Below are 144,179 nucleotides of genomic sequence, written 5' to 3' on the forward strand. Positions count from 1 at the left end.
GTGTCACTCATACTAACAATCTTCTGTCTTCTTACCACCTAGGGGCCTCAGAATAAATCCAATCAATATTCAGTTAGTTTCAGCAAACTCCTTTTAAAAACCATCATGCTCCCTGACCGCACAATCAGTGTTAATATTATGAGCATATAGAATAAGTACACAGGCTTGTAGGGCAGAAGTAGAAGTGTCTAGTTAATGCACCAATCTCTAGTGCTGTGTGCAGATTTCATAAAGAAACAAGGAACACTTTCAAGTTAAAAGCTAGCTTGTACTTGCCGTAAGCTTTATGTGAGGTGCATCACCTGAGGAGCAGCACAAGGGAAGAACTGAGCCTCTGAGAGGCACAATTTCCTCTGGCTTCCCCCTTGTTCCAGGACAGGGAGTCATAATTTGTTGCTAAACAATACCAGTAGCCAATTACAATGCTACTCCCTGCGCTGGCTCAGCTCTGCTGCTGGTGGGCTCACAGGGTGGGACCAAGGTTCTTCCCCCTCTTCACCCACCTGCTCAGGTGAAGGAATAGCATCCGCACAACACCCCCTTGCTTCTGTGTGCCTGGACCCAAGGTCCAGAGGCTGTTCAGAAGCTAAAAGGTGGGGGGCTGTTAGGGGCAATCAAATGCTGAGTAGTTCTGAACTTGACTGAAAATTAAAAATTTGCCCTACACTTATGGAAAAAATCATGATAATTTCAAAGAAAACTGACCTGTTTTTGAGCAGTAAAAGGTGAGATTTTGCAAAAATAGGCTGAGAATTTTCCTCAAAGGTAGATTTGCAATGGGAAAAAAAAGTAAAAAATACAGGGTTTGGGGGATTTATTGTTTTCCATACAAAAAACTTGTTTTGCAAAATTTCACAAAACATAATCTTACAGTAATACTAGTACTGCATCCCCTTCAGCTGTGTGGAACCCTGGATATGATGGATGGAATGGGACAGAGACAAGTTGGGGGTCACGAATGTGTCTATTATAATAAATTAGGGTACTGCATGGTGATAACAAAATTATAGGAAGACAAAAGAGATGACTTAAAAATAGGCGCCTATGAATTTGCTTACAATCTATTACATATTCCCTTTCAATAGCTGACACCCTGCTCTAACATAAAAAACATCTGGCTCTCAGCAAAGTGACAATGTTGCAGGTGCAGGGTGAAAGCCCTTGTTTCAGCAAGGTTAAAATTAATGGTTGCCTTGAAGTCCCTCTGGTCCACATCAAATGCCAATCGACTGACTAATGTGTATGCAGCTACAATATTGTTCTAATAATGGTTACTAGTCACTGACTTGTAACAGCTGATGTCTGCTAGAACTTCCCTCATGTTTTTAAGCAATGGTGAAAAATTAACTGTTGTTCTGTTCTTGTGACAGTCAGCATTTTCACTGCAAGCCTGACACAGCTACTGAGTCCCACCCCTAATAATCACAGGACAAACAACAACTGTAAAACCAAGGTAACAATTAAGAAAAATACAGTCCATTTCATTCTGTGCATTGGAGATTCACACAATTGGCAAAACTGTCAGAGAATGATGCCTTGTTTTCTAATTACACCTTGAGTTTCTTGTGTTCCAAAAAATGGAAAGGTGAGGTTTTTTTTCCACAGTGAAAATCCCAGGTTATTTATGGGCAGAATGTAATCAATTTTGCTGGAACAATTTATGTAAAAATGATGGAAATGCAAATATTTCAGGCAGGATTAAATTTGTAAATTTCTATGAAATAAACTGTTTCCCCTCACATTTCTAACACCGATCGACTTTCTAGAATACCAGGCCTTATTATATGGCATGTGAAATTGTTATTAGGAAGCATGAGTTATCATTTCAGCCATACCTGATGTGCATTGCTAATGTGGTAGCTGGCAAGATTTGATTTTGTGTTTATCATAATGCTCTGTCTTCCCTATCCCCTTGAGGCTATCATTACTCTCTTGAATGATTTGCAGGCAGCCTGACATCTGAGGGAGCCAGGAATTCTTTGCCTGTTCTTGCTTTGAAGTTTTGCTTGTGATAGCTCTGCTTTCATCCCTCCTCCTTTCTTAGTGCAGCTGTCAGATACCATTTGCAGTACTAGAGATTGATGGCATGATGCAAAGGGCTTCTCCAGCTTTTTCTTTTCATTGCTCTGACTAAAGTCCTGGCAGCCTGGAGGCCTGTCCTCTCAGTGATATACTCCTATTAGCATTTCATTCTGTCCACCTGCATATTGCTTTCACAGTGCTTAGCCATGAGAGGGATGATAGCAGACATTGTACAAGCTTTCCTGCACATCTCTACCAATGCATCTGAATCCTGGCCTGCAGCACCTTTGCTGTTTTAAATTCTCGGCCTGCCATGAACAGAAACTACTGATGGTGTCCAGTTATGGGGTAGTCTAGTGATGCATACAGACATCTGCTAAAGAGGATGATTGGCTCTGCATGCCTCTGGGTGCAAAAACCTCCATCCACACCAACATACATCCTCAGTGCCCTCATTGTCATCACATGGGCACGACTGCAGCCTCTGCACGCCCAGGCTGCTAGTGTTCCCGCTACAAAGGGGATGGGGAGGAGGAGGCAGGGCCATGGCCTTGTTCTCTTCTACTTCACACCGGCCAGCAGAACTGACCAGGTGCACAGGGGAACATACTCTGCACCCATTCCAGTGCTTCAGTTGACCCAGCATGCCAACCCCTGCCAATCAATGCCTCCTGGTGCAACTGAGCCCTATACTAAGCTCATGAAACTCCTTCAATTGTTGGCTTAAGACATACTTCCAAGCTGAATAGTGAGGGTACAAATCCGAGCTGGAGAGCTGAAGTCCTCAGGACTCCTGAGATCTATTCTCACCTTTGCCTCTGGCTCAATGTGACCCTGGGCAAATCATTTAGGTCAACAACTTCTAATGTGGGTGCTTAAAGTCAGGTACCTAAATAACTGGCTTGGTTTTCAAAGGTAACTAGCACCCACAGCTCTCATTGACTCCAATGGCAGTTGGGGTTCTGCACCTCTGAACATTTGGGTGATTATTTAAGTGCCTAAAAGTGGATTTGGGTGTCTGATTGATTTGGGTGACCTTAAACACTCCATGTTTCAGTATTTCTCCATCCATAAAATGAGCACCAGTAATACTTAGCCTGAGGGGCTATTGTGAGGGTTTAATCAATTAGAGCAAAGTTGTGCTGTGAGATAGACATGCACAAATATCACTGAAGCCAATGGAAAATTATGTAAAAGCAGAATTTTGTCAATGTCTATAAAGTGCTTCCAGATCTTTGAATGTCAGGTAATAAAGGGCTGTAAAATATTAGCCACACTTCCTGGTTAATCTCTGAAAATAATATCTTTTTGCCTCCTTTGCATTATGTCACTTAAAAGAAACTGTTTTACCCTACCCAGTGCATGGGGTTAGTTTTACACTACCCTGATCATCTTAGCTAATAGCCATTGATGGACCTGTCGTCCATGAACTTATCTAATTCTTTTTTAACTCAGTTATTCTTTTGGCCTTCACAGCATCCCCTGGCAATGAGTTCCACAGGTTGACTGTGCGTTGAGTGAAGAAGTGCTTCCTTATGTTTGTTTTGAACCTGCTGCCTATGGATTTCATTGCGTGACCCCTGGTTCTTGTGTTCTGTGAAGGAATAAATAGCACGTCCCTATTCACTTTCTCCACACCGTTTATGATATTAGAGTAGACATCTGTCATATCCCCCCTAGTCATCTCGTTTCTAAGCTGAACAGTCCTAGCCTTTTTAATGTCCCCTCACATGGAAGCTGTTTCATAACTCTAATAATTTTTGGTGCCCTTCTCTGTACCTTCTAAATAAAGCAAACCAATCTAAAGCATCAAATCTGGTACACGATGATGGCCATATTTAAGACACTCCTTAAGGACTTCCATGGCAAGTGATAATGGACACCGCCCAGAAAGAGACAAAGAGGGTGACCTACAGAACAATTACACAGAAAAATATATAGAGAAAAAACAGATCAATCAACATGACACCCAGAAGCCTGAACACACCAGGCCAAAATAAATAGCAGAAACTGGTGGATGCTCTAAGCCACTGCATGTGTGGGAGGATTAAAACCATACATTGCAGCCACTGCTTATCAACCACAATGTCCTAATCTGGTTCTCTCACTTTACAGCAGTTTCATATATAATTACCAGGCTCAAACTAGGGCCTGAAGAATCATGACATTTTTAGCTAAGGAAATGCTCTTGATCAAAACCCAGATTTTTAGTAGTGATACTACAGTTAAATAAGCCATTATCAACTTCCTACAGATCTTCTAAGAGCAATTTTCAGTCATTATGGAACCCAAATTACGGAAGCAATCTTCAGAAGGGCCACTTCCCCAGCTATAACGCCTGCTGTGCTATGATTCATGCCTTTTGTGTTCGGCTTGGAATTGGGGGATGTTTATGAAAGGCTGTTATAAATACTACTTGTAATTCCTCTTTTCACAAGATTCTTTATTCAGGAAAAATGAGAAGTGCAACACATATGGACGTCATATCATTTCCATTCCCATTGCCATCTGGCACTATTCTCATTACCACCTTCGTGCAAATATTAAAAGGATACGAGACCCATATCATGCAACATTCTAGAGAACCCACTTTCCGGTTATGGCTGTTAACATTTGTATGGCACAAGATCCAACTTACAACTGAATTAATGCAAATATGTGTGTGCAGACCTGCAGTTGAGCAATAAATGTTTGAGGAGGAGGAGAAAGGCGTATGAATAATTCACATTCTTCACGCTGCGCATTATTAGTGCTCTTACAAAATAATTGCCAGAAACAACATTAGAAGCACCTCATATGTTATTTTTAGACTTTATTTTCTTCAGGAAATCATTTGTATTTGGAAAGTGCATACATAGCATGCTGCAGGCGCTGCTTCATTCTAAATCACAATGCTTTAAAAATGAGTCAAATCTCACTGTAAGCTGTCTGGAGCAGGGATCATCTTTTCACTAGGTAAGTGTTGAACAGTGCCTAACACAATAGGCTCTGCTGAAGAGTTACTACTGCTACTCATCATCATGGATCATCCTGCAGTCCTTTCTCAGGCAAACTCCCTTGAAGTCAATGGGAGGACTGTCTCAGAAAAACTGAGTAAGGACCTCAGGATCTAGCCCACGGTTGGTTGGGTTTTTTCCCCCCAGGGAAACAGCTAACAAAAAACTGGGATACTGTAATAACTATGTGACAGGATGTATTAATTGTGAATTGTTACTTGTTTTCTGTGTTATAAAAACACGAGAAAGACGTGGACTCTGCCAGTTTTAGAATCCAGCCATAGTATTTGGGTGTCACTTCTGTGCAATTCATTCTGGTTGTGATTCAGGATATACAGCCATTGTTCCATATAAGCGACACACGCCCAAAATACGTGCAGCCTTTTTGACAGCATGTGAAGTGTGGTCATGTGCATACACTGCACAGCTGCTACAGCCCCAGGAAAGGAGAGGAGACACCCACAGCCACGTGAAAGTTCTCATAGGGGAAGAAGAAGACACACAGTCATCCCATGTGTGGGCACAAATGAGCTGTCATCCTGGCATTTGATCCTGTAGGGATTGTGTCCCTAAAGGCCCATGATGTCTCTGACCTGCCTTCTTCGCTCTGCTGGCCACTGTTTTGAGTTCCTATAAGGAACACTGCAAATAAGCATTTCCTGTCTCTATGGCATTGAGACTAATGGTGTTTCTTAGACTGGCTGTTTTTTCAGAAAGAAGAGTTGTGAAGCTAATTTATTAATATTGGTGCAGTGCTCAGTTTATATGGTGGTTCATGCCATATAAGGACAGATGCACTCTACAAAGGAGCTATTTTGGGTTCACTTGAGGGGAGTGACAATGACCCATGTGGGGACACACATGTAGGAAAAATGGGGAAGGCAGCAACCGATGAGAATGGGGGAACTAACAATGGTCCAATGTAGCGTTGAAATGAATGAGAGGAAGTGGGAACATTACAAGAGCCTTTGGAGTAAAATATGTGGAGGCACAGGAGTTCCCCTCCAAACACCACTAATGGACTAAGCAGAAATAGATGGCAACTAAAATGGGAAAGATCGGAAAATAATCAATTGGTATAGCTCATATTTGGGAGGCAGCATTGTATAGTGGCTAGGGCACTGCACTGCGAGTCAGGGGACCTGGGGCCTAGTTTTGGACTGTCACCAACCTGCTGTGCTTAATGTGAGCAGCTCATGTCACCTTCCTCTCTCTCTTTCTCCTCTCACTATTTGCATGTCTTGTACACTGAGACTGTGAGCTTTTGTGGGGCAGGGACTGCCCCAGGCTATATGTTTGTACAGCACCCACCTAGCACAAAGAGGCCTTAATTTCTGCTGGGGTCCATAGGCACTACCCTGGTACCACTCATCGTAGTAATTTTAAATGTCTCCATCTCCCAGAGGAAATGGTAAATGGCCACTATAGACCTACCCAGCTCAGTGACCCGTTTAGCTAATGAGTGAGGATAACTGCTCTCTTTATATTGGATAGGTTGTTTAAAGCAGCCATTTGAACCTTTATTCTAATAAGAGATAGAGCGTAAGACAGAAGCAGAGAAAGTCTGGCTGAGGAGCTGAACATGTAGATGATCCTGTTATAAAGGGCATATACTTCCAAGCAGATTAGTTGAGGATATCCTAGGCCTGTCTCAACTCCTTTCTCTCCTCATCCTGGAGTCCAAATCTTTCTGACTCCTGGAAGCTGTTGCAGTATTATATTACCATAGGCGCTGACTCTGTGGGTGCTTCGAGACTAGAGCACCCATGGAAAAAAAATGGCGGGTGCTCAGCACCCACCAGCAGGCCCTGCAGATCAGCTCCTCCCCACGATCAGCTATTCAGTGGCATGCAGGAGGCGCTGGAGGGAGGGGAGGGGAATGGGGAGAGGAAGGAGAGCCTCTGCGTATTACATAAAAAGAACAGAAGTACTTGTGGCACCTTAGAGACTAACAAATTTATTTCAGCATAAGCTTTCGTGGGCTACAGCCCACTTCTTCAGATGCACCATGAAGTTGATGGATTTCCACTCCATACGGCTAAACGCAGTGCCTTGCATAATGACAGGTTTCAGAGTAGTAGCCGTGTTAGTCTGTATCCGCAAAAAGAACAGGAGTACTTGTGGCACCTTAGAGACTAACAAATTTATTTCAGCATAAGCTTTCATGGGCTACAGCTCACTTCTTCAGATGCGTCTGTAGCCCACAAAAGCTTATGCTCAAATAAATGTATTAGTCTCTAAGGTGCCACAAGTACTCCTGTTCTTTTTGCGGATACAGACTAACATGGCTACTACTCTGAAACCTGTGTATTACACATCACTAATAGACCAGAGTCACTGCCTGGATGCTGATTCTTCCAGCAGAACTGTGGCTGCAGGCCCCTGGCAGCAGAAAGTTTACTTGGAAAGATGGTACAGTGGCAAAAGATAACCCCACTCTGCCAGAGACCCAGAGCCGATGGGTGTGCCAGGATAGTAGGAGAATGGGCAGAGTGCATTTTGGAGAAGCATCAGTTCAGCACATCTCCTTGGGAGCCTCAGCTAGTGGAATAATTATAGAGCCCAGGCTGGAGTTTAAAGTCATCTACTTTGGGCAGAGATCAGTAGCTGGACCATCATCTGCCCTTCCATCAGGGGTAAATCATGTTTAAACAAAGAGGGTGAAAATTACAACCCCTAAGCCTGTAGGGACAAATCAGGCTTAGTAATAGTAATATTTATAGCACTAAATTTGTGTTTATTTGGTAAAAAATAGCTGCCACTCAGTAGTGGTGATGGTTTTCCAAGTTGCATGAAAAATTAGAGGGATTTTTGCACACCGTGGTTTTGTGGTCTGACATTAAAAAAACCCAAAAGATGTTTAAAATGATATAATTTTGTGAAGGGTAATTTTTATCAGTGATTGCAAATTGGCCAAACTTCAAAAAATCAAACTTTGTTCTATTTGCAGAATGTTAGTGAAAATAAAGTCTGGATTCTCATCTCTGCAGTTCCCATTGCTACAAACTCGGATAAATAGGGTGCTGTGCATCCAGGCGGGTGTCTGTTTCTGTTTGTCGCACTGATGTCGAAGGTTGTGTACCAGTCCTGAACTGCAGGAAAAACACCAAATCCGGGCAATTTCAAAATAAACAAATGTAGCAAAGTTGTCATAGGGGCTGTACATTTCCAGTGTCCTTGCAGCAGTATTTCTTTCTATTTTTTTTTTTTTTTACTGTAAATGAAAAATTACCAGTGACAGCCAGTTCTCAGCAAGTTCAGTCAGGAGATTCTCCAAAGTTCAGACTTAACTGCATCATTCACCATTTTGATTGACACATTGTCAAGGAATGTGGGTAGAGTATTGAAGTACAGCATGTGTGGCAGCGAAATATTGTGGTGATTGTATTAATGACAGAGGTCTTGAACTACATACAAAATAAATACCACTATAGATAATTCAACGCAGGGTAAACTGAACATACGGGTGGACGACTTTTGTTATAAAACACCGAGGCCCAAATTGTGCTCTCATTGACAATGATGTGATTTGGAGTAACCATGGTAAAGTCAACATAGTTACTCTGGAATTATACCAGTGCATGTGGACATATTTAGCCCTGAAGTTGTACATTAGTGTTAGCTTCATATACACTGGAGCAAATAGAAAATCCATATACATAACCACAGAATCTCTCCAACTTCTCTCAGAGTAATGCTGCTTGGCTATTATATAGTCACAATCCTTCTCATCTCCAACGTGCTTTTGAAACATTAAGGGCCACATCTTCCAGCATAGGAAGCTGCAAGCTTTCACCTTGGGAGTTCCCCATTGTCTATCAAATCTGTCTTTAGGCTTTCATACCACGCTCATCACCATGGTGTCTGAGAGCCTCCACTACAGTGAGTGTAAGATTTGCCCTTATGAGGAATGTGTAGCCCCTACAGCTCACCAGCCTTGGTGGATCATGTGTGCTGAGACCCTGTCTCCACACTGCCTCCCAGCAGCACCCTACCCAGCAGCAAGTGACACGATCCCTGTGTGGTGCCCTGTTTGTTGCTGCCCTTCAGCCAACCTCTGGGGCACAAATCTACGTTAATGCTGACATTGCCAGCAGGGATCACTTACACCTGTAGGCTAGGGGAAGATACCGTGGAGAGCAGACACCCAAAACAAACATATTTTTCTGCCCCAGGAGTTGCGGTGTAGAGGAGGGATCCTGAAAGTTGTCTCTTGTCTCAGCAGATCTCTTTAACAGCAGCACGATAACTGCTTACTTTTTCCTAATTTTGCAGTTGCCTGGCCCGTTTACAAGCTGCCTGAGAAGCCCTGCTACTCAAACACCCCCACCCCAGCACAGCCTCTCCTCCCCACAACCCTCCCCTCACATGCGACGCTACCGAACAAGCTGCTGACTCCGATTTTGGCTGATTAACAGGGATTTTGGGGCTTGTATAGCTGTTCAGTAGACTCTGCTCAGGGACTTCACCACCGCAGTGCTGTCTGAGTATTTTAAATCTCTCTCTGAGCAGAAACAGCTGTAATGGGTTAATGTGAAAAGGTCCAGTTAAGCCTGTCAAAGTTGTTATAATTACCCTGTTGGCAGAGGACCCAGTAGACCTTTTTTTAAATAACTGAGAAAAAGATTGTTATATTAAGAAAGCCCTATGTATTCAGTATTACTGTTCCTAATTGCTTAATACATAATGTCATCAGTCACTCTGAGTTCACGCAATTAGAGTTATGCAGCATCTTGTTTCAAGCTTCTTCTCCAGCTGCAGAAGCATTTTTGTTGTTCTCTCATATTGGCACTACAGCTCCTAATAAGCTACTTCTTATGGATTGCTGCAGTAACTAGAGAATTGGTCTCATATCATTTTTCGAGGCAGCAGGTGAGTATTATTCGCCCAACCTGGTTTAACCTGTTTTTATGTATATATAAAGGTGACTTGCTTAAAGTCTGCTACTTTAACTCTTTTCTACCTTTTAAAGGTTCATATTAAAATAAAGTCAGTGTTCATGGTCAACGGATATGAATAATAAATCTGCAAAGCTGCCTCTTTTCTCATGTAGTAAAGCAGTTGATAGCTGAACATGCAGTACTAATACTTTTTTTTTTACATTTTGGAATGGAGCATATAAGAGTTTTTTAAGCTCTAGATCCTGAGAGACTATAAAGCCTGACCATATCCTAGGAGAGGTCTTCAGTTTTTTTCTGATTTTGTAGGTGTTCTTCCAGTGATATTCAAGTTTGAATCCCTTGTGTCCAACCTTCCTTTGATGATGCTGTTTCTTTGATCAAGTGGGATGCAGTGTTTTTTCCTGGCAGTCACCAGCATAACGCCCTTGAATTAGTTTTGAAAATGATCCAATGTAGTTTCTGAGAAATTATTCAATAAACAAACTTTTGGACAAAATAAATCGGTGACTTCCATTATTTTTTTAAACCTCTTCATAACCCATCCCTAGAATTCTTGCATTTTCCTGCACTCCCATTCAATGTGCCAGGAACAACTTATCTCTAGTTTACATCTATTACAGAACTTGAAACTGTTTAGATTAAGTCTGGGCATTCTTTTTGGTCTGAGATATACTACATCCCAGAAGCTGAAAAGGGTTACCTGGTGTCTTGCACTTACAGGACCAAAACTCATCCTGTGTTGTGTGTGTATGCTGCAGGGAAGAGAACACAGGAAGTCTTTCCTCTGGTCTTGGTCTCATAACACATCTGCCTCAGAGCATGGCTGCATTCCTTTTTAGCATTCAGGAGTGCTAAGGAAGGGCTGGCTATTAGGCTTGCCAGCACATAAAGTAATAGCATTAAAGAGGCGGTTAGGACATCTGGTTATGCTGTATCCACTGGCATGCAACATGCTCTAGTCAAAGCACATGCCTTATCTAAAATCACAAAACACCACCCTCCCTCAACAAACAAACCCCCAGCAGTGTGCACCCAACCTATCCTAGCTCAGTCGCACACAACATGATTGTGCACTAGGCTCCCCTGCCCAGCCAAGGTAGAAAGGCTCGTTTTGTATAACCCCAAAGCCACTGTGTGTTATTTCTATAGTATATGTGGTTTCAGTTATAAGGATCAGACTGATAAGAGCCAAACTACCATAATGTATGTGTGTCTTTCCCCCCATTCTTAAAAAATGGGGAAATTAGTTCAGACATCCTCAGTTTACAATCAGTGGTGACTTCGTTAAAGACAAGGAAAGCATTTGAGGACTGTAAAAGCAGCAAAGAGTCCTGTGGCACCTTATAGACTAACAGAAGTTTTGGAGCATGAGCTTTCGTGGGTGAATACCCCCTTTGTCGGATGCATGCAATACTTCTGTTAGTCTATAAGGTGCCACAGGACTCTTTGCTGCTTTTACAGATCCAGACTAACACGGCTACCCCTCTGACATTTGAGGACTGGCTATTTGGTCAGGACCCGGATGGCAAATGGAAACAGGATGGTAAAGACTTGAACAGGGAACAGTAGCTGTTACTGTTACTGGTGCACTAGACAATTCCCTGTTCTGTTCATCTGAGCAGCCCACTGCTAATCCAGAAAGCCAATGATCTTCTAGCAACGGAAGCATGGCTGATCTGCTGGAAAGCCAGCATTCCTGGCGAGAAAGTGGAAGCTGTCCTCCGCACGTCTATGGCCTGGAAAACAGACTGGGCCTCCTCACCCATGGGTCTGTGTAAAGGAGAACAGACGCCATCATAACAAGAAGTGGGGTGTTGTGTCATACGGTTGGAAATGAGATGTTAACTTGTAATGATCTTCCTACCTAGGCTAGGGAATCAGAAAGAATTAGAGGGGCCGACACATGTCTCCACAGGTGTAACGCCACAGACTTACACTGGAGTTTTTCTTAACTTACACTATTTTATGTTAGAGGAAAGTCAGGCCCATTGTTTTATTCTGCTGCAAATTGATATGTGAAATGCTTTTGTTACTGGAAAACCTGCAACATATTTGGTGTCTTATTGGAGTTCACAATCTACCTTTGGAATACAGAAGCTATAGTCCCTCCGCTGCAGTAGAGTTCAGTGAGTGCCTTAAAAACAGAGGGTCAAATAGCTCAGTGAGAGCTGCACTTACTTATTCCAGCTGAAGATCTGTCCCAGAATATGTATTGTAACGGTGCCATCAATGGTGGAAAAATTACCTTTGTCTCAGTCATGTTTTATAGGCAACACAGACATTTCCATTTGTGAATGTGGATCCAAGGGTTACAATCAGGTCCGTTTTAATTGGAGGATTAATTACTGTTAATAACAATGAAAGTTGTTAAACCTATTTTTGTGATAGCCCAATACACATGCATTAAATCTGTAATACCCTAGTAGGAGCTTGACCATCTTTTACCTTACTAACTTTATATGCTTCCATTTGCCAAACATTTGTGCATCAGCTATCGTTAAAGAAAAGAGACTGTAATTATGCAAATTTCTTAATTATTTTTGTTGTAAATAGGTTGAAGCCTAATCCTGCTTACATTAGTGTCAGAGGGAGGTTTTGATCATTAAGTACAGTGGGAGCTTTTCAGGCACTTAGGAGCGTTTGTGTGTTGCCCTCTGTTGGCAGGCTACAACTTAGAAAGCATGGAAAACTTTCTGTAGTTGATAGTTAACAGTCCCTATTATAGAGCTAATTTTGATTCACCCAGTAATTAAAAAAAACCCAGAGAGAAATCTTCTTGCTTTAACATTTTTAAGTTTAATTGACAATTAGAACATTTTGTGAAAATTTTGATAAAAGTGAGTAAGTGCTTTTCAGATTAAAAAAATGTAAAGCAGTGTCTTCACGGCATTTTTGCAAAGTATTTTCTGTTTCATTGTGTCCTTCAATCTGCCCAACAAAATCACAGCACACCACAGCATTTGAAACATAGGCAAAATTTGACATTAGCTCAGGCAAGAGGTAGTTTTCAAGGGCAGGAATAGGAAATTGCCATTATGTGAAAAATAGGCCCACTTCTCTGTCTATGAAGCAAACAGAGAAGAAAGCCTGATGCAAGAGATTATTATACCATCCACCTATGAGCCACTCTGGGCTCCTTTTCAAAACTGAAAGAAATCCCAAGATCTAGTAAGATTATTCCTTCTCCTGCACCCCCTCATCTCCCCCAGATGTCCCTTTGTCCTGGAAAGAATGTGCATGGGATCCATTCTTATGAGACAACTGAGGAACAAAATTTACTCACAAGTACAGAAAGAGATTTGTGTTTGAAATGCAAGCCTGATTTCTGAGTTGGCAGACATATAACTTAGCTACTAACGTACAGTGCCTCTCATACAAATTGCTTCAACTCACTGTATTTAGGCCAAGTACAAAATTGAGCTAATGTTTACCCACCTTTGTAATCTGCTTTGAGGTCTAGAGATGAAAAATCTCTGGGTAAGTATGAAGCAATATTATTTGCTATATTTTGACGGATGGGACACCTAAAACAGAGAGGTTGAGTGACACAGGTGAGTAATGCTATAACCTGTCAGGTTAGGTGCTGCTTGTAGAACCAACACTGAGTTGTCCTCTTGGTTCTGACTTGTCATTTCCTATTAGTTTTTAGCACTTTTTACCAGTATTCACAATGAAGATCCGTAGAGCTGCACACACAATTAACTTAGCTAGAGAGTTAACATTCATATGTAGCGCTTCTGCCAAGTGGAGTCAGAGGCAACAAGGGCCAGGTTCAACATCCAGGGGTCCCTCTTAATAATAAAATACAGAATTGACTCGAGCCCCCACCCACTAATTTGGGAAAATTAACCACCACCCCCTGGGTGCCTCTATGAGGCAATACTTCCCCACTCACAAACAACCGAGTCTGTGCATAGCAGATAAAACTTTTAATACAAAGGGCAGGAATCTGTCATTAATATGGGGAAACACCACAACCATGATTGTAACACATCTGACCATGAGCAAAACTCCCACCACAGAGTACATTGGGCAGTATCCTTTGCCTCCATTTCTCACCTTGGTCTGAAAGTCCAACCAATTTCCCTTTAACACGCCTCTCCCCTTTCTCTCTGCCACACTCCACTCACAATTGCTGTCCTTAGTCCAGGGCCGCCCAGAGGATTCCGGGGGCCCGGGGTCTTCGGCGGCGGGGGGGCCCTTCCGTTCCGGGACCCGCCGCCGAAGTGCCCCAAAGACCCACGGCGGGAACCCCCCGCCGCCGAATTGCCGCCGAAGCGGGACCCGCCGCCGAAGCGCAGCCCGGTCTTCGGTGGTAATTCGGTGGCAGGGGGGGGTCCCCGCCGCGGGCCTTCGGGGCACTTCGGCGGCGGGTCCGGAACAGAAGGGGCCCCCCGCCGCCGAAGACCGGACTGCGCGGCGGCAGGTCCCGTCCCCTCCCCACCTAACCCCAGCCCCAGCCCCAGCCCCAGCCCCAGCCTCTTACCCCTGCCCCGGCCCCGGCCCCGAGCGCGTCTCCGGCGGGGCCTGAGCTCCGTCCCGCTCAGAGCCGCATGGTGAGGGGGCGGGGCTGTGAGCTCCACGCCGAGCGGAGGCAGCTGCCCCGCCCCCTCCCCACGCGGCTCTGAGCGGGACGGGGCTCAGGCCCCGTTGGAGCTCCCAGCCCCACCCCCTCCCCACGCGGCTCGGATCGGGGCGTGGCTCAGGGGCTCGGCCGGAGACTCGGCGCTTGATGCGCCGAGGCTCCAGGAGAGGGGCGGAGGCGGGAGCCTCCGCTCTTCTCTTGGGGGGCCCCTGCGGAGCCCGGGGCCCGGGGCAAATTGCTCCCTTTGCCCCCCCCTCTGGGCGGCCCTGCCTTAGTCAGCAAAGACCCAGTGTCCAGGGGTGCATTCATGTGAGTTCACCTCCACCGGTGGGGAAAAAGGAGAGAACTGTCTAGCAATGCCTTCATTGCTGGTGCCACTGCAACTGACTCACAGTTGCTGCCATTCATTTGGCATCATTGCCTGCTGCCACCACTGCATCGTTGTTCACTCCGCCGCTGTCATTCATTGTGCCACCGCACCATCATCTGCTTCATCGCCGATGGCCCTGCGCTGTCACCTTCTGATGCCGCCTGCCTCTCTACTGAGACCTCTGCGAGTCGGTCTTTTGAGATTCCACCCAGCTCTCAGTGATTTCAGCTCACAATGGGGGAACCACACTTCTAATGCAGGCTAGGCAGTCTCTTGTGCAGAAACGCTTTCCCAGAGTAGATTTAAGCAGCACTTGGACCAGATTATTGGTGATTTCAGCTCTACTAATGATCACTTAACACAACAAAAGACTCTCAATGGAGCCTAATTAGCTCTATCTTTAAACAGTGGATAGGGGCAGGTTAAATGGTGCCTAGGATTATTTGGCAAAGCCCACACCACCAGGCAGGAACACCTGTCTCCACCCATTCTCACTCACCACTGGGATCCGGCATCTGAACCCCCTGCTTAGTGAGTTCAGTTCAGCTGAGGGTTATGCCCTCAATCAGGACAGGCTAAGCACAGTTCTGCTGCCCTTTACTCATACAATAAAGATAACAACATTTCATTACCTCTGTATTCAGTACTAAAGCGATTTGTAACCTAACTTGAACAGCTTAACGGAAGTAAATCGGGGGGCCCGGATAATCTTCATCCTAGAATATTAAGGGAATTGGCGAGGGATATTGCTAGCCCGTTAGCGATAATCTTTAATAAATCCCTAAATTCGGGGATTGTACCGACTGACTGGAGATTAGCTTATGTAGTTCCTATATTCAAGAAGGGGAAAAAAAGTGACCTGGGGAACTATAGGCCTGTTAGTCTAACATCTGTAGTATGCAAAGTCATGGAAAAAATCTTAAAAGAGAGAGTGGTTCCGGAGCATGAGGCCGATGGCAACTGGGATAGATTACAGCATGGATTTACGAAAGGTAGATCGTGCCAAACCAACCTGATCTCCTTCTTTGAGAAAGTAACAGATTTTTTAGACAAGGGAAATGCGGTGGATCTAATATATCTGGATTTCAGTAAGGCGTTTGATACGGTACCGCATGAAGAATTACTGGTTAAATTGGAAAAGATGGGGATCGAAATGAAAATCCAGAGGTGGATAAGGAGCTGGTTAAAGGGGAGACTGCAGAGGGTAGTATTGAAGGGGGAACTGTCCGGTTGGAGGGGGGTTACCAGTGGAGTTCCTCAAGGCTCGGTTTTGGGTCCGATTTTATTCAATCTATTTATTGCTGACCTGGGAACCAAGAGTAGGAGTGGGCTGATAAAGTTTGCGGATGACACCAAGTTGGGAGGTATTGCCAATTCGGAAAAGGATCGGGATATCCTCCAGGGAGATTTGGATGACCTTGTAAACTGGAGTATTAGTAACAGGATGAAATTCAATAGTGAGAAGTGTAAGGTTATGCATTTAGGGATGACTAACAAGAACTTTAGTTATAAGCTGGGGACACACCAGTTGGAAGTAACGGAGGAGGAAAAGGACCTAGGAGTCCTGGTTGATCGTAGGATGACTATGAGTAGGCAATGTGATGTGGCCGTTAAAAAAGCTAATGCGGTCTTGGGTTGCATTAGGCGAGGTATTTCTAGTAGGGATAAGGAGGTGCTAGTCCCGTTATATAAGGCGTTGGTGAGACCTCATTTGGAGTATTGTGTGCAGTTTTGGTCTCCCATGTTTAAGAAGGATGAATTCAAACTAGAACGGGTACAAAGAAGGGCCACTAGAATGATCCGAGGAATGGAAGGCCTGTCGTATGAAAGGAGACTTGAGGAGCTCGGTTTGTTTTCCTTAACCAAAAGAAGGATAAGAGGAGATATGATCACACTCTTTAAATATATCAGAGGGATAAATACCAGGGAAGGAGAGGAATTATTCCAGCTCAGTGCTAATGTGGACACGAGGACAAACGGATATAAATTGTCAGTCAGGAAATTCAGGCTTGAAATTAGACGAAGGTTTCTAACCATCAGGGGAGTGCAATACTGGAACAGCCTACCGAGGGAAACAGTGGGGGCGAAGGACCTCCATGACTTTAAGATTAAGCTAGATAAGTTTATGGAGGAGATGGTATGATAGGATAACGGGCTTAGTCAATAGGTCAATTAAGTGCCACACTGGTAAATAGTAAAATGGGTCAATGGTATGATATAATCTTTTCCAGAGGGTTTGGCTGGAGAGTCTTGCCCGCATGCTCGGGGTTCAGCTGACCGCCATATTTGGGGTCGGGAAGGAATTTTCCTCCAGGGAAGATTGGCAATGGCCCTGGAGGTTTTTCGCCTTCCTCCGAAGCATGGGGCAGGGGTCGCTTGCTAAGGAGTGGGTGGATCGGATTATGTGGCCTGCATCTTGCAGGAGGTCAGACTAGATGATCATAATGGTCCCTTCTGATCTTGAATTCTATGATTCTATGATTCTAACATCAGCCAAAATTGATCACTTGAGCAACACAGCTCTATCTGCTGGATACCTAGGCAGAGTAGGTATGTTCATGTAAATACAGCCTGATCCTGAAGCCTTTTCCCTCCCAGATCATCACTAGCTATCAGGGGAGAGCTCCTTCAGACCTTGCTTATACATATAATCTCAGATGCACATATAACAGGAGCCCCTGTTAGCTTAGCAAGTGCTACCCCTTTAATTTAAAAATCTGGTGCAAGATGAGGCTTTACATTCCTATACCCGCTCAACTGTTTCTGTGCACTCGTTTAGTTATACCATAGTTTCTTGCTAATAAATGCCATTTTTTGAAGCTGGAGGACATACAAGTACAATTTTGACATGAAAGTCACAGTGGGCACAGAAATCATAAATCTAAATAAAGTCAGTTAAACCAAGTGGCATTGTAACCTGGTACATGTGGTCACAATGCCACCCAGGTTTGGCTTGTACACCCCTCTGTCTCCATCTACGAAGGGGTGGATGGGCCAAACCTAAGTGGCGTAGTGACCCCATGCGCTCAGTCAGAATGCCAATCAAATTTGGCCCATCTGCCCCTCCATCTCCATCTACAGAAGGGCGGCTGGGCCAAATGTGGGTATTGCAGCAGTTGCACGCCCAGAGCATAGGGCCAGCCCTGTGGGACAGCAGTTGCGACTGCAGGGTGCATGTGGGGTATGCATGCTGATGTAGCAAAAACTGCATTATCTGGGGACCTATCTGTGACTTACTGTTTTTTCCTGCTGTGAAATTTACTAAACATTTCCAAGCCAAAACAGTAGCCTGATTTGTGGCACAGTAGGTGAGATCACACAGTGATCGGAAACCTCTGCAATACGTAGTCACAGAGGGGTGAATTAAGGGCAGAGATTTAACCTCGACTTTGCATCCTTTGTTCATGCAGGTTTTTGTGAGGCTAATATAATAAACACACGATATCATCCAAATGTATCCCCATCCTGGGATTTGGCACTATGAGCAGTTCAAATAACAACCAAAGATAAACTTTAACTAAGCTTTCTGATGAAACCTGGCTGTTCCTAGTGGTTTCTGTGCAGAACCTCCCTGGCTAAGGCCTTAGTTCCCAGTGTGCCAACCCCCTTTTATATCATGAATCTCCCTGGTAGCCTGACTCCACAGTAATTCAGCTTCACCCCCATTAAGGTAAAGCTCCCATTGCCTTCAATGGGAACAGAGTTAGACTGATAGGGTATAAAATCCCACCCCCCGGAGTTCAAACACCTGGTAAAAGGTTGCCTGAACAGAAGGGTCCTGGATTCCAGTGCATGCTCCTAAAGTGTGCCATCTTGCTACAAAAGGGCTTTAAACATGGGCAAACTGGACCTTCAATTCATGTAACTATTATTTTACCAGGTAAGAAACTGCCCTTTGAACTGAATTCAGAGCTCTGGAGCAAAGGCAGTTAGTTCAAAGTGCAACTATTTGTTAGTTACAGAGGCCCCAGTCTGAGTCTGGCTGAAATCTGCTAGGTGCAGGACCGGAAAGGCTGGGGATAACTGTGGCTGTGCATATTGCTGATCACGGGGGCTACTAGAGGCTGATTGAGCTCCTGGTCTAAGTTAGAGTCTCAGGGCTGCTCTAATTTACACTGGCTGGTAAAAGCCCCCAGGGGACTGTTGTGGCAGCCAGGGATTGCTAAAGAAATAGCACGTTATGGCAACTCCTTCTACCTCAGCTTTGCCCTCAGGGCCGGCTCCAGGCACCAGCCTAGCAAGCAGGTGCCTGGGGCGGCCAATGAAGAGGGGGGCGGCACATCCGGCCATTCGGCGTAAATTCGATGGCGGGGCTGTCACTCCCTGTCAGAGCGAAGGACTTGCCGCTGATCGCGATCGAGGCTTTTTATGTGTGTGTGTGTGCGCGCTTGGGGCGGCAAAAACGCTAGAGCTGGCCCTGCTTGCCCTGACCAGGGCCGGCTCTAGACCCCAGCGCGCCAAGTGCGCGCTTGGGGTGGCCTGCCGCAGGTGGCTCCGGTGGACCTCCCGCAGGCACGCCTGTGGACGGTCCGCTGGTCCGGGGCTCCGGTGGACCTGCTGCAGACGTGCCTGCGGAGGGTCCGCTGGTCCCGCGGGACCAGCAACCGCCAGAGCGCACCCCATGGCGCGCCGCCCTGCTTGGGGCGGCGAAATTACTAGAGCCGCCCCTGGCCCTGACCATCCCCATGCATTGTGCAAGGGGTTGTGCTGCCCGCTTTGCACTTCTTTGGGATTCCCTCAGATAGGGAGAATCCTCATCTATGTGATTAAGGCAGCTTTATGGCCTCCTTGGCTCAGCCGGGACAGTGCAGAGGGTGCCATTTCCAAGACTGAGGACCTGGTCCTAGATGTGCAAAGGAAATGAATGTGAAAGGGTTGCAAATACATTTGAAATTGAAATTTGCATTTCAGATTTCAGTGGTTGGTAAATTAGTTTTTATCCCACTATTCATCTATTTCTGAGTTTGACCATGGTTTTATGTAAAAGGTAGAAAGTACACAATAATTAAACATAGAGTTCACAGGCATTAGCTAACTTAATTCCATTTGCTTACAGAAAGTTGTGTTTCTGGCCCTCTTCTGGCTCACATTGATGTATGTAGAGCTGGGTAGGAAATGATTTTCCCATCAAAAAGACATTTTTGATATTTTGAAACATTTTCCTTTCCTGACCCAGGAGGAAAAATCAAAATCTCAAATTTTTTTATGAACCAACAATTATTCAGCTTGAGTCACTTGAAATGTTTCATTGTGATCATTTTAAAATGTTTAATTTTGATTTTAGCCTTTCAAAAATTATAGTAAAATTAGCTTAAATTTTGAAACAAAACATCATTTTTGAACTGAGGAATTTTGTTTAAAAATAGCAAAACAAGACATTTCAACAAGTTGGAAACGTTTTTCCGTTTTAAAAAAAAAGAAAGAAACGAATCAAAACTGACCCTTTCCTGTGAACAGTTTTAGCTTCAACTAATCGGCATTTTCTCAACAAGAAAAGTTTCATCAAAAAATTCCCAGCCAGTTCTAGTTGTACATCGGGTTCTGACAATTCCACCCGGAGATCTTTTATGAACAGCCATTGCGGATCATGAACTGTTTGAACTTATTTGCAGTTGGGAACGGGGAAAGGATAGAAGGAGGTTTGCAGGAAGAAGTTTTTTGGCATTCCAATAATTCAGTTCAAGCAGAAATATTTACTTGTATCCAGTAATGTTTAGATTATTCTATGGATAAGACCCAAGGTTTTCAAAAGTGATTTGTTTTTGGTGCCTTATTCTGAGGTGGGAGGGCCCCAGAGCTCAGGCTCGAGCCCTAGCCCAGAAGTCTATACAGCAATGAAACAGCCCCGCAACCTGAGCCCTAGTCTGCTAGCACAGGCCAGTGGCAGGTGTCTAGTTGCTAGGTAGACACACCCACAGAGGGTGGCTGCTCAGCACTTTCTGAATATCAGTCCCCTTGACAAGGCTCAAAATACCTAAAAAATCACTTGACACTTTTGAAAATCTTGGCCATTTTAGTGTTCCCTTTATGTTGGTAATATGAAACACATTGTAAAACTCATATTTAATGATACTATGACTAGAACAAAATATCCACAGCTTATAAAATCAAATTTTGCTCAATTCTGCTAGCATTTAATAAGGAAAGAAGAGCTTGTGAAGAACTATTAGGATCTGCACTAGATGCTGAGATATGGAGTCTTGCGTTCAGGAATATGAAGTAATTTCAACTTGCAATTTAATTACAAAAACTCAATTAAACATAATGCATAGATTTTGCTCTCATGCTGAACATTAATAATCACTGTGGAATTACTCCTTATTTGAAATGTGGGTATGACTAATTAGCTGTACATATTGGAACAAGGACTCCTGGTTATAGCCATACAATGAAATCTTATGGGAAGAGATATTATCTGTGATCACTCATTGGGTACACAACAGATGTCACTGTAATTCAGAGCCACGCTTATGGCAGTTTTATTAAGAACATCTAGGACAGCTGTTTTTTACCCTCTTATTCCTAGCTTGGAGACCATTCTTACTGTCTGGATGAGAACTGATATGCCACCAGCATTCCGCTGGTTTAATTTGATTTGTGATGTGTTTGCCTGTAGATAGATACAACGCTTAAGTGAGGATTGAGATGGACTGACTCTTCTAGAATGTGGTCTCTTTTAATCTCATATCTCGTGCACTGACCTTAACAAATCTCTTTTATATTTAGATAAATCTAATTTACAATTTGAATACTTTTCCTGTGGGTGTTATGATTAATAATACTCTTGAATGTGTGATCACTCTTTTGAGGGAATTTGGGAACAATGTTGTAGATTTTTTACACTGAACTATACACTGTGGTCTAACTGAATAATGGAAGTATGTTGAAAGTAAATTAGCACCCTATAAATACTGAACTACTACAGTACATGCATTTTAATTTTGTCTCATTGTACAGGCACCTCATGGAGCCTCCTTTTCACCAGTGACATTATGTTGTGCCATGAAGAGAAGTAAGAACTGGAAAGGGACCTAGAACTATGGAGGGCTGCATTAGAAGAAAATGTCCTAGGAATCACCTAACAAAAGATGGAATACATGTGATGCTTCATTGAGAGGCACAAGGATAAGTCAGTAAAACTAGACAGTATAGAGTTAAAGTCTGTGCAACAATTTAAATACTTTGGTTCAGTGATTGAGCCATGATGGGAATGTGGATGCAGATGTTAGGAGCTACATGAAGAATACTTGGTGTCAATGGAGGGAGCTGATAGGAATTCTCTGTGGTAAGAATACGCCAAGTAAACTACAGAGCAAAGGGTACAAGATCATGATTAGGCCAGCCATGACTTATGGGTTGGAATTCTGGCCAATGAGGAAGAGAAAAGAACACACTGCAAAATGAGAATGCTCAGGTGGATAGTGGGTAAAACAAAAGCTGATAGGCTACACAGTGAAATGGTACAAGACATGACACAGGTAGCACCCATCATTGAAAAGCTGAGGGAGTATCAGCTGAGATGGATGGGTCCTGTGAGACTACACAATGTGGGATATGGTGGCCAGAGATTACAAAAGCTAGTAGTCATAGGATAAAGACCACGAGGAAGACCTAGAGAAAGGTGGTTTGAGATGTTGAAGGAGAACATGAAGAAGGTTGGTGTCAGCTTGGAAGATGCACTTGACAAGAATGCTTGGAGACAAAGAACCAAAGCCGACCCTGACTGACAGGACAAGGCAAAGGCAAAGAAGAAGTACATACCCCTCTCACTTCCTGTGCTCCTCCATGCATTCCTTCTCCCAAACTCCCACTCTTAGCGTTTTTCCACACCACTTCCTCCTACACTCAGAAAAATCTCCTACTTCCCATATGACAGGAATTCTTCTCCTCTATCACATCCCTCCCTAAAACCTATTCTTTCAGTAAGCAGTCATTGCCAGGCACCCTGTGTAGTCACTATAGTGATGGGCAGCAGTAAAAAATCTTAAAATTGAGAGATTTACACCTGTGTAAAGAAAGTGTAAAACGCTATCAATTCATAATTTTTCACTCGCTTACACCTATGGAAACACTTCTACATGCACTTTATACGGGTGTATGTGACTACATCAGATCTAAAGCAGTGGAGTGTCAGGCCCACTACAAGAAGGAGTTAAAAGTTTGTACAGGAAACCAAGGCTAAAGTCGAACCTGCATTGCAACACCTGCCACTAATCGTGAGGGAGGGTTTGCCAATGGTATGGAATGAAAAAGGGAGAAACCTGCTTCAGAGCTGGGTTGCAATGTCAGAGGGATTTCAGATCTGAGGAGCCCTGATGTAGGACTCCTAGGAGCAGCCAAACCGGGGAAGAAGGCTTAGGCTGCACTTTGTTGTCTTATTATGCATTTTGTTATTAGTAAAGTTGGACTCCAGGGCGAAGTTGAATTTTGACTGCACACCACATATGTGGAGTATGGTATTTTCCAACAGTATGAAAGTCACCAGTTCACAGCCTCCATACCTTTTTACCTGTTAGCTATAGGGGCAACTTAACAACAAAACATGGAGGACCAAGAAATAAGATTCATTTTAAGGGGGAAATTAACAAGTTAGAGAAAATGAAGGTTGGGGAAGCAGCTTGAAATGTTGCTCTTTGTACTGCAGGTATCCGAGTTAGCTTGCAAGTTCTTTTAGGCAGGGAGCCTGTCTTTCTTATATGTTTTGTAAAGCACTATATATATTTATGTGCTATATGGGAGGGGGCTGTCAAAATGCTCTGATTCTGGTCCACTACTGGTGGAAGGAAGTAGCTATTTTAAAATCTCCAATATACTCATGCTCATCAAGACCTTACTAAAGCCTTTATCTCTATGCAATGCTTAACACCACTGGAATGAAATATGTAGAAGAATTTGTTTTATGCTTAATATGCTTGTTTTGTTTTTTGGGAGGTGAGGTATGGCTCTTGGACGATTTCCAGAAACTGCAAAGGTTGTCAGTTATGGGCTGCCCAATAATAGTGGCCTTGTGTTATTTTCATCAGGCAGCAGTGATCCAGTTCTTGGGTTAATAAACTCCCAGCTCTCGCTGGGATAAATTGCATAACCTTGATTATCTCTGCCAGGAAGCAAGACAGTGGTATTATTGTCACTTTCACATTTAACAGATTAGAATTATTTTTTACCTCTTCAAGTCATGACAAATTATCTTTTGGATGTGAGCACCACTGCCCTCTACTGGCTATCAAAACAGGCTTTTCGATTGATGTGTCAACTCTTTCATGTCTCAATGATCCATTGACAATTGTTAGGCAGTTACTTGGTCAAAACATTTGCTCTTGCATATTTCAGGCGATTGCTTTAGGCTTTTGTAAAGTTAATTTAAAAAATGCAGCTGACTGTGTCTGGAATTTATAAGAGAACTCCAAAACAGATGGGATGTATTACTGTTCTAGAACTGGCTTGTGCTGAGTGGACCTATGACCCTTGAAGAGGAGATATTCTACCTAGTGAAGCCTACATTACACTAAGGATCAATTCCAGTTTCTGTTAAAGTAAATGGAAAGAGTCCCATTGGTGCAAATGGAAGGTGAATCAGGCTCTAAAATGAAAAGCACTCTACCCCATATCCCTGCATTTCTCAGATATGGCTACAGTTGCGGTGAATGGCTGATCATCAGAGTGGAGAGAGGTCAATAGTGTGGTGCCCAAGAGCTGGTTTGGGGACCAGTGCTATTTAATTTAGACTGTAAACTTTTCAGGGTAGGGATAATTTCTTTCTTGTATGTTTGTAAATTACCTAGTGTCCAAACTAATAGTATTCTTATCCCACGTGGATCTCAGATGCAAAATTAGTATCTGAGTCTATATATTGAACACTTGGATCTATTCATAGATTCTAAAGCCTTAAGAGACTATGTGGTTATCTAGCATGACCTCCTGTTTAACACAAGCCACCAGAATTCCCTGGAATTAATACCTGCTTCAAGTCTAATAGCCGTCATTGAGTGTGTGGAACAGTGAGGAGGTGAGTGAGGAAGAGTGAGTTTTCTACGTAGCCGAAATAAGTGAGGTTACATGGAACGGGCAAAACCATGCCTGTCAGTTGCAAAGAGAGAGGACTCAACTAATGAGTAGGCACTTGAGTGACCTTAACTGTCTTTTAACTAACCTTCTGGAATTATGAAGTCATCAGTAGAGACTCCAGTCAAATTGTTTAAAAATGATTAGTGATTTTGGGTTCCCACCTTGACACACTGATTTTCACAGGGTATATAGCTGATCTGGCCAAATCCTATATGGAGCTCCACTGACTTGCCCCATTTGTGGATCTGGTCGGTATACTAAATTTGTCCATGCTTCTATTAAGGTAAGTGATGTAGAGTCTATAATCAACTTCGCAGTCATTTTCTGCCTAATACATGATACGATTATGCGAATAGTCTCCTGAGGGCTGTAGTACTTTGCTCCATTTCTGGTTGTTAGGCTTGGTGTAAGGGTGGCTGGGTGGTATTGGTGGCCTGTGATATACCGGAGGTCAGACTAGATGATTTGATGGTTTCTTCTGACTCTGTGGTAAGGTAACATTGTGAGATCAGAGTCAAGGCTGTGCAGTGTGATTTTCAGTTCTTCGAGGTGTGCACTAAGGATGAAAGCATTGTCAAACTGAAAGCAAATGTGTATTAGAGAGGGTATTAGTGAGTGGGTATAGTGGAGTGTCAGGATGGTGGGGGGTGGGGGTTAATGCTTGGATATTGGGCTTGTGTTTGGTGCAGCTGTTGCCTTAACTGATGATTTTCTTGCCTTTTATTTTTTGCATTATGGCAAAATACACTAGGGCAAGCTAAACCAAATATTTTGTTTGGGAATACAGACAATAAGTGGACTATGCTGGAATAATTTTTTTATTCTAATGTACAGAACAGAAAAAAAAAGCAAATCAAGGCAAAGGGCATGCTTCTATAGAATATTTTTTTACAGCCCTGAATTACTCAGTCAGTTGTTCAAGTGACTCATAACACATTTGAAATTCAAACAGCCTTCACAGATTGCTATCATTTTTACCCTCCTGATGTTTCAATTATGCTAAATATAATGGCCCCAAGCACTTTCACCATTGGTACCTTCAGCTGAATATGCAAGACTAGGGTCAGAATGGGTCTGATGTAGTATGCCAGCAACCAAAGGAGAACATCAGCACTATATGTCTTTAAATGGGGAAGAAAGGACCAGAATGAGAAACACAGGACCAAGCAGTACAGAAAATTCCTTAGGCATAACAAAGGTTTTCTAGAATTTTATGAACAGAGGTCAACGCTGTGTCTGTTATGAAATCACAGACTGAGAAAGTGAGAGAAAATATGCCAACTATGTGATATTAAGGCAAATGTGAATCAAAATACAAGACAGGGAGGATAGTACAGGAAGTGTTATATAACAATGGGGATAGTAAAAATACAAAATAAAGGATACTGACTTCTGTGCTTTGCTATGTGTTAACATATGAGGAACCTTACAGAAGAACTCCATATAAAATGTGATGAATTCAATGAAGACTTCTTAGGCTGAACTGGCAACGAAGGACACATTAAAAAAGTTGCTGAAGATAAAATTAGTCCACTCACCTCAGTATTACCAACCCAAGGTACATTAAGCACATAACGCCTATGTTAGACATTAAGAACTATACATTAAGAGCTATACATTCCTCTTAGCAAGCCTCTCTTTCACAAACATACACAAACAGACCCTGTGCTAGCCTCACACAGTTCCTGCTTGGCAAACAGAGAAGGTGGTTACCAATTCTATGGATGGCTTCTTCTCTCCAGGTCTAGTCTCCTCAGGCCTCTGGTCTGTCTCGGATTCCCTTGAGGCAAGGCCTTGGCTGCCTGGAGACCCCTCTGGTTCACAGTCCTACTCGAGCCACGGAGCAGAGTTTTGGCTACTCTGTCTTGCAGCATTGCTTCTTTAAGTGTTAATTCAATTACCAAAGATAATTTTAATATCACATCAATCATACCGACAATTTGTGCGCTAACTATTAGATCATGTGTCTCCTTTTCTGGTTTTTATAAAACTTATCTTATGATTTTAGTAGCATAATTCAACAACTTAATTTTATGTTTTTTGAAAAGCTTGTTTTTTTTATATTGCTTACACATTTGATATCCGAAACAGAAACATACAAGGAATAATGCTGCAGTTTCAGAAATTTAAAATAACATTGCCCATTTAACTCCATTTTATGCTGTTACTTGACATACATCATACCCAGCGCACATTTGAGATCTTATTTTTTCTACAGCTTTTTTAACAATTTTATATTTTTGAGCAAGCATAGTTCTACAGATATTAGCAGTCTAGCTGACTGTTCTATTTGGTCTAGTGTGCCTTGATTAGTTTGTTTTTTCATATCCCAATCTGTATCATTTCACTTAATTTTCCTTACGTTTGGCGATATTAATCTAGCGTAAGTCATAAAGGTTTTAGTTATTGGAGGGTGCCATTGATATTGTTCATACTGGAAATGAGTTATATCTCCACAAGTACATTACATTCCTTGGTCCATAGGTCAGGTTATTTATTACTACATTACCCTTTTCCTTTTGATACCAACATATGTCTTGGTTTATTTTATATAATTCCCACCAATCCTTTTTTTATTGTAAATTCATGGTGCGGTTACCTCCTTTTTAATCCAAATTTCAATTGTGATTAAGGTGCCTTGTTTTTACTGGGCTCCTATCATTTGTTTCCATTTCACTTTGGGTATTTACCATAATTCATTTCCCTTTTGGCACTATTTGATAGTACCCTGTTTTATTTTCCAGGTGCTGGCATATATTACCTGGTACACTTTTTGTTGTAAGTGAGCCTATGTGAGTTTTGACTGTTTTGCATAAATACTATGTGGTGCCTTAGTTTTCCTGCATGTTGCACCAATGCTTAGGTGGTAGGAACAAGGGCATGTGACTTGCTAAGACCCTTGAGGGCAGGTAAGGCTACTCCAGTTGCGTGTACATAAGCTATAGAAGCTGCTCTTTGTAACCTAAAACCTAGGACAGGGGATGCGACCAGGTGACACTTTGCCCGGGAAGTTAGCCAAAGACCAGGAGGAGGGGCAATGGGTTTGTTGGAGGTCAGGTTGCTAGAAGCTGGGCAGTCTGTGGTTGGGAGAGAGGCGGGGAGTCCAAGATGGACTTGGCTAAAAGTTAACAATTCCCATGCCAACAAGTCCGTTCCACATTGTGTACCTGTTAATTAATAAACCCTCCATTTTACAATGTTGGCTGAGAGATACAGCTGACTATGGAGTTGAAGTGCAGGACCCTTTGGCTTCCCCAGGAGCCATGCCCAGGTGGACTCACTGCGGGGATGCTAAATGCCCCGAGGTCAGACACAGGAAGGCCAAGACCACTTAGGGTTTTTTTGTCCTGGCAACAGTGTAAGGGGAGGCATGCCTCACCAGGGTTTTGACTGGCTTTTAAGAGAGCAGTTTTAGAGCATTAGCCTGGTGACTCTGTGACAGACGGTTGATTATCTACTCCTTAGGGACTAAGATTACAGAAATCTTAAATTTAGACTATGTATATATATATACTATGATTTCAATCTGGAATTAACCATTTTATACGTTTAGGAACATTGTGACGTTCTTGTGTTGATTACATTAACCCATGTTTATCCTCCCATATATTACTTATTGTCCTCATATGAGGTATGGCATCTTAAAGCACATTTATATTAGGGTACTTTTGTTTGGACACTTTAAATACAGATTTATTACCATACCCCAGCAAACATGTGTTCTGTGTGCACCAATTACATCTTCATTGACATATTTCCATATTCTCAGTGATGTTATACAATTTTACAGTTGATCCTATATTTATTACTGGAATTTTAGTTTTATTTTAAAACCAGGACCCTTGAATTATATATTTATGGGGTGTTTTTTTCCGATGGTGTTGGTGTGTCTGAGGGGTTTCTTTATGTGGCATATGTGGGTCCCACAATTCCCCAGTTTTGGTATTAATTGCTTGGAATACGTTGGCCCCCAATGCATATGCACCATTTGTTACACTTGTCCCTAAACACCTTTTGTTAGCTAGATTATATTCCATCTTAATGACTAAAGCATGTTTTCCTGAAGGTTCTTGCCACCTTTTTGTTAATATCTTGGATGTTAATCCCTGTACCCACAAAAATACATGTCTTATTTGGTACATGAAATGTCCACATTCCCTGAGTGTTTTTTTAATGGCCTCAAAGGGATTGACAGATTCTGTTACCATAGAGGGGCAGATTTCCCCATCCTCCACATTCTTCCTTCTTATCATCCCCTTTACCTCGTTTAGCAACTGGATATTCCTTTACTGAGTTGTGGAGAGTTTTTATACTGGAAAATCAGTTGCCTGGATAGAATTTTTTTTATTCCCTTTTACTTTGCTTTCTTTTAGCCTTTTTTTCTCACTTTGATCCTAGTGAAATAAATGCTGCTAGAGTAAACATTATCAGGGAAACAACTCTAACATGACTTTTGTACTGGACTTTTTGCAGAGGTTGGCGTCAAGTTGTTGCTCACAGTAAGGTTTACTCTGGCTAGGACTTTAATTAAATCTGCACCGTTATCTATCCCAATACTGGAATTTAGACTTTCCAAAAGCTTTTTTAAAAAACTTTCCCCTCCTCAGAGAATTAAGCCTGGAGGCTGCTTTCAGATTTTGAGATTTTCCTATACTAATGGTATATCAAAAGCAGGACGCCTACTACACAACCAGTGAGGCCACTGGGTAATTAAGGTCTCCTTAGCACCTCAGAACACCCAAGAAGAATAAAGCCAATATAGAAGAACTAAAGAAATTTGCATTCATCTTCACAGTTAAGAAGTTATAGTAAAAATTAGTTTACCAGAATTCTTTGAGAAGATTAACAAGGATATAGAACCCTTACTGAAGGGTTTTAGGCAAGGTGATCTGTTATAGGATAAGAGAGAAAGTCCTTTATGGATCAATAACTGGTTAAAAGATAAGAGACAAAAGGCAAGAATAACTGGTTAGTTTTTAGAATGGAGAGAGGTAAACAGTGGCGTTTCCAGGGATCTGTACTGGGAAAAGACAGTACTGTTAAATGATCTATATATTAAAAAAGCAAACAATGAAGTGGCAAAAATTTGCAGATGATACAAAACTTTAGGGTGACTAAGCAGATGAAATTTAATGCTGACCAATGCAAAGTAATGCATGTTGAAAAAACATAATTCCAACTATACATATACAAGAATGGGGTCTAAATTAGGTGCTACCACCCAAAAGAAAAAGGGTTCTGGAATCATTGGGTATAGATCCCTAGAAACATTCACTTAATGTGCCATAGCCATATCTGAAAAAAAAGCATAGAAAAAAAGCAACAAAAATAATCAGGGGTCTGGAACAACTTTATATAAGAAAAGATTAACATGACTGGGACTTTCAAAAAAGATAACTAAAGGGGGAATACAATAGAGGTCTATGAAATCCTGACTGTTGTTGAGAAAGTAAATGAGAAAGTATTATTTACTTTTTTTTTTTATAACACAAGAACTAGGGGTTACCAATTAAGATTGCTAAACAGCAGGTTTAAAATAAACAAAAGGAAATAAACACAGGAAAATTAACCCCTGGAACTTGTGTTATAAAGGCCAAGACTATAACAAGGTGGGTTTGTTTGTTTGTTTGTTTGTTTGTTTGTTTGTTTGTTTGTTTGTTTGTTTGTGTAAAAGAAAGAGATAAATTCATGAAGGGCTATTAGCCAAGATGGGCAAGGATGGTGTCCCTGGCCTCTGTTTGCCAGAATCTGGGAATGGGCTGCAATGAATACTTGATCACTGCCTGTTTTATTTTCTCTGAAACACTTGGCATTGGTCATTGCTAAAAGACAGGATGCTGGGCTAGATGGACCTTTAGTTAAACCCAGCATGTTTTTATGGTTGTGCCCCTAAGAAGGGTGCTAACTGTATTGAAATTTGAGTAATTTAACAATCTTCTGGCTTATTCTTCAGGTGGAATCCTGTAGCAAAGACAGGTCTAATAATCACATCGCCACCAAGCCATAGCAAATTTCTCAGCATACTTCTTGCTTCCATAAATTTATAGATTAACCTACAAAAACATAAGCAAACAAAACAAAACATACAAGGCTCTGACTGAACCTTATAGGTTAGTACATACTGTGCATTCATTTCTGAAAATTGTTATATTTAGTCCCTTGGCAAGTATAATTAGATTTGATCAGTGGCAGGGCTATTTAGGAAAGCTGGACGAGCACAAGTCCATGGGGCGGATGCGCTGCATCCGAGGGTGCTAAAGGAGTTGGCCGATGAGATTGCAGAGCCATTGGCCATATCTTTGAAAAATCATGGCGATCAGGAGGTCCCGGATGACTGGAAAAGCTAATGTAGTGCCCATCTTAAAAAAGGGAAGAAGGAAGATCCAGGGAACTACAGGCCAGCAGTCTCACCTCAGTCCCTGGAAAAATCATGGAACAGGTCCTCGTTTGCAGATGACACTAAACTGGGCATGCACTGCTACAGACTAGGGACCGAATGGCTGGGTAGCAGTTCTGCAGAAAAAACCTAGGGGGTGGACAAAAAAAAGCTGAATATGAAGTGTGCCCTTGTTGCTTGCCAAGGCTAATGGCATTTTGGGTTGGTTGTATAAGTAGGGCATTTCAGCAGATCAGGGGGATGATCATTCCCCTCTACTCAGCACTGGTGAGGCCTCATTTGTGATTAGGGGCTGGAGCACATGACTTATGAGGAGAACTGGGATTGTTTAGTCTGCAGAAGAGAAGAATGAGATTTGATAGCTGCTTTCAACTACAGGATGGATCTAGACTGTTCTCAGTGGTAATCTCCTTCCTTAGAGGTTTTAAGGTCAGGCTTGACAACGCCCTGGCTGGGATGACAGGGTTGGACTAGATGACCTCCTGAGGTCCCTTCCAACCCTGAGATTCTATGATTCTATGATTCTATGAACTGTTAACTGAAAAGGGTTTCCTTTATATAAGGATTATTTTACCTTTGTTTACCAATTTTAAGCATCACCGTGTTTTCTACTTTTCATTGATATTTTAATTATTCTTTTGGCTCTTCCTTTCGTTTGTGTTGATTTCTCTGTCCAAATGTTTTCCAATGTTTGCATCAAATTTGCTACCCAGATCTTCTGTACCTGCTCAGGCATTTGTTTCTTTGGTGTTAACAGGAACTCAGGAGTTCTTATCATTTAGCCTGTTATTAATTCAAAGAGGTTAATAACATAATAAAGAAACAATTAACAAATAACAAAATTCAGTACAGAGAACCAGTTAGCCCCCGGCCACTGCTCTGGCCATTACAGTTGGAAGGTTGGCTATAGCAAGGGTAGATTTACAATTATATTTTTATAATATAATCATGGGATGTCATCTGCCATCTGGTTTCTGTACAAGCCAGATTGGGGAGTTGCAGGGGCATTGACACTTTGCTACTACCCCTTGTGCTTTTAGATCCTGCAACAGAGTTTTTTGTTTGTTTGTTTGTTTTTAATGTGGGGAACAGCTTCTGCTGAATAGGAATACCGAGGAGCTGGCTTTACACATTTTTTTCACTATCTTTACCACTGCCTTTTCTTTCTAGCCCAAACCATGAGAAATTTCCCTTTTTAAATATCCACTTATTGTCTGGCGGTACCACAGCTTTACCGGCTCACTTTCTTAATTCTTCTGAAATAATCTGGTTATTTACAGTCTCTTTCTTCACAACCAGCCTTTCTGCCTAATTAATCATTCACTTTTCCAGTTGTACCATATCTACTTTTATTATAACTTTCTCAGTTATGCTTTTACAAACCACTGTATTTATTTAAAATTTAGTTTGATCTACTACCCCCGGTAGGTGTTTTAATACTTAAAGTTGCCTTTGCTGCTGTATTAATTAATGCCAGCAACCATTATATGTTTCCTTCTGTCCCCTCTTCCATGTAAGATTTACCAATTATGTGGGGCTGTAATTTGGCTACTAGCATTTACCTTTGGGGACAGAGGTTGTTAAGGGCGAGGCATTTTTACTGTAATGTGGAGCCACCCTGACAGGGAGCTGCCAATTTCATCTGAGACAATTCTGGGGATAACAAGCCATAAGAAATCACAGGCAGATCTTCTGTACCTGTTCCCACAGTCTCAACAGCCTTAACTCCTGGTTGTAGCCTTGACTATGATCTAGTCCAGGGGTCTCAAACACGCAGGCCACGGGGCTATTTCCTGCGGCCCACCAAGAGGCCCACGCCCGCCCCCCCGGCCTACCTCCAGGCCAGGGGTGGGCAAACTACAGCCGCAGGATTGCCCCCCTCGAGCTCCGCGCCGCTCCCTGAAGCGGCTGGCATCACGTCCCTGTGGCTGGCGGGGGGAGAAGCAGAGGGCTCTGTCCACGTGTTGTCCTGGCTTCCAGGCACCGCCCCCCCGCAGCTCCCATTGGCTGGGAACGGGGAACTGCGGCCAGTGGGAGCTTTGGGGGAGGTACCTGGAGGTGCGGCAAGCAGCGCGCGGAGCCCTGCATCCTCCTCCCCCAGGGGCCGCAGGGACATGGTTCCAGCTACTTCCCAGAGAGTAGTGGGGCGGGGCCAGGGCCGGCAGCCTGCCCTGGCCCCAGTGTGCACCACTGCCACCCTGAAGCCCTCCTGCACCCCACCCCCCAACTCCCTGCCCTGAGCCCCCTGCCTGCACCTCAGCCCCCTGCTGCACCCCAACTCCCTGCCCTGAGCCCCCTGCTGCATCCCACACCCCTTCTGCACCCCAATCCCCTGCCCTGAGCCCCCTGCCTGCACCTCAACCACCTTCCCTGGGCCCACTGCTGCATCCCACACCCCTCCTGCACCCCAATCCCCTGCCCTGATCCCCCTGCCTGCACCCCAACTCCCTGCCCTGAGCCCCCTGCCGCATTCCACACCCCTCCTGCACCCCAACTCCCTGTCCTGAGCCCCCACCACACCCCTCATGCACCCTCTGGGGGCAGGAAGGGGGTGGAGTTGGGGTGGGGACTTCAGGGAAGGGGTTGGAATGGGGGCAAGGAAGGGATGAGAAGAGGCGGGGCCTCAGGTAAGGGGTGGAGTGGGGCAGGGCCGGGTGCAGCGAGGGGTGTGTGTGTCAGTGAGGCAGCCCTCGGGCCAATGAACTAGCCCTCATGTGGCCCTCATGGTCATTTGAGTTTGAGACCCTGATCTAGTCCTTGCCATCAAATCACTTAAAGCAGCTAGCAAAGTCTTCAAAGGTTGTCCAATCAAACAGGCCATATCTGCCCCTCTTTCCTGAAGTTGAGCCCACATCTCTGCTCACAATGATCCTGCACTAAACACTCCACGTCTCCTACCATACCATCCTTGGCCTTGTCCTATTTCATTGCAACTACCACGTCCCGTATCAGTGTGGTTGGAGCCATTATAGCCTGTTTGATTACTGTAGGAAGCTTCACTAATCACTTTCCAAGAAGAATTACCTGCTCCACTTAATACCCTTTCTACCTCCTGAGCTGCTTTAATCAATTCAACCTGATCTAAATCTATCCAGGGTTCTATGAACACCTTAATAGGTTTCCTTGAACTGTCATAGATCAAATCTGTCAGCTGTTTCTCCTCGATATCAGCCAGAGAACATACCAACAACAACCTAGTACAATAAGACATAACAGATTATTTTTCCTTCTCATGTATTAACAAAGCTGTTCTTTTTAATTCAGAGGGGATCAGAAAGTATCGGGCTACCTTCTGGATAACACCATCTCTGTCACCTTTCTTTAACTCTGTCTCAATTTCTGCCAACAAAGCTGTTCCTTCCGTAGGTCCAGCACAAGTTGTTATCAGTTCTCTTAAATCTTCATGATCTAAATGTTTTCTAACCATATATTCCAACAGCCAAGACAAACACGTTCTCTCTTAGTCAGAGAGTCCATTTGTTTAGCCAGTGCCCGTTTTTTAGTTTCACTCGCAGGACGATTTACTTCCTCTTATATTTGCTGTGAAGGCTGAGGCATTTTTGCTGTCTCTTCTGGCTGGGCTGCCAGAGGCCCTGGAAGGGGCTCCTCTTCCTCTTCCACCTGTATATTTATTCTTTCCGGACATGTATGGGTTAAAGCTGTTATCTACTAAGCCTTGGTTACATTTTGTGCTACTGCAGTTTGCAAGTCACGTTTCAGACTTTCATTCTGCAATTTTAGTTTTTCCAATTCTTGTCCCAAACTTTCTTGCACAACATCTCACTCCTTTACAAACTTATCTACAGCACAATACATAGCAGAGATGAAATCTGCTGCTGTTTGGGCTTTCTCAGGAGTGTAACCCTTTTGGTATCTCAACAGCAAGTTGTCCAAAACTTTCTCATGCAGTGTGGGGACTGCATCAGCCAGACGTGGATCAGAAGCCAAGCTTTTAAACACCTGTCTTAAACACTCATCAACCACACCTGGAGGCTTTGGGGAGTCCCTCTCATCCTCAGGTTCGACGACTCTTCCCTGTCTCCATTTGTGAAACATCATTGACTTTAGGAATGACCAATACAACCCCACTCACTGATCTATTTCCCTCTCTGCGTACTGTAACTAAAGCTAAAATTAATATAAGTCAGAACTGATTCAGAGCAATATTTAAATTAGTTGGTTAACACCAGTGATTCAGAATACCTAGCTCTTCACAGGCAACCAGTTCAGAAACAGTTTGATTCAGTTTAAACACCTTTTTTCTTGGACATGACAGTAACCATCCTCTGCTACCAAATGTTGGCACCAGGGGGCTACTACCTCTGAATGGCTCCCAGTGGAGCAGATTACTGTCATACCAGTGAAAAAGGTCCACAGTAATTATCTTGCATACACTGCAGTTTATTTGAGAAGGAATTACACAAGCAGTAAAAGGGTTACATTAAGCACATAACACCTATGTTAGACATTAAGAACTATACATTAAGAGCTATACATTCCTCTTAGCAAGCCTCTCTTTCACAAACATACACAAACAGGCCCTGTGCTAGCCTCACACAGCTCCTGCTTGGCAAACAGAGAAGGTGGTTACCAATTCTATGGACGGTTTCTTCTCTTCAGGTCTGGTCTCCTCAGCCCTCTGGTCTGTCTTGGATTCCCTTGAGGCAAGGCCTTGGCTGCCTGGATACCCCTCTGGTTCACAGTCCTACACGAGCCCATGGAGCAGAGTTTTGGCTACTCTGTCTAGCAGCGGTGCTTCTTTAAGCGTTAATTAAGGAATCTCTCAACAGTAATTTAATTTGCTTGATTTTTATACTTTTTCCTCAAAGGAGTCACATGTCTTAAAAGCATGCCCAATGGGCATGTGGCTACTAATTTTTACCTAATTAATACTTTAGGAGGAGACTGCAGAGTGGTGCCAACTGAAGATTACCCCACATTCACTCCCTTATGAATCATTCACTTCAGCCCCTTGTATGATGTCCTTCAACAGGGTCGAGATGCCCTGGTCAGCCCATGCACCACTCAGGATGTTCTACATGTGTTGTTTGCTTTCAAGTGGACATATTTGCTGACTCAAAGATCAGTACTGATCATACACACAGCATGGAGTCAGTCAGTTTCACCTCTGGCATCTACCTGATGCTAAGAGAAGGATTCTGCTCCCAGAATCCTCTTTCACAGTTCAGTCATGTCAAGCCATGTTCTCCATTCATTCAGTATGGCCACACTAATTTGGCACTATCCCAACACACGGGTCACATTTTCAAGCTTTCCTCCTCAACGATGAAGATTAGAAACTTACATTTTAAAAAATGAAAATGGACATTCCTATGACTCGAGGAGCTGGGGCTTTGAGAATAACACCAAATATCACAAGACTCACAATAAAATCACAGGAGTTAGGAGCACTGTCATTTAACCAGAACAGGATCCGTTCTCAATGCTCCAAGGTCCCTGCCTGTTCTGTGCAATTCAGGTTCTTATACGGTGCCCATCATGGTGGAAAGCCAAAAACATTTGCTGTGGTATCTTTGTGCTTGAGACATATTTTCAACCTCAAATTAGTAGCAAGATAATACTTCTAAGGTACAGCCCTGGGTTTGGGACAGTACGGAGCTGCAGTACCTCAGCAGGAGCTCAGGGAGTAACTGCGCTTTGTGGAAACATAAACCATCCTGAAGCTCCCTAGTGCACACACAGAGGGAGCAGTCCCTGTATGTCCTAGGAACATGGGGACTGCAGCCGTAGCCTTATGCAGGCTGTGCATCCCCCTAAAAGACCAGCCACAGTCTGGTCCTTGGGGATGAATTAAACACTGTGCATGTAAACAGGAATTACCACATTAAATATCTAATCCCATATAAAACCTGTGAAATACCACTGGCACCCTAGTAATTCCCAACCACTACCACAGGCTTTTCCACCTTGCACCCCAGTAGTATCTATTCTGCCAGTATCTTCTGAAGCAGACAGCTCCTTCCCTCTTGCAGTTTCTATCCAGCATTGATTCAGTTTTGGCACCATTGGCTCTGCCTGACTAGTGATAACATCAGCACAAGATGGCTGCTGACTGGTAGATGAGCTGCCTGGAGGGCCTAAGGGAGGAAACCAAAATGGCAGCTGGCCAGGAAAAGAATGGCAGCTTATCATATGCGTGTGAAACAGCTGGTGAGAGACATGGGGAATTAGTTATAGAAGTGAAATGAAAATCACGCCCCATTAAGAACTGACACAAACGCATCATTTACTGCCTTAGCAACTAGCTTCACAGCATGGTAGGCTGGGGGTGGCTTATTTGTATTATTTATAGAGTGTCTGCAACTAACTACTGGAAAGATGAAAGGTCAAACTTTGCTTGATGCTGTTGAACAAGCACAAAAACAAGCTTGCTGTAATTCAGTATTTTCTACTGGACCAAACAAGTAACAACTGCCTTTCTGAAACTAAAATCCTGGTAATGTTGTCATACTATGGGATTTAATTGCCTGACTTCAGAGAGAGCTCTGCATACTCAGCCAGTCCTAAAATCAGACATTACTAGGTGGTGGATCAATTGTTTGTATGTACTGATTTTTTTAAAGCTCTTTCTATGTCCTTCATTGTAGGATATGAATACTTCACAAACATTAAGGAACATAGTCTTACAACGTCCTCATGAGGCAGGAAAGCATTATTCTCAACCCAGCTTTCCTGATTCCTAGTTCCAGAGCTGCCCGGGGGAGAGGGGGCAAGTGGGGCAATTTTCCCCAGGCCCCGGGCCCTGCAGGGGCCCCCACAAGAGTTTTTCGGGGGCCCTGGAGCGGGGTCCTTCACTCACTCCGGGGGCCCCGGAAAACTCTTGTGGGGCCCGGGCCCCCGGAGCTTCTTCCACTCTGGCACTTCGGCGGCACGTCCCGCTTCGGCGGTAATTCAGCGGTGGGGGGCCCCCGCCGCAAGTCTTTGGGGCACTTCGGCGGTGGGTCCCAGAGCAGAAGGACCCCCCACTGCCAAATTACCACCGAAGCGGGGGCCCCCCGCCGCTGAAGACCCCAGGACCCCTGAATCCTCTGGGCGGCCCTGCCCAGTTCTGGTCCTTAACTACCAGACCAGCTTCCTTCCTCTCTACAAAGCACTGCTACCTTCTCATTCTAGCTAAAAACACTTTTAAGTTTATGTCTTTGTAATTTTATGGTGACGACATAGGTGGAAGCAAATGATCTTCAGACTGAGGGCAGTGAGTCCACAATTCTCTCACCACTCCACTTCCATGGTGTTAGGAGTTGGAATTTCTTGGCATGTAATGACAGTCTATTTTACATACACTAATGCTAAATATTGTGAAGTAGACACTTCCTACAGCAAATTTACAGAACTCGTAGGAAGATGACAAACTCCTAGTTTTGAGGAGCTTAAAGTCTCTCTCTGACAACTAAAATACACAGAACAATAGTTCAAACTCCTGAAGGGTCTGAAATGTCCCTGGTGAGACCAGTGTAGGAAGGCTTCATGAAACAAGTGTGTCCTAAGGAGGGAGGATGCTTGTCACAGCTAGAACAGCAGGCTCTTCACAAGAGGTCAGGAAAGACAGCACAAACAAGGACTGAGGAAAGGAGGCAAAGGGATCGGTCTGGAGAGCATGTGTGGATGAGCATAATGGGTAAGAAAAGGCAGAGGCTGAGATGAGAACATGCTTATCACCGTGGTGTTTGAGCCGCAACAGAGAGGGAAATGTATTACTTATAGAACACTGTCAGCACACATGGCTCTACCAATGCATGTCCTTTCTCTCCAGTTTCCTAGGCAGAGATCACTCTGAAGCTCAGACATAGGCCAGAACACTTGACTACAAATCTCTACTCTACAGAAGAGCATTTGCAGGATGGATTTTAAAACAGCGATGTTTTAGCTAACTCCAAGTTCACGTAGTCTAGTCACAAAGTAAGATCAAACACCCAGAGCAAAATCCTGATGGCCATTGTGACAGCTGTACATGACCCCCTGCTGGAAGCCCTGCTGTACTACTACACCCTTCCCCTGAAGGAGCAGTGAAGGTGGGTCCTCCAGACCTGCCTAGAAAGGCTGTATGGTAGCAGTCAATCAGAGACCAGCCAGGCTTAAATGAAAGGAGCTGCAGGGCCTTGTATATAACAGTTCCTGGTTGGGACCAGAGGGGTGAGGATGGATTAATTGATCCTGTGTTCTGGCCAGAGCAGCTTGATGGGCTGCATGTGCTAAATCTGGGTGTGAGAGGATGAGAACTCTAACCTTAAGGTAATGGGTGGAGGTAAAGGGAGTAGGTGGGAAGAGGCCCTGGTAATGCAGCAGCAACAACAACTAATTAAAGGAAGCAGTAGGTGGCTGCTGTGTATAGGGTCCCTGGGTTGGAACCCTGAGTAGTGGGTGAGCCTGATTCCCCTCCACCCCCCCACTGGCTGCTAACAAAGTGGCCTAAGCTCTGAGAAGGGGAACAAGGCTCCCTTAGAAATCTGAGTAAAGGCCTGGATTTCAAGGGCTCAGAGATGGGGATGAAGACCTTGGTGAGGGCACATAGTTTGTTGAACTCTTTGCTACACTGGAAGGAGTCCATTTTGACTGTGTGACTTGGCCAGAGGGCCGAGCCACTGAAGACCTGCCTAGTTAAGTTGGCAACCTATGGGGGATGCCAGGAGTGGGGAAAAGCTTGCAGCTGCTAGGAGGGACTCAAGAAGTGAGTATGCTCTCTCTCCCCCATTGCAGGTATGTTAGCCCCTTACTGCTGCATACAGAAGCATCATGCCAGCCTACTTGTTCCTGTGGATGAGGCTAGTGTGGTAGGGGATGTGGTGTGGTACTTCTGGTGTTCTGTTGTCAGGCTCTCTAGAGAACTATAAGAGGCTCCTCATCCCCCTGACCGAATCTGTCTTCCCTGGATAGGCTCCATGGAAGCTACTGAAGCTCTGGGCCTATAGTAACCTTTGTAAAACCATCTGCAGTGAGGAGGCAAAGAGGAGTCTGGGGATTGGGATTCTGTTAGTCCAGGGGTTGGCAACCTTTCAGCAGTGGGGTGCCGAGTCTTCATTTATTCACTCTGATTTAAGGTTTCATGTGCCAGTAATACATTTGAACATTTTTAGAAGGTCTCTTTCTATAAGTCTATAATATAGAACTAAACTATTGTTGTATGTAAAGTAAATAAAGTTTTTTTTAAATGTTTAAGAAGCTTCATTTAAAATTAAATTAAAACGCAGAGCCTCCCCGGACCGATGGCCAGGACTCAGGCAGTGTGAGTAAAAATCAGCACTGAAAATCAGCTCGTGTGCCACCTTCGGCATGCGTGCCATAGGTTGCCTACCCTGTGTTAGTCTCTCCTCCTACCCCAAAAAGTTAGCTGCTAGGAGGTTAGAGAGGTCTAGGGGGATAGGCTGTGCCCTGCAGGGTCCCTGTTCTGGAGCTGTCTAATATCTACTGGGAGGTCTATTTTGGAAAGGTTCCTTACTTCACATGTCTGCAAGGAGCTCTTGGGCCCTTCTTTGCCTCCATAGCTGAACTCCCTGTCACACTGACCTCCGAAGAAACCTTGCCCCCACAGACAGGGATTTTAGGGCTGTACACCTGGTGCCTGCCACAAATGGTGGTATGAGCAAAGCCTAAATAAACTCTGTGGCCATAAGGTCTAGCTGGATTGCAGGTCTCTGGCAATGGCTTCTGTTCACTGGCTTGTTATGAATTTTTAGATATAAATAATATTGCAATGAAATGCTTAGTCAGTTCCATGTACAGTAAAACTTCAAATATCTAAAGAGTCTTTGGTGGGTGGCACCCAAAACCTAGGGGAAGCTGAGGGTTTGGGAAGTGAGACGAATGTGAAATAACCAACATGACTAGTAAAGAAGAGCGAGAGATCACAGCCAAAAGTAGGCACTGTTGTATGAATCATAGTGTATACTTAATGGTTTTTCTTGTAAGATTTTTAGTTACCACTGCTAAGATGTGAAGAAATTTATCACAAATATTTTTCTTTTTACTACTACTCTTTCTCTACTGTTGTTATGTGGCACTATCTCAGTAACAGAAGCTGCACACAATCCATGTCACTTTTGCTATCTAGCTTGGATAAGCATTTCCCAAAGCATTCTGCCGGCTCAGAATCTGTCAGTCATTGTTATAATGTTCTTCTCGTCCACTTCATTTGAGATATGGACTCTGTTCCAGGCGAGACTGTCATTCAGGGCTGTGGATAAGCCAAGTTGTCAGTCATATTTCCACAACCCTCATTATTCTGTATCTATTTCCTTGATTTCAGAGTGTGAATTCCATTGCTGTCCTAGTTGTTCGTTTTTCTTATTTCACAGTTGTTACTATGACTTTCCCCACACTTATTATACCTTGCCTACAATAAGCTCTTCCTTAAAATTGCCAACCATTCTACTCCCAGCAGTGGAACTTCACCGCTGGTAGTAATGGTGAAAGCTGTATTGTAAGCCAGCTGCTGACACCTTTATTACTGTCCTCTAACCATGCTCTGAGCAAACCTAGATGGCATGGCACAGTGATTAAAAACCAGGATGGCTATGACACAACTATTGGTGCCAACTGGCAAAGTGTTCACTGTTCTTTGCAAACAACTCCTGTCTCAGGTGTAGTGAGTTTGTCAGGTCTAAGACACCGTCATAGTATTTATTTATAAAGGCTAGCAGGTGAGCTGTCTACTGAAACTTATCAATACTCATAATCATTGTGAGATGTGCACAGGTAGTTATTAAGGAATAATGTAACTATTGAAAACTATGCCTTATGGTCATGGAGTGAAAGTGAGTCATCAGGGAATGGCCCAGTCTAGGCCATTATGTAATGTATTGCTCAGTTGTCCACCATTGCAACTACACCTCTACCCCGATATAATGCAACCCGATATAACACAAATTCAGATATAACACGGTAAAGCAGCGCTCCGGGGGTTGGGGGGAGGCTGTGCACTCCAGCAAACCAAAGCAAGTTCAATATAATGCAGTTTCACCTATAACGTGGTAAGATATTTTGGCTCCCAAGGACAGTGCTGTAGCGAGATAGAGGCGTATCAGAAAAGTCAAAGAAAACCATCAAAGAAACTATAAACAATGAAACCACTGGAAAGTGAAAAGGAATGATATGACAGTGAAGGGATCTCTTGGTCGGGGAATAAAGACAAACGACTGATTCAGTATATGACAGGGTTTCCAGTTTATTAATAGTGACTTAGCCATAGATCAGTGTGCCAAACCAAAATATATTACAACAATATTTAAAACTAAATCCAAAAAATTAAAATCTAAATACAAACATTAAACTACTTACATTGTGTATAATCACCATGCCACTTGCTTTTGCCTTATTTTAGTGGCTGATGGTACAAACAGGGCCACCACTCAATCAGATATGTTGGTTCCTGATAAATATTCTGTTTTCTGAGAGAACAAGGCATCTGGGACAAAAACTCAAAGCCCTTCTGACCAAGTGGCAATACAAATTACAACATAATAAATAATGGGGTAGGTCTTCCACCTACTTAGAGCTGTATGGGCAGAGCTGATTACATGTCTCAATGCCACTATATAGTCCTTCTGAGCAAGTTGACTTCATAGATTGAAAACAGAGCCGCAAAGGCCCTCCTTAACTTGTTGTTGGACAAACTGTCTAAATAAGCAGCATACCCCTGACCATTTTTAACAAGGGTGAACCAGAAGATATATTTGTAATGGCAACAACTGCCATGTTTGGTTGCTTATTAATATCCTCTAATCTCAGTTTGATTAGGGATTTCCCATTTTTTTTAAATTTTAAATCTAATCAGTTCCAATTCTGAGAGGCCTAGAGAATGCAAAGAATTCTGCATACACTCTGTCACGTAAATTTCCTTGGTTAAAGCCTGACTGAGCAATTCCTCTGTGCTTATCTTTGGCAAACATTATGGATGCAGACTATGAATGTGAAACCAAAAATTGATATTATGGAATTGCACTTTAGCCAGAATAGAATTCATGTCTGCCTTAGCTCTAAGGAGAGTGGCTGGGGTATTATTTGGGAGACTCAGGATCTTCCTAAGAAACTTGTTTTGGATCACTTCCAATCTCCTAGGACAGGGGCTCTCAAACGTCATTGCACCGTGACCCCCTTCTGACAACAAAAATTACTACATGACTGCAGGAAAGGGGACCAAAATCTGAGCCCACCCAAGCCCCACTGCCCGTGGTGGTGGGGCAGGGGGCAAAGACCCACTGCCCTGGGTGGTGGGGCTCGAGCTTCGGCATCAGCCTTGGGCTGTGGGGCTCAGGCTCCGCCCCTGGGTGGTGGGGCTTGGGCGTGGGCTTCAGTCCCGGGCCCCAGCAAGTCAAACACCAGTCCTGACAACTCCATTAAAATGGGTTTGCAACCCACCTTGGGGTCCTGACCCACAGTTTGAGAACAGCTGTCCTGGGATCATTCCATCTCATATTTCTGCACCATACAAAATTTGAGTGCATACCTTGGCCTCAAACACTTTAAGGTCTGGAGCAATTAAGTTGTCTCCGAGTCCAGTTGGAAACATAACACAACTTGCACTAAATCTGAGAGCTTCTTTTGATATCTGAATATATCACAGGGTAGAGAAGGAACTCTGTAACCACTCACTGAGGAGGTACCCTAAAAAAAATAGGGCCCAGTCTTTCATGGATTTATCTCCTTGAGGCTAGCAAACACTGCAAAAGACTGAATTTTGGGTTGAAAATCTAATCCCTTAGGAGAGGTAACTATTAATAAAGTGTAGGCCTTAGTTCATGTGCTTTTGTTTGTTTTTGTATTTTAACCATTTGTTTCCATCACTCTCTTAAAATAAACTTTTTTTGATTTTACTACAGTCAAACACAAGTGCTGTGTATGATATAGGAGTGGTGGGCTAAGGTTAAATTGGCGTACACTGCTCCTTTGTGAATGTAGGATCTGGGATATCTGTGGATAGCCTGTGATCAGGGGCTGGATACTACAGAGGGATACTTTGAAGGGATTCAGGGGCTGGGATGCATCTAGGGCAGAGCTGGTATAGGCCTGAGGAGAGTGCTTGTCTGGCTGATGGGCTGGCTGTGTTAGGGTATGTCTATACTACTCACTGGATTGGTGGGCAGCGATTGATCCAGCAGGGGTCGATTATTGCATCTAGACTAGACGTGATAAATCAACCCCCAAGCGCTCTCCCATCAACTCCTATACTCCACCGGCACGAGAAGCATAGGTGGAGTTGACGGGGGAGTGTCAGCAGTCAACTCACTGCAGTAAAGACACCGCGGTGAGTAGATCTAAGTACGTTGACTTCAGCTACGTGAATAACGTAGCTGAAGTTGCATAACTTAGATCGTGTCTCCCCTTCCTCCCTCCCCCCCCCCCCCCGCAAGTGTAGACCAGGCTTTAGGGAGCTAATACCCAGCTGGGACAGGAAAGAGTGCCACTTGCTGGAAGCAGGTGGCAACAAGGTAACTGACAGCCCTGGATGCTCTGAGAAGCATCTGTCACCCTGTTTGCTCTAGAGCCAGAGTCATCCCTACCCATACGCAAACTATGCAGCTGTGTAGGGCACCAGGAAATTTGGGGCACCAAATTGCCCCAAATTTCCTGGTGCCCTACACAGCTGCGTGCTGTATCCAGCTCCAGCAGCCAGCCTGATTTTCCCCCAGATGGCTGAGCCAGCCCCTCGTGGCCTGCGCACAGCAGGACCCAGGAAAGCTGCCTCCACCCCTTCCCCTCAGCCCCTGCCCCTGCTTGGCCCCCACCCACCTCTTCCTGCCCCTACTCTGCCCCGTCCCCTGAGCAATGCATCCCAGGGGACTGCAGCAGGGGTCGGGGGCTGGCCTGCCCTGCGTTCACCGAGTGGCGGGAAGTGGAGCAACCCGGCCCCAGCCCGCTCTGCCAGCTCCCAGCCGTGCTGCCAGTGAGTGCTGGGGGGCGGTTCCCCTGCTTCCCCCAAGCCGGGGGAGCAGAGTGGATCAGGCTGGGGCTGGGTGAGTCCACTTCCCACCGCCCAGTGAGTGCAGGGGCAGGCCCAACCCCTGCTGCCTTCTTGTACTGGCTGCTCCTGCTTTGCCCCTTCGCCCCCGCCCTGAGGCCTGGGACGTGCCCCTCCGCCCCCGCCCTGGGGCCAGCCCCTGCGTACGGCACCACAATCTCTAGGGATGGCCCAGTCTAGAGCTTCTAGTTCCCACCCACTGGCAGAGTTGCACCTCTGAATTAGTACACTCATGGGAGACTTTTTAAGGAATGTCTCAGTGTGGGCAGGTCTTAGAGGTTCCCGCAGTATTAAACAGAGCTAGTATTTGACCATGGTCTCTATTCTCACCTCACAATTAAGGGTGCACTGTAACAGTCGGACTTCATAATGTCTACTACTTAACTCTCCTCATCTTCCTCTTTGAGACCATGGACTGATTCTCCCCTATGTTTGGACACAGTGCTGGCCATAGGGAGCCAGTTGCAGCCCCTGGATCCTTGGCCACTGAGCCCCAATGAAAATTAGAGCAATGGGAGGCCTACTAACCTTCACTACGGACACAAGTGGCGCATCAGGCATAGTGGAGCTCTGCTTCTCCACCAGGCCTCTTCTCTCCCCAGGGATGCCCCAACACCTCTCTCCTTACACTGCCATAGGTGTGCAGGAGGCAGCTTTGCCTGTGGAGACTTCCCTTTCTCCACCTGATCTCTGGCCATTTTGAAGGTCACTTTGTGGTACCTAAGTGATGCTGGAGAACCAGAGACTCCCACTTCATTGTAAGAAGTTGGCGTCTGTAGCACCACCATCTTAAATTGTGGTTTTACAATAACTTAGCTACAAATAGGGTATTGTTAATAACACTTATTATTGTATTTATTTGTATTGCAGTAGCACCTAGGAGCCCCAGTCATGGACTAAGGCCCCATTGTAAGAGGTGTTGTACAAACACAGAACAAAAGGACAGGCCCTGTCCTAATGAGCTTATAATCTAATAGGGTTCTATGGTGGTTGTCATTCAATGAAGTCTATGAAATTCACTCACTTAACAAGTAAAGGAACTATTGCTGAGGTGTGTGTGTAGGAGGCTTTGTGTCCCCTCCCTGCTACCAGTGGTGTAAACCTAGGACCCGATATTTCTGCCTTTACTCATGAAAGACTATTTGTGGAGTAAGGTACAACACAACTTAAGTAAGGGTGGCAGAACCTGGTCCTTAATTTTCATTGTGCAAGTCAGCTTGTGTTCTTCCGTTCACTGATCTTCATCAGGAATAAAGATTCTCCAGGCAGAATGTAGCTAACCATTTTGTTGAGACTTAAGCCAGAATAGAGCCCAGCTCACTCTTCTAGAGCTGTATCAGTTCTCTAGCAGTAACAGAAGTAAAATTAGGAAAAAAATGTATCTTCGCTAGCTGCAAGCCTAATTCTGCAATGTTTACTCAGGGTGATTACAAATTACTCACTTCAGTAGTCCCGTTAGTTCAGGCAAAATGTGTTCAGTTATAGTCGTTCAGACAGTAAGCATAGCTTTGAGCAGGCTGCCATTTTTATCTGACCATAAGTGCACTTTACTATGGTTTGAAGTCCTTGGTCCCAATGGGATGAATGTCTTCAATGGTATCATTCTGGAGAAAACACAATTTAGCATGAGTATCAGCTGTTTCTAGTGTGTCATTGCTGTTATCAATGTAACCTAAGAACGGCCATACTGGGTCAGACCAAAGGTCCATATAGCCCAGTATCTTGTCTTCCAACTGTGGCTAATGCCAGGTGCCCCAGAGGGAATGAACAGAACAGGTAATCAAGTGATCCATTCCCAGCTTCTGGCAAACAGAGGCTAGGGACACCTATCAAACAGTAATACAACTCTGAGAAGCAACTGTTCTGATCTCAGATGACTGAATTTATGGCTTAAAATAATCACAGTATTTAAATCATGCACTGGGCTGTATTCTGTCAGACATGGAGGTTATCCATGTTACTGTGTTTAAAGCAATATGGTTTAATAGATTTGTCAGTCACCAGTAATTTAAGCATATGAGGCATTCCTTAAACTTGAATCAAGGGGGCATTTGTCTTGATAAATGAGGGGAGTGCTTTTCTGGCAAAAGTATCCAGAAAGGTCCTGTGTCATACACTACACACTTCCTGTGGTTACAATATTTTGTTTCATTAAATTAGCTAACCATCATCTACAAATAAAGGAATCAGCTGATTCATACAGTTGAGCCCCAGGCTAGCTGCTATCTTTAAACAGTGGCTCGTTTTGGGGTTGAAGTAGTGCCAGATTCCTGAAGCTCTTGCTGGGGGAGAGACAATATCTCAGCTTCTGATGCTTGTTTAAATGCATATATTGTACCATGTTAATGATACTGGTAGAGCTAAAAACTGCATCCACACAAGGGGATTGTATCTCATCAGTACAAAGATGCTTATATAAATATAGCTATTCCTTTTGGGAAGGTGAATAACATGATTTAATAAATTGGTCTTATGTCACTTTTTAGTGGTGTAGCTGTGTCCACACTAGGGCTCTTGCCAATATAACTATTTCAGTACCACCACCACCACCCCGCCGCAAATCTCAGCCCTAACCAAAATAGTTGTACTAGTAAAACTTTTAGGTGTAGATGAGGCCTGAGTGCACAAGGAAAGTGTCCCTTAAGGGGGTGCAGTGTATGCTTCCTGCTGTGGCTGGCCACTGTAGGGAGAGGCTGTATCTGGAGCCAGATTTCCTACCTATTCCTCTTGAGGTGCCTAAGGTCTTGTCTACACTTAAAATACTATAGTGTTTCAGTGAAGCCATTACCTGTGCTGATGGGAGAGGTTCTCCTGTCAATGTAAGTAATTTATCTATTCTGACAGAAGAATTCTTTCATTGACGTAGTGCTGTCTACACCAGTGGATAGGTCAGCCATAACTATGTCTCTCAGGGGTGTGGATTTTTCCAGCTCTAGTACAACTAGTGTTACAGGTGGAAGCTGTCCTTGTACCTGTGAGCACAAGAACTACACTATAGCCACAAGCTGCAGAGGTGTGCAGAACAGGGAGAGGCTGTGACAGAGTGGGAATTTTTCAGAATATTTTGGGTAAATGTTGTGTGCCTCAGTTTCCCCATGGGGGGGAAGGTTGTGAGTTCTTTACAGAGGTCCAGGTGTGACTGATGCATGGCCCCCAGGCCTAAATAGCCAAGCCACTGGAGAGTCCCAAAAGACAATTGGCTGGATTTTGGCACCTAACAACTAATGACTGGTGGAGCCCACCCTTGGAAGGGCTCACCCTCTTCAGGAAGCCAGCTGGTTACCACCAGCTGAAGAGCTAAGGGCATGGCCAGATGACCATGTTTTCTGGGGAACAAGATCAAAGGACTAAGGAGGGGCCCCTGGGGTTTAAGTGTGGGTTTCTGGAAGCAAGAGAAGCATCTGGATTGGGACTAAGAAGGGGTCAGAGGAGAGCTCTGGGTTCTGAACTGACCCAGATGGACTATGCTGTAACTTTCTGTTCTCTGTGATAACCAAGGACATTCTATGCTGTGTTCCAGACATCTAGTAAACTCTTCTGTCTTTACAAGGCAGGCTGAGAGTCAGTAAGTCCATAGTCAGGAAGTTGGGGTTGCATTGCTCCCATTGGGTGTCTCTCCCCCTTTGGGGTCCAATGCAGGTGAACTCATTGGCGGGAGCTCCCAGCATGAAGCAAGGGTGCTGAAGGCTCTGAGGTTCAGTCCCAGGAAGCGGTGAAGCCAAGGGGCTTACCCCACTGAAAGTGACCTCACTGCAGGGGTTCTCCCAGGGACTGTTCTAAAGCTGTGTGAGAGCACTGCATCTGTGACAAACTCATGATGCCCTCCCCTGCTCCTCCACTTGCACTGGAATGGGCCACAGTCTGGCCCATAGCTTCCTCAACTGGAGTGTCATTCTGTTTCCATCCATGGTTGACTCTATTCAGCCAACACCCACTAGCCATGATGGCTCATCTTAAATTGGATAAACTGAAGTGGTTTTAGCTTTGACCCTATACTTGACACTGACGTGCCTTCATTCAAGCATTGCTTTGTCCTAGGATTCATTTCTTTAGGTTTTTAATAGTTTTCCTTTATTCTGTGCTGGATCTGCTTGTCTGTAGGGAAGCAATGTCTCCTCTCTCAGCTTGTCTTGAGTCACTTACTGTGACATTCCTTGCTACAAACTTAAATGTAACTTGCAGTTTTCTTCAGTCTTTTCCAAATGTTCCAAGAAACATGAATTGTCATTTGCAGAGTTTTCCCCATTGCATATAGGCCTTGTTGGCATTGGTCTCTATGTTCTGCATTTACATAGCATTTGATTAGGTGTCATGATAGCACTAATTGATCTCTGGAATGCAAACAGCTAGGTGATCAAGGGTGTTAATGATTTAGCTAATGCTAATGATTAATGCTAATTGGCTGCTAAAATGTCATGTTAAGAAAAAGGCCTTGTCAAGGCCAGGTACAGATCTGTTTCAGGAAAGTCAGGTTTTGATCTGATATTTTGGACCAATTTGGCAGTGTCCAATTTTCCACACTATGGATATGGCTAGTAAATTCTGGCAAGTACCATTTTAGGAAGAAGACTGAAAGATTGCTTTCTCTAAGAGTGCCTCTTTGAGAATTCGGTGATGCCTTGGGGATGACTAGTGGGCCTGCCACTTTCTTGAGATTCGGTGATGCCTTGGGGATGACTAAACTGACAGATGTCTTAAATGGATGCTTGTAATCTTGGTATTGTTACTGTGGACAATCCCAGCTGGATGGAACATGTCTCTGTAGCATTCTCTGCAGACTGTTCAGGCCTGGGTTGGAGTTCCTGTTCCTTTGGACAGTGAGTGCACTGTGAAATTTGGGGGAAACACATCAGTGGTGAGATTGTTTTGATCACGTACAAGCTCATCCTTATGTTTCAGAGGGGTAGCTGTGTTAGTCTGTATCAGCAAAAAGAACTAGGAGTCCTTGTGGCACCTTAGAGACTAACACGTTTATTTGGGCATAAGTTTTCATGGGCTAAAACCCACTTCATCAGATGCATGGAGTGAATGGGATTCTTAAAGGCCTTTTTTGAAGTGAAAACTAGCTTTGCTGAAAGGGCAATGTCCTTGAAAGCTCTCAACACCGAAGCCACCACAGATGAATTTCATGTGCACTAATGAATCAGAGCACACTTCTTACTAAGGGAATTGCTACAGTATGTTAGCTTGTCATGCTAGAAGTACTGTACTTACAGCCCTCTGTACTATACAGTGATACAAGCAGTAGGGTTGGGTAGTAGTCCTTGAGCAGAAGTGTGTGTGTGTGATTCAGTGCCCCCTGAAGTCAGTCCTGAGTTAATGGGCATTGAGGCAGGCTACATATAGACACTCTGTGCCAAATGGTACCAAACATGTTACAGTATGGACAGATCATAACCTCTAACCTGGTTCATTTTACATAGCAGGTCTTAGGAGCTAACTGAAACAATGGATGCTGTATTTTTGTTTTTTGTTTCCCCCCCGCCCCAGGAGTATATCTTTAATATAGTGGTATAAACTTACACAGAGCTTTAAAAGTAGAGATACAACTAATTGCCACACAGAGCTTTTAGTTCATGTAAAACTAAACAAGACACTGGACAATAGCTCAAAAGTAAAAGTGTAGTGATTATTACTTGAAGAAACAATTTTTAAAAGGAGATTGAGGTGTAGGGTACTCTCTGCGTATTTTGAAGGTAAAGAGAAATGAACCTCAGGAGAAAAGAGGACTAGAGAGTAGCCAATCAAGGATCAGCCACGGCCAACAAAAAATAGTGCACATGCAAGTTGGCCATTTGTACTCAAAAGGCCATTAGCATGTGTAACCAGTAACTTCCTAGGAAAAGTAACTGATACAAACTGGCATATACTTTAAATGTCATCAGCATACAAATATTTACTAAATATAATTTTTGTTTTCTAAATTAGCTTCATCTTCTGGATATCCCAGGGCCAGTCTGACCCTTATATTGCAGGCTCCTATGTCCAGGCACCACTTGTGGTTTGTACAGTAGATTGTACACTGTCATCACTTTAATTTCCTACTTTTTGTATGACATAGTGTGATACCGGCAGACCAGATGCCAGCTCATGCGAAGGCCCATAGGCCTCAACTGAACACTGACAAATGAATAGCTGGAAACCAGTCTGGCTCACCTGTGTTAATATTGTTAAAATAGATGGAATATAAAAATGTGTTGAGACTTTAAGTTTCTAAATTGCTGCATGCATTAATCTCACTTATCTGTATTCCATGTGATAAGGTAATATTGAAGTGTTTGCTCCGAAATTGTAAATCCACCAGTCAGTAGAGAAGTATTAACGAGTGTGAAATACTAGTTTACCACAGGGGGTGTTATTTCTTGCCCAGAAAAAGACCCATAGACACCAGACAAGGCACTGTGGAACATCAGAGGACAAAAACTTTGATTGCTTTTCCCCCCACCCTCCCCATGAAGAGATCTGCATGGGGACTCATCCTATCAGCTTGGACTCTGGGGGAAGGGAATACAAATTCTTATCAAGAAAACACTATATGCTGATTGAACTCTGAGGGGCAAGAATTACTAAGCATAAGCAAAAGATCCCCAGTGCTTGGCCTGGGTTAGACTTCAAGGGCATACAGAGCTTATTATAGAAGATTCTACCACCTTTTGAAACCTAAGACTAACTCATTTGTGTGTGTTTGTCTCTTTACCGCATAACTAATTTCTTTTTTTAGTTGTATTATAGGATTGCCTACAAGCATTGTCTTTGTAATATTTAGGTGCCATTGACCCGGGGTAAGTAACTGGTCCTTTGGGACAGGGAGTAACATGAATATCGCTGTGATATTTAGTGTAAGAGACCATTTATTACAAAGGCAGACTTGCCTAGGTGGCAAGATAGAATGGGGTACCCAGTGGGACTATTTGTGACTCCATGTTAAGGCTGTTATAGTGCCTGAGGAGTTCACATGTGATACTTGATTAGTGAAATCTAACCCCTGGTCTACACTGGGGCGAGGGAGGGATCAATCTAAGATACGTCGACTTCAGCTACGCTATTCTCATAGCTGAAGTTACATATCTTAGATCGAATTAAAATTACTTACTTGGTGTCCTCACGGCGCTGGATCGATGGCTGCAGCTCCCCCATCGACTTTGCTTCCAGCTCTCACACTGCTGGAGTTCAGCAGTCAACAGGAGAGCGATCAGGGGATCGCATCTACACTACACGCGATAAATCGATTTCCCCCATAAATCAATTGCTACCCACTGGATTGGCAGGTAGTGAAGATGTACCCTCTGTATAGAACTCACAACCAGTTTGTGGATTCTACCCTGCTTCTTGACAGTCTGCCCTGAGGTTGGTACTCATACTTCTGAGCCACTCCAGACAGCTTGTCAATTGCCACAACTGCATATGGCATTCAGTCATGTTCATATATGCCTAGACTGTTTTCTCCTGTTTGTATGTACTAACAGCTAATTTGCAAACATTATTGTTGGACTAAAAGTCCCTTTCCTAGTCAGTTGCTCAGCCTGCATTTTTGAGGGGTCCAGTATTGTCACTTCATTTGTTCTCCTGTTATCATAGTTTTCTAGATCAGCCAGGACCTGAATTTCTTTTAAAAAAAAAAAAAATTGGAGGGGAGGGGAGCTCAGAGGGCACACATTAGGCTTTCTCTATACATCATAAATAGGTACTATTTGTTTTCATTTTCAGGTTTAAGCGAGAGCATATAAGAAATTAGAATCTTGACATTTAGAACAGGAGCTCAGAAATGGAAGGCCTTAAGCATAAATTCTGTCCTCAATAAAGAGAGTGCCCTAAAGCTGTGTTTTTTCAAGACACTGGATCACCTTGCTCTGGTCAGCACTGCTGACCCGGACATTAAAAGTCCCATTGGCAGTGCTGCTCAGCTAAGGCAGGCTAGTGCCAACCTTTTCTGACACTGCTCTGCACCCTGGAAGTGGCCAACAGCCAGTCCGGCTTCTAGACAGGAGAACCACGGGGCTCTATGCGCTGCCCCTGTCCTGAGCACCAGCTCCCACCCCAGAGCCTGCACTTGCAGCCCAGAGCCCTGACCCCCTCCCACACTCCAGCCCTGAACCCTCCCCAAACCTGGATCCCCTCCTGCATCCCAAACCCCTCATCCCTGGCTCCACACCAGAGCCTGTACCCCCAGCCCAGAGCTCTGACTCCTCCCACACCCCAGCCTCAGCTCAGAGCCCCCTCCCACACTCTGAACCCCTCATTCCCAGCCCACAGCCCTCATCCCCAGCTCCATTTGGTCGCAGGCATCAACAATTTTCTTCAACTGGGTTCCCAGGAAAAAAAGTTTGAAAATCACTGCCCTAAAGGTTAGCAAACTCAGGCTATTTCAGACCAGGGCCTATCCAAATTTCAGACACCAGGATTTAGCACAACATCATCCATCGTGACTGCAGAGTGCTAGCTTCTAGTGGTCCCTGAAACAGTGTTGTCTACTGCAACTGTATCTCAAATCTCACAATACTGGCGTTTTTCTGTCTTTAAATCCCCAGCATCTGGAAACATGTTGTTGTTGTTGCATGAGACTCCCAGCCTTCATTTAAAAAAAGTTTTTAGCCCTCACACTTGCAGAGAAAAGCTTGAAAATGTGAACCCCCAAAGGCTCAAAAAACAGAAGGCAAACGAATGTTTCAAAATCTCACGAGTTTTAAGTCAATCTCCTAGTTATTGGGGGGGCAGCTGACTCAGCTTTCGGCTGCCTGGGGCTGGCAATGCTTCTGGAAGCGTTTGGGGACCCATGTGAATGCCACAGAGCCGGGCAACAGCCCTAGTTTAAAACTAGGACAGGCTTAGTAATAGCTGTTACTTTTTTTTTCTTTTTTCAATGCCGCCTAAAATCCATCCCTATGGGCTTTAGCCAGTCCTGAGGAAAACCAGCCTCCGAGGGGCAGCGCTGCCGGTGTGCCTGCAGAGGGCGCTGTGGCTCCTGCTGTGGCCGGCGGCTGGAGGCTGGGAGCTGGGAGGCAGCGGGCGCCGCGGGAGGAGGCTGCGCGCTGGGTGTATATATAGCGCCTGCCCGTGCCTGCATCTCCCCTTCGCTGTGGCTGGCCGGGTGCGATCCGAGGCTGTAGCAGGAGCCCTCGGCTGGGAGCGGGCGCGCTGGTCCCCCCCCGGCTTCCCTTTGTCCTGGAGGAGAAGGAGGCTGCACCGCGGACCCAGGTAGGGCTCGTGCATCCTTCCCTCCGCCCCAGCCCCCGGGAGATGCTCCCCGCGTGGCAGGGGCGGGCGGGGACTTCTCGGACCCGGCCACGCGGGTGCGGGTTTCTGCGTGTGCCCAATATCCTTCCAGCCACGGCTTTGCCTGCGCAAGTTTGTACCCCCTCAGTCAGCGGGGTCTCGTTCTCGGGGACCTGCCCCCGGGAGAGGGGGCTTTAGGACTCTACATCCATGGTCCTCTGCAGCACAGGACCTGCTCTCCCCCCCCCCCCAGGCTAACAGCGCAAGGCTGAGCAGACCCCCCCCCCCAAACAAAACCAACCTCGCCACTGCGTGCTTTTGTGACTAGCGCGATCCGCCCCCGGCCAGCCGCGCAGGTAGCATCTTCTCCAGCCCTGGGAAATATACAGACTTCCACTCCCACCCCCAGTGGCACAAGGCACCTTAGCACCCCCCCCAAGCCCCACACAACTCCTGCTCCCCACCGAGAAAGGGTCACACGTTGCTAATAACTGTCTAGTGTCACCTCATGAGGCATTTCTAGCCGTCTGGGGCTGGGACAGGTACTGCAGCATCTTGGGCGGCTACTGGTCCTCGGAGTGCTGCTCATGTCACTTACACGGGTTGAAGGGGGAAGCTGGGCTGCGTTATGGGCATATGATGAGGCAAAGTTAGCTGGTTAGTGTCCTAGAGGCTCAGGGTGAGGTGAAAGCTGCATCTGAAGAAATTCCAAGTCCAGGCGTTCACTGCCTCCTTCACCTACCTCGCTGTGCTTAGGTTGAGCAAGCACATCTGGCCTGTGAGACCTCAGTGAGTGACCAGAAGGCTGATGCATCAGCCCAAACTTTGAATCTTCTCCGCGCTCCGGTTACATAGACATAAGCACATTTTTAAAAATCTTTCTTCAAGATGGCACTTCCCTGTTGGATCTCTGACAGGCATTGCTGTTAAGGGGCTAGATTTTTGTTTTCGGTTTGTGTAGTGCTTTGTTCATTGAGTCCACTGAGCATTTGTTTTCATTTTGCATAGAATCACTCTCGAGCGATCTTGGGATATGTGCTTGAGCCTTCCCTGGAAGGAGATTATTTATTTTTTTTGTTTTAATCCTTGGATGTTTGTATAGTAAAAGTTAATACAGAAGAAAATGCATAGAAAATAACTTTAAATATGCCAAATGTTACTACTATATTTTAAATACGAATGTAATTCTCTTTGAATCATATAGAAACAAAAAAAAATCTGTAGACTGTCTGAATATTGATAGAGCTATTAAGTTGCTGTTCTGTCCATTGACCCTTTGGTTGCTGTTGCAGTGTTATGTCTATATGCCCCACCACAGCAGGCCCCACATCATGCTGAGGAGCGTGGGGGGCAGTCCTTTAGCAGTTCACCCTTCAAGTATGCACCCATGGAATCCAGCCCTAGAGCTGGAGATCTGGCAGCCAAGGCAAAATGAGCTATAATTGACTAGTATCCAACACCGGTTTTGACAACTTTATGTTTGTCTTTTCGTTGTTTAAATTTGAGTGACACATTGCACAATGTAAACACAACATTTAAACAAAACTGGTCCAAATGGTCCAAGCAAAACAAACAGGCAACAAACAAGACGACAAACTAAAATGGACCCTTATTAACAACTACATGCTCCTTAACGTTCCTACCAATTCCTGTATCCTCATTGCCTCATGCTGGCAGGCCCCTTCCACTGATTCAATGTCACCAGGATTTACTGTATGTTGAGTGAAGAGTTCTAAGGAATCTAATGAATGAAATAGTTAAGGTGCCATTTACCTCTATATAACAGCATCCGGATGAAGACCAAAGGTTTCCTGGTTGTGCTCACTTTTAACAACAACAACACTTCTGGGTGCCTACTGACGAGTGCAGAGCACCCACAGCTCTTGGATTCAGTGGAGCTGACCTAATTTACTTCTGGGTCAGATCATCACCTGTGTGGTGGTCAGACTTCCTTAGCAGCACCTAGTTACTTTCTTTAAGAGTATAAACAATAGTAGCTACTGTGGATTATAAACTGGCATCTATCTTCAGTCATGGGGGAAATAGATGACAAAATCATTAAAGATAGAGGACCTGACTCTGCAATCCCTACTCAGACAAAACACCCATAACTACAGAATAAAGTCATAGTTAATCATCCCCCTACATTAGTATAACATGGTAGGGACCAGTGTAATTTGCTAGGGGCAAACCACTGAGGCTCTTGTCACTTATTGTCTGACTTTAAATTATTTAAATGTATATAAACAACTTACTTTGAACAATACACTGTTTTTGCTACTGTTAGAAATATTTCCTGCTATTAGTGTAAAGTATTTGTACACACATAAGTATACTTTGCAACACATGGGTATACAATTGTTACAAAGAAACCTGGTAGCAACTCCATAATTAAAACTGCATTTTGAAATAGGGCCTAAATTCCTGTTCTTTGTCTAAATGTAGGTGGTCACTTGGCATGAGACTTCACACAAGGTTAGGTTTTATGTCCTTCAGGTTTTCTGGTAGACTTTAGTTTGGTTTCTGTACATTAACTTTGAATATTTTGCCTTGCATTTGGGCTATCTGAATCTTCCTTGATAGGCTAGCTTTTTCATTGTTGACCAATGTCTCTATAGAACCATTGCTTACCAATACAGCACTTGGGAGAAAGATGGATCCTGACTAGATTTGGTGCAAAGGGGTGGGTTTTATTTTTTTAAAAATGTGGGGTTTAGGATCACTTTAGCTATTATTCACGTATAGCAACACGTTTACATTCCGTGCATGTGAATCTGATTGATGGGGTCTGGGTGTACAGAAACACGACTTGTCATTTTACTTTACAGCAGGCATTCCCCTATGGTAAAGCTTCCTAAATGTCTTGTATTCATTGTTTTATTAATGGTGGTTGTGGAGACTTTCATAATAAAAGTTCTTCTTCTCTTCCCCCCACCCCCACCCCCACCCCCAGCAAGAGCTACATTTCTGAAGCAATGTAGTATTGCACATAACACCAGAACTATAGGGTAGCATTAATACAATATTGCCAAAAGAGCTAGCCGATATAACTTACTATTGGTGGAAGCAATAGTTTGTTTAGGTTAAATAGCATTTGCCATAACATACTAGAGTTAGGAACAGTTCTTGTAGCAGTCACCCTAGTGCACCCCTGTGGTCAGATTGGTGCTGCACGTGAGCCCCTGCCTTGTTTGTATCACAGGTGATGGAAAACTAAGTCCAAGAAGTCCTTTCTAATATTAAAAAGCACCCTCATCAGTGGGTATCATTTTTAACAGAAAAAGACAACATGAAAACAAAACAAAAGCCTCAGTCAGCTGCTCCACCAGAAACTCTGCCTCTGGGTTAATCAGTTTTACGCATTGTCCCTCTAGCCATGGCGCGCACACTCAGGCTAAATTCTCTGCTTGGATCTTAGGCCTCTGCTAAGTGATCAGCCAAATGCCACTCTTCTCCTGACAGTGCTGAGCAACTTCCAAGTAGCTCCCAGGAGGTCGCATGCCCAGTTGGTTCTTCTGGGCTGCTTTGGGCCCTTGCTTGGGAGACTTTTCAAAGCTGTTAAACTCTTGGAAAAACAAAGGCTGCAATACCAAGGTTTGGGTGCATGATCCAGGTGTGGGTATGGGGGAAGAGAAGTGACTTTTTTGCCACTTTTTTGGATTCTCTGGACTCTGTGCTGCCCTAAGTTATTATGCCTAGATTGGCCCTTTCAGAGTGGCCCTTTGGCAGCCATTGTATCAGCCAAGGGCTGCCTGAGTACAGAGATTCTCGTCCATGGCACACCTTGACATGCCCACTATGCCAAGGGCTGAGTGGGAGCATCTTGTTGGAGCTCTTTCTACCATCTGAGATTCCTCCAGTCTGGGCAATCCTCATTTTGCTGTTTTAAACTGACTTTACAGCCCCTTTTTAACTGCCAGGGCAATACAAAGGGGCTGGAACAGATCTGAGGAGCTTTATATTTTATGATTTAAAAAACAAACAAACAAACCCAGCACAGCAATACTATAATGGCATTAGCAGGTGCTGTTATGCCACAAGTAGAGGTGAAAGCTAAAGAGAAAAATGACAATTCAGGGCATCGTAACAGATCTATACAGCCTTGGCAGGATTTGCTGATGCCAACATTTCAGAATCATTATGATGGGTTGTGCAGAGGGAATGTTTACTGGTATCTTGAGCTTTAGATAAGAATTCTAAAGACCTGCTCACCAGATACTTTCACTCTGTACAAGACCTTCAAGTAGTGACCCTATGGGTGCTCACAAGAATGGCCATACTGGGTCAGACCATCTAGCCCACTATCCTTTCTTCCAACAGTGGCCAATGCCAGGTGCTTCAGAGGGAATGAACAGAACAAGTGATCCACCCCCTGTTGCCCACTCCCAGCTTCTGGGACACCAAGCAGAGGGTAGGGACACCATCCTTGCCCATCTTGGCTAATAGCTATTGATGAACGTATCCTCAATTTCATCTGCATTTTTGTTGCTCAGTCACCCAGTTTAGTGAGATCCCTCTAATTCTTTGTGGTCTGCTTCATACTTAACTATCTTGAATAGTTTTGTATCATCCGCAGATTTTGCTTCCTCACTGTTTGCCTCTTTTTCAAGATCATTCTTACAGTTAAGAAGTTTTTCCTGAGATTTAATCTAAATATGCTGTTCTGTAGTTTGAACCCATTGCTTCTTATCCTGCCTTCTGTGGCAAGGGAAGAACTTTTCTCCATCTTTTTTTATGGCAGCCTTTCAAGTCTTTAAAGACTATCATCTCTCTTCTCCCTCCCTCCATCTCATCTTTTCCAAACTAAGCATACTCACTTCCTTCAGCCTTTGCTCATGGGTTGCATTCCATCCCTTTGATCATCTTTGTCACTCACCTGTGGATGCTTTGCAGTTTCTTTACATCTTTCCTATACATTGGACATGGTACTCCAGCCTCAGTTGGAGTAGAGCAGTACTATCACTTCCCATGACTTGCAGGCTATGCCTCTGGTAATGCAACCTAAAATTGCATTTGCATTGCCTTATTATTATTATTATTTATTATATTTTTTTTGCAATAGCATCACATTGCTGACTCATGTTGAAATTGTGATCTACCACAACTCCCAGATCCTTCTCAGCAGTGCTGCTGCCAAGCTGGTTATCCCTCATTCTGTATTTATTTTCTTTCCGAAGTGTGGCACCTTATATTTGTCTTTGTTGAATTTCATTTTTGTATATAGCCCAGTTCTCCAATTTATCAAGATTCCTTTGAATTTTAGCTCCATCCTCCAAAATGTTAGCAATTCCCCCTCCCCTGCCCCTTCCTCCCCAGGTTTATCTGCAAATTTGATCAGTCTGCTCTCTCTTCCTACATCCAGGCCATTAATCAAAATGTTAAACTCAGGACCAAGAACAGATCCTTGTGGACCCCACTTGAGACCTCCTTCCAAACTGACATCAGTCCATTAATAGTTACTCTTTGTTTGCAGTTGTTTAACCAATTACTTATCCACTTAATCGTAGTTCCGCCAAGCCTGCATTTCTCCAGCTTACTTACCAGAATGTCATGTGGGACCGTGTCAAAAGCCTGGCTGAAATCCAGGTATATTATGCCATCACATTTTCCACCTATCCACCAAACCAGATACCCTGTCAAAGAAGGAAATCAGGCTCGTTTGGCATGATTTGGTCTTATTAGATCCATGCTGGCTGCTAATGATTAGCCCTTCATCCTCCAGGTATTTGCAAATGGAATGTTTTTTACATTGCTCTAGTAGCTTCCCAGGTATTGAAATTTAGACTGACTGGTCTATAGTTCCCTGGCTCCTTCTCTTTCCCCCTTTTTAAAGATAGGCACTACATTAGCCCTTCTCCACTCTGTTGGCAAATATTATTGCCAGTGGCTCCAAGATTTCTTCAGCTAATTCCTTCAGTACCTCTGAATAGCATCAGGCCTTACTGACTTGAATTCATTCAGATTTGTCAAAGAGCTGATGTGGTGTTTACTTATCCTGATGTGCATCCCTGCCCATTTATTTTCTATGATAACTTTGCTAGTCCGGTCACATGTTGTTTTTTTTTGTGAGAAGACTGAAGCAAAGTCAGCATTGAGCAGCTCTGCCTTCCTAGAATCTTCCATTATCCACTAACCTTCCTCACTGAGCGTGGACCAACACCATCCCTGATCTTTCTATTTTGTCTGATATATTTGAAGAATCCCTTCGTATTGTCACTGAAACATTCCTTGCCAGTTGTAACTTATTCTTTGCCTTGGCTTCTTGACTTTTGTTCCTACATGCTCGTGCTGTTCCCATGTATACTTCCTTTGTGACATGCCACAACTTCCATTACCTGTATGTGTCCCTTTTGGGTTTTAGGTAGCTAAAAAGCTCCTTGTGCAGCCACATTGGCTTCCTGTGGCTCTTATCTATCTTCTGTGTGGGAATAGTTTGATGATGTAATACTAGAGGCTCAACTTTTAGGAACTGCCAGCCCACTTTGATTCTTCCTAATGGCATGCACCTCATATTGGAGATTTTTAGGTGGCAGTGCCCGTTCAGCTCATATATGCTTCCTTCACATCTTCATGCCCTGTACTGAGGATATATAGAGCCCCAGGCACTAGCTTCCTCCAGGCCCCAGGGGTGCTCCCTGCCCCAGGCCCTGCTCTACCCACACTTTCTCCCCACCTTTTTCAAAAAGTGGTCCTCCTCCTCCTCCCCCAGTTCCAGTGCCACTGATGCATCCCAAAGTCATTGCTCATTCTATGAGCTCATGCTCCATATCCGTGGCCCTGCTAAAGCCCACCCCCAGCAATAGTGGGGGTCCTGGGCCGCACACCACCCCCACCCCAGCACCTGAGGTGCCCTCCTACCCTCCCCCTAAGTTTTAGTCAGGGACATAGAGTACAAGTTATGGACAGGTCACAGGCTGTGAATTTTTGTTTATTGCTCGTGACCTGTCCATGACTTCTACTAAATACCATGACTTAAACGTAGCCTTGATCATTGATTTAACATAGTACGTAGATGCTGATCTGTATATAGCCTGGTCCTACACAACGGTGGCTCTTAAGCTTTATTTCCTAGATGAGCTATGTTTGCATGCATGCAAACATAAGATCCGGTGTACAGTGTAATTGGTTTAGTCTAACTGGAAAAAGAAATGTAACTAAAAATGATGCAGGCTTCATCTTCCAGCTCTCATTGATCAAAGTCCTGTTATATCAAATGAGAACAGCGCAAGCTCACAGACTATGAGGTGACACAGCAGAGTTTATGGCCCAATTTGGTAGCATTTACTCCTGTAAATTGACTCTCTTGATTTCAAGAGGCTGTGATACTGATACTGTACTGGAAAATAGAAGCCTTAAAGCCCAGTTCTTGGGACGCTCAGACCTGCACTCGGAGCAGGACCCAAGTGGGTGTGGCGGGGCAAAGGTGGCTCAATCCCACTTCCATGAATCCCCAGTTCTGTTGCTAGCCAGAGGCTGGGTCATCTCCAGCATAAGTTAGAGCAGCCTTAAGGTAAAACCTATCAGACTGAAACCATAACTTTAGAGTCTGATGAACCCAGAACAACGATTGTTAAATGCTCAGCTTTTTTTAAACATCAACTCACAGAAAATCTGCACTGTTTGTTCCTCTGATACAATAGCAATGTCCCTGGAATTTTAGAGAAGCCACAAGCAATATGTCTATTACATAACAAATTGAAGCTACTCTAATCTATGCCTGGCTGCCTATGACCCCAAGCAGTTGTTCTAGCAACTAGGAATAGCTCTAGAGTGAAGAGATGTCATAGCTACACTCCCAATGCTGAGGCTGCAGGGATAAGATAGAGGAGAGTTAAAAAATTTATTAAGATTTTAAAATAAAAAAGGTACAGAGTTTAAGCATAGACGTTTCTGGTGATCAGGGACTAATGTTCAGATTATCAAGGGTGCGAAGTTCGGTTTAAGATCGGATGGTGTAATGAATACATAATCTGCAGGGATAGAATGGGGCAGAGTTGCTACGCTGCAGGAGAGTCCCTGCCAGACAGGTCTGCTGGATTTATAGTCCCTTTCTGCTAGAAGAGGGGCTGTAGTGGACACTGTACGCTTAGAGTGCTGTTTTGCTGCTCAGGACAGCACATACTTTTGTCGTCTGTCTCTTAAGCTCCAGCCTTTACTCACAGACTCAGACTGAGACCATGAGGAAATCTTATGACTTTGTCCATTTGCTTGTGTGGTAGTTGGAAAATGAACTGGAAATCAATTAACACACATGAGTAAAGAGATTGGTACCAGTCTGTCTGAGAATTCAAAGTTGTTGCCATTTTTGGGCCAGATTTCTCCATTGTCTTGCCTTTTCTGTAATACTTTGGCACCTACTAAAATGGAGGTAAAATGTTCCCACCTGTGGGAGCAAAGAATTCTACCTTAGTAGCACCTGACAGTGGGGTTCAGGCAATGGAGTTTCAGCCCTCTAAATGTAATTACTGTCATGAGATCCACATATATCTCAGGACATGCAGGGAGGCATAGTCCTCTAGATAGCTGCCTCTGTCACCTATTCTACCATGGTAACTTGGCTGTTTGTCATCATGTCATTGGCTGCTTCCCCAGGCACTTGTGCTGTAGCAGCCACAAAGGCCACATGGTAGGAGTTAATACAGCTTGGAGTGTCATTCATTCCTGACTGTGTCTCCATGTTGTATGTAGGGATGTATAATGCAAAGGGTTGCTGCTCCCAGGCTCCAGTGACAAATTTGGGTGTGAGTCTGACTCTGAGCTCAGGTGGAGGGGGATCCTACCGTGCAGGTAGTTGTCTTCCTCCCCAGTGGGTTCTGCACAGAGCCCAAAAGAACAGAAAGGAGACAGTGAATGGGGATAATCTGATATTTGGATCTTAGGATGTTTCCCTTAATTAATATAACAGCCATATAATGGCTGACGAAGCTAAATAATACTGTTTAATAAGCCCTTGTAAAATGAAGCCAAAATGCTAGAAAGGAAACACTGCCAGAGTCTGTATCATGGATGTAAGCATAGGAGAAGTGGGCTCAGACAGGAGTGGGTGGGAAGAAGTGAGTTGACTTTAGTGTCTGTCCTTTTCCAAACACAATGTGGACGGATCTTCTCCTGCATAATAACTAATCTGCCACTACATTGATTTCTGGACAACCCACTCAGTTTAAACTTTGACTTTGAGTATAAATCCATTAGCTGAAAGGAGTATATCCCTAATTTTGCTTTTAAAACAATTTTTTTAACTATAAAAAAAAATCCCCACTGGGATGGTTTGAGGGAGGGATGGATGTAACTGTGTATAAAGAGACCCATCTAATTAAATCAGTGTAGAAATGGATAGATTGGTGAATGAGGCAGAAAATACAACTTAATGTAGTTTGGGGAAAAAATTTATACTTCCCACAGTACCTTGTGTGATGGGGAATGGAAGGTGGAAAATAATAGTCCATATCTGGACTCTTGAGTTAACACACAGAAGGCGAAATCCAGGCCTTACTGAAATTATTGGAAGTTTTGCCCCTAACTTTAGTGGGGACAGGATCAGGGCTGGCACCAGTGCAGCAAGCAGGTGCTTGAGGTGGCACATCCGGCTCTTTGATGGCAATTCGATGGTGGGTCCGTCAGTCCCTTTCAGAGGGAAGGACTTGCCACCAAATTGCTGCCAAAGAATGAAGCGGCGGTGGTTAGAGCTACTGCTGAAGTGCTGCCAATAGCAGGATGTTTTATTTATTTATCTTCCCGCCCCCTCCCCACCCCCCCACTTGGGGTGGCAAAAACGCTGGAGCCAGCCCTGGACAGGATTTTTATCTATAGTGCTTGGGTGGATTTTACTACAAAAGGTGACTACAGGGGAGAAATGAGTGAATAAGACGTACTAAGACAATACATACAAAAAAGATAAATGCCATAGTGCTAACATATGTACAGTTAAAATCCCAAATCCTCAGACACTAATCCAAATTGTTTGCTCTCAGAGCCAAAACTATAGCTATGGGGCACTAGCTGTGCCTCGAATGTCACCCTTTCCATTGGAGGGGCTCATTTTTATAAGTGACCTGTCCTCCATTTTTAATTCCTGATTCAAACACACATTGCAACTCATGTACATGCAGAAATAAATATTTTAATACCACATGAAGGGAAGAGAAATGGTAAATTCTGAGACAGCACCTGCTTTGCTGTCCAGTTGGTGTATTCTGAATTTAGAAAATAAATCTTTCCTTTGAGGCTGCTGGGCCAGGAGCCATTTTAGCTCTCCTTGTCACAATGTTTGTGTGTAACTAAATGCATAACTTCAACAGGCTAGAAAAATATAATTTCAATCAGTCTACAGCAACAGGGCATGTACTGAAATAGGAGGAAAAATACACAACATGGGTTGAAACTACTAATCAGAAGGAGGAGAGAGATACAGCCACCCATCGGGGCCAACTCCATGGGTGCTATTGGGCTCAAGCACCCACTGGAAAAAAAAATAGGGGGTGCTTAGCGCACACACCAGGCCGGATTAATCTTTTGTGGGCCCCAGTGCCCAGACCAGCCACCTCCCCACCCCCGCTGCACTCTGATGGCCCACACCCACTTGGCATCTTCCCCCTGAGACTCCACCCATGCACTCTGTCACAAGGCCGCACTGCCTCTTGGCCTCTTCCTCCCAAGGCCTCACCCACTGCGTGCAGGAACACCCACTGGCAAAACCAAAAGTCAGCGCCTGTGCAACCACCAGTCTCAAAGTTCTGCTTTAAAGGTGCAGCATGTATGTTTTTGCCAAATGTAAAGGGCCAGTCCATTTCCCCCACGAAGGCATGCTAGGAAAAAGTACCTATAAAATGGCAAGTCAGTAGAGAATGGGTAGTGACTGAGAGTTCGTATGGAGGGGACTGCTTCTCTTTATGTCACTACCAGATAACAAGGAGAAAATCTTTTTTGAAAAAGAGGGAAAACAGCAGCTGATGGAGTGATATGAACCCTAATTTATTAGTTTTATGTAATGATCCAGCCAAGGCTACCTGGTGTGCAGTTTTCCAGAACCTTTTACATAGAATGGGTCTCCAGCCTCAAGCAGTCTACTGGAGGGACCTATGAAAGTCCCTCATCCCAGGAATTCCTTCCCCTCTGAATCAGCCCAGTAGCAGGGGTAGGGTGACACCTCCAAGCCTTTGCTGCTGTCCCCTTTCCCTCCCGCCTCCAAACCCCAGGACACGTTGGGATTTTCTTTCACGATTCTCTTCCCCAGTCTCCTGTGTGAAGTTTTGGACCCTGGTCTGTGTAGGCCTCTCCTTTGTCCAACTCCTACTTTACTTCTTGCTTCTCTTTTCATCTCTGAATATCTCCCTTGCTTCCTTTAAATGTTCTGTTTGTTTTTGTTACAATTTTCTTTCTTGTTCTTCCACACTTCACCTGTCTTCTCCCTAAAATCTAGCATTCACTTGAAAGGGCTTTAAAATGTTCCCCCCCACCCCCACTGTTTTCTGCCCCTTCTCTATCTGCTTTCCCTTCCCAGTTCCTCCTCTTCCTGCCCCAGTTATAGTTACCCATTTCTTTACTGCTCTCTTCTCCTTTCTTCATGAATTCTTTTCCTTCTGCTTACTTCCCTAGCTGGCCTTGTCTACTCTGCTTTCCCTAATTGCATTTACTCCTCCCTGCCTACGTTCTCCAATTTCTCTGCTGGGGCCTATGGAGTCTCCTCTAGTACTGAGCTCCTGAGTGGTATAGTAGAAAGAGAGAGCCTGAAGCATGGTCTTGGTGCAAGCTCTGCAGACGCTAAGTCCTGTTCTGTGCCTCTGAAGCACCAGCCACTGTCTGAAAACAGGACACTGGACTACGTGGACCATTCACCTGACCCACTATGGCCATTCTTATGCTTTGTATTTAGTCACCAGAGGCCCTTGCCATGAATGAGTGCCCCCCTCCCAACAAAATGTGACAAAGGGACAAGTGTTAGCCTGACACTTGAAAAATCACCCAAATCCAAACAACTCTGCACCCCTGAAATAAAATATTCCCCAAAGAAACCTGAGAGACAAGGTGGGTGAGGAAATATCCTTTATTGGACCAACATCTTTGTGAAAGAGACAAGCTTTCAAGCTTGCACAGAGCTCCTCTTCAGAAATATGTCAACTTTAGTACTAATCTTCCCCCCAGTTCAATTGATGTACTCCTAAGTGATAATACCCAAAGACATAGCTAGTTTATTAATTGACTGTGAAGATTGTTGTAAGCAGGGTTGACAGAAGAACAGTGTGAACATTTGGAGCTCTTGGTTCACAAGGGCTGTACCTCCCAGTATGTGTGGTGGGGTGTTTTTTGTTTTGTTTTGTTTTAAACATGAACCCATTTGTCTATGAACTAATTGCAGGAAACTAAGAAATAAGCACAATCAGAAGTAAAGGTTGTTTTGACAGGTTTAATCTTAAGCAAGATGTTTACAAAACAAAATAGGATGCAGCATGTGTGTACTCTTGACAACCTATTTGTTTGATTCTAAAGCCCCTTTTCTCCTTTTTTAAAAAGGTTTCCAGCGTTGGATTGTCTTCTAGGGCAAATTGTCACCAATGGCAGTAAAACTTGTTTTCCAGCATTCTGGGTGAGTTTTTGTTTTCTGTGTTGATTGATTCTATAATTACATTTGAATCTAAAAACATTTTTTGAACAGTATCTTTCATTTTTGTACCAAATCTGCTATTCACGGTGGGGAAGAATGGGGAACTTTTCAACAATTCTTGTAAACAGTACAGTAGTTAAAAGAGGTGACTTGAAAGCATAATTAAAAGTGAGACTTTTATACCAGGGGAAACTGTCAAGCATAAACAGAAATAAACATTCACAATATTTCTTACTGTGTTTGGCAGTTATACTATATTGATAGTGAAGACTATATTTATGTCCAAACCAAGCTTTGCTCCTTCACTACATAGTTTCTCTTCTAGTTTGATTCTTGTAACAGAGTGCACTTACCTCTCGTGAGTTTTCTGCTGGGGATGAGTGAACCGGTGCGCGCTCTCCTGGCTCCTGGTGCCCCTTGTTGGCTGTTAACTCGTCAAGTGGGTCTTCAGTGGCTCAGCCCTCCCAGCTAGGTCACACGCATTCTAAACCTATGCAGGAACCCCTTCCAGGGTAAAAGGTCCAACAGGGCCTGTGCCCTTGGTTATGTCTGCAGCTGTCTTTGGGCTCAGTTGGCAGCCCCAGCTGGACTAGCTCTAAGCTCAGTGGTTTGAGGATTGGCCTTGAGGGGGACATGTAGGGATCTGGGGCAAAAATTTGTCTGGGGATTGGTCCTGCTTTGAGCAGGGGGTTGGACTAGATGACCTCCTGAGGTCCCTTCCAACCCTGATATTCTATACCCTCGCCCTGTTATAGAGCAGTGCCCCCCCAGGGCTTTTCCATGGAGAATTTTTTTGTCCTCTACAGTTCTCACTGACTCAGCCCTCCAGCCAGGTCACATCTCACATTCAGGCCCCTTCTGGGGGTAACGGAGTTCAACAAATGGTTGGGCCTCTCTAGGGTCTACAGCCCCAGCCCTGAGCCCTTGAAACACCAGCCTTATGCTTGGGATTCTAAATGAAACTTGTCCCCTTCTTCGGGCTTTGGCCACCCTGTCAGTGGCTGGGGGCAGGGGCCAGGCCCACCCACTACTCTGGGTCCCAACCCAGGGACCCTACAAATAGCAGCCACATGCTGTTTCCTTTAACTCAGTTGCTGCTGCTATTGCCTGGGTCACTTCCCACGTAGCCCCTTCCTCTTCACCCTTACTTCAGGGTTGAAGTTCTCTGTCTGTTCCCTGATTGAGCAGATTCTTTCCCAGTTTCCTCACCAGGAGACTCTCACAGCCAAAAGAAATCTGACGTTCAACAAGGACAAGTGCAAAGTCCTGCACTTAGTGCACAGGATTCTTCTGTCCTGCTACAGACTAGGGACCAAGTGGCTAGGCAGCAGTTCTGCAAAAAAGGACTTAGGGGTTACAGTGGACGAGAAGCTGGATCTGAGTTGACAGTGTGCCCTTGTTGCCAAGAAGGCTAAAGGCATTTTGGGCTATATAAGTAGGGACGTTGGCAGCAGATTGAGGGACGTGATCATTCCCCTCTATTCGACACTGGTGAGGCCTCATCTGGAGTACTGTGTCCAGTTTTGGGCCCCACACTACAAGAAGGATGTGGAAAAATTGGAAAGAGTCCAGCGGAGGGCAACAAAAATGATTAGGGGGCTGGAGCCCATGACTTATGAGGAGAGGCTGAGGGAACTGGGATTGTTTAGTCTGCAGAAGAGAAGAATGAGGGGGGATTTGATAGCTGCTTTCAACTACGTGAAAGGGGGTTCCAAAGACGATGGATCTAGACTGTTCTCAGTGGTACCTGATGACAGAACAAGGAGTAATGGTCTCAAGTTGCAGTGGAGGAGGTTTAGGTTGGATATTAGGAAAAACTTTTTCACTAGTAGGGTGGTGAAGCACTGGAATGGGTTACCTAGGGAGGAGGTGGAATCTCCTTCCTTAGAGGTTTTTAAGGTCAGGCTTGACAAAGCCCTGGCAGGGATAATTTAGTTGGGTTTGGTCCTGCTTTGAGCAGGGGGTTGGACTAGATGACCTCCTGAGGTCCCTTCCAACCCTGATATTCTATCATTCTAACTTTAGTGTGAAGAGAAGGTCTTCAATTAGACTTGCATGTGTATATTTGAGAAAATGGCAGGATACTGCATGCGAATGGGAGCTCGCCATGGTTTGGACCTGGAATTTGGCCCGTGATTATAACTTTGCTACAGAGCCAAAGGGAAGATGCACTTAACTGCATTAGGGAGGGGAAAACAGAAAAAAGTGCAGGTAAAATATACTGCCTTTTGTATAAATGTTCTTGTCTTTCCCAGTTTGCTTCAGTAGTCTTCAATGTTTGGCTGAATATGATGAGGTCCATAGCAGTACCACGGTAGATAGAACTGCACAATTAACTTTGTTTTTAATTTTTTTATAAATAAACAGCCGAGGGATTAGTTTCTCCAGTTGTCCCCTTCTAAATGCCATAATTAAGATGTTCCCTCTCATTAATAAAGTCCTCTAAGTTTCATTGTTAACAGGCATCAAATGGTTTCATTAATTTAATGCATTTGGTTCCATTTTTATGAATTAAGCTGGTGGTGGTATTTAAAGTATGGCATTTGAAAAGCTGAATCTGAAGTTTGATTCCTCTCAGAATGATTAAACTACGAGGATGATTATTTGACCAAAGAGTACCAGCTGAAAGTCTGAGGAATCTTTTAAATGAATTTGCTACATGTAATGAGATTTTCAGGAATATTCAGCTTGTGAAAACCCTTTGAGTACTTCAGTGATTTTTTTTTTTAAGAAGAAAATTGCAAAATTAATAGAGGGCAAATAGAGCAACAGATATCAGGGAGTGCCTCAGAACATGAATGCTTTCTCAAAATCTAGAAAAGTGGACATTTCGTTTAGGAGACTGAGTTATCGGTCTTCTAAAATGCATTGTTTCAAGGGGAGCAGGACCAAAGTGCGTATATGAAGGAATAAAATGGCACTTATTTTTCTGTGTTGATCTTAGAGAATTGTGTGGTAGGGTAATGGGTTCCTTTGTATTTCCCAGATCCTGAAAGTCCTATTTGGACAACAGCATAATTCAAGAAGTCTGTGTATCAAAACCAGGATTTTTTTTCTTGTCAATGGTTTAAAGAAATACGGTCTTGTTTTAACAATCGAATTTTATTACAATACACGACTGACACAACTGCAAATAATAGGAAGAAACTTGAAACATCACCAAAGAAATATGATGGGATTAGAACAGTATTTTTATTTTTTTTTAAGTACACCTCTACCCCTGATATAACGCAACCTGATATAACACAAATCTGGATATAATGCGGTGAAGCAGCACTTGGGGGAGGGGAGTGGGGCTGCGCACTCTGGTGGATCAAAGCAAGTTCGATATAACGCGGTTTCACCTATAACACGGTAAGATTTTTTTGGCTCCCGAGGACAGCGTTGTATCGGGGTAGAAGTGTAATAGGTTGTTATGGTGCTTGCATACAAGGATTTGGGTCAAATGTTTAACACTGTTCCTGTATCTTTGTATAATTAGCTGGTAGAATGAGTCAAAGATGAATGGCTTTTTGATACTGTTGCAATTAAAAGCAGATACTCCAGTAAGCAATCTGATAACACTTTACAGAGTCATCCTGTTAGTTAATGCTGGATTACAGTGGAAATCCTATTGAAGTATTTACAGCACCATCGTTATGTCAGATGGATTAATCACGATTAAATTTATTGCATTAAATACCACAGGAATTAATAATATCTGGGTCTTTATATCCTGGAACATTATCATCCATTATCATCATCATCTAAAAGGGAACATTATCATCCAGTCTGACCTCCTGCATAATGCAGGCCAAAGGAACTCACCCAATAATTTCTGCATCAAGCCCATCACTTCTGTTTGAGCCATAGCATATTTTTTTAGAAAGATATCCAATCTTTAAATCAAGACTGCAAATGATGGAGAGTCAACCATGTCCCTAGGTTAGTTGTTTCAGTTTTTAAAAAAAAAAAAATGAAAATTGCTCCTTATTTCTAGTGTGAATTTTTCTGTCTTCAGCTTCCAACCACTGCATCACACTGTTCCTTTTTTTTCTGCTAGATTAAAGAGCTGTTTACTGTTAGAAGTAAATGATTGGTTGTCGATTACCCATTTACAATGACTTTTTGCAGTCTATCAGCTAACCCAGTTTTCAATCCATTTAATATGGGCTACACCGATTTGGCATAGTGCAGTTTTTTAATCAGAATGTCACATGAAACTAAGGGCATGCCTACACTTAAAAGCCACAGTGCTACAGCTATAGTGTTTCAGTGTAGGCACTACCTATGCCGATGGTAGGGGTTCTCCCATCAGCATAGGTAATCCACTTCACTGAGAGGCCATTGCTAGATTGGAATTCTTCCATCAACCTAGCACTGTCAATACAGGGGTTAGCTTGGCATTGCTACATCTCTGAGATGTGGATTTTTCCTGAGAGACATAGCTATGCTGATGTAAGTTCCCAGGGTAGACCAGTACTTAGTCAAATGCTTTCCTGAAGTGTAAGTATATTTATATCCATACAGTTACCTTCCTACTTCAAAGTGATACCAGTCATTGTAGTTAACAAATTTCTAATGAAATAGGTTTAGCTTGACATTTTTAAAAACAAAGAAAGTTATTCAAACAGTCCTGGCCATGTTGGTGAAAATGTCATAGTTAGCTCCATAGTATACAGTCGAATTTTATACTTTTTGACATTGGAATGCTGTTGCTAGCCATTGAGAGCTTGATTCTGCAGACTTCTGAGTCCATATGGCCTTTTGCAAGCCTGAGGTCATTACTGTGCTGCCATATAGCTGTAGTTGAGAACAGACAATGCACATTTAATGAAGTGGAGGTCTCCGTGTGTTGGCTTTGGAGATAACTTTCTACGGCAGCTGGTCCTTGAGACAGAAAGGACAATAGCCAGGGTCAAAAGGTGATATCTCTTTCCAGCAATAGGTTGTGCAAAAGAAACTTAAAACAATTGAAGAAGATCCTTCTACTAGTAACCCAAATTCTTAATAAAAAATACCCAAAGAGCCAAAAACAGCAGTCACCTAGGCTTAGATCCTCAAAGATATTTAGGTGCATGTTTCCCATTGAAATGAATGAGAGTTAAGCGCCTAAATAATTTCTAGGGCCCAGATCATCAAAGGTAACTTCCCACACTCTTTGAAACAAGTTAAGGCATGTCTGAGGTGACTTGTCAATATGCTATGCCCCTTTCTCTCTTTCACCTGAATCTTGACTGCTACTGGTGCTATGTCCCCTGGCGTAGTTTAGTCATGGTAAGTGATTGTAGGGAGCTGTGAATAAAGAAAATGGATTTGGTGTGGGTGGCCACATGTGAATGCCTGAGCCACAATCACACTATCAAGGTTTTTATACCATACTCATCACCATGGTATCTGAGTGCCTCTCATCTCTTTGTGCAGAAGAATTGCAGAGTGGCCTTCTGTGGCAGTTTGGAGGGATCAGGATAGGGATAGCCATCTTCCCTGTTTCACATGCACAGGGTAAATGATTGTGCTGTTTCTAGGGTATAGCAAAATAGATAGATTTTGGTCTCTACAGAGCGGTAGCAGATTTGTAAACTCTTTGGGTCAAGGACTATCTTTGTTCTGTATTTGTATAGCACCTAGCACAATGCGATCCTGATTCTTGACTAGAGCTCTATGATGGGGTATACAAACCCCACACTGGACACCAAGGGATTAAGGAGCTGCTCTGGGCTCAGTCAGCTTTGCCCCATCACACCTGCGAGGCATGCACAGGCTGGAGGAGGAGTTAAAAGTACTCCTGGGGGAATTCTGCTCCACTGTGCACATGCAGAATTCATGTTCTCTTTAGATTTTTTTTGCTCCACAGAAAATACATTCTGCCAGAGAGGCACTGCAATTATGCCTTTTATGGTGCCAGAACAGAGAGCAGGACAGCGTGGGGCACATGGAGCTGTTGGCGTGTGTGTCACAAATGGGGCGGGGGGAACAGACTGGGTTGGGGATGAATGGGAGTGGGGTGCAGAGACACATGGATACAGGGGACATGGGTGGAGGGGGGCTGAGTGATAGTGCAAGGACACATGGGGTTGGGGGAAGGAGGGGTGGCTGAATAGGGTGCAGGGACACATGGGGAGGGGATGCTGAGTGGGGGTGCAGGGGCACAGGTGCTGAAGTGCCTGACTGAATGGGAGAGGCTAGGGGTCAGCCAGGGTTTGCATGGGTGAGGCTCCCCAACTTCCTAACAAACCCTCCTCCCCCCCGCACCCAACCTCCTGTTCCATACTTCTCCTACCCGCACCCAACAACCCTCTGGGTTCACTCCCAGGTTACTTCCCAGCAATTACTTCCCTCTCCCTCAGCTCCTCGGTTACCCCTGACTCCCCCAAGCCTTTGCACTGCTTCTGAGGGATGCAGGAAATATGATTCTGTATTGTGGTTTAAACGAATTATTACTCAGTGTTCTGTATTAATATGCCTCGTAAGGAATCTATTTGTCAAAAAAAATAAATAAAAATCCTGAGTCGTTTTTTTTGTTGTCTGTATTGTTAGACATACTTGCTGTCAGATATTTTGAAATAAATTACTAATATAATTGAAACTGGCATGATTATATTATATGATTTTGACAAATTAAATATTCAGAATTGTGCAGAATTTTAAAATATTGTGCGCAGAATTTCCCCAGGAGTAGAAAAGGGAGCAAAACCGCTCACTGGAGGGGAGACCAAGGAAGGGAACTGGTCTCCAACCCTCAACTCCTAAGGAAAGGGCCAAGGAAAGGCAGGAGCTTTCTTGACAACCACTGCCTGAGGGAAGGAGGGCCTGATCCTGAATCACCCTGGAAGGGAATCATTCCTTGCTGTTTTACTAACTTGGTGCACTGGGTTACCTCCCCTTGCTTTTTGTTTACAAACTACCCCAGAGGGGGAGAGATTTTTAAATGACCTGGCCAGTAGCACTGGAACACTTTTTAATAGTGGGGGTGGTGAAAGCCAGCCCTCTTACCCCTGTCCATGCCCCCCTCCAGAGTTGGGGCTTGGAGCAGGGCCATGTCTCCAGGAGGGGGGACCCAGATAAGGGTGAAGGGGCAAGTAGCTGGGGCCAGCAGCTGGGGCCCTGTGCAAAACCTGGGGGTGCTACAGCACCCCCACACCCCTAGTTTCTTCACCTATGGACCTGGCAAGAGGGCCAAGTCACAGGAAGAGGCAGGCCACTGCAGAGGCGGAGCAACCAGTGGCAACAGATCCTAGCAGAGAGAGAGAACTGCCAAGCCACATCCAACCACGAGTTGGTGCTGGCGGTGAGCTGATCCCCTCACAAGCTTTTATACGCTATTGCGATATAAAATGAGGAGTGTAGGCTGGATGTGACAAGATACCATAAGCTTGCAATGACATAATAGAAGGCATAGCTTCATAAACTCCTGGAAAAGCCCCCCAATTCAAAGTTACTTGCAAAAGATCTTTGGACATGTTAATTTATTGGTAGCACCTTTCTGGATTGCAAAATGAAGCTTGACCTTGGCTGCAAAGTAAAGATGCATAAAGGCATTTTAGGTTTATTTTTCATGATTAATGATGCAAAAGTCAATTTTATGGTAAAATAGACAAATGAGATGTCAGGAAGCATTTGATTGTGAATACATCGCCTCAAGATGTTAGCATGATTTGTGTCTTAGCTAAAACAAAACACACCATTTCTTTTATCTGCATTGTAAAATGAAACCAATACAGGAAAGTAGACTCCAGTTCTTATATATTTATATGGTTTGATTATTGAAATCTGTCTAATTTGGTGTGTGTGTGTGTGTGTGTGTGTGTGTGTGTGTAGGCTTGCAAGGATTAGATTATCAGTAAATGTCGGTAAGCATTGATTTCACTGTACATACACAAACTGAAAACATATTTCCATTAAAAAAATAAAAAATTACAGTTAGGCAAAGTAAGAAAAATGCTCCTTGAGTGAGTTTGATTTCAGGATATTTACTTTGTATATTTTGATGTGGTGTTGAGAATTTGTTTTAGCTGCTCTAAAGCTTGAACTTTTTTAAATCAATGTCTGTGAATAACCCTCCTCTTGTCCATAATTTCCTGCACCTGTCAACATTTTAAATTGATAAAAACAAAACGCTTAAAACCCATAATTTTGCTCAACTGTGAAAATGTACTTTAATTAAAAATTGAAAAAATGTTTAAATGAACATTGATATTATCTTCTGAAATTATAAACATCAGATTCTACTAGGCCTAAATATGTAAAACTTTTCCTTTATTCCGCCCCAACCCCTGGCATTTAGGTATAGTCTGTGGCCATGTTTTCAGTCAAGGCAGCCTTTTCCTTCCCCGAAGCTGCTCACACACGTATCAGTTTCTCTCCATCTTCTTCCCTCATTCCTTCTGAAGTAACTGGCTCCAGCCACTGTTGGAAGACACTGGACTGGATGGACCATTGGCCATACTAAATCAGACCATTCTTCTATTCTTCATATTGCTCAGGAAACTAACTTTGTAACTATCAATAGCTTACTGTGCTACAGTGAAGCAAAGATCAAAAGGATAGTTCAAAGGCTGCATCTGCTCATATCAAGAAAAGCTGCAACAACCTTTCCTCTGAATGTCAGAGAAATACTGGTGGCCTCTTCTGGAGCTTCTGACAAAACTATTCTACAGGTCATCCAGGAGAGTGGCTCTCTTGAAAAGGGGGAGGAGGGTAACTTACACTTCCCTTTGGAGAAGAAGGATGTTGCTGAAATTACATTAACGATGGTTGCTATTGACACACTGGGTATGTCTTCACAGCAAAGAAAAACCTGCCGCTAGCCTGTGCCAGCTCACTTGGGCTCGTGGGGCTGTTTCACTGCTGTGTAGACTTCTGGACTCAGGCTGGAGCCCAAGCTCTGGGACTCTCCCATCTTGCAGGGTCCTAGAGTCTGGGCTCCATCCCAAGCCTGGAAGCCTACACAGCAATGAAACAGCCCCACAGCCTGAGCCTGAGCCGGTTAGCAGGCCAGGCCAGCCGCGGGTGTCTAGTTGCTAGTAGATGTACACTCAGAGGGTAGCTGCTCAGCACTTGAGGAATTTTGGATCTGGACCTCAACTTCATGGATGGAGCCCATGTTTTAGAGATAGCAAAACCTTCAGTGAATATGATATATACAGATAATTAACTCTTATAATGATGTTAATAGTGGCAGCCACTGAAGCATTTATTATCATAAATGCCTCGCTTAATGGGATTTCCTGACTTCTAGTGTAAATTGTAATTTTATTAAAAAAAAATCTTCTTTAGTGGCTCACTTCTATTGTCTTGTCCTTTCTATTTAGTTTGTCCTGGTCTGTTATATCTCTTACTTATGCTCTGTATTAGTCTTCAAAATAAGACTGAACTCCCTAATATAAAGCAGTGTGACTGGAGTCTTGTGATATGTGATGCCTTTCCTTCTGATCTGTACAGTGGCAGGGAATGCAGCTTGGATGAGGAAAAAGTCACTTAGGCTCTCTCAGTGAACTAGTTTGGGATTCTTAGCTATGGGGTATTGCACTGAAGCCATGTGAGTGTCAGATAACATGTGGTTAAAGCCCACCAATTCCCCCCACACACGCTGTGACTGCACCCACAGTTTTGTGTGATTTTGACACACAAAGAAATTAAAACAATTCAATATCAGATTTGCTTTGAAAATTCATTTGAACACAAAGTGCAACTCAAGTATATTGTGAAAAAGGTCACCCCATACCTGGCATCAGACCTGGTTTCTGCCTCAGTTTCCCCACTCATGTAAGCCTATGGGCCAGCTCACTGGCCATTGCATCAGTGAAGCTCCCATCATCCTCAATATTTCACTTTCTTTTCCAAGGGATGCATTTATTGCATTTTAATAATTCAGGGAATAAAGTGGGAGTTCTCTATGGGCATATGATGTTTTCAAAAACAAATGTAGGGAACTTCTAGTTTATCCTCCGGTCCTTTGAGTTACAGTAGCATTCCTACTTCTATAGTGGTCTTTCATATTGCTCAGGAATCTGTTCCTGTAAATATCAATCTAAAGTGTATGATAAAAAGCAAAACTCAGATGTGAATTTAAAATGCAGTTTCTGCTTGGAGCAAGAGTGCCTGTTTGGCATTTAAAAAAAAAAAATCAAGATGTTCCCATTTTGAATGAGATAAGATCAGAGGTAAACTGAGATCCTTTCTTTTTGAGACCTGTGCTCTCATGAGAAACACAGCTGGAAGTTGAGGGATATTTTTCATCTATGTTTAAGATTTTATGAACGGGGACATTTTGAATTTAGGTGCATAGCTTGCTTTAAAATGTATATTTTTACCATTTTTTACTCACAAGAAGAATACAAATACTTTGTGTTTAGGGACCTAAGCTACTGCCAAACTAGAGTGGAATACATGAATTCGTGAACCTGCTACAGCTTTTAAAAGAAATCTTAATATCACTATTTTTTTTCCTTTGCATACATGTTCCACTCATACTAAATTTCAAAGACTACTTTGGTAAAACTTCTTGGGCAATTGGCTTGGCATCTGTTAATTTAATTCCCCTGTACTACTGTAATAGGATATAAATTAAAACTCGGGGGATCACTGATAATGTTCAGTGAATAAGATGAAACTTTGAAGGATATGAAAGGGATTGCTCTGCTAATACTGCAAGTGGTAACGTACAGAGCTAGAGGGACATTTTACAATACTGTAGTCTTCTGAGGGAGTTGGGGAAGGAGAGGGGGTAGTCCAAATATCCAAACAGAGTTCCTGTACGTAGAGTATTTTTGCTTTATATTTTTATATAGACTCTAGTTCCTCCTTCTCACAATAAAAATATTATCTGGACACTCCCTTCCTAAAACAACCCATTCTCTTAACCCTATATCCTGTCTTCCCTTCATCTCTGTTCTCAAGTGTACTGCCTACAACTGCTGTTTCAGGTTCTCCTCCAACTCCATCCTGGATCCCTTCTGGTCTGACTTCTGCCATCTCTACTCCACTGAACTTATTCTCACCAAGATCCCTAATGACCACTTCATGGTGAGATCTCAGGACACCTTCTCATCCTCCTTCACTTTTCTGCCTTTGATACAATTAAGCATTCTAGAGCTGAGCAAAAATCTGAATTTCCATCCACAGGAAATTCCGATGCTTTACTATTTGTTTTCATACTGAAGTGGCAGAAAAAGTCAAAACTATCAACATGTTTATGGAATGAAAATGTCCAAAAAAATCCTATTTGGAAATGCCAGACTTTTGTTTTGACATTTTTGATTGGAACAAATTGACAGTCCTGAACTGAAATGTTGTGTTTTGGTGTGCTGAATGAAATTGAAATGTCTTGAGAGCTTTCAGTTGCATCTGCCTATGGGCAAGGTTCCTTGGCTGGACTACATCTCCCATGATGCACCACATTGTTTGGTTAAAGGGGAGGCTGCAGTGCATCATGAAAGATGTAGTCCAGGCCAGGAGCCTGCCCCAGAGAAGCAAATGGGGGAATGAAAAACCCAAACTATAGCTCCCATAAACCACTGCAGAAGCATAAGTAGATGCAGTTTAATGTTGACTTGTAACAAAGATTTGCTTCAGTTCAAGAAAGAAATATTTTGATCGGGATCAAACTTACTCAGAATGAAATTTTGCTTTGCTTTTCCTAATGGAAAATGAAAAATTTCAGTAAAATCAGAATTTCCCCCCACAAAATTCCATGTAGTAGAAATTGCACTTTCCATCAAAAACATTTAATCAAAAAATTCCCAGCAAGTTCTAAATCATACCAGCCTTTTTGAAATTGTAGTCCTTTTGGCTTTCATGAATCCATCCTCTCCTAGTTATCCTCCTACCATTCTGATTGATCCTTCAGTGGATGGTGATCCTCTTTCAGTTTCTTATCTCCATGGAGATCTGTCCTTGCTCTGCGCTCTCTCTAGATTTATTTTTTTTCATTTCACACAGCTTCAGTTACCAACTTTGTCAGCAATTCACAAATCCGCCTTTCCACTGCTGATCTGACTCCCACCATCCAGGCCTACATCTTGGCCTCTCTCTCTGATATCACCTTAAAGTTTTAAATTGATGGTGAAACAAACGTGGCGAACATGGAACTTTCCTTCCTCTCCTTCCCCTCACCTTTCTCTGTCACTGTTGATGGCATCACCATCTTCCCCATCTCCCTCTTCCCTCTCTTGCTCCATGCACCCCAAACTTGCCGTTCCTTCCTCCATAGCATCTCTAAGATCCAGACTGCCTGTCAGCATAGCGAATACTCTCTCAGCTAGGCACTCATTACTTCCTGTTTTGAGTACTTTCTGGACACCACATCACCCACTTCAGTCCATTTCAAACACAGCTGGTCTGGTGCTGTCTCCCCATCACCTTCTTCTTTGAATCCTTCCAGTGGCTTTTCTTTGTGGCCACATCAAGTTCAAGTTATCCTCACTGTTAAGGTTCTGGGCAGCTTTGCCAACCTTATGTATCTGTTCTTGTATACCACTCAGACACCCTCTGCTCTCAGAGATGTTTGTTACACCCTCTTGTCTTAAACTAGATTGAAAACTCTTTGGGACTGGGATTATATCTGCATATATTTGTACATAATGAGTCCTGATCCTGACTGGCAATTCAGGACACAATCACAAGGCAAATAATAAATAAGTAAAACAATCCCAATGCAGAGAAGATGCCAGGGAAAAGTAGTCTTGCTGCAGTAAATTAGGGGTTTGTGGGTAACAGGCCAATATTAATCTTGATATTTCTATCTGCAGAAAATTGCTAACAACAAAAGATGGAAAAGCTGCTATTTTCTACCTGGAGAACAGTCTTTGAGACTTGAATGGCTGCTGACAGTAGTTATTCTCTTACAGCTTTTCCTCTCTTGTATTTTGTGAACCTATCAGTTTGTAAAAGCTTGCAACCTTGATGTCAATTAAGGACACCACTTCAAAACAGTGGTGAGGAAATACAAAGAAAATTACTGAGGACCTGATTCTCCTCTCACACACACTTTTTACTCTGGAGCAGCTCCACTGACTTCAGTGGAACTACACCGGAGTTACGCAGGAGTCAGCGAGAGGCCTTTTATGGAAGTTCATTGTGTGCTACGATGCCCTTTAAGGTGCGGTGACTAAAGTGGGGATTTAAAGTGAAAGATAATAAAGCATAATGTTGTCTTTGTGAAGTGGGATTTGTATGTGCATTGATGTTTCCTTCTGATGGTCAGACTTTTAAGGGAAAACTCCACAGGAAATTACAGTGGTGAGGGTAATTCCGCAAATCGTCTTCCCAGAAAGTCAGTTCTCTGCATATTGCTAGGAGACACTGTGCTGCCGGAGGTGGTATCTCTAGGTTGAGATAGAAAACAGAAGTCCTGATCACTTGTGCTCATTAAAGTTCCTATTATGGCTGTTGGAGTGGAACATGAAACCAGACAAATCGTCTGTTTTCAGATTGAGTAACTAACCCAAAATTCAGCCCTGGTTTGCAGAAAGAGTTGTTGAGCTTTACTGATCTTTTGGGTGAACCTGGCCATGCTTTTCTGAATCATAGTTTCCTTCTAACAGGCCCTAGTCTCACTGGTTTGCTGGCTCCCCTGTCCTAAGTGTTTTGAGGCTGGCATCCTTCTCAATCCTCTAGAAATGGCTTCAAGGTTGTCAATTCCTTGCCCATCATCAGGACTCGTAAATCCTCTTTTGGTCTCACAGATGTGGCTTTAGAGGCAATTTACTTTTATTCTGGGGCCTGAGGTACCTCCAGAATGCACCTGGTGCTATTTGGGAATTGTTACTTGGGATGTTTATGACCATACGGGATCTATTTTGAGCACTGAGTGTAGGTTGAAGAACATGGAGTCTCTGCTCTCTAAGTAAGTAAAGTCCTCTAAAAAACTGGTCTTTAAATATGAAAATGGGCCAGCTGTAAAAATAACGAGTTTTTATGTTTTGGGCTTTTTGTAATTATTGTTAAAGGGATTTGCAGACTGGGTGTCAGACAAGCACTGTTACTTGCACCTTTGTAAAAACCTGAACTGCATGCTGCTGCTGCTGTAAAAATGGCTTAAGACTTGGCCTGATTCGCCACTGCTTTGAATGCTGTGCAGTGACCTATGCCTGCACACACAAGGTGCAAAAGACTTCTATTCTGGGCTGGTAGCCCTTTGCAGAGCAGCAGATGACTGCACAAGGTTCAAGGCGGTGGAAAACGAGGCTCCTGATCTTCTTTGTTGTCCTCCTCCTCTCCAGCTTCCAGGTGAACAGCACCCCAGGAAACAGACAGTGAACACTGCAAAGAACAACTTAAAAAAAGTTAGCCAGTAATAGCTGCAGAGATACCCAGAGCATCACAACCAGTGAAAGAAGAGCCTATCTTTCATTTGTAAGTGCGCTTAAGCATATGGATTTTGCCATCAGTCAAAGTAGGACAGGACAGCTTAGACAACCTAACCTTTTATCTGTAACAGAAAAATATTTCCTTTATGAAAAATCTTTAGATGTCAGAAAAGACCTATTACTCTGCTGAGAAGTTATCTTCCCACAGGTCTGGCAAAAATCAGACATCTTTATTGCTTATTACCTTGTATCTATTAAAAGTGCTGCTTCAGTGATGCTGTTCCATTCAGAGAGGCCAAAGAACATGCAAAAACCTCCCCATATACGGAAAATGTCCCTGCTTGCATCTGACACTATATCTGTCATCTTAATAAGAGGATTAGCAAAGTCTTCATTTGTGTGCTAGAGTGTTTGTAGTTGTGATATTGTATTAGAGTTCTGACCCCTCCTTTCTCAGATATAGCATTAATGCTCCTTACTTGCACCGCTTCAGTATTCTACACTATGCTCCTAACCAATCGTTCATCAGACTAACTTCTGGCAGGGCTGGGCTTTGCAGGTTACAGCATAGTGCTCTTAAATGGATGCATCATTACACATGCTCTTGACGTCTTTGCAAAACATTGTGTGGCAATAACATTCAAAATATCTGGCTGATAAATATAAAATCAACTTTTAACCAATGCAACTGTTTAACTTTCAAGCATGCTTGGATATGACATGCCAAGCAGTACCTATACAGAGTTGTTACTCCATAGCAACATGAATTCTACAACAGAGTGGAGATTCTGTGGCAGATGCAGATACATTTTAAAATTGAGATTTTTACTGAATTATGTATGAAAATGGTTAATGCAATTACTACAGTCTCACCCCTTATTTAATTTGATACTAAATGCTGTTTGTTTTATGCTGCATCTATATTTTTAATTTTCAAGCTGCTGCAGTATTTTTTTTTATTGAAATACATAACTGCATAGCTAAAATGCCAGGAGTGGGAATGAAGCTGGAGAGAGGACACTTAGACCTTCTCTTCATTACGCAGAAAGGTATGTTCTTAACGCATGTTAGTTACCAAGAGGTAACTTTTTGAGCTGCTAACTTGAGTGAAGACTACACGCTGATTTGTCTTCCTCCTGGTTTTACCCCCATGTTAGTGACCATGTGTTAGCTAACCCAAGTTAAGAATACACCTCTTTTCCAAATAACAACTCATCCTTAGGATTTCTTTCACCTGGAAAGGCTTGGGAGGCAATTTACGATTGTGGGACATGCACATCAGGCTATTTCCGCTAAAATTATCGTCATTTAAAAAGTTAACATTGATCTTGGCATTGTCATCACTAGATTTCAAAGTTAAAACACTATTGTGAGAAATAGAAACAGTTCACACTTTTCCCAGAGCTGCTGTTTTGGGTTGTCTGCAGGTATGTCTTCACTGCAGAGTTAACTCACATTACCGACACTTGGGTTAGTTACTTACAGTGCGTTAGCCTAGCTCAAATAACAGCAGCACGCAGCAAAATAACACTCAAGCTGCTGTCTACACTGGTGCTGCACACTTGAATGTGGCACTGAGATTTCTGGGGACACATCTCATTGTACTTTCCGCTGCAGTAAGCTGAGCTGCTCTATGAAATTTTTTTTTTCAGTGAATTATGGGTGAACTTGGCTGTCCTTTTTGGGCCCAGTTTATTGGACTACTAGTGGCACTTGAGCCTGTACTCCTCCCCCACCCCCCCAATGGGCCAGCCAAGGAAACACCACACTTGAGTGAAGGGGGTTTGTGTGTGGATGGGATGCAGGTTAGGAGCAATCACTCGAGAGACAACAGTCAAGTCAAGACAAGGCCTCAGAAAGAGAACACTACATGAGTTTGCACTCAATTTATTTGGAAGGTTTCCATTGTAACCACGAGGACTAGAAACTTAAATTTTGTAAATGGAAGCTTAGATTCAGGAAGATTTTGAGCAAATTGTATGGCTGTAGAATTATGGAGCTATTGGCTATTACATTTCATGATGGAATATCCTGTGAAAAAATTAACAAGCACATTGAAGTTAGTTCACATGACCAGAATAGTATTTTAAAATAGTCACTTGTACATAAGTCCTAAAAGTACGGTGTAAGACATCATTCTTACCTCAAAGAGCCTACAATTGTCAGCAAAGAAACAGAAGAATAGTTCATGAAGCTGGGAGAAGCGTGCAGAGACACTTATTTGGGAGGAAAAGGTGAGAAGTGTTCCTGAAAGAAGTGGATTTGAAAGAGGGGGAGACAGAGTTTGGAGAAGAAGGCTACCGAGTTATGGGGTAACAATTGAAGGCATGAAGCTGAGACTGGGAGAAAGATTAAGGGGCAGTGTAGGTGAGAAGACTGGGAGGAGAATAAAGAATGAATAGGAGGAAATAAGAGCAGAAATGTAAGATTATGAAGGGGCCTGGAAGGTAAAGATGAAGAGCGAGAAGTTGATGCTGTAAGGCACAGGGAGCCAATGATAGTTTTTGAAGAAGGTGAAATTGTCAGAGGGAAAAGAGAGGTAGATTACTTTAGCTGTGGCATTGTGCACAGTCTTCACCATACGTGCAGTTCTAATGTTGCTTACCCATTTCTAGTGTACGTTGTATGGTTAGTATGTGCTCAAGAGAGAATGCATGGCCATTATTAACTGTGTGAGCACTCAGCTCATACTGACTCTGCTCTGGTATCTGGAAATACCAAATTCACACTGGGCATGCTGGAGGCTTAACATGTGTACTAGCATTGTTTCTTCTACACTACTGTAGTCCCCTGATACCATCCCTTATGTGCCAGCCACTGTGTGAGTTCTGGAAATCAGAGTGGGAGTAGTAGCTACTTAGGAGCTAAAAAACTTCATGCTTTTAGTTTCTTTCTTTGTCTCATGGCAGGAAAGCAATCAGTCATGGTCAGATTTTTCATTTCTGTTGAATGTCAAAGGCAAGATTAGAGGCAGTGCGGTCTACTGAATAGAGCACTGGCCCTGGGAGTCAGGAAACCTGGATTCTATTCCCAGCTCAGCTCCTAATTTGGTGCCTGCCCTCCTGGCAAGTCATTTCACCACTCTGGGCCTCAGTTTCCTCTCTTATTCTTTGTCTGTCTTGTCTATTAGATTGCAAGCTTTTTGAGGCAGGGTCTAGCACAGTGGGGCCCCAGCTTTAGTAGGCATTACTGTAATACAAATAATAATAATTTACAATTGAATTAGGAAGAAAGAGAATTTACACTGGAGTCTGAAGCTGTTATGCTGGTATGTGCACAGTTACACAGCATGGCGCAAGAGAGTAAACAAGAGGATTGTTCTAGAGTTTTACTGTTTTCCATTGTGATTGACCAAGGAAACCAACCTTCAGATAATGTTTACACACATTAGGAATGTCTCTTCTCCCTGTATTACAACACAAGAACAACAGAGACATTTGTTTAAACTGAAAGGTGGCAAATTCAAAACTGACAAAAGGAAATACTTTTTCAAGTATTAGCCTGTGGAACTCACTGCCACAAAGTCATTTAGGTGAAGAATTTAATAAATTTCTAAAAGAAAATGGACATTTATATGGCTGTCTAGAATATCCAGAGTTATAACAGTGAATGCTAACAAATTTTTTTGGAAAGGATGTTAAACCTCATACTTCAGGGCTTAAGCAATCTGTAATATTTGGAGACCAGGATGATGCCAGTGGTGGAGGTGGAGGGAAGCTTATCCCACTTCTGCCTATCGCAGGGTTCCTGTACCTTCCTCTGAACCATTTTTGTACTGATCAGTGTTGGGGACAGAATACTGGCCTAGATAGATCTCGGGTCTGATCTAGTGTGGTGATTCCTATGTTCCTCTCTGAAAATATCCCTGATTTTCTTTATAGGAAACTGCTCAAGGCATAAAATACCCATGGTATTTGTATAAGAATCTGACTAGAATAAATGTCAGACAATTAGCTGCTACCAGTTGGCAGCCTCAGAAAGGCCAGTGGTTAAATGTGCATAGAACAACCAAACTGTTCTCTCAGACCCAAAGGTGGTCACCGCGGGTCAGATTGAAGCAGCCTGGTAGGAAGATTTCATTTTCACTTGTGCTGTACCTGCCCTGTAGACAAAGAGGACTTTAGTTTCTGGAGCTGTCAATCTGGCACTTCTCACAAGCACTAAATTCACTCAAAAAATTAAACAAGTGCCCTAGAACTGAATGTTAAAAACACATTATAGATAATTGCACTTTCTTCTCCCCATGATAAGAGCACATAATTCTCATTTGTAATGGAAATTATGTATGCCGATCTCAAGGGAAAATGGTTCCTATTGCAGGTCGAAGCTTATTGCAGATGTTAGCATTGGATAGACAGTTTGTGTATTAATATTCTGATATTTTCACTTTAGACAGAAAACTGATTGAACATGCCAGATTGTTTAGTTAAAATATATTTTTCTGAAGAGAACCAATGATGTGTTCACACAAGCTGTGATTAAAGCACTTACAATGTAGAATTTGATCTTAGAGCTGTACGAACCCTGGTGACTGACAGGTCTTGCCATGTGATAAACGCATTTCAGATTTCATTTCTGGCACTGCTGTTCTCAGTGATGCATATTGCTCCTGTTGTGTCTGATTTCAGTCCCAGCTGCTTTCCTGTCGTATATTCCTTTTGGGGCCTTGGGTAAAACAGGTTTTTGTACATTTCTGCTGTGCTGTTGCTGGCTTGACTTTTGAGAAATGTTGATATTAAGTAGAGTTGCCAGCTCTTTCCCAATGGAAAAACAGATGTCCTCTTTTGCTGACCCAGTATTCTCTTTGCTGATCCTGGAATTCATGATAGGACATTCCTCCACCTGCCTGACTCTGCATCAAAACTGGGTTGTAAAACCAAGCAAGATAAATAATAACAACAATCTAATTTTATTATTTGTCTTGCTATAGTGTCTGGGAGCCCTAGTCATGGATCAGGATCCCACTCTGCTGGGAGTTGTATAAACACAGAACACCAACAAAAACCAACCAAGCAACCAAATAGTCCCTGCCCCAAGGATCTTACAATCTAAGTATAAGATGAGAGATAACAGATAGAGACAGCGGAGTACAAGGAAACAATGAAACAGTATTGGCCCGCATGATAGGCAGTGGTCTTAGCACATCAGCAGCTTAACTGTTGTCAAATATTTTTTTGTAGGTGTCATGGAAAAGGAAAGTTTTTTGAGGCGTGGTTTGAAGGAAGATAATGAGGTAGCATTGCTCATATTTACAGAGAGCTTCTCCTAAGCATGAGGGGCCATGTAGGAAAAGCACAAAGATGCTTGTTTGAAAATGTAACAAGCAGGTGATGGAGGCTGGCCAATTGGAGGCAGACCTTAACAGCTCACTGGCGAATGAGAGATAATAGGTAGGGTGAAGATAAACCATGAAGATGTCTGTAGCTTGTAGAGATTCCTTACAGGAATTACCAACAGTGTTATTCACAGCGTGTGCATGCATGCCCGTAAATATAAGACTTCAGAATAAATAAACCAGAAGTCCTTTCTTGAAAAAATAAAGATCACAGATATTGAGGGTAATATTTTAGCCATTAGGTAGTTAGCATCCAAAGAAGAGAGGTGGTCAGACCTTCGTAGAACTTCAAAAAAAATTAAAATGCTCAGACTCAAAGGATTTTGCAAACCACATCCCTAAATTATATTAAACATACCTTTCTACTTAAGCAGGCCATAGTCCAGCAGAAGAGAATGTTTAATTGGAGTGTAGTGGGGAATGACAGACATACTTTGTTTACTATTGAAATACATCATTTTTGTCATCCATTCGTAACTGTTATGTAACTTTTAAATTCATTCAAATGGAGCCCAGCTGTTACTACTTCAGTTAGGGTAAATGGTAAACCACATACATCTCAACGTTGTTCACCCTTTCGACAAAGAAAATGTGATGTGCAATCACTTTAATTGTCAAAGCCATACAAACATACACATGCAAACCATAACTATGGTCATGTCTTTTTTTTATGCAACCCTGTTCTTTTCAATAAACCTGCAGAACATACCATATAACAGACAATCTGTGCCTAATTCAGATCTCACTTGCACCATTTTTTTTCAACTGTTTCTCCATTGATTTCAGAGTAGGGCTGGCTGGAAAATAAGAATTCTGTTTCATGTACATTTTTTAGTTTGATGCTTGTTTTTGTTCCAGACTGGGACAAAATGGAGACCTTTTTAACTTTCTCAGGGTGGGGAGAGGGTGAGACCATAGAATAGCCAATAGCCCAGTGGATGGAAAATTCAGGTTCAGGTTGCTACTCCAAATCAGGTAGCTCAGGGACTTGAAACTGAGTCTCCTACTTTCCAGGAGACTAGTCTAACCAGTAGGCTATTCTGGGGTAGATGCCTTGTTTCTTCAACCAGAAACTTCATCTGGGTCCTGAGAAAGTTTGGGTTTTGTTGAGAAATTCCTGTCAAGCTGTACTTCAAAGCTATACTCCTCATTTACACCATTGCAACTAAGAGCAGAGTCAGGGCCTAGGGAGTTAGTGGCAGCCAGATAAATCCACGAAATCTCCATGATTTAGATCGTCTAGGCACACTGTATATGTACGTTCTACGATTTGTACATTGAAAGGTGGGGGGGGTGAGCAAAAATGTGGGTTGACTTTCATTTAAACTACAATGGGTAGTTTTACTGCTGTCATGCAAGGCTGGCTCTTGTCTACCAAGACTGAATAAATGTCTGGATGAAAAAAAGGCTGCATTTCTCATAAACTGAGTTTAACTGGATTTTTCTTCATGGAAGATGACAAAAAATGGGTCGGCATAGTGTTTCTGAGCACAAATTGTGTAAATATAGCGATTGCTGTATAGCAACGGTTATTGTCAAGTTTCTGCTTCTCTAACCCCTGTTGTCAGTCACTCAATGTTTTTCATCCTTTTGGGATGAAGTTTTTAACTTGCTTGGTGTTAGCTCAAGGCTAATTTATTTTAGAAAATTTGAACTAATTTTCTTGCACAGTTATCAGACTATGGAAAACATACAACATTGCCTCCTCCTTACAACCAGTTTTCTGCAAGTAACAGGGCCAAATGAGGAAGGACACAAGCATTAGATTTAGGCCACGTAGCCACAGTATTATAAGCAAACACGTTAACACATAAAGGCAAACTGAACTAGTGTCAGTGAAAGTTAGAGGGAAGACAACGGCTACTGAGGTTTTTACTGGCCTGCTGTACTCCATTTGATACTGTCAGAAGCCTAAGAAACCTACCGTACTTAAACCTAAGGCTTCATTGGGTCACTGCATTTCCATGACCTGCAGCCCCAGGTAGGCTACTTTTGGGGAAAACAAGCAAGGAGAGCTTGGACATTCCTGCAGGTCCATCCCCTTTTAACAAAGAAGACTAATGATGATTAATTTGAGGATAAGACATTATCCCTCTCTCAATCTCCTCAGGCATGGCAACATCCATGTTTTACTCCCCAATAACTATAATGCTGCCACAGGAAATATAACCACTAGGGCCAGGATAAACTACTATAGATGTCATGTACCTCACCAGCAAACCTTGTAACCAAATCCCAACCCGGGATGGTATATCCAGGTTGGAAAATATCAGCTTCTGCACACAAGAAGTGCATGCCACCCGGACAAAGGGTAATCGTAGGCTTTCATGCTTCAAAATCTGGCTCCCAGTGGAATGCACAAAACTTCTCAGCGCCTTCTTCTGCATCTGATCCATTATCACAGGTGTAGAAGTGCCTCTCCAACTCATCATGGTAGTAGCTCAGACCATACTAACATGGCCTCTTACTTATACTGGTGTAAGACAGGAGTAGCTCTATAGGAGTCACTGGTGTAATTAAGGGTGAATCCAGACACGTATCAGAAATGTGACACCACATTTTCACTGAGTGTAAAATGACATCTCATGAGCTATGCTGGGATTAATTCTCCATAGAATATCAGGGTTGGAAGGGACCTTAGGAGGTGATCTAGTCCAACCCCCTGCTCAAAGCAGGACCAATTCCCAACTAAATCATCCCAGCCAGGGTTTTGTCAAGCCTGACCTTAAAAACCTCCTAAGGAAAGAAATTCCACCACCTCCCTAGGTAAGCCATTCTAGTGCTTCACCACCCTCCTAATGAAAAAGCTTTTCCTAATATCCAACCTAAACCTCCCCCACACCCTGCAACTTGAGACCATTACTCCTTGTTCTGTCATCTGCTACCACTGAGAACAATCTAGATCCATCCTCTTTGGAACCCTCTTTCAGGTAGCTGAAAGCAACTATCAAATCCCCACCTCATTCTTCTCTTCTGCAGATGAAACAATCCCAGTTCCCTCAGCCTCTCCTCATAAATCATGTGCTCCAGCCCCCTAATCATTTTTGTTGCCCTCCATTGGACTCTTTTCCAATTTTTCCACATCCTTCTTGTACTGTGGGGCCCAAAACTGGACACAGTGCTCCAGATGAGGCCTCACCAATGTTGAAATGATCACGTCCCTCAATCTGCTGGCAATGCCCCTACTTATACAGCCCAAAATGCCATTAGCCTTCTTGGCAACAAGGGCACACTGTTGACTCATATCCAGCTTCTCATCCACTATAACCCCTAAGTCCTTTTTTGCAGAACTGCTGCCTAGCCATTCAGTCCCTCGTCTGTAGCAGTGCATGGGATTCTTCCATCCTAAGTGCAGGACTCTGCACTTGTCCTTGTTGAACCTCATCAGGTTTTTTTTGGGCCAATCCTCTAATTTGTCTAGGTCCCTCTGTATCCTATCCCTACCCTCTAGTGTATCTACTACTCCTCTCAGTTTAGTGTCTTCTGCAAACTTGCTGAGAGTGCAGTCCACGCCATCCTCCAGATCATTAATGAAGATATTGAACAAAATCGGCCCCAGGACCAACCCTTGGGGCACTCCGCTTGATACCGGCTGCCAACTAAACATGGAGCCATTGATCACTACCCGTTGAGCCCAACGATCTAGCCAGCTTTCTGTCCACCTTATAGTCCATTCATCCAGCCCATACTTCTTTAACTTTCTGGCAAGAATACTGTGGGAGACCATATCAAAAGCTTCGCTAAAGTCAAGGAATAACACATCCACTGCTTTCCTCTCATCCACAGACCCAGTTATCTCCTCATAGAAGGCAGTTAGGTTAGTCAGGCATGACTTGCCCTTGGTGAATCCATGCTGACTGTTCCTGATCACTTTCCTCTCATTTAAGTGCTTCAGAATTGATTCCTTGAGGACCTGCTCCATGATTTTTCCAGGGACTGAGGTGAAGCTGACTGGCCTGTAGTTCCCTGGGTCTTTCTTCCTTCCCTTTTTAAAAGATGGGCACTACATTAGCCTTTTTCCAGTCATCCGGGACCTCCCCCTATTGCCAAATCTGGACATGATTAACTAGATTAATAAAACGATTTAAAACTAGGATGATTTCTGCTTTTAATTTCTTCATTTGTTTTCAGTATTTTTCTAAGCTCTGACTTGAAGTGGCAGTTTATTTTTTGACTAACACTACCCTTATCCTTCTCTTTCTTATTATAGATTTTTTTTCCTGAGTCAGTTTCCTCTTTCAGTTCTGTTCCTCTTTCTCCCCTGCTGTTTGTCTATTTCAGTGCTTTTTTCTATTGCTCTGAACTTTACTAACTTACCTCTTTACTCATTTTATCTCTTTAAATCCCTCTCCTCTTCCTGTGTGCACACTGCCATTCTCGCCCCTGGCAAAAAAAGCACCTCTTCCCCTCCTGCTCTTCTCTCCTAGGCTTTTCCTCCTCCTTGCCCAGCCTGTAGCCCCAAGTTGCTCCTCTCTTCTTCCTGTCCAGATTTGCCCAAATTTCCCTCTTGAAACTGCCTCCCTCCTCAACTTGCCCTGTAGTCTGCTTTTAGCTTCTCAGGCTCTCTGCAAGGTGCACCTGACATGAGACTTGGGCTGTAGGATTTTTCAGGAATGCCTCCAAACTCTCAGGACTTAGGAAATTGCTACAACACTGCAACAGTCCCAGAATGAAGGAGAAACACACTGATGGGTCCTGCCCAAGAAGCTGCAAAGAACATGATTTTTGAACTCCACTGGTATCCTGGTATACTCAGAATCAGGAGGTGATTATTTTCCCCATTTAAAAACAAAATTAAATTTGATGGCCATTTAAAAGAAGAAATGGACTAGGGAATTTGAGGTGGGAAGCAGCCAAGGTGAAAACCTTGGGCTTGTTATTTTCTCAGTCTTGTGGCCTATCTGCCTAAAATAACGGCTGCCAGCACTGTACTAATTCCCCTATGGACTGCTAAGAATTTGGGAGAAGCACCGGAAAAGTGGTAAGGAGCAAGGAGAACTAGTCCAAAGCGCTGTGCAGTGCTACCTGTGGCAAGGGGGTGGGGCAGCAGCACAGATTTATCTGATTAATGCTGAGGCAGAAATATTTGAGCAGTAATCACTGGATTCCCCTGGCAGACATAGCAGAGGAATCTGTGAGTGGTGGCTTCCATGCAGCATTCTGGGCACGGCCACCCAGAAGAGGCAGTAAAATCCAGGACACAATGCATATAGATTTTGTGCTCTGAGTAAAAATACGCTCCAGTGACACGTTTGTGATATGCTAGTGCATCTGCTCCTGCAGGACCCCAGGAGTACAGAGCCTCCCCCCACCCCGAGTCAGTTCACTCCTAATTGTTATAGGTACTTATCTATGGCGGCATCTGTAAAGCTCCCAAGCATTTAAAAATGGAAATTGCTGTAACAATCCCTCTCTCTCTCTCTCTGTCTTTCCAGCCTGCAGGATAAATAGCTTGGTTTAGAGAGATTATTTTAATTGTTTGTGTGTCAAGAACTTATTGTAGGAAAGTTTTGCATTTAATTGCAAATGTGGTGAGGTCTGTGGTCATTCTTACCTGTTACAGGAAGGAGTTCTACAGCCTAGGTCCAAGTCTTGTGAAGATTCCATCTCCTGAACTCACCTGCCTCCCCCATGAGATGACTTGTAATTGTTTTGTTGCAGCATAACTCTCATACGAGGTTATGCTTAGTATGGAGGGGAAGGTGATCTCTCAAGTAGCTAGAGCAATGATTCTGAACCTTTTTTCTTCATCTGCAGACCTCAACATTTTTTAAATGGAGGTGCGGACCCTTTGGAAATCTTAGACATAATCTGTGGACCCCTAAGGTTCTGCAGGCCACAGGTTGAGAACCACTGCCATAGAGGTTTGACTATCAGGGCCGAGACCTGGGACTGGACTCTGTATTCAAAAGGGATCCAGCACAAAAAGCTCAGCATTTGGGTGATGAGGTCACAGGGACCAATCCCATCTATCTTAGGGTTTTACACTGTTGCCCATCGCTGTAGTTTCTTAGCACCTTCCATGTAAAATCACTATCAATAGCAACGTTTCTAGTGAACTTCATGGAGTCTGTGGTTCTTCCATTGTTGGGGTATGGTGTTTTGTTTACCTGTGTTACATAATACAGCAGCTAATCTACTTAGTATCAGTTGGAGCTTTTCTAGAGTTTGTGGCTTCATACCCAGTTAGGAATTGCAATAATCAAATCTGTTGTTCAGTGTTGTAGCTGTGTTGGTTCCAGGATATTAGAAAGACAAGGTGGGTGAGGAAATATCTTTTATTGGACCAGCTTTTGTTGATGAGAGAGACAAGCTTTCAAGCTACACAGAGCTCTTCTTCAGGTCAATAATCAAATCTGGAAGTCATGCAAACACACACAAACCTTATATACTATCTTTTGAGTTTATGCTGTTAAGAGACTGACTTGAATTAGTCAGTTCCATTGAGCTTGGAAAACCAAGAATTAGGACAATCTACTCCCTCTTTTATGCATGATTTTTGAGGCATTGCTGCACATATTGTACATATATTAAGAATACACACTGTTCTCCAGCCCTCGAAATATAGGACACAGGCACAATGGGATAAATTTTCAAAGCGGTCAACATGAATGGAGTCCTACAGTTAGCCTCATGCCACTTTGTTAGAAAGGTCTGTTGAGAGAGCTTAAATAATCAGAATTTCCTTCCTTTAAACATTAAGCTTTTAAACACAGGATTTTTTTGTTTGTTTGTTTTCAAAAAGCCAAACTTTTGTAATGACTTCAAGATTTCAGTGGAATTATTCTTATCCTTCCATTGATTGAAATTACTTCTTTGCAACCAATAAAATATGATTTGGAAAAGTGAGACATTGTATAATCTGCAGGCCTGTTACAATATTTTGTGTGAAGGTCTATTTATAAAATCTTTAATTTGTGGATCCTTAAGAAGTACCTGTCTTTTTTAAAATTTCTTTGAGAAGCAGTTATTGCATATGTGGAGTAGCTGCATTCCTAGATTAGTATATTGTCTCTTTCAATGTTTGTGAAATATATGAAGGCTCTAGGTCCGTATTGGACTGCAAGAGTACTTACAAATAATTGACTTCTACTCTTCCCCCACAACAAACCAATTTTTCTCACAATTGTTAAAAGTTGCACCACTCCCCTTCTTCTCAATTTTTTTTAAACCGAAACAATCCAGGCACATCCAGGATGGGAACTTTGTCAAACTTCAGCTCCTTTTAAAACAAACAAAAATTAGTTTCTGTATCATTAGTCCCATTCCTAGCATTGTGCAGAGTAGATGGTAGGGAAATCTGCATGCAGTGGACTATTGTGAATTTGTTCCAACACCACATACCTTTGGCTGGTTGAAGGTGATTTTGGTAGATAGGAAGTGGTACCCTAAGTTTAGGGTATGGACCATATAGTATGCTTTATTGTTCTTATTTCTAATTAATTAATATTGTAATATCGCTTAGAGGTCCCAATTAGAAATGAGAGCCTCATTGTGCTAGGTACTGTACAAATAAGTAAAATAAAGATAGTCCCTGCTCCAGAGTTCACAGGTGGGTTAAAAAGGTAACAATAAAGACACACATTCTTGTATAATCCACTGGCAGATGTAATAGCAAAAAATAGGATAGAAATAAAATTAAGTAAAGTAGAATTAATACTTGAACAATATTTGTCTGAACTGTACATGCCAGTACAAAATGTTATACAAAGATTCAGGATTCACAAGCTGGTGTGTAGTCACACAGGATATTGCTTATTTCAGGCACAGTGCTTTGTGAAATCAGTAGGCAAAAAGACTGCATGCCTTCAGCCTCTGAGAAATGTGAGTTTGACTGAATCCTGCTCCAAATTATTGGGCGAATTCTGCTGTCAGCTACCCAGGTGCAAATCCAATGAGCAATATCCTGTGTAACTGCACACTGTGTTACAAGTTCCTGCATATTGGATCCTTTTATGACACTTAGCACTGATATGAATAGTTATGACAAATATTGTTGCAGTGTTAGCAAAACCAGGACCAAAATAAAATAAAGTTATTACTTATGCCAGTGGCCAATACAAGTACTAGTAGGTTAATCTTAAAAGACGACTGACAGACAAATTCCACAGCTGCTATCGCAGCCATCAGTAGAGTTGGACTATGCACTAACTGAGCAGACCGACTCAAATCTAGATGTGAGTCCTAGGGAAAAAACGGTATTCTGAAGCTTAGCATTTGCAGCCAACATCTGCCAAGTTGCTATGTTATTTGAAGGAGAACAGTAATTAGCTGTACACTTGGAGCAAGTATAAAAAGAGGTCAAAATCTTTATAACTGCTCATATGGATTGTAAAGAAAAAATAAGAGTGCTGTACTTATCATCACGTAATGCTGAGGTTTGCAATAGCATGCATCTGTTTGTTTGCTTTGAAACTGTGCCACTGTAGATGTAACCTCAGAAACCTAATTGATGAATTTATGTATGTATACAGAATATAGGATGTGCATGTATGGTAAGATGAGTGACCAAAACTGATTAGTAGGTCTTTAAAACGTATTTTCTTGGAACCTCTCATATGTGATAGGTTCCCCACATTTATGATTTTTTTAAAAAAACCATAGGATTCCAAACAAGAATACACTAATTATATGGCAGTGATAACTGAGAAATAAAGCCCTTCTGCAATAGCTATTCGTAAACAGAAAGTAAGAAAAAATTGGAAGTATGCATATCTTCAATTACGGGTGACATGTATACTTGGGTGATAAGGGAATTTACCAAACCCCTGCTAATTAATTTTTGAAGAGTCATGGAGAGCTGGAGTACAAGAAGTCTTGAGGCAAGAAATGTTGTAATCTTCAAAGAAGGATTAAAAGAGTGCTCCTGACAATTACTATTGGGTAATGCTAAATCCAAATAATCATGCACCTATAAGAGAAATTTGTAAATTATCTTAAAGATAATGGACTTGTGAGCAATAAATAACATGGATTCATAAAGGACAAAATGTAGTATACAAACTTGATTTCTTGTTTGTGGAAGAATTAAAAAAAAAGTTGACAAATACAAGAATACGGTATTTGCCATTGGTCTTGAGGTTATATTACAACATTTGATAGATTCTCTCAAACTTTACCTAACAAATTAATTTAAATTGGCATCAGTAGGAATGCTATCACACATGCTGAAGACCTCATGAAAGATGGTCAATGAAGGGTACTAAATGATAGACAACAATATATCACATTGGGAGGTAGTGGCCATTGGGGTCCCATAGGAATTTGTACTAAACTTGGCCTTAACTTATTATCTGTAAATATAAAGAGAATGTCAGTTGAATGTGGTGAAGATACTAAAGTGGGAGTTGCTGTGAATACCAGTGAAGATAGAAACATTTAATAAAAAAACTTGGAAATAATAGAAATATAGACAGTAAATAACAAAATAAGGTTCAAATAGGAAAAATTTAAACTGACACACCTGGGGAAAATGATCTAATCCAGATATTGAATGGGAGGATGATAATTCATAAGCAGTAATGCCAAAGAATTTGAGGTGATAGTGGACAAACATTAGTTTGAGCTTGTAATGCAGTTTACTTTAACCATGGAAAAAAGCAGGGGAGATTTATGGACTGCATGCATGGAGGCAAACAGACCTGGGAGTTGGCCCATCCTACATTATACAGCACAATCCAGTCTAGAGATTTCCAACAAGACCAACCAAAATCTTGTTTCTCCTGAGGCAGCAATTTCAGGGGGTGTTCTTTCAATGCTATTATCTTAGTGGAGTGACATTGGGTGTACCCTTTACCTTTAAACCTCTGTCCCACATACCCACCCACCTACATCTCCCATATTTCTGCTCATCCCTATGCTCCATTCCTGTTCCTAAGAGGGATGGGCAGTGTCTGAGAAAGTGTTTATATCAGGGTAACATGGATACAACAAAGAGCGCTTACGGGGGAATAGGAAGGAGAGCTGGGATGGGGAAGGCAAGGAGCCACCAGTGACCTAGACTGAAAGGGAGATCTTTACCCCCAGTTGCAATAGTTCTGAATTGATGAACAGATTCTGGTCTTGTCCAGCCAGAACTTCCCTTTGGAAGTTCATCAGAGGGAAAATCAGCCTCTGGAGCAGAGGAGCTAGCTCTCCTCCCAAAGTATCTTTAGCTGCAATTCTGATCCTCTCCCTGCCCATGTTTATAGGTCCTGGTATAAATCAGAACAAAATTGTAATTGTTTCCTGTTTACAATATTCAAGGACATAATTATTTAGTGGCTCTTTGTGCATTGAAAATCTGGAAAACATAGAACAGCTACACATGCATGTTCACATAAAGGCTGTAGACTGGATTATATTTTGGTGATTGGCAAATAATTATTAAGTCAACCATTTATCATCTTCAGGGACTTAATAATTATTTGTGTTGAGTTAGTGCTTAGAGGGCACCATCAAGATTGGGTTTTGCCTTCTAATAGCAGTAGGATCTGAATTCAGTTCCTAGTGCCCAGGAGTACACATGGCCAAAACCACCAGTTTTTGGCACCTTAGTTCACAGACTTAGCAGAGAGGCTAGAGAGACCAAGCATCTGTCTCCAAGTTTGACCATTCAGGATTGTGATAGGGAAGCTGGCACATCTGCTACCTGTTCTGTGTATGACCAGAGGACTTTGGCCACCTTTCACAAGCTCTGTATTCTCCTTAAAATAATGCATAATGGTAAAGCACATTTTTATGTGTCTTAAGAGTTGGACATTTTGGTTTGATTGTTTAAAATTTTCACTAACATATAAATTTTTTGAAGGAAGGGGTGGAAAAAGCCTTTTTGTTTATTGAAGCATGTAAAAACAATCTTTCTTAACAACTGCCCAATAGTACATACTGTTCTACACTGGAGAAAAAGTCTATGCGCAGTATAGATGTAAGCTTATGGATGCTGCAAATAACTTTCATTGCAACCAAAAAAAAAAGTGTGGGGGGGGGAGTACAAAAGAGAACAGCCTAATGTATAGAGCTGGGATAACTAAAGCCTTTTAGTCAATTGGATGTCTTCACTGAAATAAGCTGGGTAAGCATAAACACAGAGGACACTATAGGGTTTGATTTCAGAATTACTTGCTGATCAATACACTTCACTGTGACTGCTTCATCCAACATTTTATATGCTTTCAGGGATTAACAGTTATATTTATTCTGTATAGGTTGGATAAACAACTCATAAATTACAATAACATCCCCTGTAAAGTTGATTCTGAATTTTCTCAGCTGAAACTTGACATGTGCTATGTAGTTTCAGACTATGGCTTGCAAAAAGCAGTTATTTGGGTATATGCATTTTGGATTTGCATTTCTAGAATATCATTTGTTTTTGAGGTTCCAGGCTTCACCTGAAAGCAAATATACAATATATGATCTCTTCCAGCCACATGTGCTAAATTTTTGAAAGAGATTAAGAAGGAAGAAGATCAATAGGGGAGGTTGCATGGTTTAGTGAACAGGGTCCCGGATTGGGAGTAAGGAGACCTGTGTTTTAGTCCCAACTCTGTTGCTCACTTGCTCTGTGACCTTGGGGAAGTCACTTCACCTTTCTGTTTCCCCACTCCCACCCTTTGTTTGTCTTAATTGTTTAAACTGTAAGATCTTTGGGACAAGGTCTGTCTCTTACTAATGTGTTTGCACAGTACCTCTCGTAATACAAATAATTAAAAAATTGAAACTTTTCCTATGAGTGAGTAAAAAAATGTTACAATTTAAACTGCAGATAAAAGGATTAGAACTTTTATGCCCCAAAAGATGAACACAATAGAAAACTGACCTGAGAAGAAAATAATCTGTATTATAAACTCTCTAAAATGCCTGTTAAAGGGCCAATTCCTGTGGTCCATACCCAGTTTGTACTGAGGCACTGTCGAGTTTACTTTAGCAGGAGTAAACTGAGTAAAGACCGCAGGAGTTTAGCCCAAAAGGAATAAAGCTGCTGAAAAAATAACTGTCTGCTGTATCAAGGTTATTCATCTAACTCGAATGTGTAACTTGTGATTTGATCTTTCAGACACTGAGTTTTTTACTATTATGCATAGCAATATGTTGCCATGTCTCATGGAGCAGGTTCAAACATTAGTAAGAATCTGGGCAGTATCTCTAGTTTCAGAATGCTACTTGCTGTATGTGATTGTTTCTCCCTCCCACGCAATCAGCATCTACAGCATATATCAACTAAAACTTTAGGGAAGCTGTGTTAGCATCATGACAGTAGTAAGCATGAAACTTTATTCTTTGCCCCCCACAGATCCACTTCCTTTAACAAAATATTTCAGTAATGGGACATATATCAAACAAGTTGGAAACTCCATCCCCTTCTTTTCCATTCCCTCTTCATATTCATTTGCATTGAAGCTTACGTTGCATCTGACTTAGAAAATTTTGCATTCTTAGTAGATCTTAGGTCTGAATGAAAGGCCACATATTGGGCTTGATTTTGCAGGTGGAAACTCCCTTGACTTCAGGTGGGCATTTTGTTTGAACACTGTAGCACAAACACCTTACTTTTTGCTGTTTCTATGACATTACATTCATGGAGCAATATGAGCTATTCCTGACAGCTAGTGAACAGCTGCAAACTCCCACATGAAAAGTCTGTATCTTAATGGATGTAGTCTGTGGCCTCCCACTGTGTTTAGAAAGAGGAGGTCAAATCCTGCATGGTGGTTCTCTTACTAAATTCTGTTTGTCTGGGGGAATCAACAGCTCAGTGGATTTGTAACTGGCAGTAGTTGCAGTTAATATATACTTGACAAGTGGCCCATTTTTTCCCCAGGATTGTCCCAGATTTTACTCTGCTGTTGCCTTCTCAGGCCAAAGACTTAGGTAGCTGGCCGAGTCCTTTAGGTACTGTAAGTGGGGCGGTAGCGCCACTTACTATTAAGATTACCTGAAACTTCCCATTATGAGACCCAGTTTTCAATTGCAGCTCAATTCCCTGAAGACTCCGTTTGCACTGGGCATGCGTCATCCCTTGGACTAAAGGGGCAAAGCCAGACTTCCTCTGCAATTGAAGCTAGGGTTGCCACTTGGCCAGCTATTAACTGGCCTGGCTGGTTTTTGTATTGCTTTGCTGGTGAAAAGATTTAATGTGCTGGGTTTTCTTACTTGGGACCCATGTTTCCTTTAAGCTGTGTTGTTGTGCAGCAATCTTGTAACTACAGCACATGTCACATGGCTGGGAGTGAGGCCCCGCTCAGGTCCTGCTCTGCATACCTGGCCCTCAGCACAGTAGCTCCTCTCAGCACTGGGGACCAGGAAGTGGGACAGACTGGAGACTCACCAGCAGGGTGTGAGAGGGAGGGGATCTTGGGAGGAGATGGTAGGGGGGGCTCCCTCAAGGGTTGAGGTGTTGTGAGGGTGGACCGTGTTCGTGCATGTCAGAGATGGCAGCCCTAACTGAAGTTCTGGGCTGCTGCAGAATGTGCTGGCTCCAGGCACCTGAAATGAAAGCAGGGACCCGGTCTCTACTGTACTCTCAGTTATGCCCTTCTGGGCCTAGGCAGCATGGAGGAGGAAACGTGGTTCGAATGTACAGGAGACAAGAGCCGGACCTGCAGAAGGGGTAGGAGGAGTAGATTAGAACAACGAGCCTGAGTGGTGGAAACTGGGACTGGAGGCTGGTGGTGGGAGGGAAACTGGGACTGTGAGTTTGGAGCTGGTGGTGCTGGGCCTGACTGGGCAAGGAGACTAGGAGTGGGAGTCAGGGAGGTGGGGATTTGGGAGGAGGAACACTGCGTTTGAGTGTGAAGACTGGGCAGAGAGATTGGGGCTTGGAGCCCGTGGGCACAGGGAATGTGGTGGTGGTGGGGTGACTGGAAGTCAGAGCAAGAGAGAGAGACAGATTGGATAAGGAGCTGGGGGAGGACTGGGAGTATGGAGGGGTGGAGAATAGGACTGGCTAAGTGAGGAGAATGGGACTAGGACAAGGACCCAGGGGTGGGGAAGAGGTAGGAGTGGGACAGGGACAGGTTCGAGGGGACAGAGCAGAAGGGATCTGCTGACATTGCCTCGTCCCCCTCCAGTGCTGGCCCACACAGAGGATGACACCCTGCTGCTGCTATTAGTTGCTCCATTAGCTCGAGTGGCAGAGGACTGTGTAGAGGATTTAAAAGTTCTAACCCTGCTAATGAAATAGAATCATAGAATATCAGGGTTGGAAGGGACCTCAGGAGGTCATCTAGTCCAACCCCCTGCTCAAAGCAGGGCCAACACCAACTAAACTAAACGTGGGTGTCTGTATGATGCCATATTATGGAACGTCTGTTTTTTCAGTTTGCTTTTTAAAAAAAAAACACAACTAGGAAATTACACACCAAAAGTTGTTAAAAGAACATTATTATGCTTGCAAAATCAATCACTCAAAAGTAGGGAAATGCCAGAATTAAGGTTGTTTGTGCAACCTTCATTCAGCCCCTTTGTGCATATACATTGGTACAGTCTTTTATACATGATCACATTCTATTTTTTTCCACTTGAGCCCTGTCTCATTCAGTGCACAGGATGGGCCTGCTCTAGGTATGAATGAGGACTGTGTAATGAAGGAGACTGTTGTCTCCTGCTTCATTTGTTGCAGAAGTTGGAAGATGTGTACCTGTTGTGGTTTCTGGGAGATGGCAGGCCTGCCCACAGCTAAAGGCCTGCCCTTTACCTGATGAATATGGGGTGCAGTGTCACACTGCTCTTTCTCTATTTTGGCTTGCATTCCTTCCCCCTTGTTGTTAAAATTAATTGTGTTGAGTATCTGGTCACCATTAACCTTTTTAGTGAAGACTGAAGCAAAATAGACGTTAAATACCTCGGTTCCTTTCCCATTAAGTAGAGGGCCTATACTTTTAATCATAGATCATAGAATTCAAGATCAGAAGGGACCATTATGGTCATCTAGTCTGACCTCCTGCAAGATGCAGGCCACATAAGCCGATCCACCCACTCCTTAAGCAAGCGACCCCTGCCCCATGCTTCGGAGGAAGGCGAAAAACCTCTAGGGCCACTGCCAATCTACGCTGGAGGAAAATTCCTTCCCGACCCCAAATATGGCGGTCAGCTGAACCCCGAGCATGCGGGCAAGACTCTCCAGCCATACCCTCTGGAAAAAGGCTAACAATATCCTATCATTGACCCATTGTACTAATTACCAGTGTGGCATTTAATTGACCTATTGACTAAGCCCGTTATCCTATCATACTATCTCCTCCATAAACTTATCTAGCTTAATCTTAAAGTCATGGAGGTCCTTTGCCCCCACTGTTTCCTTCGGAAGGCTGTTCCAGAATTGCACTCTTTCCTTCTTCTTTCTCTTATTGCTAATGTATAAGACAATAAGAAGATGTTCTTTAATGTCTCTTGCTAGGTGTTACTCATTTTGTGCCTTAGCCTCTCATTTTGTTCCTACATGCTTGTGCTTTTTCTTTTGTACGCCTCCTTAGTAATTTGTCCCTGTTTCCCCTTTTTGTGGGATTCCTTTTTGATTTTCAGGTCATTTAAGAGCTCCTGATCGAGTCCTATTGGCATCTTACTATTCTTATCTTTCCTTTGAATTGGGATAGTTTGCAGTTGTGCCTTTAATAGTCTCTTCTTGAGAAACTGCCTGCTGTCCTGAAATCCCTTTTCCCTTAGATTTTCTTCCCATGGGACCTTACCTAACAATTCTCTGAATTTGTGAAAATCATTTTTTTTTGAAGTCCATTATCCTTATTCTGCTGCTCTCACTCCTTTCTTTTCTTAGAATTAGGAAAGCTATCATTTCACGGTCACTTTCACCCAAATTGCTTTTCACCTTCAGATTCACTTCCAGTCCCTCCCTGTTGGTCAGCATCAAGTGGCTGTCCTCCTGGTGATTTCCTCCACTTTCTGAAACAAAAAGTTGTCCCTAATAATACATTCCAAGTACATATTGGAAAGTTTGTGTTTTGCTGCATTACTTTTCCAACAGATGTCTGGCTAGTTAAAGACCCCCACTACTACCAGGTTCTGTGTTTTGGATATTTCTGTTGTTTGTTCTAGAAATGCTTCATCCACTTCCTCTTCCTCATTTTGTGGCCTATATTAGATCCCTACCATGATGTCACCTCTATTTTTTATCCCTTTTATCTTTACCCAGAGAGACTCAGCTGATCTGCCTCCCACTTCCCTCTGGATCTCAGAACAAGTGTATATATTCCTGATTTATAATGCAACACCTGGTACCTCTTTACCCTGCCTGTCCTTCCTGAACAAGCTATACCCCTCTATGCCATCTTGTGATACTTAGGACCTGATATTTCAGAACTTGATGTTGGGGTGGAACATGAGGGCAAGAAAGTGGATGGTGTGAAACATGAGTGTGTACAGATGTTTCCTGGGTGCGGTTCAGAGACAGACTAGCTGTATGTCATTCAGCCAACTCAGGTGGCACGTTGGGGCCAGCCAGGGAGGCTTGTGAGGCAGGAACCCACTGATGAGTTCCGGAGGGCCAGAGTTGGAAGGTGGGTGGTGAATGAGGCAGGGGATTGCAGGAAGAGAAAGGATGGTCTCATGGTTAAGGCAGTTAGAATCTGGCTCTCCAGGACTGCATTTATCTCTGCCTTTGCCACAGAGTTCCTGTATGATGCTAGACAAGTCACTTAAACCAAGTATTTCACAGGTGATCGCTCATTGTGTGTTCCTCATTTTCTGAGATCCTGAAGTCTGATTAGCAGAAGTGCTGTGTGCTCCTAGCTGCATCTGAAGTTCAGAGGAGCTGCAGTTTGACCATATACAGTGCTATATAATGCTAAATATTCTGAAATATCAGGTCCTGGGTGTCGCAGATTAGGCACCCAAAATTAATGGGTACTTTAGACCTTAATCTCTCTGTGCCTCGGTGCCCCATCTGTAAAATGGGGGTAATACCAACACCTCACCTCCCTGGAGTGTGGTGACTCTCCCAGTGTTTGTGCCTCTATTCCCATAAAATAGCGGGATGATGAAAATACTTACCCCACTTACCTCACACAGTTGCTGTGAAGATTAATGTTTGGACAGGCCTTTGAAGATAAAATGTAACTAAAGGGGCTATACACTTACAAGAGGTCAGCAGCCACAAAGTGCTTTTCCTTTAGAGGGCTTTTTCTTTGATCTTTGGTGGCAAATGAGGGAGTTATATGTATTAGTTTTATAAACATCCTGTTCACCTCAATTTATCTGTATGGTATTATCCTGCCTGGCCAAACAGAGTTAAATCAAAGGAGAACATATGAGGGAAACCAACAGTGAACAAAATAATAGCAAAGATAAGGTACGGTCTAGCATAAAGCAGAGGTCCTTGGGGAAACAATGGGGAAGATATTAATTGGGAGTATCCTTGGCTTGGCTCCATCTTGGCTGGCAAAGTTGACTCTTCCTAGACTTGAGGCTAGAAAGAAAGGAGACTCTAAAACTTAAGGATGCTGGCTTAAGGAAGAAGTGTGTGGGTGGGTGGGTGTGGGGGTGAGCGGGTTGTCAGCAGCTGCCCAAGAGTGAGATGTTGACAGAGGTGATCCCGGCAATTACAGACCGGTAAGTCTAATGCCAGTACCGGGCAAATTAGTTGAAACAATAGTTAAGAATAAAATTGTCAGACACGTAGAAAAACATAAACTGTTGAGCAATAGTCAACGTGGTTTCTGTAAAGGGAAATCGTGTCTTACTAATCTATTAGAGTTCTTTTGAAGGGGTCAATAAACATGTGGACAAGGGGGATCCAGTGGACATAATGTACTTAGATTTCCAGAAAGCCTTTGACAAGGACCCTCACCAAAGGCTGTTACATAAATTAAGCTGTCGTGGGATAAAAGGGAAGGTCCTTTCATGGATTGAGAACTGGTTAAAAGAGGGAACAAAGGGTAGGAATTAATGGTAAATTCTCAGAATGGAGAGGGGTAACTAGTGGTGTTCCCCTAGGACCAATCCTATTCAATTTATTCATAAATGATCTGGAGAAAGGGGTAAACAGTGATGTGGCAAAGTTTGCAGATGATACTAAACTGCTCAAGATAGTTAAGACCAAATCAGACTGTGAAGAACTTCAAAAAGATCTCACAAAACTAAGTGATTGGGCAACAAAATGGCAAATGAAATTTAATGTGGATAAATGTAAAGTAATGCACACTGGAAAAAATAACCCCAACTATACATACAATATGATGGGGGCTAATTTAGCTACAACAGGTCAGGAAAAAGATCTTGGAGTCATTGTGGATAGTTCTCTGAAAATGTCCACGCAGTGTGCAGAGGTGGTCAAAAAAGCAAACCGGATGTTAGGAATAATTAAAAAGGGGATAGAGAATAAGACTGAGAATATCTTATTGCCCTTATATAAATCCATGATACGCCCACATCTCGAATACTGTGTACAGATGTGGTCTCCTCACCTCAAAAAAGATATACTGGCACTAGAAAAGGTTCAGAAAAGGGCAACTAAAATGATTAGGGGCTTGGAGAGGGTCCCATATGAGGAAAGATTAAAGAGGCTAGGATTCTTCAGCTTTGAAAAGAGGAGACTAAGGGGGGATATGATAGAAGTATATAAAATCATGAGTGATGTGGAGAAAGTGGATAAGGAAAAGTTATTTACTTATTCCCATAATACAAGAACTAGGGGTCACCAAATGAAATTAATAGGCAGCAGGTTTAAAACAAATAAAAGGAAGTTCTTCTTCACGCAGTGCACAGTCGACAGAGGCACTCTGAGAAAGAGACCAAAACTGCAGCAGGCAGGTTGTCTCTCCCAACCGAGATATGGGGGTGACTGGGCTGAAGGGAAAGCTTACAAGGAGAGTCTACGTTACAGCCTATGTCGGCATAATCTATTTCATTCTGGGGTGTGAATAAACCACCCACAAGCGAAATAAGTGACAGTGACATAAGCACTCGTGTGCACAGCATTATGCTGGCAGGAGAGCTTCTCCCACCAGCATAGATTTTGCCACTCGCAGAGGAGTTTTATGGTGACATGAGAGCTCTTCCGTTGGCATAGAAGCAGCTTCACCAGATGAGCTGCAGTACTGTACATAGAGCCAGGGCTTTAGTTTTAGATGAGGGGAAATAGGTGTATAGGATATCTGTTCTATCCCATTGCTCTGTGCACGATGCCCCCTTTGGGTGACTAAATGATGCTTTGGTTTGAAGAAGATGTTTTGGTGTCATTTTAATTAGCTGCTGGTCACAGGTCCCCAGAGGAAAAGGGCTTACAGGTGCCAAACCCAGTTGGTCCTGTCAGGTTAATATGGTTGGTAAACAGGGGGGCTGTAGCCCACAGACTCAATCTAAGAAAGATTGGACCATGGATGAAGCTTGTGAAGCCTGTCACCAGATGGGTGCATTCAAGAGGGACTCAAAGGGGTCTAAAATGCAGCTCACTCTGTAACTGTGACACCCCTCTTCCTTTTTCTGAGTGTCCTTTTCCCCTCCCTCCGTCTTCTCTTCTCTCCTCTTGGGCTGAAGGCAGTTAGGAAAAAAGGAAGAAATGTTCAGACTGCAGACTGAGGTAAGGACACCCTTGCATCCAGGCTGAGGTGATTGAAGGGGGCTTGGGTGGCAGTAATTGACAGGGCCATTTGTCTCTTTCATTCTATGTAGGTGGTGTCTTCTGTGAGCTCTACACACATTAAAATAAACATTGTCATTTCCATCTTCCAAATGGAAAAACTAGGGATATGTCTACACTGCCAGCTGTGTTGCGGTAGCACTGTAGTGTAGACACCTATTACGACGGCAGGGATTTTTCTGTTGCTGTAGTAAATCCACCCCTTGAGAGGCAGTAAGTAGGTCAATGGAAGAACTCTTCCTTTGATCTAGCTGCATCTGCTGTGGGTGTTAGATCAACCTAACTATATTGCACAAGTCTTACATTTTTCACAGCCCTGAACAACGTAGTTAGGTTGACCTAAGTTTTAGGTGTATGTAGACCAGGCCTCAGGCAGAGAGAAATTAAGGGCCTTATCTAGCTCCCCTGGATTTCAGTGGGAGTTGAATCAGATCCTAAATGTTTTACTCAGAGCCACACAGTAAATCAATAGCCAAGCCAGTTTTAGAACTTGGCAGTTCTCTGCCCTTTCCCTCACAGTCCTATGTTTTATTCCTCTAGCCACGTTCTCTCTAATGCTCCCCATTCTAGATGTTTCCATTATAGGACAGGTGGGAAGGGCAGGAGAAACAGTCAATTTTTTGTGGTTTTAATCATATGCTAATCAGGGCTGCCTGGGTCGGGGTGGGAAGCAAGTGGGGCAATTTTCTCCAGTTTTCAGCGGGTCTTCGGCGGCAGGTCCTTCAGTGCCTCCGAACACACCCGGAGTGAGTGAATGACCCACTGCCGAAGACTCGGAGCTTCTTCCGCTCCGGGTCTTTGGCAGCAGTTTGGCGGCGAGGGCTCCTTCCGCTTCAGGTCTTTGGTGGCAATTCAGCGGCGAGGGCTCCTTCCGCTCCGGGTCTTCGGTGGCAATTCAGCGGCGGGTCCTTCATTCACTCCAGGACCCGCCGCCGAAGTGCCCCGAAGACCCCAGGCCCCCTGAATCCTCTGGGCAGCCCTGATGCTAATTTGAAAAAATCCTGTTTTACAAATATGTTGTGAAATACAGGTTGCTCTTTTTAAACATAAATCTAAACCCATGAAATGTGCGGAGCACATTGTATAACTTATACCTTTTTAAAAGACTCCTAATGGTATAAGCTCCAGGTTTTAGCATTATCCAAGAATCACAGGTCTCTTCCATTTGTAAATTCATTAGAACCTTTAGGGCCCAATCCTGCTCACACTGACGTCAATGGGATTTTTTTACCATTGACTTCAGTTGGTACATGATCAGCTCCCAGTTGCCCTTTGCCAATTTCCTTGTAGGTTGGCCTGTATTTAGGGTGACCAGATGTCCCGATTTTATAGGGCCAGTCCTGATTTTTGGAGTCTTTCTTATATAGGCTCCTATTACCCCCCTATCCCCTGTCCCAATTTTTCATATTTGCTGTCTGGTCACCCTACCTGTATTATACAGTATTAATTGACATATTCTGAACTCAACTATGATCACTTTCTTCTCTAAGCTGATCATTCATTCCAACACTGAATAATTAAAAAAAAAAAAAAAGAAGCCTGGCACCCCAGAATAGGATGGCAGTACCATATGCAGAATGGTATTCAGTCCTTAGTGTGGACCCAAACATAAACAAAGCTATACCTGTACCATATCCACAGTTATAGCATGCAAGTGTAGCATTTTAAAATGTGTAATATCCACACTGAGTGTTAGTTTGATATTTAAGAACGGCCATATTGAGTCAGACCAAGGATCCATTTAGCCCAGTATCCTGTCTTCCAACAGTGGCCAATGCCAGATGCTTCAGAGGGAATGAACAGAACAGGTAATCCTCAAGTGATCTATCCCCTGTTGCCCATTCCCAGCTTCTGGCAAGCAGACGCTAAGGGCACCATCCCTGCCCATCCTGGCAAATAGCCATTTAACTACAGTACTTGGGGCTGGAATTGTAGACTAAAATAAAATGAGAATATATAACCCATTTTCTGCTATAAAGTATGATAAATGTGGGACAGCATGTTCTCTTACAAAGAATGCTCTCCTTAAAATCTGATCTAAAACCATGAAGCATGCAGTGATTTTCGAACTTATCTCAGCAGTGCAATAAAAAAAAATAAAAAGAGAAAAGAAAAATCAGAACATTTTTATGGACCTGCAGGAAGCAGACTGAAATCTCTGGGCTAGCTGCCAAGAGCCCTGGATCCTGAATCTTTGAATGATCATTAAGAGTTTTAGTCGATCTAGTTCCTTAGTGTTTCACTTTTTGTAACAATATTGTGATGCGTTTGATCTTTTGCTTCCATACAGTGGCTTATCTTTTGCTTCTAGATTTCCAGAGAAAACAAGATTACCTTGGTAAGAAACCTTGGTAGACATACAGATCTGTGCATTTTTAAAATCTGGTTCTGATTGAAATGACACAATTCTTAGTGCTGTGGCAGAAACACTGGGTAGAAATAACACTATGCAACCTTCAGGAAGTATTAAGATTTAATAGCAAGACTGAAACCTGAAATACCATTGCAAACCCCTTAGAGCTTTATAGCATGGCATTTTGATTCCATTGTAAGTGTGTTTGAAAATGAGTCTATACTTGATTATGCAAATGATTCTAATATCAAGGAACCACTATGTGCTATAAAATTAAAACTGGCAGAAAAAATAACCACTGTGGAATAATATGCAATAAATCTACTGCAGCGGTTGGCTTCTGTAATGTAATGTCTCATCCTTGTAAGAATGAAATATTTCTCAGTCGTATCATTATTGCTCCACTCAGAAATATCCAGTTGATTGAACCACACTGGAAAGAACAGTAATGTGGAGCAAATATCAGGTTTTCCCTATAGGAACATTCTGCTGGGGAAGGGGGATACACTAGAGTGATGGTCTGGAAAGCTCAGCTGTTGCAGTTCTTGTAATTGCTATTCTCTTGTGATTTCTTTGCTGAATGAACTAAAAATGCTTCCCACAAACAGGTCTGAGAACAAAACATTTGACTCCTCACCAGAGCAAAACTCTTAGTAAGCTGTGGTTCATGAATAGCCTTCTTCCATTGTTTCCCAGGTTCACTATATACTATTGAATCTCTCATCTGATTTTATGGTGCCAGACTTAACACGGAGAGCGAGTGCTTCTGTTTCAGTTGGTGGTGTTTAATTTTTCATGATCGGTGCAGTGCCTCCCCAGGTAGGTGGCTCTGACGCTAATTAGCAAGGAGATGTTTTCTGGCTGCATGGGACATTATGTGCATTTGGTTCCATTAAACAAATGGGGGCAGTGAAATTGGTGGTGGTCACTGTTAACTGCACTATATCTCTTCTTACTACTATTACTATTTGACAAAAGCACTGTTAAATGTAACCCATGCTGGGCCACACTGCTGCAAAATAACATGTTTTCCTGTGTGGGGACTCACTGTTGAAGGAGAACTGTGGTCTTTCTTGATAGAAGCTGAGGAGCATCAAACCTTATAGAAGTACTCTATGTGCATGGTGTGAATGAAGGGCAGATCGTGTTTCATTCTTGAATGTATCCTTTTATGATTAGGATATTGTTCCTGATGTCATTAATGACGTTTTGCTTTGCAGAACTATAACCAGTACAGATCCATGGCAAATAAATAAATCATCTCAGATTTACCAGTGTTGTATTTAAAATATTTGCTTTTCTTTAGTACACAATAAGAAAGAACTATAATGCCATAAAATCCAGGTTATTTTGGATGTTGAATGAAATAAATGTCAAGGTTTATCTTATGGACTTTTTCTCGAGAGTGTGTATCAAGGCAATAGATTAGCACAGCAGCTATTGTATTTCATTGAAGAGGTGGCTGTATTAAATAGCATAGGAATTGCTAAAGGGAATTGTTTAAAATGCATAAAATTAATTTTTTGCATAATTTCTTAAGGTGTGTCTATCATTGCCACTTCTTTTTGAACAAAGAGCCTTATAGAGTTCTCTCTCCAAATTTTATATTGTTTGGCAAAAGGTTTTTCAGTAGCATCATGTTTTGATGGCTGTCTGAATTTTTAAGGCTGTTTACCAGGCTATTGCACATACAGGGTACAGTATTTAAAAAGTTCTTGAATTAGGAAACTGATGCAGCAAATCGTGGTGTGGGTTTTGGTTTTTTTGTGTGTGTATGCATGTGTACAGTAAAGTGATGCGGGCAAAACCTCCATCCTGCAATGAAATAAAATTAAGGTTTTGCCAGAAGCCCACAAGTCAAAGTTAAGAGTACCCTTTAGGTCAGACTTGCTTTTTAACCTGATCTCTCCAGAAGAATAGCTGAGGCAGGACAGGATGATGAAATCTGTGGAGTATACTACAGAGCTCAGCCGAGTGCTGCATGTGCTACTGCACTTGTTTTCTGAGGCTCCCCTAGGAAGGGTCTTGGGAGATGGAAAACCCCATGTGGGACTCCTCACAGAGTTTTCTGTTAGTCATTCAGAGTGTGTGAGTGTGGGGGGAGTGTGCTTCCCCCTTGCAAAACCAGCAGCAGTTTTATCCCTCCAAAACCTAAATATTTGTAGGCTCTATATGAAGGCCCTGCACCAGTTCAGACTTCCTGGTCCCCACTTTGGCCTCAGGGAATCTTCAGCCACTGGCTGTGCCAGGGATTTGTTTGCTCCCCATGAAGTCATGGCCAGTTTCCTTAGATGGTTGTTACTCCTCTCACGTATCTTAACCACTTAAAGAAAACCCTGGCTAAGGTGAGGATATCTGTCTAGGGTTTGTCTGAGGTAGACTGGTTGGGAATTGTGTTTCAGGCAGGGTCCATTGAGAAAGATATTCTGTTCTTGGTCTGGCCTTGTAAAGGTGGAACACACTCAAAACCGTCTTGGTTACACTTGATTGTAAATGCCACCGGCTACAATATTCGGCCACCTTAGTCAAATAAGCATTTAGAGCATCCTCAGGTTTTCATCTAATTTAATTTATGTATTGAGAGTGCTAGATAAGTGCTAGTATACTATTATTACAGAGTGTCAAAGGTTAATGTTTTGAGTTTGGGGCTGAGAGCAGGCACCTTGCTTACCTCCTATGTCATTTTCCAGGCAGTTGCAACCCTGTAGTCTGCTTCTGGGGTACAGTGTACAGTCTTCCGGTCATGCCTTTCAATGAGTCTACTCTCTTTTGGAGATACCAATCAGTCCAAAGAAAAGGAAAATACAGCCTCAACTCCAGTCCTTGTGCTAGAGAGAGAGAAGCAGTTTCTCAGGCCCTGCAGGCAGTCTCAGTTCCTGCTCCTGAGTATGAGTAAAGGTTGGGCTTAATCACGGGGGGATTTCAACAAGAAAACCAACCTGGCCTGATGTCTTCCTTAGAGGGCTTTGGCAGGTGCCATTTGCAAGTTGGTCAGTTGGGGTGCAGGAGTGGGTTAGGGGTGCAGGAAGATGTATGGGGTGCTGTTTCTGGGAGGGGGCGCAGGGCAGGGGGTTGGGTTGCAGGAGGGTTGCGGGCTCCCGCCAAGTGGCAGGCACTTACCTTGGGTGTCTCCCGGTCAGCACAGCAGGGCTAAGGTGGACTTCCTGCCTTCCCCATCCCCACGGCACTCCTGGAAGTGGCCATCATGCCCCTGTGGCCCTTGGGGGCGTGTAGCTCCGTGCACTGTTCCTGCCTGCTAGCACCGCCCCTGCAGCTCCTATTGGCTGCAGTTTCCCATTTCCGGTCAATGGGACCTGCAGGGGCAGTGCTTGCAGGCAGGGGCAGTGCACAGAGACCCCTGCCCCCCCCCCCCAGGGGCCGCAGGGATGTGCTGGCCATTTCCGGGAGTGGCATGAGGACAAGGCAGGCAGGGAGCCTGCCTTAGCCCCACTGCACCACAAGACTTTTAGCAGCTGGAGATCGTGACCGACTGGCAGAGGCTCCAGGATCGACCAGTCAGTTATGATCTACGGGTTGGTGACCACTGACCTAAGTGTTCCAGCAATTCATTTACTTATGGCATAGGATATGCGTTGAATTTTTAGATTGCATTCACCTTCTGGAAAGCTCTACAAAAGCATGTTGAGCCATCTGGCTTGGGGATAATGACAGAGCAACATCAATCACTCTGAGGCTCTTCAACTATCCCCATCTCTAATATGGCCCTTAACTCCTCCCAGACCATGTGCCACATCTTTGGGGTAGGTGTCAAGATGTCCTTCTAACTCATTGTCCAGGGTAGTTTCAACGTGGTGGCAAATCAAGTGTGCTCAGTTGGGCAAGGAGGAAAATATAGTTGGGAAAGACCTAACGACCTTGAATACCTGAGTCCTCTGCTTGCAATAGAGATCAGTACCCATGGGGTATGGGGGCTTGAGGGCCTGGGACATGGGGTATGGGGGCTTGAGGGCCTAGTTTGGGCACAGGCAGGTAATGAGTGATCAACATCCCTTCCCTGGTCTCCCAGGTTTAAGCAGATTTATTTGATGCAGCTGAGTTTCTTTTCATCTTCCTGGCACATGGACCTGATGGTCCATGGAGCCAACCCAATTTGCCATCTTAAATGGCCCCTGGCATTTGGTTAATTTAGACTCAGTGCAGGGGAGTAATAATAGCACTGTTGCCTGGTTCAAAGGTCTGCAGGCTGGCTACTTGGTGGTAGACTTGTGCCTGTGGTTGCTGAACCTTCAACAGGTTTCCTAATTTCTTGAGAAGCTCCCGAAGCTGAAGTATGTATTGGACAGAATTGATTGCTTTCAGGCCTTGCTCCTCCCAGCCTTCTAGGAAGAGGTCTAAAATTCCTTGGGATTGTTGTCGATATAGAAGTTCAAAGGGGAGAACCTGGTGAGGCCTGTAGTACTTCCCTTGACAAAAAATAGGAGAGAAAGGAATTGACCCCAGTGTTTGAGTTTGGAGGCCATGAACTGCTTCAGCATCTCCTGGCTGTCCATTTGGGGGTACTAAACTGACATCTTTAGGAACTTGGTTTTTAGTAGGGCTCATAATTCTTGCATTAATCAGGACATAAAATTGGTCCCTTGATCCATTAATATTTCCCAAGGTATCCTTACCTGGGAAAAGAGTTTAATGAGTTCTGAGGCAACCATTGTGGCTCTTTTGAGAGTGCAGTGAGATGGCCTCTGGATAGCACATAATATAATCTATGATGACAAGGACGTTTTGGGGACCTGCAGCACTCCTTTCCCAGGGGTCCCATCAGGTCCATCCCTATCCTGTTGAAAGTGGTTTCTATCAGTGGAAGTGGGATCACGGGTGCATTCAGAATCCCCTTTGGGGCAACCAATGGCATTGTGGATGTGATGCATAGAAATCCCTGACTTCTTGGTGGTCCCCATACCAATAGAAATGGGCTAATATCCAAGTGAAGGTTTTCTCCCAGCCCAGGTGCACAGCACAAGGAGTGTCATGTGCCAGGCACTGTACCAGCCAGAGGTACAAGCGAGGTACCAGTAGTTGGGTTCTCACCTCACCTGTTAGCTTATTTAGTCTGACACAGCAGAGGCATTCATCATGGAGCACAACTTGTGGCCACTGCTTGACCCATTTGGGTTCCACTACCTGGCCATTTACAGAGGCTGTTCGCTCATAGACCCAGCTCAGTGTCTGTCCCGCTTCTGTTCCTGGATAAAACCTGTGTCGTGAGCTAGTGCCTCTCAGTGGGTAGCACCAACTCTTTAGTCACCTCCTCCTGTGGGGTAGCAGTAGGTGAACAGTGACCCTCAAGCCTTCTTCCAAGGGGTCTTTTGATTCTCCTAACCCAGCTAGATCTGTTCTGGGACCACCTTCAACAAAAGACCACTGCCATTTGTCCTGGTACTTTCCTTCCCCCTTTCCTGTATCATCTCCTGAAAATAGTCCCAATAATAACAGGATAGGCCAAGGTCAGAGACAGTCTTATCAGGAGCACCTCAGCATGTGGTCCCATGGTTAGTTGCAGCCATCTGCTCGGGTGTGCCTTCATATACATGTGGATACATTGGAGGAAAATTGTTTCTCTTAGGACCGCCTCTGTCCCCAACTGATGAGTCTGCACCAAAGTCTGGCTGCACCCCAAGTCCAATAGCTCTTGACCTTGTCCTGTTGATCCACATGGGGACTGTTAGGTTGGCAGGCCTTTGTTTACAAACTTGGTTTTCAGCTGTCCATACCTGGGCATACCCACACTCCATTAAAGGGCTTTCCTATCAAAGGTGACCTCGTTGTCCTGTTGTAGGGATATTGATCACAAAGGCCCAAAGAGTTAAAGGTGTTTATAAACTCTCTCACTGTCCAACATTAAAATGTGACTGAGAGATTTGGGATTATTTTTAAGAGCCTTTGGTTTTACTTGGTTACTTCGCAAAGATCCAGAAGCATTGATACAAATTGAAAGTTTATTGATTAAACACAAGAATGAACAAGAAATTAAAACAGGCACTATATACTGAAACTGTGGTTGAGTGATTTTGCAAAATGAACATAGTCAAACCTTATTAAAGTCTTTCTCCTTCTGGAGTCAAAGTATGAGAGTATCTTATTTTCAGAGAAACTTTTATTTGATGAAAAGGAGAAAGTTTAATTTTACTGAGTCTTGATATGAAAGGCATTCGGCAGACACAAGGTAGAAGAGAGAGATGATACAACAGATGAGTGAAATGCGGCTTTTATTAAGTTTAGTTATGATCTGGTCAGGGCCGTCATCTTTTTGGATTGTTTCTCCTTAGACAAGGCAGGTTTGAATGGATGCAATCTGACTTCAGGATTCATTGAGATAAGATAGGAAGGAAAAAAAGAGGAGCAGAAAATAACACAAGGCAAGGGAATACAACACAGGATCTTACATGCCTTTGCTGTGCTGATAATTAGCTATCCCCTGTGGGAGGCTAAGGACTGGATGTCATGATAATGTGATGACTTCCAGCACTCACAGATGAAAACAAAGTTTTTTAAACAAAAGCAAAAAGAAAGTCCTTTAGATGAGTCAAGATGAGTTGCAGTGCTGGCAGCTCAGAGGATGAGCTGTGGAAGATGAGACAAGACGAGTTAGGATGCAAGGTGGGACAGAGGATGAGAGAGAGGTTTTTTCAAACTCTCTTTTTAAGAAACCCAGAAAGGGAAAAAGTGGGTGGCATAGTCCATCCCCCTCATTATTTTGTCCACCAATTAGACCTCAGATCCATCACACCAATTTTGATCTATTTAACTTCTAGTTCCTTCTTGTGTGTTTTTTACCATGCAAAATTTCAACAGTCCTTGGATTATGTCAACATAGCCTTTTTGGTTTAGGCTAATCTAGCTTCTTTGCCTGGTTCTCTTGCACTTATTACAACATTCATTGCCATAAACAGCTTGACTTATTCTTTATGGTTATTGTAACATCTTATGAACCTTCACATACTTTTTACATTTGAGCGCACATTAGGGGTATATTTTGTGAGCCCAATAGTCACAACAGTTCACATGAGAAGGAGGTCACCAGGTTACAGCCCAAGCCTGTTGCCTCATTCAGTAAGAAGTCTCCCTGATAGAGAAGTCAGACCTCAGGATTGAACAGGACCTACCATGTGAGCATGCCCTGAGACCATTCAGCCAGTTCTGGTACCTCCCTGAGCATCCTCTGCCTACTGCTGGGGCCAGGTGGAAATTGGAGTAGTCGTCTTGAGTACTGGTGGAGCCAATGTCGCTGATCTCTGTCCCCAACGTGTAGAGGGCAAACCCTCCTGATCAGGCCTTACCTCAGGTCAAGTCAATTTCTTAGTCCCTGTGTACATCCTTCCTCCCATCCCTGTAGGCTCTTCAGTGGCCATGAAGTTCTCCATTAATTGTATTGCTTCCAACAATGTCCCTGGCAGTGTCTCAACACCCTGTCTCATCCCCCGGCCAGGAATATTTGTATAAACTACTCTACCAAGATTAATTCTGCTACTGGGGCACCAGTCCACTCTTCAGGCCATTGCCAGCACCAATAGTGTAACTTTTTAAATTAGTAACTTAAAGATAAGGAATAAAACTAAACCGAATTTTAAGGTTTGAACTTTTAGGGCTGTTACAGGTAATCTAATTTAGGGGAGGACTGTGAATAACAATGAGGGATAAAATTAAAAACTTCATTTAAAATGAAATAGTTAATTAAAAGCAAACAGACATTACAATACAACTATACACTGCATTTATATTGATGTTTTCAAATGAAATGATGCATCTAGAGGTGAATAATCTTATGTAGCCACATAGTCAAGTCCTTGGTAGGTGGGCAAATCAAATAGGGGAACAGACCCAGGGTTAAATTTTCCTGTGGCCTCTGTGTGGAAGTTGCCACCTGTTCACAGGTGATCAAGAATCCCTTGGTGTCATCGTCTGGTCCATCTTTTGCAAGTTTCACAAGTACCGGTGGATGTGCAAGTCCTGAATCCATGGTTCCTGCTGGTAGGCCTCCGGCTGCCCCAGCAGGCTGTCATCCTGCCATTAGCTGTTCTTCTAGTTGCTGTTGTTGATCTTACTGCCGAGTAGCCAGCTTGCATAACAGCTGCGACTGGTGGGCAGTCTGAAGCTGTTGTGTCACCCACTGCTGTAATAGTTGTTGAAACTGTTGTTGTTGGGCTGCCTGCTGTCACAGATTCTCAGCGAACCACTTCAACTACTGTTCTATATCCAGGCTTCATTTGGTCCACGTCTTTTTGTGTCCACAGATCTTCAATCTTGCTTACACCACACCTTATTACAGAGCTGAGACAATAACCTTTGAGTGGTCGAGAACAGAGGCAAATGTCTTGAGCTCACCACTTTGGGGTGGCAGCTGCCACATCGCTTCACTCCTATGTCATTCTACGGGCAGCCGCAACGCTGTGGTCTGGGTCTGGCCCTCCAGCTGGGCCTTTCTGACAGTCCACTCACTTTTGGGGGATATAAGGCAGTCCAAACAAAAGGAAAATACCTCCCTGACCTACTTCTTGTGCTAGGCAGAGGGAAGCAGTCTCAGTTCCCACTCCTGAGTGTGAGAAAAGATCGGTGTTTAATCATGGGGGGATTTCAACACAGGAAACCAGCCTGGCCTGTCATCTTCTTCAGAGGACTGGGGCAGGCAGCGGTTGCAAGCTGCAGGTCAGTTAGTGCCACGGAGCTGCAGTCTGGGAACTCTGAGCCCTAGGTCTACTTGCTGCTGTGCATTGCCCCCACTGCACTCAGTTCCTTCCTTTTAAGGCCCATCTCCAGGCCTGGCAAGCCTGACAGGTACAGCCAGTTGGGGCTTACTGAGACCACAGAAGTTCCTTAACCCTGGCCTGGCAGGTGGGCGATGGGAGTTATGCATTTCAATCAGAGAGAGGGGCACCTAAACTAGTGAGAGTCCACCAAAATTTAGAACTTCAGTTACTGTAACATTGTTTTATGCACAATAATTTCCTGGTTTTTTAACAGCAGGTATGAAACAAGCGAATAAAATTACATAAGGTGCCACAGGATTCTCTGCTAAAATTACATAGAATCATAGAAGTGTAGGACTGAAAAGAACCTTGAGAGGTCATCTAATTCAGTCCCTACACTCAGGACAGTACTTACTACACCATTCCTGACAGGTGTTTGTTTAGCCTGTTCTTAAAAATCTCCAATGACCTGAGATTCCACACCCTCCCTATGCAATTTGCTCCAGTGCTTGACTACCTTGACAGGAAGCTTTTCCTAATGTCTGACCTAAACCTCCCTTGCTGCAATTTTAGCCCATTGCTTCTTGTCCTGTCCTCTGAAGTTAAGGAGAACAATTTTTCTCCCTCCTCCTTGTAACAATCTTTTCTGTAATTGAAAACTGTTATCATGTCCTCTCTCAGTCTTCTCTTCTCCAGACTAAACAAATCCAGTTTTTTCAGTCTTTTCTGAAATGTTTTGTAGACTTTTAATCATTTTTGTTGCTCTCCTTGGGACTTTCTCCAGTTTCTCCACATCTTTCCTGAAATGTGGCACCCAGAACTGGACACAATACTCCAGCTGAGGCTTTAGTGTGGAGTAGGGCCAATATACAGAGTATTTCAGTTAGCAGTTATTAAGAAACCTTTAGGCAATAAAATATATATTAATAGGGTTTTGGCCTACGGGTTCTAGATTAAATAGGTCAATTTTTCACAGCTGTTATGATCTGCCATAACTATAGTTGAAAGCTTCTTAATTTGTTGCTCACCAAGACTTTAAACTTTGGAATTATTACTATTCATTTATGTAAGTGACGCTGAAATTCGTGTTGGCAATTCCAATGACATTTGTTTAACAAATGTACTGTGAATATATAGTAGCCATATCTATAAGCAGAATAAACTATTTGGTCTAAAAATGTGTCTCCTTGTCCCACCAAAAAAATTGTGAACTAATGTCTTACAACATTTCAGTGTATTTCATGGGAGGGATCAGCATTCATGTCACACTCCTCGTCAGTACCCGGCCTAAGTCACAGCAGCTAATGATCCAACCAGAGAACCAAATTCAGTGATGAAGCCTGGTCAAGTGCCACCTGAGGCATGTTGTGCATACGCTAAGATGATGTATTTCACTGGAATAGCAAACATCAGAAACAATGTTTTCTTATATTGATATAACCTAAAAAAATGGCTCAATTGACTGTTTTTTCCTTCATACTTTAAGAGCCACTACTGAGACTGAGTTTCTTTGGTGTTAAATTGATGGCAATGGTTGATTAATCTTTTACTTATGTGTCAATGAAGCATATTCTGTATGAGGTGTTCAAAATATTGGTTTTTTTGTAAATATAAACACATTAATTCGTTGTTGCTTTCAATATCTATGGAAAAACATAAATGTCCATCTGTCACTGCTGAATTCTGTCAGCTCACATATTAAACGTTCTTGGTTTAATATCTAGATTTAATTCCCGAAGGGATTTACAAAATCTACGCTGTTGGGGATGAGAAAACACATAAGTAAACATAGATTGAGTCACATAAACTGAGCTCGTTGCTTGGTATCTCAATAGAATACTGACGACCCTCTCAATGATTTGGGTCACTGGAGTGGATGTAATTCTACCTTCATAATAGAAAATGTGTTTACATTCACAAATTTTTGGGATGCACTATTAAGAATATTATTTAGAAGAAGACTTAATATGTTTATATTTTATTTGTTCACTATTTGCAGTATTTTTCCTGGAGACCCTTTGAATCTTGTTTTCATACACATACACATAGCAGAAAACATGAGAGGGCAAACAACACAAAACTCTTCTCATGTCTAGTTTAAAGCGACAAATGCCAGGAATTCAGAATGAATAGTACTACATGGCTAAGGCTGGTTTTGCCAGGGATTTCAGTCTTATATAATACATCCTGTGGCATCACCTAGCAAGGGATATGAGTTCCAATCTTAATTCCTGAGTTTCCTGAATTGTCCATTTTTGTGTATATGGTTTCCCCCCACCCACTCCCCGTCCTTTTTTAATTTGAGGGAGGAATGGCCAAAAATGGCTGGTGGAAGGGACAGTTGATGGGAAAAAAAATAACGGAAGGGCTCTGTATAGGCTGACCAGACGTCCCGATTTTATTGGGACTGTCCCGATTTTTGTTTGTCCCGCGTCCTGACCGATGTTTGGTCGGGACGTGAATTGTCCCAATATTTTGCCCTCCGGCTCCACCCCGGCCCCGCCCTGACTCTGCCAATCCCTCCCCAAATCCCCATCCCCCAGCCCTGCCCCCTCACTGTCCTATTGGATCCTTCCCCAAATCCCCGCCCTGGCCCTGCCTCTTCCCCAAGCACACCGCATTCCCACTCCTCCCCCCTCCCTCCCAGGCTTGCGCTAATCAGTTGTATGGCGGTGCAAGCACTGGAGGGATGGGGGAGAAGCAGGACGCGGCAGCCAGCTCAGGGGAGGTTGAGGCAGAGTGAAGGCGAGCTGGTGTGGGGGGGCAGGGTGTGGAGCTGCCGGTGGGTGCTCAGCCCCCGCCAATTTTTCCTATGCTCCAACAGCTGTTGGTGGTTTTGCGTTTGTTTTTGTTTTTCCTCTGCTGCCGGTTCTTTTGGTTTTTTGTTTTTGTTTTTTGTTGCTCAACCCCCGCCCCCACATCCCAATATTTCACATCTCTCATCTGGTCCCTCTAGCTCTGTATAAATTCATAGCTTGTCTCTCAAAGATATTATCTCATCTACCTTGTCTCCTGAAGCTACTATAGTCATGTCATGTAGCTGAATATTAAGGATTTTTGTCTTTTTTTTTTTTTTAAAGCACCTACTATTTTACTCCTCTGTGCACACTCCTTCGACGGCCGGTGCAACCCATTAGGCGACCTACGCAGTTGCCTAGGGTGCTAGCATTTGTGGGGGCATCATTTCGGGTCCTTTGGTGGTGACCGCGGCGGCTGGATCTTCAGCTGCCCCAGTCATCATCGGCATTTAGGCGGAGGGACCTGGGGCAGGGGGACGCGGGGAGGGCCACCTGCAGCAAGTAAGGGGGGATGCGGCATGTAGGGGAACCGCTCCCCGCCCCAGCTCACCTCTGCTCCGCCTCCTCCCCTGAGCACGCTGCCCTGCTCTGCTTCTCTCCCTCCCAGGATTGTGGCGCCAAACAGCTGATTGGCGCCACAATCCTGGGAGGCAGGAGAAGTGGAGCAGCGACGACGTGCTCGGGAGGAGGCGGAGCAGAGGTGAGCTGGGGCAGGGAGCTGCCGCACGGCTCCCCGGGCCGGGGGGAGCTGCCGTGGGGGAGCGGGGGGCTCAGGGTTGGGGGGGCAGAGAGCTGCTACAGGGCTTGGGGGTGCCCTGACTCCTTCCCCTGCCTGCAGAGATTACAGGGGCTCTGCTGCTCCTCAGAGCTCAGCCAGAAACTTCTAAATGCACAAGTTCTATGCCAAGTGAAGGGTAGATTTTTTTTCCCCATAAGTGACACTCACAATTTGAACACCTCTTTTATTTCCAGACAGGGTACTGGGGCTGGCAGGAATGGGAAAGGTTGCCAATAGCCTAGGTACAGAGGCTTAGACAGTTACCGTTCAAAGTGAGCAGTAGAGGTAAATGTTTGGGTCCCTGGGGAAGTCCAGTTGAGAGTAAGAGCTGTGCAGGCCTATTGCCTGGGTGCCTTCTCCACTCTTGTCTCTATAAAAGCAAATAGGAGTTTGTGGATTTCCAGGCCAGGCTCAGTTGGGGCCTTCATTTGGGCCCCTCTGTACTCGCCACTGCTGCTCCCCCACACAGACCTGCGCCTAGGGTTGCCAACTTTCTAACTGCAGAAAACCAATCCCCCCTACCCCACCCCTTCCCTGAGGCCCTGCCCCCGCTAACTCCATTCCCTCTCCCTCCCTCGCTCTCCCTACCCTTGCTAGGGTTACCAGATAGCAACTGTGAAAAAACAGGGCAGGGGGTGGGGTGTAATAGGTGCCTATATAAGAAAAAGTCCCCAAAAATGGGACTGTCCCTTTAAAAACAGGACATCTGGTTGCCCTACCCCTTGTTCCCCCACCCCCCCTTCTCAATGGAAAAGCACTAGGTTAAAGATGGATTCCAGTTCAGGTGACATGATCACATGTCACTGTAAGACTTCATTACCCATTTGCCAGCACACACATATATAGGAAAACTTAGAGGTAAAACAGAGCCATCTGCAGTCAATTGTCCTGGTTAATGGGAGTCATCAAGATTCAAAACCACCATTAATGGCTCACACTTTGCATAATTACAATAGGCCCTCAGAATTATATTTTATATTTCTAGTTTCAGATACAAGAGTGGTACATTTATACAAAGAGGATGATCACATTCAGTAGATTATAAGCTTTTGTAATGATACCTTAAAAAAGGGAAGCACCAGAGAAGGGAGTCGGCTTATGAACGGGTATACAGAGGGAGAGGTGGGACACAGCCTGTCCCCCCAACAGAGGGTGCAAGGAGAGGCAGCACAGCCAGCAGAGACCGAAGGGAAGAGTCTCTCCGCCTCTGGCCATGCTGCTCTCCCCCCAGCCTCTGAAGCAGCTGCAGCTCCGGGGCTGGCAGGCTGCAGTCGTGCCACTCGGCCCCACCCCCCAGAGCAGGCTGTGGCTGCATTGCCCAGCCTGCTGGAGCACACTGCTGCCGTGCCGCCTGGCCCAGCCCGCAGGAGCATGCTGCGGCTGCGCCACCTAGTCTGGTCTGCCGGAGCAGGCTGCAGTCGCGCTGCCCAGCCTGCTGGAGCAGCTCGAACCAGGTCAGGGACATCCTCCTCTGGCCCTCCCCAGATAAGGTGGGAAGGGATGGGATGTGGAGAGTGTGGGGGTCCCGGGCTAGGGGTGGGGTAATGTGGGGGCAGGGGCGGCTCCAGGCACCAGCGCACCAAGTGGCCTGCTGGTTGCTGTGAGGGTGGCAGGCAGGCGGCTTTTGGCGCGCCAGTCCTGCAGTTTCGGCGGCAATTTGGCGGCGGGTACTCTGAAGGTGCAGGACCGGTGGACCTCCTGCAGGCGTGCTGCCAAAAGCCGCCTGACTGCCGTGCTTGGGACGGCAAAATACATAGAGCCGCCCCTGTGTAGGGGGTGGTCACAGGGGTTACTCCCCTGACTCCCAGCTTCTCCTCCACCAAAAAATTACCCCACTAGTCGCTGTTCTGGCCTGTCAGGGTAAGCAGCTGGCGCGCCGGGACATTTTGTTTTTGTTTACCTCTCCCTGTGGTGCTCGCCGAGGTAAAAAAAAACCATCTGCCCACCAACAGCAGCTTATGGCCTGGGCCAAAGGCCAAAGACTCAGACTCCTGAATTATAAGGGCTTATGATGAGTTATAAATTTTTAAAATTTTTTTTTCCATTTATATTGTGGGGGCTTATAAATAAGAACCCTTATGATCAAGTATATATATTATATCTTGTTCTCTACTTTTTCAAATCCTGCTTACTTACTTATATATGATATATGAAGACTGACACAGGAGTTGGGGGGGTGCTGTGTGAGAAAAAGGAGCAGAAGCTGTTTAAAGGTAAATTGTAGGGGAAACCAGTTTGGAAGTGCCACTTGGTAGATGCAGGTGTTCTGTGGGCTTATTTGCCTCCTACAGAAAGCTGCTGTGTTTGATTCAGTCCTTTTTGAAGGGCCTGAGCTGCTTTGCACAAGGAGTTACAATTGGTTTCAATTGGCCTTGTACACATAGAGCAGTTGTAGAATGCGCCCTGTCTTTTAAGGTGATCTGCAGAGGAAAAAGATTGGGATTTTGCCAATTTCCCCTTCATTGTGATGATTAAAGATGGCTTGAGAGGTGTATTATCATGTTGTGGGGTTTTTTACTGTTTGTTTCTAATCTGAGAAATATAAGGAGTGTTAGATCTCCTCTTCCTTGGTTAGATGTTCTTGGAGGGTTCAGGTGTGTATTGTGAGCTTTCCCCACCCTTCATTGAAAAGGCAGAAGGCTTTGAATCATTAACATACAGATCTTTTCTCCCAACTGTTAATATGGTATCTAAATGAAGTGGCTGTAGCACAACACACAGGACAGTTTTAAACAGTCTGAATAATGACTTCCCTCACCTAAGCAGTTCTCCAGTCAACTAGAGCACCTTCCACGTCAAAGAGGGCAGACAAAACTGGAAGTTTTATGGAAAAAAAACACCGGGGGGCGGACGCAAATCCTAGACAACCCTCTCAGGCCTTCTTTGTATATCATAAAGAAACAAAAGGGCCTAAATACATTTTTTTCCTTTTTCCTTTTAAAACAACTACTGCCTCTACCTAAAGACTGTGGGTGTAATCCTGACTTTTGAAGTCAATGGCAAAACTCCCATGGATTTCAATGGGACTAAAATTTCATCCTATAACATGTAGAACATATTCAGTCCCTACTCAGGCAAAACTCCCCTTCTAGTCAAGAGTAGTGGGGAATTCCCCCTCCCTAGACTCTGGAAACCTTACTTGGGTCTATATACAGTATATTATGTTGTTTGGTAGACTCTGAGCTCAATGGGGATATTGGCTTATTTAAAAATAGAAGGTTAAGTACCTTCAGGAGCCATCAAGCTGCCTAAGTAACTGTGATTTTATCTTCATTTCCCACCTCCCCCTTTTCCTCTTTTGGTTTGTCATACTTGCTTGTTGTGTCTTGTCTCAAATTAGAGCACAGACCGTCTCTTATGGTGTGTTTGTAACGTGCCCAGAACAATGGGGACACGTCCTAATTGAGATCTGTCAATGCAGCAGCACTGCTATTACATCTGTTGCTAATAATAATTAATTAATTAATCACTGCAGCATTTGGACCTAAAAGTCTACGTTTTTATTCTCTTGAGGCAGTGTTTTTCAACTTCAGGGACTCTGACTTTCTGTCGCTGTGCGTCAGTGACCTTAGGAACATCTGTGCTTACTAATACCATGAAGGGAGGACATGCTGCTACTGGCATTGTTCATTTGAAATGGAAATCCTAAAAATGTTCTTATTATTATTGAAAAATGTTCCCATTTTTAATCTCTCTAAATCGTAAAGCATGCTAATCCAGCCTTGTTTTGAGTAACAGAAGCCTTAAAGTCTGTTTCAAAGCAAGTTTAATAACTGTGGGCCTGGTTCTGCCACTCTTAAGTTGAGCAATACAAGCAATGGCACTACTCATAGAGTAAGGTACTACTCAACATGTGTAAGGGTTCACATTGGACCTACAGAGATTAAACTAGAGGTCCAGTTTCTGTTGCCCCAGGAGGGCTTGATTAAGTGCCCTATTTAGGGTCAGACTGTCCTCTGGTGTTCGTGCCTTGTCATGGTGGGACAGTTTGTGTGCTCTAACGATCCCCAGAGTCTGTGTCGGGGGTGCTTTTTGCTCCTGGTAGGTTCAACCATGCCGGATTGGTCTGTGGGAGAGGGGCCACACAAAACAAACACCCTGGTGTTCCAGGTTGGGGATTACGCATAGGGCTAACAACCCTGTCCTGTAAAAAAACAAAAAATGTTACGGAAAAATTGACCATTACGGTGTGTGATGGCCTTCAGGAGTCAATGACCCATATGCCTGCCAGTGGTGGAAGCCACTGGCATGAAGACTGAAGTGCTCAACACCAAGTCAAAAACCAAACTTGGTTTTTGGAATATACGAAACAGGGAAGCTAGCTCAGGTCACAGCAGAGATGAGATGCTACAGCTTCAACATGGCAAAGAGCTGTGGAATCCGAGCTGAAAAACCTGGGGCACAGCTGGAGAACCATTGAAAGACTTGCCAGAAACAGACAGGAGTGGAGGAGCTTTGTCACTGCCTTAAATGCCAGAGGCATAATAGGAACATGATGATGATTAGGATCAGAGTCTGATACAGTTACTCATGTTGAGTGGCACCTGACTCCTTGAGTAATCCATTGATTTCAATGGGTTTACTTGCAGAATAAGGTACTATTCAACATGAAAAAGGGGTCAGAATCTCAGTCTTTGTGCTTTGGGGTAAAATTTTCAAAAGCACCTAAATCCCATTTTCAAAAGGAACATAAGCACTTTGGAGCCTAAATCTCATTTTGTAAATCAATGGGACGTATGTCCCTAAGTGCATATGTTACTTTTGAAAATAGGACATAGGCTCCTAAATCGCTTAGATGCTTTTGAAAATTTAACTTTGATCTAGTAAGATTTTAATTATTCAGTCCTTTATCTGAACACAACACGTGTGCTTGTCTGAACTTAAAAAACATTTTAAAATATCCTTTGCTCTAGGTAAAATATAAATCTTACCATGGCTGCTGTTTATCATTTGTGCATGAATTATGACATATTTAGGCTTTGCAGAATTAGATTTTTATTGATAAATGTCAGTAAACCTCAATTTCATCATACACACACACAAACCGAAAAAATATTTCTATGAATAATAATTGAAATTTACAGATAAGCAAAGTAAGAAAAATGCTGCATGAGAACTTCAGAGTCTGATTTAAGGCTATTTACTTTGTGTATTTTGACGTGTGATGTTAACAATTTTGGGTTTTAAGGGTCAAAGCTTTAACTTTTTTGAAAATCAGTATCTACTGTCATCAGGTAAGTGTCTGACTCCCTGTAATTCCCTGAAACTCTGAAAATTTAAATGGATTAAAATAGAAAAATACTTAAAAATAAACATTGATAGTATCCATCAAAACTATTATAAAAATAAAAAATGAATTCTGCCAAGCTCATCTTCAGTGTGCTGCATAACCATTGATAGCACAGTGTTCCCGTTTGTGCAAATGTAGCAGTGTTGTGAATAGAGTGAAGCAGGTGGTAACTAGAGAATAATGAAATGATGGTTGTCTCAAGAGCAATACAAATTCATCTAGTATGAACCCTTGCAGGCAAATGAGTTTATCAAATCAGGGATAAAACTGGGTGTTTTACCCTTGGATTTGGTGAAGTGTAAAGCATAGATTATGGTAAAATTAAAATGCATTCACATCAATCATTCAGAAGGTAATTGTCTCCAGTACTATACATTCCATTTAGTACTGCCTTTAGCAAATAAATAAAAGAAAAGTGGACAAATTAGCCTGAGGTGATGCCTACACTTTCCTTAGAGAATCAGAGACTTTTTTTTTAAACCATTCATTTTGCTAGGTGTGTGCGCATGTGTAATCCATTTATCTCCTAGCCAGTCAGACATCTATTATCCCCTGAAACAGCAGACGTCAAAATGTTTTGTGGATTTATACATTGCTGGATCTACTTGTCTGAATGACTACTGTCAGAATATTATAAATTCCCATATGTATAAATGTGGGTATTTATTATAAAGGATGCAAGAGGCACCAGATATAGATAAGATTGCAGAACAGTTTCCATTACAAGCTTTCAGATTTTACTTGCTCATAACTTTCTGAAGCCTCTTTCTTTTGGGGTGAAATTTTCCATGGTCCGTGTCAAAAGTGGACAATCTTTTTATGGAAGATTGAGCAATATCCTGTCAATATTTTTGAGAGAAGGGAGAGTGAAAAAGTAAATGTTCCCATTTTAAAGAACTTCTGTGGTGTTTCTTCTGGTGGGATTGTGTGCAAATTTAAAATTGAAATTTAGGTCCTGTTTATACAGTTAAGGGTTCGCTATGTTTCAGAAAATTTGTAAAAGAATGGAGTAATGGCTATTTGAAAATCAGCGCAGGTGTGCATGTGGTAGAAAACACTGCTAACTCTTTAAGTTGTGATGTAAATCCCCATATGAACTGGGTATGCATGCAAAGTAAGTAGGGCCCTTCGTTTTTGGTTTTTATTTTATTTAATTTTTAATTAATTTTTTAATTTTAATTTTAATTTAATTTATTTTATTTTTAATTTTTCCTGGGAATTTAATTACTATTACTGCAACAACAAAAACAGGTGAAAATCAATGGGAAAAGCTATGAATAATTTTGCTGGGTAAATATCAGGGTTTATTTTGGTGGATGGAAGCAGCAGCAAGAGCCTGTTAGCCCCACTTTGCCTAGGGGAACAAGCTCAGGGTAGCTAAACTGAGAGACATATGTTTACAATGTGGATTTTCCAGACAAGTCTTTGAAAACTGAAGTTCTGTTGTCTGAGTGTGGATGTCAGAATTGGGTAGGGCCCTGGTGTTGCTGAACCGAATGGCTCTCATTCCTGTGTGTGGTGTTTTGGCTGCTACTGTCCTCCCCAGAGCCTGGTAGATTTCCAGGCTGCTGTGCTTATATATTCATATGTAATCCCTGCTACTTGCAAGTCGAGAGCTGAGAATGGGCCTATAAGAATTCCATATTAAAGTTGCATGGTGAAGCACTCAAGACAAAAATACACCAATTAAGGTTAAATGCCTAGCTTTAAGTCGGACCCTGTACATATTACAATAGTCGTCATTATATTCTTTTTTGTATTACACGAGGAATCAGGTCTTGAGTAACCAGCATTTCAGAAACCATCTGAAGAGGTGGGTTTTTTACCCATGAAAGCTTATGTCCAAATAAATCTGTTAGTCTTTAAGGTGCCACTGGAATCCTGGTTGTTTTTGTGGATACAGACTAACACAGCTACCCCCCGATCCTAAGCTTGACAAAGTTTTTTTTGAAGAAAGGTTTCGCTCCTTTATATCACATGAATCACACATGCATGTGGGATATTTAATTTCAGTATGCAGCAGAATTTCTCTTCTGCATCAGTACACATTGCACTTCCTCTGTGAAGGTTTAGATAGAATAAGCCGCATTGTTTGTTTTGAGTGAGGCCATCGAGGAGGATTAGATTGAAGTATTCCATCTGGTAGCATAAACAAACTTTGTGTGATATCTGCATCACTGCATTTTCCAAAATACCTGGTGTAAAGCAAAAATGTCTGAAGTTTTGTATATATTTACACACACTGATTTTTTTTTAGATTTGAGATAAAGATTGGCAGAGTGGTAAATGTGAGGACAGGGCAGTCATACAACGTGATCTGTATCTCTTGGTAAATGAAGCCCATTCGAATAAACTGCTTCACTTCAGCCAAATATTATGGCATGCATCTTGGTACAAGGAATGCAGGCCAGACCTACAGAATGATTGACTGTCTCCTGGGAAGAAGTGTCTGTGAAAAGGATTTAGGGGTCATAGTGGACAAGCTCCCAGTGTGATGTTGTGGCAAAAAGGGCTAATGTGATCCTTGGGTATAAAAACATGGGAGTAGTGAGTAGAAGTAGGGAAATAATTGTACCTTTGTACATGGCATTGGTGAGACCGATACTGGAATATTTTGATGTCCATATTTTAAAAAGTATGTTGAAAAACTGGAGTCAGACACATTTCACTGGGAAATAAGGAACAGATTTTTAACAGTGAGGGTGATTGACCATTGGCACACTGCAAAGGTGGGTATTTGGCTATTAGCTTTTTATTAGAGCTGTTTGAATTATTCATTGTGAATAAATTATTGAATAATTTGCCCCCTTTTCCTGTTAGTGACTAATTTGCAAACCACTTCTGAGCTCTGGGAATACTTTGAATGAGATATTTTCAGCCTTTGGGCGTTTGCAAAGTTCACTTTGACTATTCACAGTTTGGTATTCATGGAGTGTAATTAGTCACCTTCATCACATGATATTGGTTCTGCTCCTTGACTGGATTCCTGCAACTTTTAAAATAGGATGAATGACAGATAGAATTAATGCCATTTAAATGAATGACAGTGAATAGTGAATACATGTTTTAACTTGTGAATCCCCTTGTTCACATCTAAATTAAAGACATATGTTCCAAGAATAGCCATTCACTAAACATTGATGCAGATTTAGCTCCAGGGGCAATAAGAAGCAGTGCACTCTCTGGGCAGGCATGTGTGGTTTTCTCCACAATTTTTCTTCCTTCCACATAGTCTCACAAGGTAAAGGCACGGAGCGGGGGAAGAGAGAGAAGCACATACAGATCTAAAATGTACTGAGTAAATTAGCATTATTGGGACGTTTCATGCATCATATTGATTTAAATTTATTTTTAGTTTTTTGTAATGGTGGCATTGATACACGGATGTATTCATTGTTCCCTTCCATTAGCGCTGTAAAATAGTTCTTATTCTCAGAATAGTCTACGTTAATGTCCCTTTGAAATTACAATTAAAATTAACAGAGATGTTTGGTCCCATTCAAGGAGTGGGGTGGAGGGGGAGCCTGCTTGTAAAGATAGCTGTATTGAGAAGTTTATTGCTCACCCTGCAGTAATTAAGCTTATTTCCATAGCAACATTATCAGTTCTGTACAAGAATTTTAAGATTTTGTACCATACAGTAATTAAACTTTCTTTCTAATTTTAGCAAATATCACGCTTGTATTTGGCAAGAGTCTTATACGCACATATGCTCGGGTGGTGAAATAAGGCTCCATTTTGTTCGTTTTTTCTTCTTGGCTCAACGTAGGCTGCTTATGTAGCTAATAGCAAAGCCCTGAAGTCTGCTGTCTAGGTACTCTGCATCACTTTTACCTAAGGGATCTGTCCAACAGACAAGACACATGTAATTATTTATTTAGTTAGTTACATTTATAAAAATGCTAACAAGTCTGCCTGCCCATCCATGCTAGGTACCCTTGATCTAACTTAAAGATACAACTGAAATGCAGCCATTTAAAATAACTCAGACAATCCTCATTTGAGTTGCTTGACTTTATTAAGGTAGCGAAGGTTTCCTTCCTGGATGAGTAATTCAGTCACGGATCAGCCACTGATCCAGATAAGCTGTGGAGGGCGAATTCCCATTTGCCTGCTTTCTTTTCAGGAGATCCACATCTAGGAACTCCAAAGATCTAGTTTAGATTGCAAAGATTCAAAATTATTGTAACCCATCCTATGGCTCTGGGAACAATGGCTATCTCTCAGTGTTACTTATAAGGCTCTGATTACTGTCGTCTCAGAGTGCCTCATGTCCTGTAGTGTAGTTATCCTCCTAACACACCTATGAGGTAAGGAGGTGTATTATTTCCATTTTACAGATGAGGAACTGAGGCACAAAGATTTGACCAAGTCTGCAGCAGAGGATGGACCTGAACCCAAGTTTCCCAAATCCCAGGCTGGTGCCTTAACCACTGGATCATAAGCAGCTGTCACTGTCCCTACACCTTTTACAGGGACAAGGAGGGTTTGCCATAGTCCAGCAAGGGAAGTAGGAAGAAAGGGGGCATTACTGACCTAAAACAGCCTGTGCTGCCCATCACAGGTACCAAATATTCAACTGGGGCCACTGTTCTGAACCTCCCAAGCTGATAAGCACCGCAGCAAATATGGTTAGAAGGAGAGAGAGATCACAGCAGGGTGAAGGTCGCGATGAGCCCAACAGAACATTTACAAACACTTGGGCCCCCAGGTCAAAGGATGTTAGAGGGTGTGCCCAGTCGCCATTGAGGACTCTTCACCTTCGCATAGATGAGGATTCCATGCTGTTCCTATTCCTGGGCAAGGCGATTCAGACCTATTCAGATCCAACGGTGACTTTTATTCACGGGGTTACTAATGGAGTAAAAGTAGTGAAAGAAAATCCTTGTGCAAGATCCTTAGCTAGTGTAAAATGATCATCTCCATTGACTTCAATGGATCTATACTAGTTTACACCAGCAGAGAATCTGGCCCCTTACATCCTAACTCGTCACTCTTTCTGTAACCAGCCTGGAATTCTACATGTCTTATCATTAGGGTTAGGCTGTGAACATTTACTAGTTGAATTAAAACAACAGTTTTCTACTCACTGAAGCTGTCAGTGATGGTTTAGTGAGAAAGATCCCGAAAAAAAAAGTGTATGAAATATTTTAACAGTAAATCACCCTGTCAGGCAGATTTTTCAGAAACCCATTGCATCCTCTTGCTTACTAGGTCAACTTGTTTTTCAAGAAAGTGGGATATTTTATCCATATTGGGGGCACGGGGGGGAAACAAAAAATTCACCTTCTAAAATAAAAGTAAGAAAGGAAATATAACAATCTGGAGTAGCACAGCAGGCTCAGCAAATGCAGTATCTATAAAATAGCATCAGCATAATCATTTCTATTGCTAATGAGCTCTGAAGGTAAGAGAATAGTTAATGTATTCATCTGGGACTTATACTCAGACTTGTAAATATTTTATGATTTTCAGGGAGTGGGAAGCAAACTACCATAAAGCTTGGACCCAGATAGAAAGTAATTTTGTATCCGCCAAGGGCTTTGGGTTTTGCAGATGCAGCAACTCAGCCACGATCCTTCTGGCAGGGGAAAAGAACTACTTACGAGACTCACTCTACAATGTCTGGGGACTTACAATTTAGTCTTTGTGGCCTCCTGGGGTTCTGTCGCAATTTGGCATCTCCCCCTCTCCAGGGAAAATGAAAGTCCAATAGTATAACCAATATTTTGCTAACTTGTGTTTATCTGCAGAAATTCTATTATAAATCTAAATTAAGGACAGTTGTGAAGCATATATAGCCCTCTATTGGAGATGGATTTGTGTGTACATTGGCAGATAGTAACTATTTTTAGGAAATACTAGTGATATGGGCAGACATTCTTTGTATGTGAATCATTGTAATACTTGGAGTCTGGAACACTGATTTTTTTTGCCATGGAAACTTCGGGCCCTAAAGTATTTAAATAGCAGAAATAATGTTCAAATATGAAAATTCTTCTGTGCATGTGGTGGTTACTCATTGCTCATGATTTACAAAGCACAGCTAATTTTTCCATTATTACCAGGGTCAAACAGGACTACTGGGTGGGAGAGAGTTCCAAGTTGGCATTGGTGTCCACACTGCCGCTGCCTGTAAACAGGTGATATTTACTGTTAGTGCATGGACGTACCTCAGATATTGCAGTTGTTTCCTATCCTAAATGTGAGGCAGTGACTACGGTTTCTCCAGTACCACCGGTACGGAATTATTTATGAATATTGACCTTTTAATAGTGTCAATTGTATTTCACAAGAAAAGAATCACGCACAAAAAGGAAATTACAATAGACCAGAACAGACTGAGTACTTAGGTCCTAATCCTGCAGAGGGAACCACACTAGCATTTGCACATGCAGATCCATTTCACGATTGGAAGTGTAATCATCTCACTAACATTCCACCTAGACCGTTCTCTACAGCAAGCCCAGCTCTGGGAGGTGGAGTGAGTGTAGCAAAGCCACCTAGAGCAAGAGAAAAGAAATTGTTTTCTCTTTCTATCTCTAATAGCTTCCTCTTAATTGATCCAGCAGCTCTCTTGCTAATAGGTCACTTCAGTCAATCATCTGTTCTTCCCCTTTGGGAACTTCTCTCCATACTAATACAGACTAACACGGCTGCTACTCTGAAATCTCCATACTTGATAACCAAGACAGTACTTTGGAAGAGGTAAAGGATTTTAAGCCCCTTGCCAACAAACATTGTGTGGGCTCTGTGTATTCCATAACCACTGGCTTGTTTTTTTTCTTTCATATTTGCATGATGGTAGAAGATCAGCTTCACACATTACATCTTTCCAATTACTACTTATGATGAGTGGCCTATTTACCTAATTCCCTGAGAACTGGAGATTCTACATTCTGGTTTCCTCTTAGCTCAGAAGGGCTGGGTTTTTTGTTTTTTTGCTGTAGTCCATCCTTCCCTCTATGGAAAACTAAAGTAGCAATTAAGAAAATATCTTGAGCACCAGACCTGTTCAGGATATTGTAAAATATAGTAGAAATAATTTTACTCATCTGAAAATAGGGGTACAAGTTACAATGCACTAAACATTAATTGCTGGGTGTTTCACTAAACTCTGCAAATCAAAGGTATTTGTTTTACTGTAAGGTCTCCTCTGTACCACGTTTGGTAGTGATTGTTTAAAAAGTCAAGATGCTAAAAGTAAGGATCCATCATCTATCTTGGATTACTCTGTATTGCACACAAATATCTAGCATAATTAACTTGTACGGCTAGAGTAGCTTAACACAGGCACTTGACAGCAACTGTCATTTTGCGAGAGACAGACTGGGGATGAAGAAGATAGGACTGATTTGACTAACATAAGCAGGTGCTGATGCATGATTTCCCAGTGGTGTATCCATTTGTGCCACCATAGAATCCTGCTTGCCATCCTCAGGTTAAGTCTAGATAGAAATGGAGGAAGAGCTTCACCTGTAAAGCACCTTCACTGAAGCTGCCCATTTGAGTCCCTCTGTGTGTGCGCTTAGGGCTTGATGTAAGTCCTTCCTATTAAGAATCATTTTATTCACGATCCTATGTTGGTGATATACATTTGAGGGGAAATAAATATATGCTTTCCCCTTCTTTTCTTGATCCTGTTGCTGTATAAGGATTGGGAGAAGGAGAAGAAATGCCACCATGCTGGTCTCGGTTTCAGCTGACCATAGAGGAATTTTCTTTTATCCGCTATGTTGTGGATTCTCATTCTGGTTGTGTTGGGCATCAGGCTGCAAGTTGTCTGGTGGCATCCCTGTAAGTCACTTGTGCCTGATCCAAAACACATTTACACATTTACGTTTCAATGGGCTTTGGATCCAGCCATTAGTTAAAGGAGATGCTCATATTTCATCCCTAAAATGGAGCTTGTGGAAAGCATTAGAGGGTCTGTAGGAGAGTGCAAGATCTATTGCAAAGAGTACAGAGAGCAGGAAAGCCTAATGAGAACTCTTACACTTTTTCAGTCAAAGAACTTGTATAGCTTTCTACTAGGAAAGATAGGACACGTGGGATGATATTTCTGGCTTTAAAAATTGTAGTATGTAGTGATAAATGTAAGAAAGAAAAGACCCTGATGGACACTGTACATTTAGCACTTTAGTGTAGACCTGATTTCATGAGTACAAGCTTGAATAAAACCATAACCTATAGCGAACAACCAAAAATCAGCCAAACAAAAAGCACCCAACAATCCTCCCCCCATCCTTGCCCTCTCCCACTTTTATTTACTATGTTTCCTATATTGTCTCTGTGAAGTCTCACTACTTATAAAAGAGTTTTATGTGTCAAGTCCAATATATAAGGCATCTCTTTCGTTTTAGTCCATCTTCAGTGATTTGTTAGTTTAGCGCAAGGTGAAAAGGAAATAAGTCTCACATTTATTTAGTGCTTTTTATCCCAAATGTTCTTAGTGTTTTACAAACCATATAAAGGGATTCCGCTGAAATGGAGCCACCTGTGGGCTGAACCCCAGAAAATGTATCATAATAGCTTAGCTGGGAAGTGAAAAATACCGTATTGATTTGAAATGGCAGAAGACACTTAGCTGGGCAATGTGAAACTAGCTATACTGAAATAGAGCACCTCATCTCTTGTGGGATCTTTTTTTGACTGGAAGCAGTCAGTACTTCATTCCAGACCTGTTACCTCATGTGCCTAGATGATCTGCTATGGCATTGATTCAATGCTACTGATTGAGAATGAGGAGAACTGTCTACATAATCACAATAACTGTCTGGCAGCACTCTGGGGCCCTGAATATCCATTAGTTGCATGTTAGTTAGTCATGTACACTTGAGAAAACTAAATGTAAAGCACTACCAGATCAGAATGGTGGCATTTTACACCCAGGTGTAAATGGCCACACAAGGTGCAAGGCAGTGGAGAATCAAGTCCAGCCTGTTCCATAGGTTTTGGAATCAAGTACCAAGCTAACTTGACCCTGTTTAACTAGATCAGAGCACAAAGTGGTATGCATTCAGACAATATGATCAACATAATCATTTTTTTAAATATGGGAAACAACTTGAAATGTTACAGCTATAAATCTCTAATATACTATTAAGGGTTTTCATTTCAAAGCAATTAAATTACCCATAAAAAAGTCAATTGCAGAGACATAAAAGAATAAACAACTCATTCTAGTCTATTTTCCAAATAGACTCAAAGCTGGTCAGCATTGCTGTGAGTTAATTTTGTTATACTTTGTTAACTGGAAGCAATGCTTACTAAAAGTCAGCTGAAATCATTTAGGGAAATTAAAGTGCTGACAAGCTAATAATGACTATTCTGGTTGTTAAATAGGATTGACTTGGATTTAGCATTAGGAGGCAGGTGATAAATTTCTGGATTTGCAGCTGAATAATATTTTATTAGAATGACAGCTTCTGGAATCCGGCTGCATCCGAGCATTCAGATGTGGGCTAATTACAGCCATGTGAAAAAGAAGTAGTAACCAATGAGAGAGACACTTAGTTAGAACAGAAGATAGTTCTTAGGTACATTCTTCTTCATATTTTAGCAATTACAGATTGCCTTTTATCGCTGCTGACATTCCTGTGATTCCTCAGCAGCCAAGAGTTATCCATTCTGTTATAGTTTATTTGTTCTGTTTAATCCCCTTGATGCAGTGGATTCTGTACAATTATTATTTAAAATTAATATGCAGCCCAGTGAAGAGAAACACGTTTATAGTGGTTTGAAAGAGTTTGCCTGATTAGTCTTGTTAAGCTTTCATCATAAAACCATTTGGATTAATAATGCACTGGCATTCTAGAATTCACATCTGTTCCAACAATAATACATGAGGCAGCACTGAATATTTAGAAGGATACAAAAATCACAGAAAGCTGTAAACAAAATGTATTCTACATAGAAAATAAAAAAGCTGGTGAATATTCAAGGTTTCTTTTTTGTCCAGTTAATTTCTGCAGCTGTGTTCTTCTTTCTGTATTGCCAGACAGATGGATTCTGTAGAGGGACTACCCCAATACAAGAATGAATGTGTGCATGGAACCAAAGGAACACTTTGGCTTTGGATGCCAAAGTCTGAAAGTTTCAGATGTCTTGAGACTGAGATCAGCACTGCAAGAGAGAGAGTAAAATAAGGAGATGATATTTATTGGATGTGAAAGTTACAGGGTGTGCCATTTCCACAGAACCCATATTAAAGTTGGAGTTTTATGTGCTGATCAGTTACAGGATTGGGTAGTTGACTTTGTTAGCAGCAAAAGCTATTGCACAAGTTACTTAACCTTTGAGCGTAATGGGGACGTTGATCAGAGTCCTAAATGAATGTGGCGGCAGGCAGTCTTCCTCACTATCCCTTCTTGGACAGGGAAGGACAAAAGATTGAACACTGTGGGTGAAAGTCTGGTGTCCTCTGAAGGGCGCTATATGGAAGTTCATAGAAAAAAGTGACTAGGTTATAACATGTCTGTTGGACTAATAAAGCACAGAAGGGGGATTTAAGACTGAAATAAGAATCTTAACTCCAGATTTTTACCTTCCTCAGTTTGCAGTGTTAATGGTTTTTTAATGTAGCTGTTTGTATTTAATTATGAAACAGTACAATGTGTCCTGAGAAGACCTATGACAAGTTATATAGTAGCCCTGCTTTATAATGTATCATTTTCTTGAAGAGACTGTGTATTAGTCTTTTCTCATTTAGGTCTCTACAATTCCACAGTCAAAATTCTGAAACCTCTGACACCTTAGTCACCTGCCTTCCCACATGCATGCTTTCATTATCTAGGACAGTGGTTTTCAAACTTTTTTTCTGGCGACACAGTTGAAGAAAATTGACGATGCCTGTGACCCAATGGAACTGGGGATGAGGGGTTTGGGGTGTGGGAGGGGCTCAGGGCTGGGGCAGCGGGTTGGGATGTGAGGGTGAGGGCTTCAGGGTGGGGCTGGGAATGAGGGGTGTGCGGTGTGGGGGAGCTAAGGGCTGGGATAGGGGATTGGGATACAGGAGGGGGTCAGGGCTCTGGGCTGGGGGTGCAGGATCTGGGGTGGGGCCAAGGATGAGGGTTTTGGAGTGCAGGAAGGGGCTCTGGGTTTCGGGGGCCTCAGGGCAGGGGCAGGGGATTGGAGTGCAGGGTGGGGGCATGGGCTTACCTTGGGTGGCTCCTGGTCAGCGATGCAGTGGAGATGCTAAGGCAGGCTTCCTGCCTGTCTTGGCACAATGGACATGCTGCGCCCTGAAAATGGCCAGCAGAAGGTTCGGCTCCTAGGCAGAGGCATGGAAGCGGCTTTGCGCAGCTCTTGCCCACAGGCACTGCCCCCCAAGCTCCCATTGGCCAGAAACTGGCCAATGGGAGTGCGGTTCCTGGCCAATGGGTGCTCGGTGTGGGGGCAGCATGTGCGCGCGCACACACACACACACACACCCTGCTTAGGAGCTGGACTTGCACTTCCCACACATTTGTGGATTATCCTCGCTACACCACTGTGAGTTAAGGAATTACTGTCCTTTTATATCCTCTCTACCAAGTGTGTACACATACTAACCTGGGAATGGGCAGCCAACATGTGGGTCAGACTCCTATCGGGATTTAGAACCTAAGATCCTGAGCTCCAAAAGCTTTTTTCCTGACTTCTAACTACTAGAGGGCAAATTGCCATATACAGACCTGCTTCTGCATTAAGGAAGTGCTAAGCTTTCAGTTCATAAATACTTGGTATCTATCCCATTCCAGCAGGCACAAACTAAGCAGCACCAAGCTTTACACACACCTGCACCCACTTTGTGTGTTGGAGCCCTCTGCTTCTCCTGGGACTTGAAGCAAGGATTGTTGGATTGAAAGTAGAAACTCAAGCACTAGAGCTAAAGGAAAATCTTCTGCAAGGCAGTTCAAATATGTAGGTTGGTATTTATGTGAAAATTCTTTGCTGGGACTGTCTTGCTCCTATTATCAGATGTAGACTGACTGCAGAACTTCTGAGCAAGATACACACCAATGTGTTCATCACATGCTCCTTTAATGCACTGCTAGGTGTGGCTGAGGTTAGCTTAAATAAGGTATGTTACACACAAAGCCCCCTGGTGGCTGAACAATATTATACAGTTTAGCATTCCATTACATCTTTCCCTTAAGTTCTACATTCCTACCATTAAGTATCTTTGAATTGTACTGGTTTTCTCATTACATGACCCGAACGTGTAACAGTTTGGTCATCTGTCTGTCTGTTAGTTGCAACAACTGGCCATGATCGGTTTGGAATCTGAGTTGTCATCGTCTTGTTCTGCATCCACCATCTGTAGAGTTTGTTTTGTTGATTGTTCTTTCTGAGGAACAAACTGTGGATGCCAACGGTTTCTGTTGAACTCTGCACTGTCAATCTCAATCACATATGATCAAGGTACTGAGTTCTTTTTAGTTACAACAGCTGGTGTTGTCCATCCTTTTTCTCCACTCAATTTGACATGAACACAGAACCAGGTTCTAGACCTGAAAGCTTTCTGAGTTACATCTGTTGTAAAAGAGTCCATAAGCTCTGTTAGCCTTTTTTATCATATTGGGCTACTCTCTCCATGTCTGGCCACTTTGGAGATAGATTCTTTTCTAGAATGGGATCAGTAGTTCTGAGCTGTCTCCCCATTAGGAGTTGTGCTGGACTGTATCCAGTAGTTGCTGTCTGTAGCTCAGAAAAGCAAGGAATTAATCTTCTTGCTCTAGGATTTTTGTGGATGTCTATACAGCTCTCTCAACCCTCTCCATTCACTTGTGGGTAATGTGGGCTGCTAATAATAATAAAACTATATTTCATTCAGAATGACTTAAATTCTGCTGGAGTGAATTGTGGTCTGTTGTCCATCACTAGATGTTCTGGAATACTGGAATAAGCAAAGTGCACTTCAGTATCTCTATTACACCATAACATTATTTCCATGTACCTGGAAAAATAGTCCACTATAACCAAGTAAGGATGTTCTCTCAATGGGAATAAATCTACAGCTAGTCTCTTCCAAGCTCTCTCTGGTCGGGGTGTTTGGTGTGGTTCAGCATTATCTCTTAAGTTGATTTGTATGGGATCTCCTTTCAAAAGTCCAGTTTCCTCAAATCTGCAATCAAATTCTTCGCCTTTCTCACTAGTCTTGTCATGGCTGCCACACTGCGGCGGAGAAAGTTGTTGGTCTTTGTTCCCTTGATCACATGCCATTCTGGATACAAAGAGAAAAACTTTGCAAGTTGTTTCTTTAGTGAACTGGCTTACGCAGTTCAGGGTATTTCCAGGGCTAGTCAGAACTGTGTCAGGTGACATCAGCTCTGGGAGGGATTGAAGGTGATTGTATGTCCCTTCTGAGATGATTGTAACATCAGCTCCTGAGTCAATTTTAAAATCAATAGTTTTGCCATGAGTATTCAATTTCACTCACCAGGCAGATTGTGACATATCAAACAAGAGCTCCCAGAAACAGTAGCTCTTGATTGTCTGTAATATGTCAACTCCCTGATGGCTTTGGTGTAGCAAGCAGCAGCAAAATGTCCATATTTTGTGCATTTATTATACCTTTTTCCTCTGGCTGGAGATGCACCATCTCTTGGGATATGACTTTTTCCACACCTCGTGAGTATAGGCTGGAATTTGTCCCTTTTAGCCTCAGGGGTCTTATGATAATGACTTTTTAGAGCCATGCTGAGTCTTTCTACTGCTTCTAAGCTAGTTTCTTGTTTTTCAAGTTTGGCAAGTTGCTCTTTGTTTTGCTGTCTCACCAGCTCAGACTGCTTTGCTACTTGAATAGCTGTGTCTAGGGTTAAGTCTGTCTTCAACTGTAGCTGCTTTGAAATATTTTTATCTGTTTACCCAATAAGCAGTGTCTCAGATATCTTCATGTTTTGCAATGCCAAAATCAGTTTTCAGCCAATGTATGCAGCGCTCTTATAAAACATTCAGCATGTTCTCCTTGTTCTTGAATTAGCTGGTGGAAACATGCTCTTTCTTAAACCACATTTCTCTCAAGTATAAAGTATGCATCAAACATAGCCAGAACCCTTTCATAATCATCTTTGCGGCTGTCTTCAGTAAAATCAAAGGATTTAAAGATATGCTCTGCTTGCTTCCCCACAGCATGAATTAAAGATAATACCTGTATATCTCCACTTTCTTTGTGGAGCTTGTTTGCAATTTGAAGTCTTGCAAAATACTGCTTCCAGTCTGTCCATTGTGAAGTTTTGTCATAACTGAAGTTCTCTGGGGCAGTGGATGGTGATGTTGATGAAACCCTGCAATCTTTGTTGCTTTGTTTCTTCTGTTTCTGTTCTCTGCTGGCACTAGTTTACTTCTGACACTATATCATGCTCCTGTCTATGACTACAGAGCTTACTTCTGAGCAAGATACACACCAGATGTGTTCATCATAAAATCCTTTAATGCACTAACAAGTATGGCTAAGGTTAGCTTAAATAAGGTACAGTAACTCCTTGCTTAATATTGTAGTTAGGTTCCTGAAAAATGCGACTTTAAATGAAACAATGTTAAGCGAATCCAATTTCCCCATAAGAATTAATGTAAATGGGGGGGTTAGGTTCCAGGGAAAATTTTTTCACCAGACAAAAAACTATATATTGTATAGATATACACACAGTATACGTTTTAAACAAACAATTTAATACTGTACACAACAATGATGATTGTGAAGCTTGGTTGAGGTGGTGAAGTCAGAGGGTGGGATATTTCCCAGGGAATGCCTTGCTGATAAATGATGAACTAGCACTTGGCTGAGCCCTCAAGGGTTAACACATTGTTGTTAATGTAGCCTCTCATCAAGACAGCATATACAGGAGGGAGGGGAGACAGCATAGCAGACAGAGACAGATACACCTTGTGTGTGGGATGGAGAGAGAGATGCACACTCCTTTAAGTAAGCTGACCCACTCTTAAGTGCATTGTCTTTTTAAGTGGATCAGGAAGTTGAGACAGCAGCTGCTGCCCCAAGCTCTCTCTGTCTCTCTCCGTCCGTGTCCCCTCCCTGCTCTATATGGAGAAGGAGTAAGTGGGGTGCAGGAGCAGTGGGGAGGGGGACACCCTGACAGCCTCCCCATTTCCCCCTACACAGCAAGCAGGAGTCTCTGGGAGCAGCTTCAAGGCACAGGGCAGGAGCAGCACAGTGGGTGGAGGGACAGCTGAACTGCCGATTGATAGCCTGCTGGGTGGCTGCAGCACAAGGAATTTAGGGGAGCAAGGAGTTGATAGGGGGAGCTGATCGGGGGCTGCCGATCCACTCTGGTTACAAGCCCCCACCAGCTAGCTGCAATGGGCTGCTCTTCCTGCAAGCAGTGGACAAACCAGGCAGCTGCCAAATGACATTAGAAGGAAGCATTGCACAACTTTAAATGAGCATGTTCCCTAATTGATCTGCAATGTAACATTGAATCAACATTAACCAGGACGACTTTAAAGTGAGGAGTTACTGTATGGTATATACAGTACCACCAGAAGGTGGAACAGTATAATACATTTTAGCATTCTGCTACAGGGATTGTAGAAGATTCTCTGATACAAAACCAGTAACTCCACATTTGAACTAAGAAAATTTCCAATTCCTGTCAGTGATAGCTTTTTCCAGGCTTCTAATGAACAGAGAGCAGAGAGCTTTGATAAGGTGAATGCATTCTGAAGAACCAGAGAGCAAGTAATACAAGGAGCATGTGAGGGAAATGTTCTCAGATATCACAATCTAAAGTCCCTTAGGTATCCTCAAAGGTAACACTCATTTGAATATGAAAAGTACAATACCTCATTAAACAGGTAATCAGGTATCCCTTTCTCAGAACTTAAGGAGGGGACACCTATGCATTTTTAACAATGAGATCTTTTATCTCATTCACTATTTGTCAGATGTTTGAGTTGAATAGGTGATAACAAAACCAAAGTGTTGTAAACGTTAACTAAAAATTCCCTTTCTTTTCCATTGCTCAGATTTCACTTCCTTGGTGCTTCTGATTTCTGTATGGAACAGCATGAGCTGCTCTCCAGCTAATGGATACACCCAGTTTTAAATTCCTTCCCATAACTTGCCCCCAAATAAACCAATTTCTCTGAAATTTCACATGCTGCATCTTATCCCTGGAACTTCTGGGAAGTTTGGTAAAGGAAATTGGAAGATTACGGTGTTTGGGAAATTCACTTTTGAAAAATTTTCTAATTCTTTTTGGCTTATATGGTTTACAAAATAACTTGACCTATAAATTCAAAATTTGCTTTACATTGGTGTTGCTTCGAAGAAATTCCTTTCGGTAGTGGAGATTTTGGGGAAGCTAATGGGTAAATTACAAAGATGTTCAATAGAAACAGCTTGTGATACTCCACACCGAGGGAAGGCGGGAAAGGGTTAATTAGAAGCTCATTAAAGCATAGCTACTAAGTTTTGTTCTGCTTCATGTGACATTTTATTCAGAATGAATTTGCATATTGATAAATGGTTTGACTATTACCATAAGCTTATGCTTATGGTTGACACCTGTTGTAAACAGTGGCAGGGGCTGGACGTGAAGCTGCAGAAAACTGGCTGTTCTGGCAGGGGTTGATGGTTGATTGGGTACTAAAGGGTGTTGCTGTGACTGGGGGAGGGGGTAATGTAATGTGTGGGCAATTCAGGCTGTTGATGGTGCTGGTGGTATAGGAGGAGCTGGGATTGGGGCGATGGATTCTTCCTAAAAGTGGGAGGCCATGCCCCTGCCCAAACCAGAAGCTGGAGCTAGGCCAGGGAGCTCTGGTCCCTCCACCTGCCCAGGGTGGGGGGCTGTAGAGCAGCCCCCAGCCCATATCCCCCTGTAATAATTGGAGAGGGTAATAATTGGAGATATACCAATCTCCTAGAACTGGAAGGGACCTTGAAAGGTCATTGAGTCCAGCCCCCTGCCTTCACTAGGAGGGTCTGCGGCTTTCCCAGCTGCCCAAGTTCCCTGGGCCGTTCTTAGCTGGGCTGGTCTCCAGCTTCTGCCCTGGGAAGGGGCTCGGGGGATGAGGAGGGGCAAGAGGTCTGGCCCGTGGCGATAAGTGGACAGGCCAGGCCCATCCATTTTCAAAAGAGGGAGGACCATGGCCCTGTGCACCCCTGCCCCTGCTGTTCCTGCACCCCTTGCTGGGATTCATGTGGGGCAACAGGATACCAGTGAGGGAGAGGGTGCTGGGACTTTTAGGACTAGGCTGAGACTGGGTTGGTATGGGGCCCTTCACCTGGTGGAGGTGAGGGTAGGGATAGACTATCCTGCTGCGCCAACTTCTCTGCAGGAATTACTTTGGGGAAGTTCTGTGGCCTGTGTACTGTAGGAGGTCAGGCAAGATGATCATAATGTTCCCTTCTGGCCTTGGAATCTATGAATCACTCCACCCCCTTTCAGCTGCCAGTTCCTGGCCCTGGTCCAACAAGGGCACAGCAAAAGAGGTGGTGCCTGACTGCCTGCTCATCAGGTGCCACAGCAGAAGGCAGAAATTCAGGCAAATGTCTCTAGCCTTGCCACAGCGCAGCTGGCTGTCAATCCATTTGAGATGGAGGGATATGTAACAGGGCTGCCAAACGTGCTTGTGTGACACTCGGCAGCCCTATTAAAGCAGAGCTATAAAAAGGAGCCAGTGAAATGCTGAGGAAGGGGTCTCTGAAGGGAAAAGGAAGAGGAGGCACTTTCTCTGCAAGAAAAGAGGAAGGATTTTATTCATACCATCATTATTGTTTCTTAACTGTACCTGCACAACTTGCAATTGCAGATTTTTTTTGCATATCTTGGAGAAGACAGTTTTTTCAGTTTTGATAATTTTTATAAATCATGCCATGCAAGTGTTATGCAGACATTACAGTACTCTTTGAATCCAAGATCTGTATTTTTTTTGTTTTGTTTTGTTAGACCCATCTAGAATCTTGCAATTGTTTGGGCTAATTCACTACTG

At 43.2% G+C, this 144,179-nt stretch overlaps 1 long non-coding RNA gene across 1 annotated transcript; it reads left to right on the top strand.

Moving 5' to 3' along the window:
* The first annotated feature begins 54,385 nt into the window (after window positions 1–54,385).
* LOC120392907 lies at window positions 54,386–119,137 on the top strand. The gene is made up of 3 exons (XR_005591820.1): window positions 54,386–54,506; window positions 67,035–67,107; window positions 118,613–119,137. It is a non-coding gene; the product is annotated as an uncharacterized LOC120392907 (long non-coding RNA).
* Window positions 119,138–144,179: the final 25,042 nt, after the last annotated feature.

This window comes from Mauremys reevesii, linkage group 1 (genome assembly GCF_016161935.1).
Source record: "Mauremys reevesii isolate NIE-2019 linkage group 1, ASM1616193v1, whole genome shotgun sequence".
Taxonomy (NCBI): Eukaryota; Metazoa; Chordata; order Testudines; family Geoemydidae; genus Mauremys; species Mauremys reevesii.